At 31.0% G+C, this 143,329-nt stretch overlaps 15 protein-coding genes and 1 pseudogene across 25 annotated transcripts in view; 7 read left to right on the forward strand and 9 right to left on the reverse strand.

Annotated features, from left to right (window-relative positions):
* The first annotated feature begins 20,871 nt into the window (after nt 1–20,871).
* On the forward strand, nt 20,872–27,752 carry LOC100798719 (auxin response factor 6). Of its 2 annotated transcripts, none has more exons than XM_006594454.3 (14): nt 20,872–21,836; nt 22,217–22,329; nt 22,766–22,864; nt 22,998–23,054; nt 23,150–23,305; nt 23,411–23,495; nt 23,625–23,715; nt 24,098–24,262; nt 24,344–24,466; nt 25,050–25,125; nt 25,288–25,435; nt 25,580–26,724; nt 26,816–27,006; nt 27,294–27,752. In XM_006594454.3, exons 1-14 carry the CDS (start codon nt 21,794–21,796, stop codon nt 27,490–27,492), a joined length of 2,691 nt encoding a protein of 896 aa, XP_006594517.1. In that variant the 5' UTR covers nt 20,872–21,793; the 3' UTR covers nt 27,493–27,752. The 2 variants fall into 2 exon arrangements, with proteins under 2 accessions (XP_006594517.1, XP_003542951.1); XM_003542903.5 differs by having other exon boundaries at nt 25,583–26,724.
* A 4,154-nt stretch (nt 27,753–31,906) lies between these two features.
* LOC100305707 (60S ribosomal protein L38) lies at nt 31,907–33,464 on the forward strand. Its single transcript, XM_003542904.5, has 3 exons — nt 31,907–32,064; nt 32,751–32,934; nt 33,217–33,464. Exons 1-3 carry the CDS (start codon nt 32,062–32,064, stop codon nt 33,237–33,239), a joined length of 210 nt encoding a protein of 69 aa, XP_003542952.1. The 5' UTR covers nt 31,907–32,061; the 3' UTR covers nt 33,240–33,464.
* Nucleotides 33,465–35,147: 1,683 nt separating this feature from the next.
* Nucleotides 35,148–37,972, reverse strand: LOC100791479 (pentatricopeptide repeat-containing protein At1g09900). The gene has a single exon (XM_003541627.5). It carries the CDS (start codon nt 37,727–37,729, stop codon nt 35,360–35,362), a length of 2,370 nt encoding a protein of 789 aa, XP_003541675.1. The 5' UTR covers nt 37,730–37,972; the 3' UTR covers nt 35,148–35,359.
* A 339-nt stretch (nt 37,973–38,311) lies between these two features.
* LOC100800652 (uncharacterized) lies at nt 38,312–41,684 on the reverse strand. 2 transcript variants are annotated; one of them, NM_001354184.1, is made up of 4 exons: nt 41,185–41,684; nt 40,865–40,943; nt 40,366–40,431; nt 38,312–39,180 (listed from the first exon to the last, which is right to left on the reverse strand). In NM_001354184.1, exons 2-4 carry the CDS (start codon nt 40,922–40,924, stop codon nt 38,680–38,682), a joined length of 627 nt encoding a protein of 208 aa, NP_001341113.1. In that variant the 5' UTR covers nt 40,925–40,943; nt 41,185–41,684; the 3' UTR covers nt 38,312–38,679. The 2 variants fall into 2 exon arrangements, with proteins under 2 accessions (NP_001341113.1, NP_001341114.1); NM_001354185.1 differs by lacking the exon at nt 40,865–40,943.
* Nucleotides 41,685–42,567: 883 nt separating this feature from the next.
* LOC100801563 (putative hydrolase C777.06c) lies at nt 42,568–48,836 on the reverse strand. 5 transcript variants are annotated; one of them, XM_006594458.4, is made up of 10 exons: nt 47,816–48,836; nt 47,608–47,749; nt 45,888–46,015; nt 44,901–45,048; nt 44,707–44,812; nt 44,295–44,353; nt 43,545–43,580; nt 43,343–43,452; nt 43,097–43,187; nt 42,568–42,977 (listed from the first exon to the last, which is right to left on the reverse strand). In XM_006594458.4, exons 1-9 carry the CDS (start codon nt 47,992–47,994, stop codon nt 43,130–43,132), a joined length of 966 nt encoding a protein of 321 aa, XP_006594521.1. In that variant the 5' UTR covers nt 47,995–48,836; the 3' UTR covers nt 42,568–42,977; nt 43,097–43,129. The 5 variants fall into 5 exon arrangements, 4 of the variants coding, with proteins under 4 accessions (XP_006594521.1, XP_040864232.1, XP_006594520.1 ...); XM_041008298.1 differs by having other exon boundaries at nt 43,131–43,187; nt 47,608–48,836; XM_006594457.4 differs by having other exon boundaries at nt 43,126–43,187; nt 47,608–48,836.
* Nucleotides 48,837–51,341: 2,505 nt separating this feature from the next.
* Nucleotides 51,342–55,787, reverse strand: LOC100792006 (serine carboxypeptidase-like 12). 2 transcript variants are annotated; one of them, XM_006594459.3, is made up of 14 exons: nt 55,361–55,787; nt 55,107–55,252; nt 54,933–55,009; nt 54,552–54,674; nt 54,329–54,431; nt 54,176–54,213; nt 53,403–53,501; nt 53,220–53,306; nt 52,959–53,108; nt 52,678–52,749; nt 52,459–52,577; nt 52,253–52,366; nt 52,124–52,169; nt 51,342–51,861 (listed from the first exon to the last, which is right to left on the reverse strand). In XM_006594459.3, exons 1-14 carry the CDS (start codon nt 55,510–55,512, stop codon nt 51,778–51,780), a joined length of 1,410 nt encoding a protein of 469 aa, XP_006594522.1. In that variant the 5' UTR covers nt 55,513–55,787; the 3' UTR covers nt 51,342–51,777. The 2 variants fall into 2 exon arrangements, with proteins under 2 accessions (XP_006594522.1, XP_014621255.1); XM_014765769.2 differs by having other exon boundaries at nt 55,337–55,478.
* A 964-nt stretch (nt 55,788–56,751) lies between these two features.
* LOC100792531 (ABC transporter B family member 9) lies at nt 56,752–62,550 on the reverse strand. The gene is made up of 12 exons (XM_041008299.1): nt 62,150–62,550; nt 61,888–61,952; nt 61,455–61,653; nt 61,143–61,364; nt 60,816–61,054; nt 60,155–60,680; nt 59,773–60,046; nt 58,987–59,656; nt 58,633–58,861; nt 58,281–58,547; nt 57,944–58,207; nt 56,752–57,641 (listed from the first exon to the last, which is right to left on the reverse strand). The coding sequence occupies exons 1-12, from the start codon at nt 62,372–62,374 to the stop codon at nt 57,003–57,005; spliced, it is 3,819 nt and encodes a 1,272-aa protein (XP_040864233.1). The 5' UTR covers nt 62,375–62,550; the 3' UTR covers nt 56,752–57,002.
* Nucleotides 62,551–62,841: 291 nt separating this feature from the next.
* On the reverse strand, nt 62,842–67,569 carry LOC100802619 (codeine O-demethylase). Its single transcript, XM_003542911.5, has 4 exons — nt 67,198–67,569; nt 66,834–67,078; nt 66,087–66,408; nt 62,842–63,343 (listed from the first exon to the last, which is right to left on the reverse strand). The coding sequence occupies exons 1-4, from the start codon at nt 67,453–67,455 to the stop codon at nt 63,065–63,067; spliced, it is 1,104 nt and encodes a 367-aa protein (XP_003542959.2). The 5' UTR covers nt 67,456–67,569; the 3' UTR covers nt 62,842–63,064.
* Nucleotides 67,570–78,410: 10,841 nt separating this feature from the next.
* LOC100305543 (uncharacterized) lies at nt 78,411–81,961 on the forward strand. Its single transcript, NM_001249916.2, is given in 9 exon segments — nt 78,411–78,563; nt 78,787–78,867; nt 78,953–79,002; nt 79,647–79,724; nt 80,529–80,586; nt 80,667–80,716; nt 80,972–81,080; nt 81,158–81,219; nt 81,834–81,961. Coding segments are annotated over 9 exon segments (615 nt in total). The 5' UTR covers nt 78,411–78,479; the 3' UTR covers nt 81,877–81,961.
* A 3,944-nt stretch (nt 81,962–85,905) lies between these two features.
* On the forward strand, nt 85,906–90,054 carry LOC100305381 (serine hydroxymethyltransferase 4). The gene is made up of 12 exons (NM_001251406.2): nt 85,906–86,046; nt 86,168–86,422; nt 86,972–87,167; nt 87,346–87,520; nt 87,610–87,727; nt 87,819–87,931; nt 88,050–88,172; nt 88,338–88,442; nt 88,589–88,675; nt 89,141–89,248; nt 89,440–89,512; nt 89,616–90,054. Exons 2-12 carry the CDS (start codon nt 86,212–86,214, stop codon nt 89,888–89,890), a joined length of 1,584 nt encoding a protein of 527 aa, NP_001238335.2. The 5' UTR covers nt 85,906–86,046; nt 86,168–86,211; the 3' UTR covers nt 89,891–90,054.
* A 1,654-nt stretch (nt 90,055–91,708) lies between these two features.
* Nucleotides 91,709–93,780, forward strand: LOC100499636 (eukaryotic translation initiation factor 4E). The gene is made up of 5 exons (NM_001250599.1): nt 91,709–92,013; nt 92,144–92,309; nt 92,975–93,100; nt 93,560–93,625; nt 93,730–93,780. Exons 1-5 carry the CDS (start codon nt 91,709–91,711, stop codon nt 93,778–93,780), a joined length of 714 nt encoding a protein of 237 aa, NP_001237528.1.
* Nucleotides 93,781–94,687: 907 nt separating this feature from the next.
* On the reverse strand, nt 94,688–99,326 carry LOC100803138 (transcription factor GTE12). 2 transcript variants are annotated; one of them, XM_003542912.5, is made up of 11 exons: nt 99,143–99,326; nt 97,777–98,632; nt 97,521–97,581; nt 97,304–97,450; nt 97,161–97,225; nt 97,021–97,078; nt 96,846–96,929; nt 96,627–96,748; nt 96,471–96,537; nt 95,127–95,248; nt 94,688–95,049 (listed from the first exon to the last, which is right to left on the reverse strand). In XM_003542912.5, the coding sequence occupies exons 2-11, from the start codon at nt 98,497–98,499 to the stop codon at nt 94,798–94,800; spliced, it is 1,701 nt and encodes a 566-aa protein (XP_003542960.1). In that variant the 5' UTR covers nt 98,500–98,632; nt 99,143–99,326; the 3' UTR covers nt 94,688–94,797. The 2 variants fall into 2 exon arrangements, with proteins under 2 accessions (XP_003542960.1, XP_006594523.1); XM_006594460.4 differs by having other exon boundaries at nt 97,777–98,658; nt 99,143–99,306.
* Nucleotides 99,327–116,834: 17,508 nt separating this feature from the next.
* Nucleotides 116,835–117,477, reverse strand: LOC100804206 (uncharacterized). The gene has a single exon (XM_003542914.5). The coding sequence runs from the start codon at nt 117,383–117,385 to the stop codon at nt 117,029–117,031; it is 357 nt and encodes a 118-aa protein (XP_003542962.1). The 5' UTR covers nt 117,386–117,477; the 3' UTR covers nt 116,835–117,028.
* An 8,014-nt stretch (nt 117,478–125,491) lies between these two features.
* LOC100804734 (pentatricopeptide repeat-containing protein At4g18975, chloroplastic-like) lies at nt 125,492–129,015 on the forward strand (annotated as a pseudogene).
* Nucleotides 129,016–129,566: 551 nt separating this feature from the next.
* LOC100793064 (subtilisin-like protease SBT5.6) lies at nt 129,567–137,316 on the reverse strand. 2 transcript variants are annotated; one of them, XM_006594461.4, is made up of 9 exons: nt 137,154–137,316; nt 136,872–137,058; nt 136,596–136,787; nt 136,238–136,349; nt 133,319–133,880; nt 132,212–132,309; nt 131,771–132,128; nt 131,200–131,416; nt 129,567–130,332 (listed from the first exon to the last, which is right to left on the reverse strand). In XM_006594461.4, exons 1-9 carry the CDS (start codon nt 137,241–137,243, stop codon nt 129,791–129,793), a joined length of 2,358 nt encoding a protein of 785 aa, XP_006594524.1. In that variant the 5' UTR covers nt 137,244–137,316; the 3' UTR covers nt 129,567–129,790. The 2 variants fall into 2 exon arrangements, with proteins under 2 accessions (XP_006594524.1, XP_003541678.1); XM_003541630.5 differs by having other exon boundaries at nt 136,860–137,058; nt 137,154–137,315.
* A 3,574-nt stretch (nt 137,317–140,890) lies between these two features.
* LOC100805267 (uncharacterized) overlaps nt 140,891–143,329 on the forward strand; it is a 2,497-nt gene continuing 58 nt past the window's right edge. The window contains exons 1-2 of one of the 2 annotated variants that reach the window (XM_014765771.3): nt 140,891–141,615; nt 142,937–143,329. The exon at nt 142,937–143,329 is cut by the window's right edge and continues 58 nt beyond it. In XM_014765771.3, coding sequence (XP_014621257.1) covers nt 141,154–141,615; nt 142,937–143,026 — 552 coding nt within the window. In that variant the 5' untranslated portion in view covers nt 140,891–141,153 and the 3' untranslated portion in view covers nt 143,027–143,329. The remainder of the gene's footprint in view (nt 141,616–142,936) is intronic. The other variant, XM_003542916.5, reaches the window with a different exon arrangement.

A 143,329-nucleotide genomic window follows, 5' to 3' on the forward strand; every position in this document is an offset into this window, starting at 1 on the left:
ATTTTAGATTTGACCTGAAAGACAGAATATTTATTGTAGGGGGTTGTAGGTCCATTTTCACTAACCAAGATGATATAGATATGATTAGCAAGTGTGGTGATGAGCAAACATGTAGTTATTATAATTATAATTAAAACAAAAACTGTTAATGGAGTTTATTGTGTTTGATCTATTGGAGACCCTATGTCACCCAAAACATGGCCAAGAAAAAATCTAAAGGGTTGCTGGCTTGCTTCCTTGCTTTGCTCCCTTTGAAAAATGGCAAACAAAGAGGGTGAAAACACAAACATTTGGTCAACATGTTTCATTCTGTGTTCGTCTCTCTCTAGCAATGTTTATGCTCTTCTTTGTGGGGGGGCTTACGTTTGAAAAGAGACACTTATGGCTAAACCTCCCTTTATATTACTAATAATTATGCTTAGTGTGACACTCTCAACCTTTCTTTATCATTAATTAGTCGCATTCATGCTACAGACCAAAATGATTAAGTTATGGGTCCACATTATTATTCTCTTCCGTTTGCCTCCCCTCTTTAGCGCTGTATTGTTTTCAAGTTTGTCTACCTTCTTCTTTCATGCAATAATCACAAGTTTAATTATCATAGTTAGTACTATAAGAATAATTACAATTCTTTTATTTTAGCATCTAGGTTCATTTGCAACTTTATTTTAAAATAAATTATGCACTCGTGTTGACTTAGACTCGATCCTATCTTCAAGTTCAAAATATATTTTACGGTATTACCAATGGCCTAGATTAAAATGAGTTGCATTCTCACATAATGCCTTGCAAACCCACCAATTTGTCTACCTTTATTATTGTTATACCCTTTAGATGGCTTGCGCTCGTTTTTTGCTTTTTCTATGGATAATTATTTATCTGCGTTTTCACATTTCTATTTGTCTGCTTTGAAAACTTTATTATTTTGTTTTTCAAGTTCAATGTGAAAACATAGTAAAAAAAGAATCATATTAACGGTCTTTTTTTTTCATTTTTCTCCATTGATATAAATTTTTGTAGGAATTAAACTCAGATCCTCCAGCACATATATATTGTCAATTAAATTATACCAAATATACATATAATAGATTTACACCAGTATGATATATATATATATATATATATATATATATATATATATATATATATATATATATATATATATTAATGGGTTAATTTTCATATATTGGGCTCTAAAGAAATTGCACGAAAATATAAGTCCACATGAATATAAAAATCATTCTTGTTTGATTGACTGCTGCTGATTTTTTTAAATTATATAATAAGATGAATTAATTTAAATATTATGATTCACTATTGTATAAAATAATTTTAAAAAATTATATGTATGGGGTGAAATGGGACAAGTGTGGATTTTATTGTTTTTCTTGTAGGGTCAGGGATGGGTTGAGCAAAATCCCATCCCTACACGTCTCATTCTCATACTTGTTAAGCAATGTTCTATAATTATGAACGGGGAGGCATTAGAGAAACTCAAGGGAGGTTCAAAATGAAAGTTTCTTTTAGCAACAATATAATATAAAGTGCAAAAATTGTAATTTCTTTCAACTACCTAATTATTATTTTTACTTATTTTTTTTTCTAAACCTCTAATATCATGATTTGTTGTATATATTAAAAATATCATAAACCAACAATGATTGACATAAATCAAGTAATCTAAAGTTCAAATCTTGATTAATTCTGAATATAAAATAAATATTGTTGAGAAAAAAATATTTATCTTGTATATATTAAGATTCACAATGAAGATTAATTTATCATTATTTTTTATAATAATAACTTCGTATTAATACCATTATTAAAAAAATATCAATGGACAGATCTTTCCTTTCTTTTATTTCCTTATTAAACTCAATTTAATTCAATTTGCAAAAGTTTAGTCAATTTCACATATATTGCAAATAAGAAAAATTTACCAAGGATTACTGGTGTTTCTTGTAGACCGTATTGAAACGTAAGTATAGATTCCGCATTGATTAAATCGAATAACAGGATATATATTCATTGTACACCTAAACAATGTATGATATCAGAACCTATTAGGATCAACTTAGTGGTAAAGGTTAGGATAAGGGCATGGGGACTTAAGTTAATTAAGTTTAATCTTCAAATTGTAGCCATCGCATTCCAAAACAATGTGTTTTTTTTCTTACATAAGTGACTTGAATTCAATACCATGTTAAAAGAAAATCAAATCAATACCACTTAATTAATAATTCACTTATCTGTATTACTTATTAGTTGCTTTCTCAACACACTTAGATAAACTCTAACATTTAAATATCGATATTTTAAATAAAATTCATACAAAATAACAGTTTACTTTTACTGACACATAACACTCCAAAACAAATTAGCAGATTGTTTGAATCATGCTTCTTTTTTTTAATTCGTTGTTGTTGAAATCAGAATAATCATGTGTTTTTTAATGGGCAAATTAAAACCAAAAGTACGGATTTCTTGATATAGAATAAAATTCTCACTTCAGCACATGCAGCACTTTTCTGAGGTTTCAATCTTAGAAGGACAATGCTTCATTAACAGTGAATATTTTATTACAAAAAATGACAATGTAGGATCATGTCACCTGCTTATGGAACTACCTGATCACCATTGCAGGTATAGATATCATATGATTGGCATAGAACAAAAATGTGAAACATATATATCCAATATTTCTTCTCAACAATAAAGCATTTTTTTAGAACTATTTTGTACTGTCGTGACTTTTATATTTAAAATGTTCTTAAAATATTGATTTAAAATTTTACTCGATAATTGATTGATTTAAAATATTGATTTGATGCTAGAAAATTTTTTATATATTTAAATTCTCAGTGATTAAAAAATACATTACCCTCCGCTGCTTAAGCCTCAAATTTATATTTTTTTATGTAATAATCGTACTAAAGTTATAACTTATAACCTCATACATATACATATTAGTTAAACCTCCCACTAATATATTTATCTATTGTAAATAAGTCTCAACTTTATCTATTATAATTATAAAAAATACTATAGAAACTTAAAATTTATCTTATTAATTTGACTAACTAATTAATTTAATGCACCGTGTTGACAACCATTTAATAGGTAAACTTTTAAGTGTAGTTTGACGTATGATTACCTGTTTGCTAAGTGACAAGAATTCACGAGTGGAAAAGAAACTATCTTAGTGGACATATTGGAGTCACAAATTCCGCAAGATCCTCGAAATTATTGTATGTTGAAAGCCACCCCTCCCCCACAATTATAACATGTCCTTTTTTCGTCATCTACACAACAATCAATGTCTTCCAAAAAATATAGCAATAGGCGATTATCTTGAGTGTGATGTTTTCTGTGTAGTTTCTTTACATGGGTTGTCTCTTTGCTAGCCATCTTCATTTGCATTATTTGTCCCTAAAATGGTTGTACATAAGATTGTACATTCGTATTTTTAGCTTCATTTATTGAATCCCAATTAGTCGTACCTATTTGTTGAAAACCATAAGCCTATAAGATGTGACTAATTCTGTCCAAGAGCCAAACGCCTATGAGATATGGCTTTGAATCTCTAAGAAGATATTACTAGATTTTGATCAATTGAGTCCAAGCACAGTACTCAAATTATGTGGATGGTTTTATGAATTTACAGAAATGGGCTGCAAAACCCCGATGGAACTTTTATAATGTATTACTTACAATAGATTTAAGTTAGATTGATTTGTAGGGAGAAATTCAAAAACACACGCATTGTTGTATTGTGAAAGAGAATAAATTATAGAATGAGAATTTTTATCTGAGAGGTGACGGTTTGAGATGTCACTGTGAGTTTAGGGCCAAAGTATATTTACATGTTGAAAACAAACAAATTCTCTGATAGCGTATTCTATGGCCGCTCATTGTTTAAGGTTATGCTTTTATTGGTGTTTTGTATGTGTGCGCACACACATGTTGAATTGTATTTTCAAGACTGAGTACAGTATTGATTAGTTTAATATTTTTTGGGAGAAAATGGCATCATATGTAATTAATTTTATGGTTAAATGATGATGAATACTTGAAAATTGAACGAGTTAGGATAATGGACTTGAAGAAATCGAATGGTATGAAATAATGAATATTTTTTATAGATGAAATACAATTTACCTTCTTTATTATTTTCAAATTAGGAAATATCAATGTCTTTCATGTGACATTTCCAGCATTGAAGGCAAGGAGAGTCATCATGATGTAAAAGAAATTCATAACAAACTTTTAACCAACAAGATATATTCATATTCATAATGAGAGAAATCTAGAAATATTTTGATCGTGTAAATTATTTTTTTTTACTTTCATCTGATCATAAATTATTTAGTACGGTATGTTTATTAATTTTTCTAATAATTATTGAACAATCATATTAACAATCATTTTTAATTGATTCACAATTTTTTTTATTAACATTATATAGGTGTTAAACTCATGAAACAATTCTTAGATGTCCATTAATGATTTGGCCTAACGCTTAGGATATGTTTGGATTCTGTCAACAAAAAAAAGAGGATATGTTTGGACTCATAAATTAGACTCATTACATATTTAAATCATGAATTTATGTATTTTAAATTTATTTAATTTGTTTTTTTTTTAAAAAAAGATGTTTTGAAGAACATATTTTATGTTCAATTTTTACATAACAAGGGTGTATGTAAGTTTTGTTTTATCTCTCTCATGCATGATAGATATCAAGCATGTGAAATCTTGTAAAATAATAACGATGATGAAACAGACATAGATGTAAAACTTATACAAGATCAATCATCTCATATGAGAGAAAAAGATAATTTTTTACATGTACAGAACTTCTAAACAACAAATTTGTATGAATTCAAAGAAGGTGATTTTTTATCGGTTAATTAATTAATTAAACAACTTCAAAATATTAAAAACTTAAATGCAAATCAGCCGGAAATTTCATGTGACAATTCTCATCTCCAATTTCTTACAACATAACATTTTTGGTTGTTATATATTTTAAAAATATAATTATATATGAGACTAATTTTCAGTATAAGATAGTTAAAATTATTAAAATCATAATTTTAAGAATCTACTGATACTTTTAAACTATTGCAGTTAAAATCTTTGACTTTAAGTTCTATAAGTTATAGTCTTTTAAGTTATGTTGATTATATAGAACTAATTTTTAGTTTAAGATTTAGTTGTATTTAAAGTTTTCAGTCTTTATTTAAAGATTTGTTATGCAAGAGTCACCCACGGATTCAAGGGGAGACAAATAGGGACATTTACCCCCTTCCTTAAAAGATCTTTTATGTATGTACGAGAGAAAAAAGAAAATTAAAATAAAAAATACTAATAAATGAAAATATATAAGAAAAATAAATTTTTAAATTGATATATATTTTATTTTCTTTTAGTAGTAAATTGTATATCTAGTTTTACACATAAAATTAATAAAAAAATTGTTAAACTTATTATTTATTAAATAATTATTATCTTTATTTTTATTTATAAGATTCAATTTTTTGAATTTATTTGTTCTTTTATATAAGACTCAATCTATATTATATCATGCATTAATTATTTTTAAACTAAATATATCACTAATTAAATAAGAGAGATGTCATATTAACCTGTATTTAAAAAAGAAAAAAATATTAATGATAATGGTATTTTTAAAAATATATATAAATTTAGGATAAATTTATCACTATTAATTAAGTTAATTATTTTTTTAATTTTAATAAATAAGATAATTGAATCTTATAAATACAAATAAAGATAATATTTATTAGAAGATAGATATTTATGTAAAAAAAAAATACCCCTTAATACACTCTGTATCTTTCCGGCAAAAATTGAATTCAAATTCTTTTATATATTAATGTGCTTTCAACTTAGTCACGTTAGTTAAATATTAAATATTTAAATAAGATCAGGTCCCTATTATACAAGTAAAATGGAAAAAAGGGTATATTAAATTCTTCCAAAAGCGAGGCATAAATGGCCTGTGCCACTGTGCCAGGAGGAGGTGACGATAGAGTCCAAGCAATTCCAAGGTCAAAAAGGGAAACTAAGAGATCAAGAGAGGAGAATTTGGCGGGACCCTCAAATCTAAGCCATGAGACATAAGCTGTTGCTTTTTTGACATTTCTCCCTTTTCCTTTCCCTTCTCTCTCTTTCTATGCACTCACCAAGAAAGTATATGAATCAATCAAAGAAAGAGAATGTACGAAAATGAAATGGTAGCTAGCTGTTCATGATTCATGCAAATAAATTTATTTAAATGTGCATCCATCTCCACACCCTATAACCTTATCCTCCTCCACCCATCTTCCTTTTTTCTTAGACTGTCTTCATTTGTAAAATAAAGTATGAGAAAAAAATATGAATGAAAAGGAAAAACAGAGAGTGACAAATATGATTGTTTGACAGAAATAAAAAAGATATGAAAAGAGAAAAAAAGAAAGTAATGTAATAAATAATCAAATAAAAAATTTAAATAAATCATTGTTACAATTTCAATTTTATCCATGTGGGCTTGTACGTTTTTTTTGCTTTAATGTTTTTTTTAAACTTAAATGATTATAATTAATTCTAAAATAGGTTATTTTTTGTATGATATTAGTGATTATATATATATATATATATATATATATATATATATATATATGCATAATCTATTTTCCTAAGCACTAATTCGTCATTGCTTTGTTATAAATAAAAAAGGAAGATGCATAATCAATTTCTGTAAAACCATAATCGAATATGCTCACGGTTATTTCCTTATTATTGAATTTGTACTCCTCATAATTGAAGCTGAGATGATCACGAGGTACTGAGGGCAATTTCGTAAACAAGGAAAGATTATACACTTTTACCCCTCTTTCACCTGAGTTTTGAGGGGAAAGTAAAATAAATGGGTCTCATCACTTTTTACAATTTTCAATGATACTTTCCATGCAAACGAACGAGGAAAGAAAACTACTTTCATCGCATCTTCAACTTTCAGCTAAGACTTTCATGGCAAACGAATAGCCACTTAAGGTTCCGTTGGCTTGAAGAGAAGAGGATGAAAAGGAGAATAAATGAATAATAAAATAATGTTAGACAAACATTTTTACATTTTACTTTGATTTAAAACTTTTATCTCAAACCCTTTTTTCATTTTTCTGCCTCTACCAAATTGACTCTACTTTTTTTCTTCTAATTATCGTACTGGTGTTATTTATTAGTTAAGGATAACTTTGAATAAAAATAACGTACTATATAATCAATTAATCACAGATGTGAGGGGGAAATATCATGACAAAAAAGAGAGAGAGAAAAAATGATGAGATGCATGATATATAGTGTAGTTGGTCGTCTTCGTCATCGTTAATAATTATGGACCCACTAGTTGTTGAGTTTCAATCTACTTGCAAGATTTCTTACATTAATATTGGCCCATACATTACAGGAATTAAGATTGTCTACTGCACTCGACGGACCTACTGCACTCGATGGCCTATACATACATACATATACATATATATATATATATATATATATATATATATTCTTTCATTTAGATTAAATTTAAAGAGCATTGAAATTCATGTATCAGAATTCAGTCAGAATCTACGTGTGAATGGTTCGTATTTCCTTGAGATTAGTGCAGCAGATAAGCTTCTTCCTTCTGATGTTGAAGTAAGAAAGCCACTTCTGGTTTAATGAGAGGCACCTGATGATGATATTATAATTATTGAGTTAGACATACATGATAGATACTTAATTGTATTATAAAATTGTTAGTAATCTGTTTTATTGTGGAACTTAAGTTTTCATTCAATTAATATATATCTTGTCACATACTACAGAGCAATAATAATTGAAAACCAAAATCTAAAGGAACTGACCACCTGCATGTTTTAATGAGAAAGCCTATTTCTATATGTGGAAGCTAAGTAATTGCTTATGATAACTACTTTGACGTGGAAACAAATATACTATAGGGAACGAGATTAAATTAAATTAATAATGGTTGGTTAGTCGCTAGAGTTCTTAATTTGCACTATTTTTTATGCTTTTCCAAATATCACCAAGATTGGCACATTTAATTATAGTAATCTGCAACAAGCCAACAACGAAGACTCTATATATGTTTGCAACACATGCAACACAACATTTACTACAATATATATATATATATATATATATATATATATATAAACATAAGACCTACTACTGCGCATGCAAATGTATGGGTTTTCAAAGGTTATTATTCTTTGCAGATCCTAAGATCAACAGGACCACAACGGCTTAAAGGGTGTCTGGTACTGGCTTGGCACTCTTATGTAGCAACTGTCACAATCAAAAGAGATGCTCGATCAAATTTTCGGATCAAAGCGAATGCCCGTGCTAGGCATCTTTGTCTCAGTCACCTTAATTAGGACTAAGGAGAGTTTTGTTTTGTAGATAGCACTTTAGGACTAATGGCTGTTTTCTTGTGTGATTCAATAGTTCCACACAACATGAAGGTGTATGTATCATTTGTCTACAATCATATATGATTATGTGCAGTTAGAATGAGATTTTTTTTTTTTTAAAAAAAAGAGTCAAAACACCTTATAGTAGTGTTTAACATAGGCAACATATATTTATAATATAATAAATTTTTTAATTATGTTTTAAATACAATAAATATTTTCATTTGGTCATAAAAATATGTTTGTAGTACTACATGCTTCTAGCTAAATTCTATATCAAACAGAAATGAAATCTTCGCAGTGTTTCTAATTATAAATAACCATGGCTTATATTCCAACAACAACAAAAAAAAAAAAAAACTTGGTTTTATAGCACTAATTTACTCAGATTTAATGCCTAGATTCTGTATCATATATATATATATATATATCTTAATTTGTCTGTTCTTAGCCTCTATATATGTGAGATATAGGTAGGTATGCAGCTGGCTATACACCTCGTTGAATATGAGGCTTTTTGACTCTTAACCAAAAGCAAAGAAAATAGTGATACTTTTAAATCAAGCCGAATCTTTCAAGGTAAAGGAGATACTTTTTAATTATTATTATTATTATTTTTGGTATTCAAAGGCGCTTAAAGCCCAAAAGAGGAGATTAAACTGTTATAAAACGTGAGCTAGAGATCTCCTTTACATAAAAACTAGTACGTCACCCGTGTGCGGACGTACTGACTAGTTGCAAATTTTAACTTCTTGATATAATTGATTCATTATTTATAATTTTATAGAATTAGAAAGTAAATTTTATCATTTTGGTATAGGCACTTATACATATAATAAAATTCTCAAATTTAATATTTAAATCAACCAAAAGGAGCTGGTGGTTCCTCATAAATCATATAATATCAGTTTCCATATAACACGCAAGACTAGCTACTAACCTCCCTATATATATGAATAACATAAATTGACCTCAATTGTTTCATCAAATCTGTTATTGTTCGAACCAAGGGTGCTCCAGACATGCATCCAACTTTGCCTCCTTCAGTGCTTTTAACAACAGATTCTAAATCTACTTGCAGCAAGATATTTTGCATACGCAAGCCCTGTAAAACTCTCCATAACTCAGCAACAAAGGCTGAAGTGCACCCCACTTTTTTCGCAAATCCTATTTTCCGTCAATCATATATGATGATCTTGTAGGAGGCCTCCATAAGTAGCCATACTTTGTGATGATTTCAAAGATCCATCTCTATTCAAGCAAAACCAACCTTCAGGAATTAAATTGAAAGTGGACAGCTTTGTATTTCTTTCAATGATGAGATACTTTTTAATTTATTTGTTAAAAGGGAGAACTAAATATTCCTGGCTACTTGTTTCATAGAATATTAAAATTGTTCATCAAAATGGAGCTTTAAAGCACAGTTTTGCATTATATTTCACACGAACTGGTCTATTATTAGCCTTTTGAATACTTATCGTACCTTTTCATACAATTTTTATAAGTGTAGCTTTGTATACCGTATATTTCAATATCAACATCGATCCAACCCGAATCAACGTGCATATCAGTAGTATTATGCAAAGTCTCTCTAATTAATAAACAAACGGCATTTATTTCCAAATTCTCTGTCAAAAGCTATGTACGTAATCCAAGTCATTATATTGATTAATATTATAATTAACCGTCAAAGCTTTGACTCGATAAATTCTATTTTCACTTATATTTTTACGATTTTTTTTCTACAAGAAGAGAGGGGGGGAAATAGAGGTAAAAGTAAATTATAAAAATGTGCATGTTAATTATGAGAAACAGAATAACACTTGAGTACTTGACTAAATAGGTTACTGGTGAATATTTTGAGATTTATTTTCTTGTGCAAAAAATTTCAAGATAATTCTCTGCTTGCAATTTAGTATGGAATTTGGGAGTCTCTCCACACTATCACTTTTGAACACGCACAAAAAATATTATAGACTTAAAATAAAGATATAAGGAGAGAAGTTTGAAATGATTAAGAGATATTTTTTTTAGCTAGTTGTAAAGATAAAAGAAATTATATATTCAGAATGAATAATTGAAAAAATAAATTTTAAATCCCTAAATTGTATTTTTTTAATTTATAATATATAAAAGTGGATATAATATGATTGATTAAACATATAAATTAACAAAGTTGGTGGGATCCACGGATAGAATATTATAGCCTTAAATATTTATGTTATCCCGAAGAAGCCGACCCTAGGGTGGGGAACCATTTATAAATATGAAGCTGGATCCTTTGCCCCATCCCCAATCCTTCCAATTTCAAAATTTCATTATCTAATCCGTCCCACTAAGTTTATGACTGTCAAATTAGAACACTAGTAGTTTTTAAAGGCACATGCCTAAGTCCCCATACCTCATTTATTCGTCTAGCCTTCTTCAGATGATCAGATCCCCACCGGTGTTTTCCTTTATCCTCTGTTTGGAACAAGGTCAATATAATGGAAAAGTAAAAAAAAAAAAAAAATGAAAGAAAAGTGAAAACAAATAAAATATAAAATTTATTTTTAGAAATTATTTTTTGATTTCCCTTTAAACAAACAAAGGAAACATATCTTTATCCTGTTTTTTTTCTTTTTTTTCTATCAAACATCATTACATTGGATAAATAAAAAATGATCATTATATTAAATGTCAAAAGATAATAATATAATAAATCATTATATTATCATAAATAAATAGTCTATATGCGTATGCATTAATAATATATTTTCATTTTTTTAATCCGAATATTTTTCAATCCAAAAGTCAAAGACTCGTCTTTAAAAGATATTGAATTTTATTTAAAGAGTTAATGTTTCTCAATAAATATATATATATATATATATATATATATATAAATTTGAGGATTGAATATTAATCACATATTTAAGGGGAGATGTTAGGGTTCAATCATATGTTAGTTTATATTTTTATTCATTAAAGAAAAATAGTTATACATTTTATTTTTACATATGTTATCCGCTTAAAAAAATATTTTTTTTTACTAATTGTTTTTTTTTTGTTCCTGCCTCCTTGATTCAAAGTTCTTCCATGCAGTATTGCCCGTTAAAGAATGATAGAAATTAACATTCATACGTTTAGCAAGTTGATTCAGTCATCTTGAAGGCGTATTAATCCAAACATGAAACCTCAATATTGGGTTTCTACTGCATTCCCTATTTGTACTTGTAAAGTTGCCATCAGCAATGGTCCACGTTATACACAATTGAGGAAAACACAATAGATCATGGGCATTGTCCGAAACCCACACGCTTGACACCCTCCACTTTTCGAGTTCACTAACTGTGTTGAACAAATTGCGTGTACTCAAGTGATATCTTCCATGCATGAAAACAGACCATATGTTGGTTGCAAAAACTGAATTATCAGTACCTTGTGTTTTGCTAAATTCCCAATGGGTTTTTTTGCCACTTATGCCTTAGACAAAACCTATGGCTTTTGCAATTAGTTCGGTGTTTTGTTTTTGCTTTGCACAGTTGATAAAAAAATGACATAAAAAGCATATCTTATCCTTCTCTGAATGTGAAGAAGAATTCCTTCACATGTAGCCTACGCCCACAATCTCCCACGGCAGACGCGGCTGTGCAATGGACATTGATGTTTCAACTAATAATTCAATTCACTTCTATTCTATGAGATTGTACTTGCATATATATGTGATAATTCAAACCTCGCTCGTGAAGGTGACTCCACAATGTATGACTTTGTTGGCATCTATTCAATAGTCTTGGAATACTTGCAAACACCGAATCTTAAGAAAATCGCGCATGTACGTACGTTCTACATCGGTTCTCATATGATATCTACTGTATAAATTAAAGAGGATGGAAAAATATAGTTTGGTAGGGCAGACTACATTGAAAAGCAACGAAATAGATTTTTTTTTTATAAAAATTAGTTATTAATAAAGTCTATACATATTTCACACCAATTTAAAAAAAAATTAATAATGATATATAAACATATGTACTATATATCCTTAATTAATTAGTATTTTTCATGTTTTTTTATCTCTCTCTTTTTTTATATTTACATTTTATCTCTCTTTTTTTTTTATCTATATTTCTACTATAGTGTCGCATCTTGTAGCACATAAGCATTCGTACACCATTTTCAAAGAAAATAGTCATAGTTGAAACATGTTATGAAAAGTATGTACCCTAGAAAAAAGTCTAGTTACTGAATTTGTTGTCGTAGTTCTAGTGGATACTGCGAGACGATAATTTCTTACGAATTTTCTAAGCTGAAATAAAGAAATGTACTTGAATAGATCCGAGGAGCATTATGTGATTGTGCAGTGCATTTGAATTAATTTAATTAAAAGTTTACTGTACATTTCTCAGCTGTTTGACATGATGGCGAGTGATTGATCAAAAGCTTTTTATCCTTAATTACCTGCATGTTCGTGGTTATCCATGTATAAAGAGGAATGCTAACTACATTTTTTCTAATATTTTTTTTATGATTAATTAAAATTTATTAAAAATTATTAATTTTGATGAGTTTTATGATTAAATCAAGAGAAAGTAGTCACTGAATAATTAAGAAGTATGATCGCATCAAAATTCATAATTTCTAATAAATTTTAATCAATATTAAAAAATGCATTGTTAACTTCTTCTATATGTACATACAATTACTTTTAATAATTTAACCTTTATTGCATGTTGTGTGTTGCTCTGACACAATCTTTTATAGTTAATGATAAAGTTTAAAAATTAAATTATAAATAAATCATACATAAAGATTTACTGTGTAAAAATGGTTAAGTCATCATTGACAATCATTATATATCATAAATTTATTAATTATTATAATAATCACATTAAAATTTATGTTGGTGATATTTTTTATTTATTGAAATGGTAATTTTTTTACATTAACAATGCTTGATATCAAACTCTTCGATTAAAATAAATGTAACGTTATGTATATGATACAAAATTATTATAGTAATTTTATTTTATATGTTGTAATTTATTCAAATTTTATGTTATTATATTATAACAATTACAAGCTGCAATGTTTATTTAAAGCAGTTGTATATATAGATTTTTATAATAAAAAAAACAAAATTCAAATATATTTTATGTATATACACCTAATATGTCACATAAGTTTTATTATATTTAGATATAAATAATTAAAATATTATATCATAAAAATGCAAAAGAAAAAGAGAATAATCATTTCGAACTCTAAGACTTCAAACATCCATAAATGTACAATAATCACTTATAAAAAAATCTGCTATGCAAAGTAACAATTCATCCTCCCCATCTACCATCTATAATAATATTTGTGATAGTTCAATAATTAAGAGAGATTATTAACGGCAAAAATTATTTTTAATAACGAAAAATTTTTTAGGAACCAATTTTTTTAAAAAAATAATTTAAGAGATCAAAAATTCAAAACTCCCATAATTTGATGATTAAAAACTTAATTAATTATTTAATATTTATCAAGATTTTTTTTATAATAAATAAAAAAATCATTTTAAAAAAATATATATTCTTAAAAATATTAATTTATAAATAAGTTATAAAAAAACTAACTTTTATAGGTAAAAATAAAAACCTCTTGTCATAATTTAATTTATAAAAAAAATCTATATCAAATATCGCAATCTAGGTCAACTGCAAAGGATGTAGGTATGCATCTAGTGGTCGGTGAATATTATATTATCATGATTTATTTTAACGTTGAAAAAAATGAAGTTTTTAAGACGTGTACAGTTGAAAAATTAACGGTAAAAGATCCTTATACGGATGCACATATTTTCACATGAATGGTTTGGACAAAGCGGATGCATGGATGCCACATGTGGCAATTAGTGATGATAAAATTATGCATATGAAAAATAGAATTATTATAATAAAAAAATTATTGTTAACAATAAAAATTGAAATAAATATTAGAGATAAGATTTTTAAAATTATGACTGAACTTATATTTACTATTTCAAAATTTTATCTTTATTACAGTAAATAATAAAACTTCTTAACGTGAATGAATGTTTTTTAATAACAAATTATATATTTATAATTGTATAAGTTGTTTCAAATATTACTGTAAAAAAAGTTATTTCAAACATACGCGAAAAAGGGAAATATGGTGTTATGTTTTTTAAAAGTACACAGATTATGTTAAAACTTATAAATTTTCTTATTTGATACTGGTTTCTATCTTTTTTTAAAAAAACAAACAGAAAAAATAAAAAATAATTAAAGAAAGTAATAATAACAATTTGTTTTAGGAAAAACAGTAGTTACATTTTGAAAATTTATAAAGAAAATGAAAATGATTATATATATTAAAAAATAGTTTAAAAATAAAAAAGGTAATTACTTTAATTAATTAATAATAGTTATAGATAATATTTCATAAATTTAAATTGAGAATAAATGTAGTTTTATTTTGACAAATATATATTTATTCATTTTTGAGAAATTAGATTGATTTTGTTTTGTGAAGGGCGTAACTAGGTTGAAATGGTGGGAGCAATAAAATGCGTGTGTGGTTTGCTAGTTGCTACACGTACAACTTGGACAGTGACCAATAAAAAAAGTGCTACAGCTCTCTACATTGTACTGTACACTGTCTTCTTGCCCCATCACCAAATCTTTTCTCCATTGGGTCCCATCTTTTTTTACTCAACTAATGGATGGAATTTTCATCTTTTTACTCTTCTACACTCAACACTCAATTTTTTTATTACTTTTTTTTTTCTATGTAGTTACACTAATTTTTCTTTTTAACATTTACAGAAAAAAAATGTAGTTTAATGAAATCTTTAAAATAATTAGTACAATTTATTATAATATTAAATTAAATATTGGATACACAAAAATCACATTAACTCTTTTCTGACAAATTCATCATTTATCTCGTTCCACAATTATTATATATTTTTAGAAAATAATTAGCATGATAGTTATTTCTCTGCATGAATGATTTGGCTGTTTTCACAAATTTTATAAGCAAGTAAATAGTATAATATATATTTAATTTATTAAGCTCATTATTGTTAAAGAAATTAATGTTTAAATGAATCAATGTTTAAGTGGTGGATATATTGTTTGCGAAAGTCTAAAATATTTTTTTTTAGTAAGAACAAAATAATAAGATAAAAACTTTTGAGTAGGAGCAAATACATATCAATTTGTATATTAGAAGACAACATGGTACTATGAAAATAGGAGTAGGTGAGTATTCATAGATAGAGTTTAAATTTAGTATATTCAAATGATGATATAGGTATCATATTTCTTACTTTAGACGTAAAAATCATGTTAATTAAACATTTGTTCAATGTAGGTGACAAAGATGAGGTAAGTCCAACATTTTCATAATTTCCTTATTATTTGGATTTCAAGTATATATTATAAGGCAGCTTGAGCATAGTTTTGAAGAATATGTTTTATTACGAGTTATTTTTGTATAAGTAGTGAAGACAAAATGAATATTAATGAAAAAATATATTGTTCCTTTGGGTTTCTCTTTCTTCATCAAAAGTGGATACATCAAAATTAAGCAACACGTGTTGTGCTCTAAACAGAAAATTATCAACAAATTTTTACTCTCAATAATATAGTCACCTTTCTAGTAAAGCCTATATATTCCACATTGAAGCTTTGAAGATATATAGAAGTAACGAAGTATTCAATAGAACAACACTTTGATTCAAAGCTCTAGACTTATGGACGAAACATTCTGCAACAAAAACAACAAAAAGCTCAATCATCTGCTCAGTAAAATTATTTGTTATTGTGTTGTGATTTTTATTCTCATTTTGTGAATTTTTCAAATATATTTACTTAAGAAATTAAGAGTGATTTTGTAACTAAAGAATACTTGCATTATCAATCTGAAAGATTGATTTTGTGTCAAAAATAACCTGGAGAATACTTTTTTTTTTATAAATGTCTAATCTTTTAAATTTTTATTATATCGAGAGATATGTCCCAATAGGGAAATTCACCATCAAACTAAAACAAAATTCACATTATTTTTGTTATTAATAACATCCTTAATTTCACTTTTCTGATTTTATTTTTAGGGCTTAAACAAATGTTTAAAGGATATATTAATTATTAAGAGGTGTAATGAAACTCTGTTTCCTTTATTCTGAATGCGTGTGTATTTTATGAAATGAAAGTTCTCAATTATAAACTCATTTTTAAAGACAAGTTAATTTTATGAAGAAGAAAAAAACACCACTTTAAATAAATTGGTGATGACTTTTTTATTTTTTTAATTTAGACGTTTTTCATCGTGACTCATTCTCTTAGAAATGCTGCGAGAAGCATCATCCTCCATTTATTATTGAAGAGAAAAGATGAAGGAATAATGACGGTGTTAATGAAAATGACACTAATAATTTAAAATTGACGGAAAGAAACAAACGATAAATTAAAATATGAGATGCATGAGTGACTAAATTGACCAAATTAATAGTACTTTAAATAAAATAAAGAACAAACTACAAGTGTGTCTGACTCTCTCACTCTCTAGAAAATAACTGGTCTCCCAAATCAATTATTAGTTAAAAGCACTTATTGTCAAAACAGCTTCTTCTTCATCACCATATATGGTCAATGCGACCAATGATGTATGTGGATGCTACCAGCTGGTTTCGTTGTTAAAGACAAGCCACTAATTAATTATCATGTGGTAATTATCGACGTCGGCATTTGCTGCCCATGAAGGAATTATCATGGCAAAAATACATGTTGATGAAAAGTCTGCATATCGACTTGGGTTTTTGGCTTAACTATTTCAAATATTTTTTAAAAGTAAATCATGGAAAATTTATTTTTTTAGGAATTATTTAAACCATGAAAAAAATATTTAAAACTAAATAATTCATGTTGATGAAAAGGTGCATGTGCATATCGACGTGCATACCTGTTGAGGAATTATTTGCTTTTAAATGTTTTTTTATATGTAAGAATTGATTCAACGTGATTTTAGAAAATTTGTAATATCACACATCCTGTTTAACTAATTAAACTAAAATTTCTTGATAAATATTATTTAATATAATTTCAGATAAATATTCATATATTTAATTTTATATTGAGAAATTAATTGTGTTTGATTTTAAATTGAAACAATTTTAAGTATTTGGATAGGAATAAAAAGTGTGCATCTAAAATTCTCACTGCACGTCTGATTTTTGAAATACTCCAAAGCTATGGGGCTTCTGATTCCAGTGAATCATTTTTTTTTTTTTTATAAATGAGAGAGCAAACATGTTATACGTAACTTTTGTATTAGATGGAAAAATTATATTATGTTTTACTGTTAATTTACTTTTAAAATAAAAACATTTAAATACAAATTACTTCAATTTAAAATGAATTTTAAAACTCTTACCTAAACACATACTTACACCATACAAATGTGATTTTTGTTTCAAAACATGCATAGTTTTCAACCATATGCAATTATTTTTTTTTAAGTCATGTTTAGTTTTTTTTTTTGGATCAGTAAGTCATCTTTAATTAGTTAAAAGTGAAAAAAGTATGACTTTAATCTTAAGTTGAGAATTTCAATTTAAGCTTGAATACATTTTATATTCGAGATGTATATATGTTTTTAAAAGTAAAGCACTTTAAAGTTTAAACTCAAATTTAATCTAAATTAATTTTGTCATCAAGCCAAGTTCGTAAACACTTATATATAGACCCAACATGCTCTTGCACAATGAGCTATAGCATCTCCCAAAAAAGGGAACTATGAATTTGTCAAAAAAACAGGTCCAGGCTTATTAATGAGATGGACGTGAATCGGGCATGATATTTTTATTCAATATTTAAAGCTTACAATAATCATCATTGACACTCACACTTCTAATAACTACAATATTAGAAGGCAAATGGTGACTTAATACTCGGAAGGGAATAAACTGATTGAATCTGATCAGGCTGACAGGGAGGAATCAGAGTGGTCTCTACTCTCTACTCTTACTCTTCAGTTGCATATCTAGCTAGTTTGGCAGCCAGCTCCATTACAATAGTTTTTGTTTTAAAATAAGTCAGATATAAAATTTACTTAATGTAAAAGATATAAAATTTACTTAATGTTAAAATATGAAAGAAAAAAATGTCATAAGTTCAAACTAATATATTAATAATAATATTTGTAAATAAAAAAATCATGGGTATTATCACTATTAAAAAATAACTTTTTACGACATATTTTTCACGTCAGTTTCCCAAAACCATCTCATTATATTAGAGGTTAACAATTTTGTAAATGGAATATTTCTAAACAAAAATGATTTTACAAAAAACATCTTCGAATTATATTTCATAAATATCTCTTGTTTCTTTTCCAAACAAACAAAAGTTTTAGAAAGGTAACCACACTCTAAAAACAATATATTTCATAAATATCGTATTCTTTCCCGTGCATTTTAAGTGTTATTTTACTGTAAAATATGTGAAACAAGAAACACAAAACATTGCTTTAATTATATTTTTTAAAACTAAACTAACACTATTTTGTTTTCACTATAATACTATGAACAGATGTAAAACTAATAAAAATTTTGGGTGAAAGAATTGCATATGTTGTAACATACTATTTTTTAAAACTAAATTAAGCCTATTTTGTTTATGTATCATGCTATTTTCCTTACCTATTTTGTCAGAATATAAGGGTAGCTAGAGTCAGAAAAACAACATATGTTGTATAGTAAATGCATTAATAATGAACTACTTTTTCACCAAAATAAGATGAATCAGCAGAAACATTTGTAGTTTTAAAATAAGTTATTTTACTTTAGTCCGGAGCTTTTAATATTTAAAAGTTATTTTCAATTCTTATTAATTTAAATTGAAAGTTGAAACAGATAAATTCTCCAAACTTTTTTTAGTTCACAAAAAATATTATATCCTTGTAATAAAATTTTATTTGCCTGTAAACAAAATCATCAACTATTTTAAACAATTCATCCAAAATAAGTAAAATATGTAGTTACTTTTAAAATTTTATAGCATACTACGAATAAGTGTGCAGAGATTTAATGTTTTTAAATGATAATTAGTTACTAAATAATAAAGAAACAAATAAAATAAAATATTTAACAATTGATTGCCTATTCGATAAAAACTGGGACACTTGTCATCGTTGGTGAACTGGTTGGTAGGACTACTCTCGCTCTCTACCTAGCTAAAAATTTACTCCTTAAACCTTGATATAAAACTTGATATACTATCAAAACTAGTTTAATAAAATATTTACTCTTTAAAACATGAATAAAAACTTGATATACTGTCAAAATTAGTTTGATAAAATATAAATTCCAAAATATTAAGTTATTCGGGGACCAAAGGGAAATTTCAAGATGGGGTGGGTTACTAAAGTCATCCACATTGGGATTTCATTTCACATCTAAGGAGATAACTGACTAACAACATATGACACTGTATCTTCATTACCTTAGGATTCTCCCAGTTGGGTCATTGCATTGTCAAAATCAATGCACCTGCAGTTAGATTTTGCTATTGATACAACTTTATCTTAAATGAGGACTTCCTGCCAAAGTTGGCCTTACAATTTCCACTATACTACTTCTACCCTCACACCCAGACAATATTCTTCAAAATTAAATTTATTCTTAAAGTGAGTAACTTCCAATTTAATTTAAAACACTTATAATTTTAACTGATTAAAACTTTAAATAAAATACTTTTTAATTGCCTTAGAACTAAATTAATCTGGAAGATTTTTTCCCAAACAGTCCCACCTTATAACAAAAAAGGAAACACTAACAAATAATATAATACTTAATATCCAGAGAAGAAATATATTTTTATGCTTTTCTCTTGTATAATTTTTAAATGTAACACATACACAAATATGCACCGAGATTAGAATTGTTCACTACTTATATGTATATATTTTTTTAATATATCGTTAGTTAATATGAGATTTTTAACATACTTTTCTCGTTGGTTGTAAAAAAAAATCATTTAGAACTTAATCATCTCAAATGTTTATAAAATTAAATATTTACATGTGCACAGAAATTGGTCTCTTAGAATTGTACATGCTTTTAGGGAGGGTAATGGCCCGGCTGACTGTTTAGCTAGTTTGGGCACTGTAAAAAAATATTTACAATCCAATAATAAATAGATTGATAAGTCCAATAACAATCCCTTAAATAAACTCTGATAAAATATGAAAATTTAAGTTCATAAAATAAAAACAAATGTGTGGCATATCTGATAATAACATACACTAATGAGAGTTTATTCCATAATTAGGAGGGTGGGAGAGGAAAAATGTAAATCTAAAATCTCCCTCCCTGGTTGTCTGAAAATGAAATGGTGGGCACGAAAGGTAATAATTGTTAAAAATGCAAAACACACTCTCTCTCTTTATCTCTCCCAAGAAAAAATGGAAAAACACTCGTACCACTCTCTTTCCCCCTCTTAAAAGGACACCCCAAAAATAATGGCGGTTGCGTTGTGATTGATTGGAGGAGAGAGAGAGAGAGAGAGGGAGGGTAAAGCTATAGTAGCATGGTCACCAAGTTAGAAGTAGTATAGTAGTACTAGTAAGTAGCATGAACATGACCAATGACCATGACCACAAAGCATAACCATAAAAACTAAGCACAAACACAACCATTGCTACTTCTACTTCCCATTTTTCCATTACCGGAATTCTAATGAGCCAAACGCTGACTCTCGTTTTTGTACTACTCTTTACCCAACGCTCTTTCCTCTGTATCAAACACTGATCCTTTAACACTTTCTCTCTCTTGTTGGATTCGCTGTTCTTTCTCTGAGATCTGTGTGCTTTTCGACTCTGTTCCTCTTCTGGGTCTCGTTACTCTTTCAGATTGTTGCTAAATTTGGCAGAAAAAAGCCACGTGTATTTCTGAGAGATTGTGTTGTGTATAATGAGGACTTTCGTTGAGGATTGGAACCTGGAGTGTTGGGGGTTAAGGAAAACTAGAACCGAATGATGCGTAAAGCAATTGTCTTTTCTTGTGACACTGGTTTTGGTTGAAGGTTCATACGTGGGAATCTTGTTGGTATTAATGGATTTTAAAGGGTGTGAAGTACTGGGACAAATATAACAAAGAATGTTATTCTGTTGTGGGAAGGAAGGAAGAGAGGGCACGGCTTGTTTTGTGGTGGAGGGTGTCATTTTCTGAGAATTTCGTTGCCTAATTGGTAGTGTTGTGATTGTGAATTCAATTTCGGGGATACTAATTTGCTTTAGCCTCTGTTTTTGCTCAAATGAGACTTTCTTCAGCTGGTTTTAGTCCTCCACCCCAGGAAGGTAAACACTTTATATCTTCTTCTTCTTCTTCCATATTTCATCTCTTCTTTGAAATTTTCACTTCTCAACCTTTCTGTAAACTGGTTCTTGCAACCTCAACAATCCTCGGGGGATTAGAGTGTGTATTCTTTGTGTTAATATGTTTAGCCATGCCAATGAAGTCTTTTGTACGTCTAACATGGCTAGTGAGGGATGTGGAAATTGAACCATTTGGGCTATGGTTTTATCTTGTTTATGCTATAGCTCAGGGATCAGAAAAAAAAGTTTTTGATGGTTATAAGATCTTGGATTTGGCAGGATTATGTCAAAATGAGTGTGTTGTGTTGGTGTGGGCTCTTTTTATTCCATGTTTTGATGACATTGGGGGTGGGATTTTACAGGGGAAAATCGAGTTCTAGATTCAGAACTTTGGCATGCATGTGCTGGTCCCCTTGTCTCTTTACCAGCAGTTGGAAGCCGCGTGGTATACTTTCCACAAGGTCACAGTGAACAGGTGAGTAAAATATATAATGATGTTTGATTATTGTATTTGATTTGCTACTACCCCTTGTGGACATTGTGGTAACATTCTCTTAACTAATGTTGAGAGAATAAAGTAATAATGCGAATCTTGTGTGTTTCTGGGCATGAGGATGATGCTCTCTTGTCTCTTGGCTCTGTCTCCGTATTGCTTCTAATTTGGAGGATGGGGTGGGGTTTACTCTTACACTTTTGTTTAGCAAAACCTGTTTTTTTCCTTCACTCTGGGGAACCATGTGTGGTTTTATGCTTAACTGGTTCCCAAGCTCAATTCTTTAGTCTTGAAATGTTGAAAGGCTAATCAAGTAACTTCACTTACCTCCTCCCAGAAACCACCAACATGAACCTTTTCTGCATAAACTACATGCACATATATATCCTTACTCTGGCACTTTTTTTTTTCTTCTCAGGTGGCTGTGTCGACCAACAAGGAAGTAGATGCTCATATCCCAAACTATCCAAGCTTGCCTCCTCAACTCATTTGTCAACTTCATAATATGACTATGCATGTATGATTTATTTACATTTTTTTATATATAGTAACAAGTCTGGTTTGTTTTGGCCTCCGATTATTTCAATTTTTCCATTGTTGGTTCCTGCACCCTGTGTCTTTAATTATCTGTTTGTTTATTTGGGGTTCAGGCTGATGCGGAGACTGATGAAGTGTACGCGCAAATGACCTTGCAACCTCTGAATCCTGTATGATAAGTGATAACACTGTCTTAACTTTTAAGTGATAACTAGTGTTACTGCTTTTGTAGTTATTCAGGTTTTAACTAAGGCCGTGTTTGCAGCAAGAGCAAAAGGAGGCATACCTGCCAGCGGAGCTGGGCACCCCAAGTAAACAGCCAACAAACTATTTCTGCAAAACTTTGACAGCCAGTGACACAAGCACACATGGGGGATTCTCTGTGCCTCGCAGGGCAGCTGAAAAAGTGTTTCCTCCATTGGTAAAACCTTTGTGAAAAAGAACATGTCACAAAAAGTCAACTTATTCATCAAATCTGTTAATTTATCAGGTCTCGAATTTATAATTTATAATTGTGACCATGCAGGATTTCTCTCAACAACCTCCTGCTCAAGAATTAATTGCAAGGGATTTGCATGGTAATGAGTGGAAATTCAGGCATATCTTCCGGGGTGAGTTACAAAGCTGAGTTTCCTGCAGTTTGATTGCATATGTGGGAATTTTTCTGGCAGTATGAGACTTCTATGTTTCTTTCTTGCTTACAATGTTTGAAATTGGCTTTTATTTCTTTTCCCTTGCAGGCCAGCCCAAAAGGCATCTACTTACAACCGGATGGAGTGTCTTTGTGAGTGCTAAAAGACTAGTTGCTGGTGATTCTGTGCTGTTTATCTGGCAAGTAATTTTATTGTTTCCATCCCCCCAAAGTGGCATGCTGCTATATTCTGGACTACATTAATATTTTTCTGCTCCTCCACCTTGAGTTTCTCATCATTTCAGTTTTGAATTTTTCCTTTGGCTTTTATTTTGCTGATTGACTTTTCTCCTTGAACCAGGCCATGTGACTTGTATGTCATTTGGCCTGGCCATTCAAAAAAGAATACATCATTACACTGAACATTCTCATTGACATGTGGCTCAGCCTTTGAGATGTGTGGTTGCTTCTTATTTCTTATATCTGATAGCCTTATTAAGATAATATACAATACGATGTTAATTTTGTTTGTAATTATGTGATATGTTATCTTGTGTGACTCAAGTGAATTTTCTTCTATAGGAATGAAAAGAACCAACTACTACTTGGCATCCGCCGTGCTAATCGACCACAAACTGTGATGCCTTCTTCGGTGTTGTCAAGTGATAGTATGCACTTGGGGCTTCTTGCTGCAGCAGCTCATGCAGCTGCAACAAATAGTCGTTTCACCATCTTCTATAATCCACGGTATAAGTAGTACACTTTCGTTAAATTTTCAAGTCATGGAAATATTTTCTTTGAATGACATTGTTTTCTTCATACATTCAGTGCTAGCCCTTCAGAATTTGTCATACCATTAGCGAAGTATGTTAAAGCTGTGTATCATACTCGAGTTTCAGTTGGTATGCGGTTCAGGATGCTGTTTGAAACAGAGGAGTCAAGTGTGCGGAGGTAGGTTTTTAAAACTTCTATTAAGTTGGTATTGTATATACACTTTCCGTTCTGATGTTTGATATGTTAGTTAAGAATACAGCATTACTTCTTAAAACAAACATGGTTGTCTTTTCCTTGTTGCTACAAGTATTGGCATAAATTTATAGAAAGTGCTGGCTTCTTTAGAAAAGTGATTGTAATTTTTCATGTGAAGTGCTTTAAATCTGAAGCAAGATGCTAAGGGGACCTGAGTATTCTAAAAATTATAATAACGTGAAGAACACTAATCTTGTCATTATGAACTTAAATCACAAATATTAGATTAGTGAATTTCAACTGTACTTGTTCTGTGCTTCAATTTATCAAATAAATAGGAGGGTTTTGTTCTAACTTCTAAGGTGTGGAATAACATGTCTAAGACGTGATGGTGTCTAAAAACAAGGCAATATTTGTATCTTATTTGTCATGGCTTACCAAACATTGACACATGCCACCCTAAAGTATGATCGTTACAATTAAATGAAAGAGAAATGGATCTCAGTCTCAGTGTGTGCTTGTTAGTATTGTAATTATGTAATACTTATATAACTTTCTTGTGCAGATACATGGGTACAATAACTGGCATTAGTGACCTGGATCCTGTCCGGTGGCAAAACTCACATTGGCGCTCCGTCAAGGTTTGTAAGGAAACATTATTGATATTTTATTTAAGTTTTATAATTATATTGGCCTGCATCTTACATCTCAGGTGTAAAATTTCTAATATGTTGTCATATACAGTTTCTCTCTATTCAGAAAGGATTTTAAAAATTAAAACATGGCTTTGGCTTGGATTGCAGGTTGGCTGGGATGAATCCACTGCTGGAGACAGGCAACCTAGAGTGTCTCTTTGGGAAATTGAGCCATTAACTACATTTCCTATGTATCCATCTCCATTCCCCCTTAGGCTTAAACGGCCATGGCCTCCAGGACTGCCTTCATTCCATGGTGAGCTTCTTGCCACCTGTAGGGGGACTTTTTATTATTTATTTAATTGTTCTAGCTAATAAGATTTCAAAGAGTGTTTCATTTATGCATTAATGGAAACTCATTCTCCTTGCTCTCCACTTTTTTTCTTGATTGAAATGCTAGCAGGCATGAAGGATGACGATTTTGGCCCGAATTCACCTCTGTTGTGGCTCCGAGATCCTGATAGAGGGCTTCCGTCTCTTAATTTTCAGGGGATTGGGATTAATCCTTGGATGCAGCCAAGATTTGATCCCACCATGTTGAATATGCAAACAGACATGTACCAAGCTGCGGCTGTTCAGGACATGAGGAGTTTAGATCCTTCCAAACAGCATTCTGCTTCCTTACTTCCATTTCAGCAACCACAGAACTTCCCAAACAGGACTGCTGCTTTAATGCAGGCCCAGATGTTGCAGCAGTCACAACCTCAGCAGATTTTTGGAAATACTCAAGAGAATCAACATTCCCCACAATCTCAGGCTCATCTTCAGCAACATCTACAACATCAACACTCGTTCAATAGTCAGCATCATCATCACCACCAGCAACAACAACAGCGACAGCAACATCAAGTGGTAGATAATCAACAGATTTCTAGTGCAGTCTCTACAATGTCTCAGTTTGTTTCAGCTCCTCAACCTCAATCACCACCTATGCAAGTTATCTCTTCCATGTGCCAACAGCAAAACTTTTCTGATTCAAACGGGAACACTGTGACTACTATTGTTTCTCCCCTGCACAGTATCTTGGGTTCTTTTCCCCAGGATGAAACATCTCACCTCCTGAACCTTCCTAGAACAAGCTCTTGGATTCCTGTTCAAAATTCAAGTGGGTGGCCCTCGAAGCGTGTTGCAGTGGATCCTCTCCTTTCTTCCGGAGCCTCTCAATGTGTTCTACCTCAGGTGGAGCAGCTAGGGCAGCCACAGAGTACCATGTCTCAAAATGCTATTTCTTTACCACCTTTTCCTGGTAGGGAGTGCTCAATAGACCAAGAAGGGAGCAATGATCCACAAAACCATCTCTTATTTGGTGTTAATATAGAGCCCTCGTCCCTTCTCATGCCTAATGGAATGTCAAGCCTTAAGGGGGTCTGTGGAAACAATGGCTCCTCAACCTTGCCATATCAATCTTCTAATTATCTGAATACTACCACACGGACTGATTCTTCATTGAATCATGGAATGACCCCCAACATAGGCGACTCGGGTTTCCTGCAGTGTCTGGAAGAGGCAGGACAAGGAAACCCACTGAACAAAACCTTTGTGAAGGTGAGTTTTTCCAGTGACGTAATATTTTTTCAATTAAAAAAAAATCATTCTCATGTATTGCACTTTTACTTAATATGTTTTTTTGTTACAGGTTTATAAGTCAGGGTCCTTTGGAAGGTCATTGGATATCACTAAATTCAGCAGCTACCATGAGCTGCGTGGTGAACTCGCTCGAATGTTTGGCCTTGAAGGCGAGTTGGAGGACCCTGTGAGATCAGGCTGGCAGCTTGTATTTGTAGACCGAGAGAACGATGTTCTTCTCCTTGGTGATGGCCCCTGGCCGTAAGCCTCTCATACTTCACATGCCTTATTCTTTGTTTCCTCTTCCTTTTTCCTTCAAATACAAAATTGCAAGTATAGAATAGAAAATGACAGACTTGTTTAAATTGATATTGATGTTTTCTATTAACTAACACCTTTGGAAATAATGGAATAGCATAAACTTGTATTACATTGCTTTTTGGCCTTCCATATGGCGGTGATGATTTATATGTTGTGGATTTAAGTATCTTTATTTTTTTATAAAAATCAAATGATCAATGCCCTTTTTTTGTACATATTTGTCACAGGGAATTCGTAAATAGCGTATGGTGCATAAAGATACTTTCTCCTCAGGAAGTGCAGCAGATGGGCAACAATGGCCTTGAGCTGTTGAACTCGTTTCCAATTCAAAGGCTCTCTAATGGCATCTGTGATGACTATGTGAGCCGTCAAGACCCAAGAAATTTAGGCACTGGGATAACAACCGTGGGGTCTTTAGACTACTAAATAGTCTTCACTTCTTCTATCACATGTAATATTATTACCCTTACTTCTCAACCCTTTCTTTGTGTACGGTGGGAAGCACCTTTGCCTAAGTGTAGTTTACATAGCCTACTCTTTAGCCTTTGGATGTTTTCCTGTTTTTTCCTGCTAGGACATTTCATAAACTAATACTGTAACTATATGGCATCTAGTCATTGTGCTAGCCACAATATATACGATACTTAATCCGTTAGGAAATCAATGCGTGAGATATGTTCTCTTAACTTGTACAGAACTTTTTCTTTCTAGTTTGGTTTTATTTTGGCTTAAATGTTTGGGGGTGCATGATTTGACTATGAAGCATACTAGGCAATGGAGTGGAGGTGATGTTGAACTTGGTTGACCTTTAATTGTCATCAAAATATTTATTAATTTTGTTGGGAATTAGTTTCTGTAAGAATTTAAATGATTATTTTTAGTGAATTTTTTTAATTATGTTTTTATTTATTTATAAGATTTAAATTTAAAGTCTTAAAGATATCAAATTTAATATCGTTTGAACTAATGATTTCTTAGAGAGTTTTGGTTGAATTATTTGGTAAAATCTATAATCATGTCAATTAAGACGGTAGATGACACCGGTGGTGATGATGTTGGAGTACTTGACTTGTTGAGTGATGGATATAAATGCATTTGGGAAAAAAGGAAGACGTGACCCTTTGAACATGAAGAGGACACCGAAGCCATGTGATGTGTCTCTCTGATCATACAGGGATGGAAAACAAATCACCATGTCCTTCTATTAATGATAAAGTGGCCCGCTTTTGTCGTGTTCTTGGTTTTGGACATGCACCCTTTTCACCTTGGCTGGTAATGCTTTTGCTTCATCAATGGCAAAGCGAAAGCTGTGTGCATTTTGTCCATTTCGATCTTGCTTAATCATATATGCTCGCTTCATGCTCTAGCCTCTCAAGTATTTGGAATATGTTGAGAATCCAAATTCCTTGCTGCTTTTTCTAAGTTCAGGTTTCATGGAATGGAAAACATGCAGAAATATCATTGGTTCCTTAATGGGTGTAAAGCATTGGTTACAAATTGAACTTAATAGGACAATCATTGTTGTTAGATTAAAAAAATGAACTAATAACTTGTGCTAATTTATTCAGGAATTGAGTAACCAATTAATGGGAACTGTAGGGAGGTGGCTGGGATACCAACTGTAAATGAGCTATATAATTCAAAGATTTTTTTTTATTCTTTTTATTCATCTTTCTCTTTATTAATGTTAGCTATAAAAGTGAATAAAATTCAATGAAAAACGCGGGCCTACTTCAAGATATTGCATTATTTTATGCTTATGTTTAACGTGAGGATTTTAACTTAACAACTTGTTTTTTTAAAATGTTTTCATATTGTGAAACGTAATGCAAACCAATCCCTTTTTCATATGTAAAATATCCAGTGTAGATAGTCAATATGAACGGTTTGATAAATTGAATGAGTGGGAGTAATTCAGCGTTGAATTATTAGGATATTTTCTAAAATCTATAATTGATGGGGTTAGATATAGCAAAAAAAATCTGTACCTTTCAGTAATCCGTCCCGACTTTAACAGGTAATACCTGAGTTGATCGGGCATGAGTACGGGTATAGAATTATTACATCCGTTCCAAACCCGAACTTGAAACTGTCCCGCCACTTAAAATTTTTAAATTTTTTGCATAATTTAATCAAAAGGCCTAGAATTTTTATTACTTATATAATTTAATATTCTTTTCTTAATGGTTTTTGTAGACACATGCGCTATAATAAATTTATTGACATATAAGTAGTTGAAAATAAATGTTTAACAATCAATTTATTTTTTCTAAAATCAAATTTATAATATGTTCTTTACAAAAAAAAATATTCTTTTAATTTGAATCAGGTATGAGACGGGGGGTCGAGGATACCCTATACTCAATAGATACAAGAATGAGGTAATAAATTTTAACCCGTCAGATATATCAAAAATTGGAAAGACAATACTCATTCTCTCGTTGCCATGCCTTGATGGGATTTCTTGTATAAGATATTGATCCTTACCCAACTACATACAAAACATTAGTATAAATCAAATTTTCATTTTTTATGATATCGGAACAAAATCGAGACGTACGTACGACCCCAAAATTTTACATATCTAAATTATTCTTTACCATAAATTGATGAAATATTTGTTGGAAAAAGAACATCTTATAACGTGTTGATGTCGGCAGAGATTTGACAGTGAGAACTTCATTCTCACACCGTACACACATGCAGTGCTATAATTCATTTAATCATTTTAGGTTCTACTAGTCTTTTGAAAATGGTTTCACATTTTGAATGAATGGAAGGAAGAAGAGGAGGGTGGTAGAAGGAGCCTACTTTGGGATCTCCTTTTTTGAGTTGTGGCAGTGGGAATGGGGTGAGTGATTAAAGAAGTTGGAGTTGAGTACAATATTTGTTTTCATGCATGTTGTGGGGCTCCCTTATTTGTTGGACCCTTTTTTTTTCTGGGTATGGAATGGTGACCAGGTAGGGCACTATCTACAATAATACTCCTAGTAAAAAGGTAGGGTCTGCCTTGCCACCCCCAACAACCCTAACCCCACCCTTTTTATTATATTTTTAGGTAGGGAGTTATTTATATTCTTGAACTAGAATAGCATATATATCACCATTCTATCATAACTTACCTTTTTCCCTTTTTTTTTTCTTTGGATTAATTTTTCTTTTCTTTTTATCAGCAAATATTAATTATTAATTTTTTAATTTTTGTTAACAGGAAATTTGAATTTGTGATCTATCCTTCTTTTTCATTATTTTTTACCACAGTCAATTTTATATCTTTTTGACTTTTTAGTCTCTCTAGCCTTCCTCTGCCACCCACAATGACAAAAAACGTTTCTACTAACCTCTCTTAACACGTGCACGCACACATGACACACCTTATCTTAAGTTTCTTGTTTCCCACTGTACAAAATCCATGCTGCACCTCCACTCGTGTGTCATAAAAATATTTCCTTAAGCATCCTATAAAGTTATGCAACTATTATATTAAGTATATCTAAAAACCGTTTCAAGTTGTTTTGGGACGAATGACAAAACTACACAGGAAATTGATAATACAATGTTGAAAAGGTAGTGAAACAAATTGGGCTAACGAGTCTTGTGTACGAGAGGTACGGATTCTTGCTACGGAGGGTCCTTCTGTGGCTTAATTAAGTAGCAATAATATATGTTATGGACGGGATTGGCGTTTGAGATTGGGAGGCCAAAACGTGTTACTTGGGGAATGCCATGTAATGTACGTACCTTGTTCAAGTTATGCGATTGAGGCATTTCAATCATGAGTTAACTAAATTATGATTTACGATAACTAGATAGCGATAGAATGTTATAAATCATTGAAAGAAATAAGAAATAGTGCCAAGACTGATTTATAAAACATGTACCTAATGTGAGAAAAGTTCAAACACACTTCCGTGCGAGTTATACCAACTTTTCCATAATTTGATAACTTTTAATTTTTATTAAAAAATTCTCTTTGAATTAAAAGTTCATATCATATAACTTTTGCATGCAGAATTTTAAATTATTTTAAACTTATTTTATTTCTTATTCATGTACATCAAAATTAATACAAGAGTTTAATTTTAATATATTTTCAATGTAAATTTTTTCCACTGTCATGTAGTTAAAATTGGCATAGAGATGACTAATTATTATAGAAGTTAATTATATGATAGTATGGAATTTATTTATATTATTATATTAGTATATTTTAACTAAGTTGTTATGGATTGTAATTGTTTCTACAAAATTGGTTTGATTATTTAAATTGATTTTTACCGAAATTTTTATTTATATTTTTTTTAAAATAATTCAAAAATCAGTTCAAGTTTAGTGTTAGAATCAATTTAAAATTAGTTAAAACCATTTTAAAATCTGTTTGATTCTAAATCAATTTTCAAACTAACTCCATTATTTGGATATAAGATCAAATCAGTTAAAATAATTTGATTCAAGTTCGATTTAATCTTTTTATCAAACTAATTTTTGCACAGACCCAACGATTAAACACCTGTGTCCACATCTTGCAACCGTTAGGGTAAAAAAATATTTGAAATAATTTAGTCAATTAAATTTATAAACATATCGAGTAAAAAAATAGAGTTTAAAAGTTTTAAGTAAAAAAAATGATATAAAATTAAATTTACTTAAACTTAAAATTGGAAATATTTAATTATCTAAAAAAATTAAAAAACCAAAACTACGCATAATTCAAACTCTAAAAACCAGAAACGTTATTTAATCTTAAAAACTCTAATTTCATGCTTAATTCCAAATTAGAAGAAAGCACTGGCTAAATTTTTTTTCTCTCCCCTTTACTTGGGCCTACTGGAGAGTGGAGGAGGCCCACGAGCCACAAAGTGGTTTGGGCTTCCCGAGGACTGCGATTGAGTCTCTAGGGTTAGGGTTTATGAGGTGCACTTGCCATGCGTTTTACAATTTACATCACATTTCGTTGCGCCTTTGATCTCTGTCCCCGCTGCGTCTCTCGTAATCATGGTGATTTCTCGATTCCCTCTTCTCAATTACATCGCTCTCGTCTTTGTTTTTCAGTTTCAGTTATTCTTCTAATTAAAACTGATTAACTAGTGCCATTTTTTATTCGAGTTTCGTTGAAAGATTGTTGGAACACTTGTTTGAGTGTCGATTTTCTGTTGAATTATTTGGTTCGAATTGGCTAGGTGAAGTTAGGGTTTACATGTAAGTTAGTGATAGTGTAACACAATGTTGCTGATAGAAACAGAATTGTGAGTGAGGGCGTAACTAGATTTGGTAATTGTTGGGTTTTACTGTGATTCAGGAATTAGGACTTTGGATTTCAGAGAGATCAGTGTTTTATTTTCCCTGCAATTGCAACATTGGTACTTGTTTGTGCTGTGTGATCTTTATTCATGGATCTGGATGACTGTTAATTTTGTGTAGTTAGGTTGCAGAACTAATAGTTTTGTAACTGTGTTTTAGTTTACTCTTGGTTAGGGGTTTTAAATTCTGTTTGCGGTGAGCTAGAAAACCTTTACATTGCAGGAAAATGTGGCCACATGGTTGTGGAGTGTCAAAATACCTTGACGTTGTGGACTGTAATTTAAAACCATAGTTTGGGGTCAATATATATGGGATTATTTGCTTTTATATTTTGTGCATGTTTTAAAATGGCTGTTATTGCTTGTGTGGTACTTTCTATGCAGCCTAAGCAAATCCACGAGATTAAGGATTTCCTTCTCACTGCCAGAAGGAAGGATGCGAGGTCAGTGAAGATCAAGAGGAGCAGAGATGTGGTTAAGTTCAAGGTCAGATGCTCCAAGTACCTCTACACACTTTGTGTGTTTGACCCAGAGAAAGCTGATAAATTGAAGCAATCTCTTCCTCCAGGTTGGTGATGGAAATTGTATTTTGGGATTTTTTGTTTGATTGAGTAGGGTATACTTTTGATTATATGTATGCCAAATGCCAATGGTGATATTTCCATGGCAATTGCATAGAATTTGGATTAGGGGATTTGCTTTCTTTAACCAACTAAATTTTGGACTCCTAAATCTTTTGCAATGATTATGTAACTGTGTATATCTTATGCTCTTTAATTATTTTAATCCGTGCTATATGGTGTTGGTCATTTTATGCACTACGACTTATAATACTTTTGATGTTTTTCAGGTTTGAGTGTTCAAGACCTGTAAAGGTACTGGGCGAGAGATCAAGAAGAAGCAATTCATTGATTCTTCTGAAGTTTGATTCTCTGTAGTTGAAGCTTGAGATTTTTGTCAGTTGGTCTTTTATTATAGATTATTGCTAAGACATGGTTGTTTTTATCTGTTTTGGAAAATGAAACTTGAATTTATGTCTAATGGAGTATTCTAGTGCTGTGGAACTATATATATGAATTTATTGTCTGTTTTATTTTACTTGGTGTTTTCAGTAAGGCTTCAAGCCTATTTATATGTTTATTTCCTTTTCACAGTTCCATATTTCATTAGGGTAATCAATCCCAAGCCCTACCTATAGGATTCTTTCCAGTAAAGTACCCTTGTTTGCTTTTGCTGGGCAGTGGCACATTTTAAATAGCGAAAAGTAATAAATATGATATGTATTTACCTACGTCTGAGTAAATCTTGTTAAATATGTAAGCAAACTTGTTTATTTCAAAGTCTCAAAGTAAGCTTTCGATTAAGTGTTAGATATATTTTATCAACAATTTAGATCTGTGATATGCATTATACACTGCGTGAGTTGAAATACTAACTTCAGAGGCCTCGAGGATTAACATAAATACAAGTGAGGATTTCTTGGAAGGACTTGGATTCAACGTTATCCAAGGTATTGGAAATTTACTTTGCGTGAGCTTTCACATTGTACAATTGCTACACTACATAGGTCTCTTTTTTGTCCAGATGTAGTTATATGGGTCCAAAATAATATCTTTGGGCCCTTTTATTTATTTTGGGGAGAAATTAATCACAAAGAATCAAGTAAAGGTTAAGGTGATCAACTTGTTTGAAGGTCCTTAATACTCTAGCACCCTAACAAATGGTAGTACCATCCAGGAAACACCATTAAGGCAAAATTTAGATACGGTTCCTTAGTAAATTTTGGCCGAAATTAAAGTTTTTTATTTTAGTAATTTGTGCAGACTTCTAACATCAATCTAAGGCAAATTACTTACTGAGATAAAAATCGATTTCTAATTAGAGAACGACTCCCCCATCTAAGTTTTATCTATCCTAATGTTGTTGCCTCATTCATTAAGGATGCTCAGTAAGGCATCAACTAAATGTCGGATAATAAAAGTTTACATTCATCTTATCATCTTGGCTCACATTCATCTTAACACGTCTCTCTATTCTTAGTATTTACCATCAAGTGCTGAGAGGCTACTAAGTACCAAGACATCAACTAAATGCTAGATAATAATAAAGTTTACCGCAATAGAAAGCTCAAGTTCAAAAAAGAAAATGTTCTTTGTACAATAGAGGTTAGGGATAATTAGTAGTATATATGAGTTGAGCCGAGCTTAACACTACTTGAAGTTTAGGTTTGATTTGTGAAAATAAAAAACTTCCTTTGATAGTGAAGCCCTACAAGCTTCATCCTATGTTTACTAGGAGAAATTATTAAAGTCTGCTGGTGTGCAATTAATCCTTCATATGAGAGAATCTCCAAACTTTAGACTATAGCTTTTTTGCCTAAACCATTTTTCGAAGACGAAAACTACGCAGGACATAAACTATGAAACATTGGTTTCCTCCCACCAAAAGGCACACCTCCACCATTACAACCCACAAAAGAGAAATAATGGTAAGTGAACTCAGCCCTTTTTTAGTGTCAATTTCCCAATATCTTATTCCCTTCCCCACACCCAGCACATAACTTAAGTCACTATAAAAATAAATAAAGAAAAGGCAGAAATTTGAAACCATGCCAAGATAAAATTATTTTTTCGGGTGCCTAAACAATTTAGGCTGAGGAGTGGTTGATCAGTTTGAAGTTTAGGATAAAACTGGAAGTGTGCTCTCGTGCATGGTATTCTATGCATATCATTATCCAGATAAGCGAAAGCAATATGTGAGTAATGTGACTGAACCCAAAAATGATAAAATTATCTAAATCGCATATATGATGGTTATAATATGAGCGAAATTTACATTCTCAACAAAATCATTTTTTCCCAAAAAAATGCCTTGCCACATTTTAGGCAACAAGATGTAATACCCACAAAAGAAAATGATAAAGGAAATTGAAAACAAAAATCATTGCTCTGAGGCTTGAGCTTAGAAATGCAGATAACTTACACAAATGCATCTCATTTTTGTTGTATTCCACGCTCAACAAAACGTAACATAAGTTTATCAGCCTCCACCAAGTTACCATCTAAAACTAGCTTCTTGGTCACTTTCTCGCACAATTTTAAATCAGGAGTTAAATTACGTCTAAACATTTGACAAGCCACTTTATACGCTGATAGTGCAACCCCTTTTTTCAGACAGCTTTCCATCAGAACATGGCATGTATTAGCATCAAGTTTTGATGCTGTTCTCAATACCTTCCCCAGTAGTTTCTCAGCCTCCTCAAGGTTCCCAAAATCACAAAGCTTTTCAATAACATGATTGTATATGGTTCTAAATGGCTTCCTTTTGACCATTCTATCCAATAAGTTCAACATATCATCAACTCTACCCCATTGACAATAACGGTGGATAACTGACCTGAATGTTACAGGAGTTGGATCCAAACCTTTGCTGAGCATCTTTACAATCAACTCAGCTGCTTCATCCAATCTACCTTTCTTTCCCAATGCATCAAACAATGCCGTATATGTGACAGCATCAGGATGTTTGTTGCTTAAGTACATGTCCTCCAGCACAGATAGAGCAGCTTCCATGTCACCGATCTGACAAAAACCATGAATTACAGTAGTGAAGTTTACAACATTAATGGCACACCCCTTATTCAGACATTCCTCTAAATATTTTTTAGCTTCTACTACTTTCTGATTTTGACAGAGAGACTGTATTAGCAGGTTAATTTCAACTGGAGTTGGGAAAAAGCCCTTTTCAACCATTTCCCTGGTCAAATCACACGCCTCAGACAATTTTCCCTCCCTACGGAACCCATGCATTACGACACCATAAGTGATGGCATTTGGGGTCCACCAATGCTCCTCACTTACATTTATCATCTCTCTTGCCTCTAATGATTTTCCACTGTGGCAGAGGCCATTCAACAAAGCTGTATATGATACCGTATTTGGCTTGCACCCATGTTTGTACATCTGCTGCAGCATCTTTTTTGCTTCATCTATCCTCCCCAAGCGACAAAATCCATCAACAATAGCAGTATATGTAACTACATCAGGATTACATGATCTTGAGTACATATCAATCACTAAACTCTTTGCCTCATCCATCCTCCCCTTTTGACAGAATGAGTGAACTATTGCACTATACCCAACCTTGTCAATGTGGAAACCCTTGTCTTCTGCTTCCTTTAGGAAAGCAAGAGCATCATCTGCATGTCCATGCTTTGAAAGCATGTGGATAAGCGTATTATATGTAACCTGATCTGGTATTAAGTTACTATCCTGAACCATTTTCTCCATTAAACACTTCACTTGTTCAATTTTTTTCTCCTTACAGAGGAAACCCATCACAGTATAATAACTAACTTTATCTGGAGGGCATCCCTTGGATGGCAATCCTGCAATAAGCTCCAACGCATCTTCAATCCTATTCAAATCACAGTAACCCTTGATCAAGCTGTTGTAAGTGACAATATCCGGTTTGATTCCAGTCACCTGCATTCGTTCCAAGAATCTCAGCGCCTTTTCCAGTTTACAACCCTTCACCAAAACATAGATAGTGGTGTTACATATAGACAAATTAGGCTCAACCCCAGCTTTCTGCATCAAGGTCAAAACCCGCAACGCATTCCTCAGCTTGCCTGCACGGCTATAAGACACCATCACGCAGCCAAAAGCTTCGGGTGACAATTCAATTCCGCGGCGTGTCATAAGCCGAAGAACCCGCCTTGCACCTTGGCACAATTTGGTCTTGCTAAGGACATCCAACAATGTATAGTAGACAAGGGGGTGATGACTGTAGCGCCATTGACGATCAGCCCAATAGAAAAAGTTCAAAGCAACACGTTCGTCGGCCTGAGAGCGCAAAACGGCACAAACAAGTGAGGGTTTGAGGCTTCTCAATAAGTGCCTCAAGCGTCCTTCAAAATTAGGGTTCCAAGCAGAGCTGAGTGTGATTAACCTACAAACCTCTCTCACCACAGGGTGTCTAAATTCACTGTCATCAATTTCAATGCTTGCAATATTTTGTGTCTGTTTATCGTTGCTACCATGAAAGGAATTGATAAACTCAAGACTCTCATCATCATCACTAGACCCCTCTTCTTCTTCTGCCCCATCACTAACACTTGCAGCAAAACTTAAGCTTTCTTGAAAACCAGGACCTACTTTCCCTAAATCATCATTGAAATTCCCAAAGTTGCTGTATTTACCCTCAGTTTGATGTCTGAGATTAGTGGTTGAATAAGAAGCAGAAAAAACAGAACTTGTTGCATAATGAAGGGACAAAGCAATAGAGGAGAAATTGTTGTTAGCATGGAAATGGGAGGCTAAAAGTTTTGGCAGTAGATAGTGATTAAACCTGAGAAGTGGCATGAGTGAAATGATGGATGAGAACCGCGAACACACACCTCTGTTTGAAATAGGTGAAGACGGAAGAAGAGGAAAGGAGTGTGTGTGAGAAATGGATGAAAATCAAATCAGCAAATTGAGCAAACTAACATCTTTCGAAATAGGGGAAGACTGCGAGCGAATCAACAAACTCAGCAAAAGGAAAGAATACTAACGTCAAAAGGAAAGAATACACTCTCTATTCGATTTTTTTAATATACAATTTACTATTGATTGTCATTTATTAAAACATAATAGTAATTTTTATAGTTCGCAGTTCTTCAATAATATAATCTTATAATTTATATATATATATATATATATATTTTTAAAAAAATTAGTGGGTGTGTTACAATGAATGTGTTGTTACTTGTTAGTACTCCCAGTTTAAAAATAATAAGTATTTCTTTCGTTTTTGTCTCAACCAGCTTTTTAGACGGTGGATTGAACAAGTGACTCGGGAGATTTCACACTAGTTCTAAAATCCAACCCACCTAATGGCCTAAAATTGTTTGGTTAAGTGAGTCCACTTTCGGTAACACACTTCTTTTCAGTTGCATTTAAATGAATCACTAGAACATTGCTATTCAAACCTTGTATATTTTGAAAATGACTTACAAAATTATTGTTTCCGTGACAAAGCTAAGTTGTTTAAGCAACCCTGCCTAGCTCAATCTCTACATATCAAAGTGAAAACAACTATCTTGCCGTACGATCCGTACTTTCACTGAAGATTAAGACCATGCTGTCCAAAGCCATTCCTATACACAGTATTGCTTTGTTAAATAGTTGAGAAGGCCTCACAGGATGGTACTTATGTAACATGCAACTTTGAGTTCTAATCCGTAAATTGAACTTAAAAAAGTAATATGCAATATTTACAAGATAACTTGGCAAATTTGATGGTTCTAAATTTGAAACCCTTTGCAGCAGTCTCAGTTCTGCATAACCTGCCCTTGCCTACTACTTTCTTTCCCATTTTCTAACATCTGATGAGTAGAAATGCAGTTAAGATCAACCACATTGTCACCCCTAACATAGACTACTCGGAAAATATCATACTTCATGTTGATAGAGAAGCGTTCAAGATATGGCATCATCCAATTTCTGTGGTCAGAGTTGAGAATCCAAGAGTAACAAAAATGGAGAGACTTCCAGACATGAATGCACACCACTCTGGGTTTGCTTTGTCCCTTGAAGCAAAGGCCAGCGGTTATGCCTTCCATTTTTGCAAAGCGTGACCTTAAAATGGCTAGGACCGCGTAGCAAAGGTCATTGAGGTCATTAGTAGTGGTGACTGCTGAGTTCAAGGATATTATGTCCCCAGTGGAGAATTTTGCAGTTGAAGAGCCATCTCTTGATTCTCCACCGTATGCTTCAAGGAAACTGTGTTCAATTAACACAGCCATGCTTGATATGTTGCTTAACATTGATTTCTGTAAAGTATCAACAACATAAATAAATACATACATAAAAAACAATGAATAAAATGAAGAACTGATCGGTGTATATTGATCATTAATGTGAAAGATGACAGAATAATAAGACCTTTTTTTTTCTCCCTTTCTCCACACCAGTAGATTAAGTACATAAAAAACATCTCTAAAGAATAGGAATTTGTCTCAATTCTTCCTATTCAAACATGTAGTTAGGAACCAATCTAATCAGTGATTACAAGTTTACAACTCTTACATAGTTCTTTCACACTTTTTTGAAATCATTGTGGGATTTAAACTGTGGTAATCCCATGTCATATGGTATTGGTAGTTTTAAAATTTGGATTTGAACCTAACTCAATCCAAAAAATTAGTTCAAGAGGTGAGAGTTGCTCCCACTTATATACATTATTTTGGTCTATCACTAGTCTATACATTATTTTGGTCTATCACTAGTCAATGGCAATTGCCAAACAATGTTAGATCTCAAGCTAAACATTGCAATCAACTACAATCACATTATGTACTTCAGCTATAAAAATTGGCACAATATCTGTGGTATCCGTTTTAGATGTTCTGTCTAGTATGGATAGTGGATAGCCTAACAGGGTTCTCTGATCATGACAAATAAAATAAAATGACATTTCCTTACAGAGATCATTTTTCTTTTGCATGTCATAATACTTATAGATGTGTATTACGGCCCAATTCTTACTAAAGTCCAATATTTCCATATGTTTCTTTTAGATATGAGGCCTAAGCCCAAGTAAATAAGTCAGTAGGTTCTAGAAAGCATTTGGCAATTGTTAGCATTCTGTTACTGCATTTTGTTATTGTATTTTGTTCTTAGGTGTGGCATGGCTATATATACTATTGTAATGACTGATAGAAGAGGAGGAAAAAAAAGAATTCAAAATTTAGTTTCTATTTCTCTCTCTCCTTCTAATTTCTATGGAGTTCTCCCTTACTCGAAAAGCGTCATGTATCAGTGTGAGCCAAATTCTAGACGACCAGTCCTTAAAATGATACTGCATGTATTTTTCTACTTTGTAGTGGATTTGGTTGGAGCAAATGCCACTGTTTTCAAATGAACTTTATTAGGAAAAGGATACTTTAATTTTCCTATTTTAATGATCCAAGAAAGCAAAGAGATCACACCAATAGTCAAGTCATTGTCCAACTTACAAGGGTTGAGGTCAGCTCCTCTTTTTCCTTACTCGACCGCCTCTGCCATGCTCCATACCATATGATCTGATTACACAGCAAAAATATTCATACAAAGTTAATAAATCAAGAAAGATAAATAACAATGGTTTATGATATGCCCAGTGAAAAGAAGATCAACCCAAGAGATTAGCACTAACACAGCTAGAGCAGTACTAGTGGGACAGATGAAATGAAACCTCTATATTTACTGAAAACAAGGACTACATTGTTTTACCTGAAGTCAACAATCAAAAAATAAGTTGGGTACAAGGAAAACTTTAATCAATAAAACCAGTACTGTAATTATTGTAGAAGTTTAGAATTTTGTGGTTCTAATTCAGGAAACTGATTACTACTGAGAAGCCACATGGTAAAAACTAAAAAAAACAACTGAGTTAAGTGAACACAATCATAGATGTTTAAGCTATATATATCTATAAATTGATGACAGATTCAACCATTACAGATGGTATACTACCATGAAGCAATGGCATCTGAAGTTGTCATTCACTGAAAGATAGAAGTTCTTCATGAACATGAACTCGTGGAAAACAAATCTGAAAATAAGAATGACACTGTATAATCAATTTAAGGTGCAATCTTTCACTTATGGTCTTCCCATCAATGGTTGGTACTATTGAAGGATAAAAAATGGGTTTCATAAACTATAATCAGCAAAGTTTCAGAACAAATTGACTACACTAGGCAAACAAAGATCATATACTTCAGAATTGGAAAGCTGAGAAATTATTTAAAATGAACTCAAAATTGGAAAGCTGAGAAAGCAAAAAAACTTACCATATTTCCATGGATGCTCCTAAATATAGAGCTTTGAACACAACCAAGGCTCTCAGTGGTTAAGGAGAAGTGTTTGAGTCCATGAACAAGGTCATCTATGATTACAATAGTTGGCTTGAAAACAAAGAAACTTATATCCAAATTCTTGTTGTTAAAAGGCACAGAACATGCCATCTGTTGTGTTTGTATATTCTTAGCCTTCACTACGAACTACTAAATTATTAATGTTTGTTTTTGTGTGTGAGAGTCATCAAATATGAAAAACAAACCATAAGACACGCATACCCGAAGCTTCCATCAATTCTTTTAACTAAGGTTGCTTTCTAGAATGGTTCCAAATTGTTGTAGAGGAATTCAAAGTTGTTTTCTTCTGCCTGGTCGTGTGTTGTTTCTTGTGAACGACCAAGTCTGGTGAATAGAACATAAACACCGTCACGTGCATTGACTAGTTCAACACGTTCACATATTATGCAACATAAACAAAAAGATGTTTTACGTCTAAGAAATTTCTAGTCGATCATCGTTGCTATATATATGTATATTTTATTACAATTTTTGGAAGCCAAGATGTTAGAATTTGATTGACTTGACTTAACTTTCAATGTTTTCCGGTTTTTTAATAGAATAAATACATTTTTTTTATGTGAGTAATATTAGACATGCAGAGCATAATAACTGTTTAATTATTTATGATATTGTTTTTAATAAAAATCTAGCACGTACAATGTTTTCTTAATCATATCGTGACATCATCAGATATAAAAAATGAATAAGGCTCTTCTAAGAACTTTGTCTTTAAAGTACGAGCTAGTAAGAGTGTCTTTATCTATAACTTGATTCAACATAGATTGTAATTTCGATATGCTAAAATACAACAATTAATAAGCTTATTTTTTACTTACAAATAATTGAACTTTAAAACAAGGATTTAATTTACATACATAAACGGGTATTGTTTTTCATAAGTAACAGTTTCAACACAAACGTGAGATTTACTGTACTTTTTAATATATTTTGTAAAGAAAAATTAGAGTCGAATAAGGTTAAAATTGGCCTAAAAAACCAATTAAAGTTTAAAACATTGAAATGCTTACGGGTCAAACCAAAATTACCGACTAAACAGAGGATGACTGAATTCCAGCCGTGCAACTTACGGTAGCATTCAATTTCTGCTTTATTTCGCATTTCAGTCGGTACTACAGGGTAAGATGTCATATTCGGTACGGAGGAATCAATATTATTCTTTTTTTGATAAATAAGAACCAAGATTATTCTAATTGCGTGCTATGAAAGATTTCTATTTTTGTTCGAAAAATGCTTTTCATTCTAATTGCGATTCTTCTTGCAACAGAACAATAGAACGAAGCTGAAAGAATACCAGTGTGAGCAAATGTTAAGTTGACCAATTATTTATAACAATTACCATACAATTGAATAATACAACTTTGTAGCCAGCAGATTAGTTTCATCGTAGAGTAACTCGGTGACTGCAAAAGAAATTTAAGTTGTGAATTTTTTGAGCTCTTAAAACTCATTGCTACTCAATTTGTTTTCCGGCATCAAGGAGTCGACTATAAAATTATTCTAATACAAGCTTTCACAAGTTCAATCAGAAGAATCGGGATTTCCATCAAAATAATGTGGCTTTTTACTACTGCAGAAATGCAACCTCTAGCAAAAATGTGGCTTTTTACTACTGCAGAAGTCGAGGATATTTTGTAAAGAATATTAATGCTCCAACCCAATCTAATTAAGATCAACAGTATGCGGTATACATTGTCACATGCTTTAACCTGCAATAACATGATAGCACAGTTAGATTTAAGTATATATTTATTGTTATTTTCGGAGACAAAATACATAATCGGTTATATCAACTGCATCCAATCAAACGATTATAGATTGCTTTAACCTGCAATAACATGAAGTATATTTCCTTTCCTTACTATAAGTTTATGGGGACTCTCAAACCATCATGAGCAAGCTCCACCGGAATTCCTTCCCTAAGTACAATAATAGCAAGAGTCATTTCTATCATTTTCTAAAATCTACAACATATTATAGAGTAAAAAGACATATAGTTCCCTGTTACTACTAGATTATCACTGAATGTATTTGCAACAGTTTTGACTTCTTTAAAAAAGAATAAGACATATACCTTTTGGACCACTCCATCAAAAACTCATTGTCTTTATGGTGATCAAACTCATGAGTCATGCCAATTAGTAGTGTTTGCTTAGGACACAACCTCTTCACAGTTTCTAGAGTCTGTAAAATTACCAATTAATAACATTTCACCACGGGGTAAGGGAGATATGAAATGTAAACATCATGTTTCTTTTATAAAATGGAAAACAAACCTGTGGAAAACAAAGGTGAACATTGTGTGACCCAGACTGCAATAACACAGAACAAAGAAGGAAACATGAATCACAAAGTAAAGAAATATGAAAACTAAAACAGGGAATTGACACCATGTATATGAAATTTCTCACTTCCAAATGATCAATGCAACTTGAAATTTATGTTTCTTTAAGCAATGAAAGGACACTGGGTATTATTACTTTAAAGTTGAAGATATGCTAACGTGCATGAAAATTTTAAAGGATTTACGTCTAGCAAATCAAATCATAGGCCTTCTTTGAGAAAATTGTGAAATGTACAACAAAATAGTGATGTCTATCTTGTATAAGAAAAATAAAATAAAATTGAAAAAATTTACTCCTGTAAAGAGACACTATTATTCCACAGAACAAATTAACAAAAGATTGAATCAGATCAAGCCATAAGAAGCAACAGTTAAGGTAAAAGCACTTTATAACAATAATCAGACAAAAATGATACAACAGAAAAGAAATCAAGCATGTCAAGCGACAAGAAATCAAGAACTTTTCTTAAAAATTCATACATTAGATACTTATGCATGTTGATTGTTGAGTGAGCATGCATTCATGCCTTTTGTGCATTAAGAGATCCTTTACTGCTAAATCATGCACATTATTGAACAAATTCTGTGGCAGAACATAACTGACATTATATATCTGGAAAATATAGCATGAGTATCACATTTATGTTTTAAACCCAAAAAATCTGAAAATGGAACTACTAACCCTATACAAAGAATCCAATATAAGAAGATCCAACTGTCCAGCTCCACTTTTCGAGATGACTGTAAAACGAAATTTATTGCTAAATATAAGATGTTGAAAATCATAATTCATCTGAGAATTTTCTTATGATGTATAAATTCTTCAAACATGAAACTTGTCTTCTGGGATTGATGATCTTATTGCAATCTAAAGAGCTACACATGCATGCTGTCCAAGCTACAGAATGACAGTGTGCACTAAACTGCCAAAATGAACAATCCACGACCAATATGTCCTTCTTTTTCCAGTGGGGAGATAAAGAGAGTCAGAATATATGATAGATAAAACAGATAGATCATAGATGATTCATATCTTAGAACCCTTGTAGATAAGTGCATATGTCCAGGCAGGAAGAAACTAATTCAAAACATACCATACTCTGTACTAGCAGGAAACCGGGAAACATCAGATATATAAGCCACCCTGTTTTTCTCACCAAAAAGAAAGCCCAAACAGATGTAATCCTCTCCATGCATAACCTACACCCATAAAGAAAACAGTCAAGTCATTATAATATAAAGGAGTATTGCATTCTCACCATTGAAGACAAAGATTGTGGCAATTAACTGGTAAAGGAGTGAATTTTAATCCCGATGCAAGAAAAGGTTTATTGCAGTCATCAGCAATAATGTTCCAGTCAATTTGAGCCACCCTTCGTATTTCTGCCCCTTCCTTACGCTTTTTCTGAACCAAATAAGGAAACTTCTCTGCTATGCTGTTGCAAAGATCAAAACATGGATTCAACTACTGGAGAGCATAAAACGGCCATGAAATCAAATGAAAGGAGCATAATTCTGAGATAGGAGATATATTGCAATCAAAACAATTTTCCAGATATACAAGCATCTAAAGACAATGGTTATGAAGAGCGCATGCACAAAAGTGACAAAACACTGCTTTCATCTCAAAAACTCACATAAATAAAATATTTTCAGAAAGGCTAATTTTTCAAGCATTTAATTCAGTTATTGCATATAATTATCCTGTGATAGCAACTTGAATCGCATAATCTATATTGAAAATCAAAGAGCCATACTGATGAATAGAGAGCCTTGTAAGTTTTAACTGACTGACTATCACAGCTAGTGGTACAACTTGTAGCCTTTTCTGTTAATTAACTATAAAATACACATGATGAGAATAATTTCAAAATACATGTAACAAAATATCGTGTGTTTATCTATATCTTCTTAAAGAACTAAAAGTTTATATAGTGTGTAAGTCATATGTCAGAACTTCTAGTTTAAGCATGTAATACAAAATATAACTAATATCAATGGTAGCAATGGTCCCATATGGGATGTTTTCTAAATTCTAAGCCCATTTGTTGAAGTCTTGATATTAAGGGTATTTGATTAAATGATTTTGCAATTGAGCCAGGAATGATGGTTCTGTTACTATTTGATGATTAGAGTTACATCATAGTAGTGCCTTATTAAATCTTAAGAGATGTGTAAGAAGGTTTTTGAAAATAGAGGAAAGTTGCCAGTATGTATTGCTAATATTATCAATATATTATTTAATTAAATAACAAGAAGCTGCTACTAGAGTTACCTATCCATTGAATGCTGACTCAAGTATATAGGTGTGGGATCAATATCATTTGTTGGACTAAAAGCCTGCACAGCACGTACATCATCCAATCCAAGGACTGCATCGGCATGTTCATGAGTTAAAATAATCTGCAATTCAAGCAAAAATTAAATTTGTTTTTTCAGAGAATGTGAGTTTCAGGTGAATACAAAATGCATGGAGGAAATAATATAGATAAAAGAAGTAAAACTATGCTAAACACAGAATAGTAATCAATCCATGTTTTTGAGTTTCACATGTCAAAAATAATCACCAAACTTTATGGCTTATGAATAATTTATATGTTGTTTTGCCCAAATCAACTTTCTTCCCTGGAAGAATGCAAAATTTTCTCTGAACCTCGGATTGCTGTTGTGAGCAATTTTATGTGTCTTTACAAAATGGCACCATACATTCAGATTATGATGAGTCAATGGCAACTACAAATCTAAAGAGGCTATGCTCAAGTTGCTGACTTCTCACTAAGTAAACTAGAAAACTTCAAACTCTGATTTATGTTAATTAGTAGTGGCATGATTCATTGCTTTGTCTGCTCACACTACCAATTATATTAGCTACACAGAAATGGAAACATTACTGAGCTTTTCCTTTCCTAAGATATATTTCGATATTTTCACCAAGGTCCTGCCCTCTCTCTTCATGGCATACAAAGGATATCTTTACCAACATATATCTGAAATGGAATATCCCTTAAAAAATCAGGTGCACTGAGATAGCCAAACTCTTTTTAAGTATCTCTCTCTGATAATAAGAAATATTAAATTTCTAATATAATAAACTATACTTGTATAGATATACTCAGCACAATATGACCCTGATTTCTTTTCTTTTTTTTTATCTCGGATAGTGATAATCCTTGATCTTTTAACTTTCTGCATTCATCTGACAGACTGTGAGTCTCCTAATAAGACAGTGAAGCAGAAGCAGAAGTAAAAGTAATATTAGTTTTATTTCAGGGGCATAATTTATAATCTCCATTTTCACCATTCAAATTGATTATGGAAGACACATGCCAGAAAGAGGAAGCTAAAGGAAACAGAGATCCCAGTACTCAGACTAGTATGTCATGATATTCCTAGGTTGGTCATCTTTTTTAAATCAGTTCTTTTAGAAAAACAGAAACAGAGAACACTGTTCAAAGCATCCATGACACCATTCAAGAAAGGACATTGTCTATAGCCCAAAAGCCAAACATGTATTCAAATACATACTTGGAAGTTGAGCACCACTAAACAAATGTTCTCATTCACATGATAAAATTTCATTAAAAATAGGATCATGGATAGTTCGGAAAATCAGATACAAGAAAGAAATCTCATCCACTCTGCTTTGCTTCAGTTACGATGCGACGAAAGCTTGTTTAAATTACAACAGGTAGACAATAACTAGCACAACAAGACCCACACTTGTTTGTTAGAGAGGCCAGGCCAAGGAACCATGATACAATAAAGATTTTCAGATTCACTACACACATTGTTAGTTTAGTGTGTTAGTCGTTAATATTGTTAGTTTTTGTTAGTAGGGGGATTTGAATTCGGGACCTCTCCCCCTTCCCTTCTCCCTTCACCACACTGAAAGGAAACACGTTGATGCCATACATTGTGCCAAAACATCAATCACTAGCTTTTGCACAGTAGGGAAGGGAAGGGAAGTATCTCTAAATTAAGAAAAGTGAACTCACAGAATCAACTCTGGGAATCCGATGGGCAACGAACCACCTAAGCACGGTCTCCCTGAAGGTCTTGCCGACGTCGATCAATATATACTTACGATCACCAGCGTTGGCGTCGCCGCAGTAATCAATTAAGAGAGACGTATTGCACCTGCAAATCGAGATCTTGAGGAAATTTCTTGAAAGAGAAAAGAAATGAAAGAAGAGAAAAGAGGACCTGTAATTAGGGTTTCGTTCGGGAGGGATAGACAATGACTGGACGCAGACGGGGCAGGGAGGGTCAGAAGGCTGAAGGAGGCACATGACGTTGGGAACCATGCTCGAACAACCGCTGCCGAGAAAGATCAATGCGGATTCCGGAGAAGTGCCGTCGACGAAGCCATTGGAAGTGGCCATGCCGTCCAGTGATTCAAAACGAAGAAAGGGAATATTCCGATGGGTTGCTGTGTGGTGCGTTCTATGGGAGGAAGATTCCGATGGAGTGTCGTATTTATAGACGCGCCAAATTCAACACTTTTCACTTTTTTTTTTTCTCTACTGTTTGGTGTCCGACTCCGACACTCAAACCCACGTTATTTTACATAATTTTTTTAAGAAATAATATAAAAGATATAAACTTATTTTAGAATAATAATTCAATAAGTGAATGAGTTAAGCTTTATAATATTTAAGGAATTTAACTAGTAGTATTAAATTTATCAATAATTCTCTACCAATTTTTTATTATCAACAATTTATATAATTTTGTCCGAATTACCATAAAACCATTGGAATTCCAATCTTTTAGTAATGTTTTTCTACCTAATTAATGAATACATTTTATTTAATATTTTGTTTGATTGGAGGAAATTGGAGGGGAGGAAAGAGGAAGGAAAATATTTTTTTAAATTATTCTCGTTGGTTTAATATTTAAACGATTTAAATATAACTTTTGTATTAAGAGAGTATACTTCAATTGGTTAAATAGAATATGTGAGTTCCTACAAATTTGATACTTATTTTTTATTTTTACAAATTAAAAAAACTTTAGTCTTCCTATTTTGTTAAAACCACAATTTTGATCTCCTTAATTCAAAATAAAAATATTTAGTTCTTTTATTATTTTTTTTAAATACAAATTGATTCAATCCTCAATTTTATTAATATTTTTTCTTTTATTTCTTAATTTTAATTAATAAATCATTTATCATTGACACCTTAAATAAATATAATAAGTCTAAAGTTCAATTGGACCAAAATAAAAAAAAAACAAAATATATGCAAACTAAGAATTAAACAAAAATTATGAATATCTTAAAATAGTAGACTATATATCTCTATTTTAAAATAAAAAAATTACAAATTAAATAAAATAAGATGACCAAAATTATAATTAAGCCCATTTAAAAAATATGGGAATGGAAATATAGAAGAGCAAAATCTCTCTTTATCCAATTTTTGCTCTCCTCCCATGTTGAAGAGCTAGACAGATTTAAAACATTTATAGTGTATTAACATAAATAATCTTACTTATGTTTTTAAAATTTAAAATTAAAAGATATAAAAATAAATTATTTTTTAAATTTCCTCTTCTTTCCTTATAAACCAAACAAAGAAAAGGGTTAATTTCTTTTTTCTCCATTATTTTTTTTTCCAAACAAGATATCTAATCAAAATCTCTTCTTCCTTTCCTTCTCCTCTCTTCTATTAAAATCTCTCCTCCTTTTACCTCTTTTAAATCAAACAGTTCATAAAGTTTCTTTAATAAAAAGACTTAGTGTAGTATATAATTCAAATGAAATCCTATAAAAATAAAAAATTAAACTTCTCAGGAGATTCTTATAAAAAAAATAATGTAATGATAAACAAAAAATTAATAAAAAAAAAACTATTATTAGAGAATCTAGAATAATTCATTTAATTCATGAAAATATATTTCAACTAGTTGAGACGAGCGTAAACCTTTAAAAACAAACTACTTTTAAAAATATATAATTTATTTGAAAAAAAATATGTTTAGAGAAAAATGATAGTAATATACTCTTCTAATATTATTATTTTTTGTAATTTTTTTGACACACTTTATATTATTAAGTGAAATTCAATGCATGTTATATTTGGTAATTCTTTTTTCAAATCTCACACATTCTTTACTATTAATTAAAATCTATTATATATATACCATAAGTAAAATTTCTTAAAAAAAGGTGAGACATATATTTTGTAATTTGTAATAAATTGTAGCAAATGATAAAAAAGGCTCAATTATATATTTACTCCTTCAAATTAGAGTTCTATGTTTTTTAGTCCTCCAAATAAAAAATTATATTTTTTAATCTCTCAAATTAAAAAAAAATGTTAGTTTTAGTCACTTTGCCAAAATTTGAAACTAAAAATGCAAAAATTTATTTGGGAAGAGAGATTAGAAAGAATATTTTCAAATTTAAGGACTAAAATATACAAATTTTTATTTGGAGACTAAAAAAATAAAATCCTAATTTAAGAGACAAAAACATAATTAAACTTTAAAAAAATTATATTTAAAGTAATGTGTAAGAAAATGATATTAACCTTTATTTTGTATAATTGTATCTTCCCTCGGTCAATATTTCCAATTTCATATTTTCTTGAATTGCTTTTGATACCCTTTTCTTTATTTTAAAAAGTCAAAATTACTTTATGCTCGCTAGAATACTCAAAAACCATGCACCATACAGCAAATTCTACAACTCAATAAGATATTCTATCAAAGTCTAAATCAACCAAAACCAGAAGATAATAAGCAAGGAACTTCAACAGTAAATCCGGTTACTTAACATCGATAACAGATGTTGTAAAAACAAAAACACCCTTGATCTTGATGGAAGGGGTGCCAAAGTAATGCAAAAAAAAAAAAAAAAAAAAGGATATTCCATATAATATGAGTAAAACACAAGGGTCCAGCATAATTTGTTCAAGATATTAATTTTTATTTTTTTCTGTTGATAAAGACACAAATTTATTAGTGAATAATATCTATCCGGTAACTTTGCAATACAATGGATATCACTGGCTCATCCTGTCAAGAGCCTCTTGAACACCTCTGATTCTGGCATCAAGTGTACTAGTTGCATCATCAAACAAAAGGATTCTAGGATCTTTCAGAATGGCTCTTGCAATGGTTATGCACAGCTTTTGTCCGCATGACAATTGTGTTCCTCTTTCTCCAATAGCCATTGCAAGAGCCATGTTGAAAGACCTAAAATCCTTTTGCTTGATGAGGAAATTAGTGCACTTGATGCTGAGTCAGAGCGCATATACAATTCAAGAGGCTCTAGATAAAGTTAGTGTGGACATAACAACTATTTTTTTATCAACAAATGTTAGTTTGTTAGAATGTAAGTTTTGGACAGAACAACTGTAATGGTAGCTCACCGTCTTACAACAGTTACAGTCAGAGATGCTGATATCGTAGCAAGGGTAAATACTAAATACACTTATGTGTAGATACTCAGATAGGACATTGGGATGGGTGTTGTGACTGGATGGAGTGGTTTTATTATCATTTATAATTTATAATAATAGGTCCAGGGTGTTTGGAAAGCTACGAAGGATAGGATCCCATCTAAAATGAATATGGTCCGCAGGAAGATGTGATCTCATATGCAGAATTGTTATGCTCGGCTTGCGGTTTTAAAAGAGATTGTGCATGTTCTTATCAATTACGGATAATTTTTGTATTTTTGTGCTTTAAAAGACAAAACATCTTGATACACAACACAAAATTCATACTATTCTTTCTAGTATTTTCTTCACCTCCGACCACTGCTAAAATATTTACATAGAGATGCTTTGTTTTTAGTCTGGTTCTATACTTATAAAAGGATCGATAACCAAAGTTGGTCTCCGCAAAGATATGCGTATCACATTCATGCAATTGAAAGAAAATTTTAATGCTTATCTAGGTGCACGATCTAAACTTTTACATTGTATTATATTTTAAACAACTTTTTTTTATTCAGCTGTACCTGATAAGACTGGTTTTTCTTTCAATATATGGATCTATCTCTTGCTACCTTTAGAATATATTAATTTTTTTTTCAGTTGATAATGACACAAATTTGTTACTGAATAAAATATACCGTGAGGCTGTGACTTTGTTATGCAATGGATGCAAAGTTTAGTCCTTGTCAACAGAAAAGATGACTTCATTGGAAATTCCTACAAAGCACTGTTAGATATCCACCTACTGAACATGGCAAAGCATTCATCAGGCTTGTACTCCGGAGCTGTGTGGCCTCCTCCCTGACAGTATATCAGTAAAAAAAATGGAATAAAGAACTAGCAAGGATTCCGTCATTCAATCTAGACTCTAGAGTTCATGAATTCTAATAATCAAAAAGTGCTTATTTCTGCCAATGATAGGTGGACTTAACCATTCAAATTTACTTTGTGTAAATAAGATCCATTAAACTTAAGGCCTAATTCACCTATCTTGAATATACTCATCAAATGGAATCTATGTGAGTGTGACCCACAAGTGCAGCAAGGATAACAAAAGACTTGCCTTCACAGTTGCAAATGTCATCCGATTGGAGTAAGTCCTTGTGTATCTAATTGCAGAAAGACAAATATTAAGTGCAGAAATTAATTAGCTTTTTAGATAAATTAAGCCAAACTACAGTTAGGGGAATACCCTGCAACTTGACCATTTGTATGCCATTGCCTCCACTCATCCACAATGGAGTAGTTTAAAGATCTTATCCATGCTTGAGTTGCCAAGAAAGGAATTGTCATGTCATGATCGCCACTGTTAGCATTTAGGAATATACAAAAGTTATTTTCCATGAAAAATTAAAACTAAATGCAATATATGCATGAGCATAGAGAAAAACTATTTACCTGTATATCAGCGAACGGTAGCCTTTTCTACTGAGATTTACATGATACTCATAGCTGCTTGAGATATCCTTCTTGTTAGGTATATCGAAGGTACAACGATGCCATTTTCCTATACTTCCCTGCAGCACATGCATCCAAGCTTTATGTTTATTGTTATATGCAGTTGTATTGCCAACTAACTATATGTGGGAAAATTACTGCCACTTGTATCAACTACACCTTACGGATGTGCAGTGCAGTGCGAACATTATCATCATTGGCCCAATAACCGCAGAGGAAGTATACATAACTCTAATGGTGGGAAGGAAATAAACATCAAGTTAACACATGTGGAGAATTCGGCTGCAAATGGAACTATGTGATGACTGGATAGTTAGTTTATAAAATAGTATATGAAACAACAAATGCATGCATGACACATGGTAAGAATCTCTTTGCATAAATATACAGAAAAGAAGCATTGAGTAAATATTTCTGATTCAATAAGGCATGAAGATTACCCGACAGTTTAAGGGTGCCAATTTGAGGTGAGTATTAAGGAAATTCTTTCTGGGATATTTCTTAAGTAGAGATCTCCTCCAAGATGTTTCAGTATCAAGCCACTCACATGACGGGTCCAAAATATGGGCTGAATTAAGTCCTGATGTAACCTGTGGAAATTGAACAATGGTTGATTTTGTGATTGTCTGTTTGACTAGAAATTCTACTAATGAAAATTTGCAAGGGGAGAAGGAACAAAGAAAAAAGAAGAAGATGAATACCTCATTGAATGACTCGATATCTCTAGAACATAATACATTTCTGGTGTCTACATTTATGTACTCTTCTTTACAATTTTTTTGCAGTGACTGTTCATTGAAATAAGAGAGATCCGTTAGCATTTGACTTTTGTTTCTTCAACACAATTTTTAAGAATAGCTATTGATGAATTATAATGCAATTACCCCATATAGTTCATCAGAAATAAGTCCCATTCCATGAGCGAAGGGAATTTGATAGTTTTTTTCCCTTCGAGTTGTTGCTGCATTTCCCAGCAGGTATCCCTGAAGAAAAGAACACTTAGTAATCAATCTGGAAGCTGCATTTCGCCATTCAATCTAGGGAGGGGTTACTTTGATTTTGTTAAGGGATATTTCTCATCAGCTGTCCAAAAGATTATCATATAATCAAATTAAATTCACATAATATTCTACTTTTCTGAAGTCATTTGTACTAACTAATGTTTTTTACCTCGTAGAAAGCCTCTTGTTAGTTTACCATTTTGAAAAAATAAAATAAAAAATAAAAATGAATAACATCTTATTTTTGTATCAATGCACATCTTTGGCAATGGATATATGCTCCAAGGGACAAGGGTATTAGATTATACTCAACTATTCAACTCTCAGTTTAAATTGAACAATTTATGTTTGTTTTTTTTTTTGGTATAGCAGTCTGATTGATCAAACTATTTGAACAATTTGTGTTTAATATTAACTTACTACTTGAAATATGGTCAAGTAGTTACTAGTTTTAGTAGTTTGCTATAGATCTTAAATCCAAATTATCATGGCTTCTCCATGCTATCATTGTACAAAATAAACAAATGTAAATTGGAAATTTCCAATCCTGACTTCCATTTTTTTAACATTACTCTGACTCTCCCCACACAAACATCGTATTACTAAATGGAAAAAAAATATATTCTAACATGAAATAGATACTTTAAGATGCTAACCTGGAGATTTATCCATGGTTGGAGCCCTTTTTCATTTCCTGAAAACAAGGGAATTTGCCAATAACTAAATTTTCAACATAGTTATTGCAACTTGTACATATGTTTGTCATTCTAATTTTGCTGTACACGTTGAATCACATACGAGTCTTTTACCTCGTGAAATTTCTTGAACAATCACTGGAATAGGAATGCCAGAGTATGAATCGCCACCAATGTAAACTTCATTTGACGAAAAATTTGGATGATCAATCAACCACTACAAACATGCACACATGATTGTAACTATTTGGTTAACTAACAGATTTATCTACAAACAAAACCAAAAACAAAGAAAAGGTGATGATTGTGAAATAACAAGAAAAAGTTGGATGAACACCTTCCTAAGAAACTGATGGACTTGGTGAACTAGAATCCAGTCGCTTCGTTGAGCAGCAAACTCTGTTGTGGCATAAGTGAAGCCCGTGGAAACAGGCAAGTCTACAAATATAATGCTACTAACCTTCGAATAATAGTTATTATAAATATTAAATATCAGTAAGCATAACATAGTAACAAAAGGATCTTAATAGTTATAAGGTTGATTTGGTAATAAAAGGAGAAGGGAAGGAAAGAAAAGTCATGGACTGGATTCTCCTACTAATAAAATACTAACATTTGTTGATAAAAAAAAAAGTAACAAAAGGATCTTATGAATAAATACAATACAAAGCTAAAATATCAATTTCAGGCAACAAAATTGTGGAGGCATAAAGGGCACCTTTGTCCATGAGTGTGGCCTCAAGACCAAATTGGGCAGGCTCCCATTGTATTCCTCATATTTGAATGTAAGTGGTCCTGCAATATGCAAGTAGAGTAAAACATCTAAGTGTCAGATTTGTCACATACTACGTACGTACATAAGCATGCTCAAAAAGTAAAAAAAATGTATTACCTATTTCAAACACAAGTCCAGATAAGGCTGAGCAACCAGGGCCACCAGTGAGCCAAAGCATGAGAGGATCTTTCTTGGGATTGTTCTCTGACTCAATGAAGTAGTAGAATGCCTGCACATCCTCTGATTCACCCACTCCCACATACCTATCCAACAAATGTTATGTAACATAACATGTCTATGATATTCAAGCAAATTAATGATTTTAATCCCATAAACTATAGCCTTACAGTTACTAGCTAAGTGTAACTGACCCGGTTTCAAGTACAAAAGGAAGGGGTCCCTTGAATCCAGGAAGGAACTTTACTATGGAGCCACACCATGCAAGTTGAAAGGAGAATTGTGATAACAAAAAAAAGGGTAGTAGAACCCAGTAATAAATGTAACTTGAACTAAAATTTTCCATTTTTAATGCCCTCTTCCATTTCTAAGCATATCCATGGTTTTTAATTGGAGTTTCTTAGTCCTTGATATAATCAGAATTGACATAGACACAGTTTATTTTATTATTAATAAATTAATTAATAATTAAACTAATATTACATCTTAGGTAACAGTATTTCTGTGTTACACGGAAATGGCAGGCCAAGAATTTATTTAATGTATTTGGTTGGGGACGGTCGATATCATTCATGTCATGATTGACTTCAATGGCTATAGCAAATTGGAAACGAAACCGTGCTTGGTTACCTGCAGGATGAAATTTCAAATTAGTGTCGATGGAACCTTGAACCTTGTTGTGTTTAGTCAGCAAAATACGAGATGATTCAAAAAAGTATAAGTATCACAAGAAATGCTACTGTGTTGGATGGAAACAAATAATAGATTAATATAGATATTGATTTAGTATTTGGATTGGTGTTCAAAAAATATTCCTCACAATTAAAGCTCCATCTCAACAACAATAACAACAATTCGCTGACACATTTTATTTGTTTTTTAATGTTTGGGAATATGGTGATGCATTTTATTTGTTTGAAATTTGAAAGATACAATGGTGGTGCTATCAATATGTCATCACAGTCGAAGTGAAAAGCAGGTAACTCGTTTCTGAGTGACACGTGTGTTAAATGAATTCTGAACTTTGAAATATAGGGTAGAGAGAGTGAGAGACGAAGTAATTCAAGGCAGATGACGACTCTTCTCAACATTTTCCGCATATTCTAGATTATTTTGAAAATGACAATCTTGGAGGCTTTTGTTTCCAAGTTATCTTTGTTATTAAAATTCTAAATAAAATAACAAGAGGAGTGCTATATGGTACGAAGGACGTGTACGAAACGCACGAAACAATTTCTGATAATAAATAATAAATTAAAATGCTAAACAGAAAAATAAAATAGTAAACTTTTGATAACATAGCAAACTTTTGATAGCATGGCAAACTTTTGATTCTATGCCACTAATCCTGTTAATCATGGAAGCTCTCTGCGTCTCCCATGGAGCAAATTTTTGTATTCCAAAAAAAAAATTAAACATAAATTTTAGAATCTACTTTCTTGAATGATGATATAGGAGTACTTTATATATAATGGGTATTTATATTAGTGAGGGAAGTGTATTTAAAAAAAGAGAAGTGGATATAACAAATGTCAATCTAATAATCCAAGTTGAATTTGATCACCAAAATAAAAATAACAAAAATTTATGCATTATATAGTATCATGAAATTTATTAAAAATAATTCAAAAATCCAAAATGAATTCTTTAACTGCAGATGCTCTAATCATCATACAGCTCCACCACTATAATGTGGTCTTGTTATATTGGATTCATCGGATTGAGGGTGTATTGTTTCTAAAAAAGACTAAATTTTTTCACCTAATGTTATACTGGATTCATCGGAATCTTAATTAATTTAGTCAACCAATTCTATGGAAGCACCAACATTCTATTTCACTTCGTATGGAGAGCTACCAAAGAAGCATAAACTCCACCATCAATCTTCATCAACGCATCATGTCCTCCCTTCTCAGCAATCGCCCCATTTTTCACCACTGCTATAATGTCAGCACCTTTAATTGTTGTGAGGCGGTGAGCAATAACGACAGTAGTTCTATTCACAGACACTCTATCAAGAGCCTCTTGAACCACACCTTCTGATTCTGCATCAAGTGCACTAGTTGCCTCATCAAGCAAAAGGATTCTTGGGTCTTTCAGAATGGCTCTTGCAATGGCTATGCGCTGCTTTTGTCCTCCTGACAATTGTGTGCCTCTTTCTCCAACAGAGGTGTCATAACCATGTGGAAGAGAACTGATGAACTTGTGTGCATTGGCTGCTTGTGCTGCTGCAATTATCTCTTCCTCTGTGGCACCTCCCTCTTTGCTATAAGCTATGTTGGCACGAATGCTATCATTGAAAAGAATAGGCTCTTGACCAACCAAACCCATTTGCTGCCTCAGCCAGTTTAGTTTGAATTCTTTTATATCCACTCCATCAATTAGTATGCGTCCAGAGTCAGGGTTGTAAAATCTCTCTAAGAGGCTGATCACTGTTGATTTTCCACTGCCACTTTCTCCAACCAAGGCAACGGTCTACACACACATATATCAACATTGTTATCATATCAATCTCAAATTAGTATATTTGTACAACCCAAAAGCTTAATTGTTAGAAGGAAAAAAAAATTAGAAATAGTTTCTTCTGTGTTTTTTTCGTACTGTTCTCCTATTAGAATTAGAGTTTTACTTCAGTCATGTATATTAACATTTAAGCCTAACCTTTATTACACGGATTGTTGAGATGAAACTCTGTTTTTTTTATTAAAAAGCAACACTAGAAACATATAGGAAACTGTATCTAAGTTTTGTTGTTACTGAAAATGATTAGTGATTACCTTTCCAGTTGGCATGGTTAGACACATGTCTTTGAAAATTTGAATATTAGGCCTTGTTGGGTAACAAAAGCTGACTTGTTGAAGTTCAATTTCACCTTTTACTGTGTCTAATGTTGTGCCCTCATCACTGCTGGAGTCAATAGCTGGTTTGCTGTCAAGAATTTCAAATATTGAGGCTGCAGAATCTTTGGCCTTGTTAGTATCTGGAGCCAAGGCACTACTCTGGGAAACACCAACTGCTGTAATTGTTAAGGCAAAGAAAACCTGCACAAAACCTATAGTAAAAACCAGATCAGAAGAAAACATCAAATTAAGGTGGGCCATTATAATCACATACCTTGAAAACCTCTCCAAAAGTTGCTTTCCCATGTTGCACAAGAATAGATCCTATGTAGAAACAGAAAGCATTTGTGCAGTATAGAACAACAAAAGAGAAACCTAATCCTGCACCACTAACAAGCCCCAACCGAACACCTTGTTTTTCTGGCCCTGAACATTTCTTCCTGTACATTTCCATCACCTTTGGCTCAGCACAGAATGATGCAACAGTTCTAATGCTACCAACAGCATCAGTTGCCACCTGACTTGCCTCCTCATACATCACCTATAAAAGACAAAGGACTCTTGTCAACATATGCTTACTTTCTAATTTCTATTGATGGAATCAGCATAACTAAATTTAGACCAACCTTTGCATCTGCACTGAATCCTTTTACAAACTTGGTCTGAAGGTATCCTTGTATAAGCAACAAGGGTGACACGGCCAGAATTACAAAAGCCAGAATCCAATTAGCAGTGAATGCTATAACTAGACCTGCTGAGACTGTTGCTATGTTTTGCACAATGAGGGCCAAGGTGTCACCCACGAGGCTTCTCACTGTTGAAGCTCCAGTAGCTAACCTTGCACTAACTGCCCCACTGCATGCCAATTCATTTGAGTTAGATGACTTGAAAGAATTAACATGAGACATTGAATGTGTCTTTATTTTCTCTTTCATTATTGGATGTGAATAACTGAATATCACCTGAAGTCCTCAACATACCTTGAATTTGAAGGACGATCGAACCAACTGATTTCTTGGTGCACAACCTTGTTAAATGTCAACGAACAAATTCGTTCTATAAGTTTTCCACCAGCTATCCCAAATAAGTAGTTTTGCACTGGTATAGCCACCAAAGTGACAACCCCCAAACCAACAAATAAAAGTGACCAAAACTCAGAATCTTTCCTGAGCTCATTTGGAGGTTTATAGAACGTGTTAATTGCTGATGAAAGCAAGAGTCCAAATATAGGGAGAATAACACCATGTATTGCTGCAGCAATGGATCCTAGTAATAAGACAGGAACCTCTGGCTTGTTCAGCTTGGCCAAACGGTTAATGGGAACCTTTTGGTTCTTCTTATTATCAACTTCACTACTTTCAACATCCTCATTATCTCCTTCTCCAGACTTATGCAAAGGAATTTGATAAGGAAGAGCTAAGCCAAGTGAGAGAGAGTGTCTACTGCTTGTTGAGCCTTGACTTATTGATCTTGCAAAGGATGTTCTCTTAGTTAAAGATCTAGCCATGTGACTATCTAAGTTGAAGCTGTTGTTATTTGACTTATCTGCTTCTGATTTTCGGCTCACATCTGCTCCTTTATTTCCTTCTTGTAAACGAATAAGCTGAGAATAAGAACCATCAGCATCCTTGATCAATTCATCATGAGTTCCTGCATATAAAGAGAAAATGCTAGAGTGAATACTTTTGATTCATGTTATGAAACAGACAGCAGTTTTTCTTAGTATACTAAACATGATAACAAAACAGTTCGTTCAATTTTATTACCTTTTTCTACAATTTTTCCCTGATGAATCACTGCTATTATGTCAGCATTTCTAATAGTTGTTAAACGATGTGCAACAACTACAGTAGTCCTTTGTGACATAACTTTTTCTAATGCTTCTTGGACAATACGTTCAGACTCAGCATCCAATGCACTAGTAGCTTCATCAAGAAGAAGGATTCTTGGGTTCTTCAAAATTGCCCTTGCAATTGCTATTCTTTGTTTTTGCCCACCAGAAAGTTGAGTTCCATGCCCTCCAACCATTGTGTCAATTCCCTACAAACAGAATAATACAATTTTATTAACTTCAAATAATCTTAAAGAAAAAAAAGAGAGAGAAACATAAAACTTGGTTTGGTTCAGTTGTGTAAAAGAATGTCATACCTGAGGCAGCTTATCAATGAACTTTTTGGCATTAGCAAGTGTTATTGCTGTTGTTATCTCCTCATCTGTTGCACCTTCTTTCCCGTATGCTATGTTCTCTTTAATACTAGCTGTAAACAGGATAGGTTCTTGACCAACAAGCCCAATCTGTTCTCTAATCCATCTAACTTGAAAATTCTTCAAATTCACACCATCTATAAGTACTTCTCCAGCTTCAGGATCATAAAATCTTTCTAATAAACTAATTATAGTGGACTTCCCGCTTCCACTTTGACCCACAAAAGCAGCAGTTTTTCCACTTGGAATATAGAATGAGAATCCGGAAAAGATCTGAACATCTGGCCTTGCAGGGTATCTGAAGTGAACATCCTTGAGTTCTATATCTCCCCTTATTTCTTCCAAGACAACACCATTGGTGTCATAAGCATCAATTTTTGGCTTTCGTTTAATTGTCTCAAACATCTTATATGCTGCTGCTTGGCCTGCTGCAAATGCATTTACGCACGGAGCTGCCTGACCAAGTGACCTAGTTTAACAGAATAACAAGGGATGTAAATTGAGTAAATAAAATAAGATTGTGACATACAATTAAAGCATGATGAGCATCAAACAAAACCAAATTAAAGCTCTATATACTAAAAGAAAATCATGTCTAACTTACATTCCACCAGTATTGATTGACATGATAATGTTGAAGACACTTCCACCATCATAGCCTTTCTCAATGATCAGTTTGGAACCATACCACATGGCAAGTGCATAGGTGCAAAAAATAATCAACAAGAGTACTCCCATTCCAAACCCTGAGGCCAACCCTTGTTGAACAGTTGTAGCATAAGCAATTCTTAACTTATTATTATATTTCTCTATTGCTTTTTTCTCACCAGTAAAAGAGGCAACCTGGTTAAACATCAGCAAGAAGTCAAGGAATATGCTTAAATACAAAAAACAATGCGTATATTATCTATCATTAATTTCTGTGTCTTACTGTTCTAATGGCTCCAACTGTTTGTTCTACAACAATTCCAGCTTCTGCATAAGCAGCTTGCCCGCGAGTTGACATTTTTGCCATCATCATGGACATGATTCCACCAACAACAACAATGCAAGGAATGCATGCAAGCAAAACTAGACAGAGTTCCCATCCTTTTGTAAAGGCTATGACAAAGCCACCAAAAAATGCTGAAACAAGTTGTATAAACTTCCCAACCTGCCAATAACTTCAATTCATGTCAGTTCTTTTGCTTTTCATTATATGATATACAATACTTGGTTCTTTCCATACACAAAAGGAGCATACCTTTTCTCCCATGGCATCTTGAATGAGAATGGTGTCACCAGACATTCTCCCAATTACCTCACCAGTTGTTGTTTCAGTGTCAAAGAAGGTAATGTCCTGCTTCAATATAGTTTTCAAGTACAAGCCACGGATCCTTGCTGCTTGTCTTTCTCCTGTCATCATCCAACATGATACCTCTGCAACATCCAATAAAACAACCCTCATATCAGAATGCTGAAATTATTGTTGGAAAACTACAAAGTTCCAGGCAAATAAAGATAACAAAAGTGTGCGTGTCTGTGTGTATAAGCATAAAGGGTAGAGTCCAATTAGTTTGAATCGTCTGGACTCAACCCCTTTATGTTTATGTACACTGGCTTACTTTGACGTTCTCCAACAATTATCTTCAAAGACTGAATCACAATATAGTAGTCTATAACAAATAGATAAGCACAAAATCTTACGTAGAAAAGAGGTAATTCCAGCTCCAAAAGCCACGTAAACAAATAACAATGCAACCTGAAATTTGAAGTGCCAGTGCCAACACAAATAAGTTAGTTTGCGAACATACATGCATGATCTATTTTAATGGAATAGTAAATACCGAATGGGCATGGCATGCAATAAGGCAAAGGCTACAAAAGGAAACAAAAAGAACCCTTCATTCAAGAAACCTGCAAGGCACATGCCAAATTAATTCATGTTAATTATTATACCTTAGAAACTTCCTGGACAATGTGGGAGGGATCAGTGGAGCCAAATGCGTTGATCATCTTCCCAAAAATGAGGGACATGAGAGGTTGCGACATCCCATTAGCCATGGCACTGATGACACCAATGATCATCATAGTCATGTCAAGGTGGTCTGCAAAGGTGAAAAGCTTGTAAAATGGAACCTTTTCTTCGACTTTGACCTTGGCAGCTTCTTCATCTTGTGCCATGGCTAATGGGGTTAGGAGCACACCTAACCCTCACGTAGAAAACAAATTATGGAGAGGAAGACAAGAGTCTGGGTGATAGGATATGTCCTATTTAAATATGAATGCATACGCGTATTAGTCTAATTTTGGCAAAGTATATGAACCGTGACATGCAATGTTGCTATATTTTTAGAAATAATTTTTGCCACCCTTCTAGAAGTACTAACAATACGTCAAATTATGTCAGAATAATTCAAACAGAAAATTTAAAAGAAGAGAAGTTAAGAATAATATGCAAAGATTAGTAAACTAATTAAGAGAGAACTATTCAGTTCATAAATTCATTATTACTTTAATTTGCTCAAAGCCTATGCAAATGTTGTCGGTTCTCATAAGTGATGATCCTTAATGTTAAGAAATTAATAAAGATCAAAGATATATGGACGATTAGAATTAAAGGGAGAGTGGACATTGAGCACAACCAAGAAGTTAGGCTCGTCGGATAGCACACATAATAAGCCAAACTTAATTTTATTATTATACTCATGCGCACATGCATGTATGACAACATATTACATATATATTAATTCATCAATAATAATTCCCCAACACATTTTACTTTCACTGACATTGTGCAACACACACATATATACCTATATAACAAGTTAGCAACCCTTCACTATATATATATATGTGTGTGTGTTGCAGGTGCTAGATAGAGGCGTTGGTAAATTTTTCATCGTCTGTGATCCTCATATGCTCCAAGTAGGACTTTCCATTCAACTTATTATGAGTGAAGTAATCTTTGATATACTCCTCTACTACAATCCTTTTGAACAACGGGGGATGTTCTGGGTTTGTGAGGCTAACTGCAGGTCCAATCTCAGATTGAAACTTGGGGAGAAAGAACATAGCAACGGATATCCTTTCCTTTTCTGAATTCACTGTTGCCCTGTGCTCAACACTTTTGTATGCCCCATTGCTCATAATCTGTAAATCAAATCAAAATCACTTTATTATTTTCCACAAAAACAATCGTTTTATTTTTGGAATATTTTTTGTTCAATCTTTCTCTTCTGTTTTTAATCAATTGCACTAATCTTAATTCTTACTTGTATCAAAAGTTACGATTATCGAAAAATTAATATGGTACATAAAATATTTTTGAGTGTAAACTTATTAAGAGCTGGAAGTTTCATTTTGGTCCCCTTATTAATCAACAAAAATATAAAAAACGAGTTTCATTTTCATTTTCTATTAATATAAAGATTTTTACACATTTTAATTAATTATGGATATTATATAACTTTTAAATTAGTTATCAATTATAAAAGTCAATAATATTATGATATGCATGACGATTTATTATTAGATTACAGTGTAAAAGATATTTCTACTAGCACCTAAATTAAATTCTTTAAACAATACATAATGTTTTCAATATTAACATTAGTTGTTTTTTAATTTATTTAATAATGGTGGGGTGGGGGGATCGTACGTTATTCATATATGATTTTATCTAAAAAATTCACATAAGAGCAAATTCCTTCTCTAAATTGAAGTGTTGACTTTGGATGTTTAGAAAATTTTTGGTTTAAATGTTTATTTTTTGTTTTTATTTTTTGAAAATAATTTCTATTTTAAAATTTTTAAGATTTAAAAATATATATTTAGAAGAAAGTATTTTAAGGTGTCACTATTTTTTACTTTTTGAGAAAAAGTTGAAAGTTTGGGACATTTTTCTAAAATATTTTTAGGGAAAATATTTTTTAAATTTAAAACAAATCTATTTTTACTCTTATTTTTTATTTTATTTAAAAATAAAAATAAAAAACACTCAAATTAAGTGTCACCTTAGTTTTCTAGTTTTCTATTTGAAAAAGTCTCTAATGATTATTTAGACAATTTTCTTGCAATTTTTGTTCAAACTATGATTTTGATATTACAAATAAAAGCCAAACATACTATCAGTAATTAAAGAGATTAACATTTTTTATACTTACATAAAAATAGTAAATTTTAGGCATATAAAATATATCTTTAAGGTAATTATTTTAGAAATATTAAATAGAAATGGATAAATAGATATAAAATAAGGGACCCATTTACACTAGTATAAGATATAACACTCTTAATAATTTTATACAAAACATGTTTTCTTATATATCTAATTTTTAAATTATTATTATTATTATTATTATATATATATATATATATATATATATATATATATATATATACACACACACGCATACATATACTATCTTGATTATATAAGTAAATTAAATTTTATAAAAAATAACAATTATAAAAATATAATTAAATCATTCTTATTTCTATATATTTCAAAAGGGTTTATTACACTAATTATGATATCTACCAATGAAAGTATTAAATAATTTTTAAATTAATTAAAAAATTATTTAATGATTTAGGAAATAGAAACTTTTAATTTTGTCATAAAATTGTCCAATTAAAAGATTATTAAAGGGTTTGTGGTGTGTGAGTTTCACTTAGTATATCTATATAAATCAGTCTCATAATTATTATTATTATTATTATTATTATTATTATTAAAATGTACATTTTGTTTTCGATAAAAAATATCCAAACTTTTTTCATTGAATAATTTAATTTTAAGGGAATTATAATAACTCAAACTTAATAATTTAATAGTGAAATATGATTTAAACTAAATTTCTTGAAAGGAGAGAATTTAAATTCAGATTTTATAAATTGAAAAATAATATTATTAATTATATATATTAGTTCATTTCTAATTATTAATTTAGTTTATAAAAATATTTAACACATAACTTTATAAGTAAAAGGGATAAAAGGTTAAGATATAGAAAGGTAAAAATATACTTATATAAAAAAGATTGAACGCGTCATGCTCAATAAAAATAACTATTATTTCTATAAAATTTAATTTTATTTCTAAGAAAAATACATATAAAATAATTTATTTTAATTATAAATAAATATAATCAAATTCATCGGCGTTTATGATACAGCATTAGCTTTTTATATAGAAATTATTTAGTGTTTCTAGTTATATCATTTTCGTTCGATAAAAATAGTCTTTGATTGTTTTGTACAAATAAAATATGGAAGGTTCTAACTACCACAACCTCCAAATGAAAGTGTGTGGTCAGCAGTTCTCCTTCTATTTGAATAAATGTTTAGGGTCAATTTCTTTTCTATTTAACCATCTTTCCCATTCAAATACATGTGGAGTTTCAATGCAAGTTATTTGACTAATACTATCTCTTAAGATAGTAACTTCAAAATGAAAAAGTCTCTAGTGGAGCTAGGTCTCTAGTAGTATAAATTAATTAAATAAGGATTAGGTCAAAAGACATGTAATTAAAGCTAATCCACTTTGTAACTTGTAAGCAAGGTTAAAAATAATAATAAATTTGCTAGGATCACGCACAGAATAAATGAAAATGAAAATGAAATATATTTGGAGATATGATATCCACAAATTTTGGAAAGGACTTGCGTATTATATTTGACTTCTCAAAGATTTTTGAGACCTAGCTCCAGTCCCCGAAATCCACCATTTAACATATAAACATAAAAAGTGATAAAAGAAATTATTGGTATGATAAAAAAAAATAGGAAAAAAAATTGATATAAATATTATAATTAAAAATTATTAGTATAAAGAATATATTAAAGAAAACAAAATTGATTTTAGAGAGGACAATAATCCATATATACAAACCTCTATAATGTCCCCAATGTTGACAACAAGGGCTTCTGAGATGACGTTCACTGGAATCCAAACCCCATCTTTCTTAATTTGCAGCCCATTCACTCCATTCATTTGGTTAAGAATGGTTATTCCTGTTGCATCAGAATGAGCAGAGAGGCCCATAACTAACTCTGGTTGAGGGCATGGAGGGTAGTATGTCATCCTCATGTTTTGTATCCCATCCTCAAACACTTCCAACTCTCTCTTCTCTATCTTCAGGGTTTTCCCTAGCAACCCCATAAGTATCATTGCAAGGTTTTGCAATTCCTCAATGTATAACTCTAAGATATTCCTGCATGTAATATGCATATATATAAAATAGATCAAATAATTAATATATCCATGTGCACAAAGATAGATAGAGAATTTATATATATACAAGAAATTCTCTCAAAAAAATTATAAGATTAATTTAATAATAAATTAAGGAGACAAAAAAAATTGTCCTAAATTTGATTTCCCCTGCTAACAACTAACATTTAAAAATAAAATAAATATCAGAAATTTATGGGTTTTGATAAAAGTCTCTCCCATACAGCATGTTGAAAACTCATTTAACTAGCCACTAGCTTAGTACCAAAACGCTTAGATTCTTAAGGATACCGTACCATAGCAACTCTCATATAATTAAAGTATAACTTGCTAAATTAAAATACTGCTTTTAAATAAATAAATATAAATATATATATATATATATATATATATATGCAAACATACCTGAGTGATGAAGGGAGCTCGGGAAAAAGATGTGGATTTCTAATACTACGAGGGTTGATTTTCATGAATAACCTATCACCCCAATCAAGCTTTTGATCCTCTGATCCAATCACAGTTCCGTAGCCTTCAACATCACCTGGCCTTACCTTGTATTTCATCTTTTCTTCCATGGGGAGCATGAAGAATCCCTCAACTTCATCTTCAAGTGTTTTCATCACTACTGAGCTTATTCCATGCTCCACCAACTGCATACATTAAAGTAGATATAGATTCAGAAAAATAAATAAACAAGAAATCAAAGATATCTATTATCTATATATAGCTAACTAGTGGCAAATAATTAACGTGGAGTGTTAAATATAACCTGAAAGAAACCCCAATCCCTACAAGCTGAGGTCAATTTTTCTAACTCAAGTTCTATATCTTCTCCATGGATCAATTTTTTCAGGTTGATGGTTGGGAGTGCGTGACTAAAGGTTTCACCTGCGAGAAGTGAAGGTTCATTATTGTGTAGTTGAATGTAACGTTGAGGAACTGAAGTGAGTGGTTTCTTAATGAGCTCCTGAATACTCATCGCTTCTTCAACTTCCTCACGTAATATTGCTGATTGAGAGAACACCATGTTGTTCCTCACGTATTCGTGTGTATTTATACAACCTTTGAAGAAATTAACTTTAAGATATTTATGAGGGGGCAAATTAAATGTTTTGGAGGCGCGCGCCAAAGGAGTATGTATACTCGTGAGGCAGATAAAAGATCTGTAAAATTAAATAATAAATATGCTACCAGTAGTGCGCGTGATAAAATTAAATTTTAAAAATAATAAGACAAATGTAATGTTCACAAGTGCTTACGCCCATGGATAGAGTAGTTACAACTCCATAAAACTGTTTTGTTCGGAGCTATTTGAATAGTTTGTAATTTGATAAAGTTATTTTTCATTCCGACTTGTACACTAATCTTTTAGTAGTGGATCTTTACTTACGGTTTCATCAAACTAGAGTCTATCCGTTTTATCACTTTTACTCAGAAAAAAATAAATTGAAATCGTTTATAAAAGTATTCGTACGTGCAACTCGTGAAAATCATATTATTCAAATGCATAAAGTGTGGTCGGTGCATGAAATCGAAATAAACTAAAATTGATGTCGACGACAAGAAAACTAATTTATATGATTGTGTGCTGTGTGAATCTGCAGCCTTGACCAGGCCTTTTAAATTCTAAATAGATTTATCGCTGTCCATATATATTAAACTTATATCCAATTTTAAGAAATGATACAAACCCAGATTAAAAGGAATAATGCCAATATATACCAAGTTTAATTTGCAGTTGCATGTTCGGAATCAAGTAATGAAAATGGCATTTCACTGAAGAAGAGGAGAGAAATATATATATGACTTTCATTTAATACGTAACATCTGATTAAAAAAAAAAAAACTAAAGTACCATATCAAAGTTATTCTTTTTTATCTTTTATCTAATTAGTCAAGACACTTTATTTGACTAAGTGGTAAGTTTTCAGTTTTCCACACATGTATGTAGATATTAGAATTATTTAGTATTAACTGTGTATCAATGGCCTGATTTCCTCTCGTACTGTGAGTCTTCAAGAGTGTAGTCCAAGGCTGGCGATGATGGAGAATCATTTACAAGGATTTTAATGCTCAAACGTAAGAGAATTAATGCGTAGCTTTTTGGTGTACGACCCCTCACTAATTACTCTTGGATGAAGGTGACATGTGTTTGCTTAACAATATCTGATCATTCAATTCATTCGATTCTTAATTTGTCTAAAGTTTGCTATCGTGTAGAGCTGTTAGGTTCTTAAATTGGTGGCGTACGTGTTTGGTGGTTAATTTTTGGACCACTCTAAAACTAGCCCAAAATATTAAATTTTGAGATAGCATGCCTTTATTAAAAGAGAAATTAATTTTTTTTAACACCATCGGAAAATAGATAGAGATAATTAGAAGAATAGAAAAAGAAAATAATAAATGTGATACGAGAATTAATAAGAAAAATAAGGCAGAGAAAAAAAAATAAGGTAAGTACACGTGAATAAAGAATAAAAGCGTAAAAAAATAAAAAATACAGTACAAATTAGCACGGGTTCGTGCACCTTACTGGCATATACGTCTTAGATGCACAGTGTTTGATTTTATAGTATTTCATGAATGTGTTTTTTATATTTTATTAATATTATTTAAAAACTTAAAGGTTCTCATATACTATGGCAGCCATATGTAATAGCGTGTTAAGTTAAAATTAATCTGGTTAAATTATTAATTTGATGGCAAATTAAGGTAATTTTATTATCCTCGAAATATAATCTAAAGTTCCAATTTCATTTCAACGTTTTTCCGTTGTCACTTTCATTTCGGAACTTAATAAAAGTATATATAGATAACACCTACATGACTCTAACGATGTTTAATTTATTGGTTAGTCTTACATGGTGTCCATCATGTTGATCTAGTTAGTCATATTCACTAAATTATCACACAGCACTTCCCAAATTTATTATATTAAGTTGATATAAATAGAGTAGAATGTAATATTTAAATAAGTTTGGAATTTAATGTCCATATAATTTTTTTTTCTGATGTAAAGTCAATATAAATAAACCTGCATGAAAGTAATGAGTTATATTATTTAAATAAATTTTGATTTTAGTATCATATAAATAAACAAAAAAAATTGAACGAGTATATAAATATTTTTTTTACAAGAACGAATATATAAATAATTAAACCTTATAATAGTGGAAATTAGTGTAGAATTTACTCTAAATAATATATTCAGTTTGTTTTTCCCTTTAGGTTTGGTGGCCTATAATATTAGAGGTTTAATCCTTCTTTCATATTATCACAATTAATGCATGTAGCAATATGGTCCGGATAACACGTTGCAAGAGTAAAGTCCCATATGAAATGATCATTGATTTTTTTCAGTATACATGAAATATCTATCATGCATCGAAACTATTTATCAGATACTAATTTTTTAATTGTGAAAATTATATTATTTTTTTAAGATAGTTTATTATTATAAATGAGTAATTTTTGTTAAATGATTCTATGAATAAATATTTAAATATAAGATATTAAATTTATTTTTTATTGTAAGTTTTTTTTTATTAAAAAAACAATTTCATAATTTTTTAACTTATCAGAATTTTTTTTAATATTTAATACATATGTTAATAACAATTATAATTGTATCATAGTGGTTTGTAAGATAACTTTTAAGTTGATTTTATAATAATATTTTTGATTTAAAAGTTAATCTTGATAATCATTATATTTTGATAGTAATTCTAATAATAATAAGTAGTAAACATTGAAACAGTGAAGGTTTCAAAAAGAAATATAAATTAAAAAATAAAAGATTTATAAAAATATAGTAAAATAAAGAAATAAAGAAATATAAATTTATTAAAAGTAAGAATGAATATATATATATGATTTCTTTCTGAACCAATAACCAATTTCAATGTGTGATGTTGTCAATTTTTTAGAAATTATGTGACAATAATTTAAATCATAAAAAATTGAACATTAGAGATTTTATTTATAAACTTTAAATTTTATGATTTTGACACATATATAACAATATTTTTAAATACTCAAATTTAATATTATTTGATGATTTTTTTCGAACTTCAAAATAATCTTACTTCTAAGCGCTTTAAATGTCACACGTATTTTAATAAATTTGTTAAAAATATTAACAGACAAATTCATTAAAATTATATAAATTCTATAACTTAGACAAGTTTTACATTGTAATAATGGTAAGAAATAGTCAAATATTAATTAGACTAATACTAGGGCCGGGGCATACCAATTAGCTAATCTTTTATGTTTTGTTTGAATTAGAAATGAAAATAAGAAAAAAAAGTAGGAAAAAATAGAAAAAATATATTATTTGGATGAATAGAAATAAAAAGGAAATGAATTGAAAATTTTTCCTTCACTTATTCGCATGATTAGACAAGAGAGTAGAAATAAATAAAAATGATATGAAAAGCATTTTATATTAGTTAAAAAATTATATTATTATTTCTTAACATAAATTTATCATTTAATTATTATTTATTTTTATGTTATAAAAAATTAATTAGTTTAAAATAATTAAAACAAAAATAATTTAATAGTATTTTTTATAAAATTATTGTTATTTTAGTCTACTAAATATAATTGAAAGTATAAAAAAGTAAAGATGTGTTTGATGCACAAAGATACGTACAGTAGAAGAAGAAAAGAACAGATCTGTTCTAGAACAGAACAATTCACATGACTACCTTTTTATTTTGTTCATTGTTTGATAAACAAAGTACAATATAATCATAATAATATAAAATTTATTAAAATATTTCTTTAATTTATCTAATATTCCTTGTGAACTGTGTGCGAGATCAAGCCAAGAGCTACTTGAAAAATAAAAATGGCGAGACAGTTATGGTTTTTATCTTCCCAAATCCTTTTCAATTTTTTCCAGGAGTTTTTCAAATGGGAGACATGATTTTATTTTCTACGTAGAGTACGTTGGACTTGGATGGATAAAGATAATATTTAAAATTGATATCAAATCAATGGAAGACAAAATAAAATTCCACACACCAGAGGTCAAGATCTAGAGAGAATTTTTCTTGTATTACGCCCACTGAAAATAGAGGAAGATAATTTTCAACTGCACTTTGCAGATTTCATTCACGAAATTGGATGATATATGTAATACCAGTACAAGAGTAGCCTTTAGGCAATTAATTCCAATATTAATAAAACAATCTAAATTATAAAAGTCTTAACTTGGAAGAAAGCAAATGCAAGTTATTCTTTGATATGAATAGCATTTTGACGTGTTACGAATTTTGTTTAATCTGTGCTGCAACTGTTTTCGGCCATCTAGTATGAAAGAACAGTTTTACACGTTGGTTAGAAAAATAGAGTGGGAGAGCCAGAGCGAGAAAGAATGTAGTGGATATTTTTATCTTTTCAATCTTTAACTTTGCCCCTAGATATATTAATGTTGTGTTGTATCATTTATTTGGTGTTATTCCATGATTATTTTAAAATCAAACAAAATAAATGATTTTATATTGTGTTGTCCCATATATTTTAACAAATCAAAATTTTATCTTAAAAAATAAAATAGTGATTTTACCCTATTGGGCCTAATAATTAGTTGGAAACAAGAGCCGTCAACAAGACATTTCATACCTAATTAAGTTGAAAGAATGTTATTTTCATGAGGGCTATCCACCAAAAGTTTTACATTTCTCTTCCATTTTTTCCAAAAAAAATAATTTATTTTTACTTTCATCATTCTATCTAAACAAAGAAACTGTTGAAGATTGCTTCCATTTATGGGCAGGCTTTTGTCAAAAGATTATATCCATAATAACTTATGCAGTCGATCGACGTACTGGAATTATTTTAAACAAATTTTCCCGAAAGATTTGTCTTGAGATTTGAATAATGAATGACACTAGTTTGCTACAACTAGCACAACGTCTACAAAAGGTAAATGAATGAATATGAACATTGAGTATGTATAATAAAAAAGAGTTATAAAATTGACATTGTAAAAATGGAAAGATGGTAAAACTACTATCAACGTGTAACATATATAAAGCCTATTAGTTTTAAAATTGGTTTTCATTAAATAAATTTCAAATTATTGAACATAATCAAAATATGTGTCTAAATCATCTAATCACATCCTATATTGATATTTATCTCAAGACAAGAAAAAATGATTTTGGTACGTAACCAAAATGGGATACATGGTCTCGTTTCCCATATAAAGCATAAATGGAATCAGTAGTATGAATGTATAATTTCTAGTTGTAATAATTAACTTACTTGAAGTCTTACTTATATAAATTCTTCCACACAAAAAAAGTCTTACTTGTATAAAAAAAAATTATTTGAAGCTTTTTTTTTTCATGGAGTGGAAAATTTTGTTCCAAATTAAAGTGTTGTGTATATTTTTACCTTCCATCCATTATAATTAGACTTTGAGGAATCTCGAATTCTATGTTTATATTCAAGGCCTGTTGCCTGAAGCTAGGGGCGAACTCAGAATTTAATGACAAGCCTCAATATGAAAATTAAAATTAATCTAGTAAAATCAAACTTTATACAAACTATTCATTATTATATCTTTTTTTTAAATAATTTAAGAACTATATAATAGAGAACTTATTTACATAGTAAATAAATTAAACATAAGAGACCTAAAATTATAAATGACAATCACCAATTTCAAATGTCATCGAAAATCCTAATGAATTTATAATAAAAAAAATAGTATTTACACTAAACATTTTTTACGAAAAATCATATTATGTTAAAAAAAAGTCACTAACTTAGAATAAATTATGTTGCTAATTAACTAAATTATCTTTCACGACAATAATAACAACTAATTTTCTTTCAGATAGTTGGAAAATAGAAAGAAAAAAAAAACTATTGTATCATAACAAAGGCTACAACTTTATAAGTAAAATACGACTGATCTTTGATGCAACTTCATATATAATATACTTTTCATAGATTTATATTACATGTATTTGAACTTTTGCACTCGTGACCCAAAATACATTGAAATCTTTCAAACAATAACAAGAAAAACAAAGATGAGACAATAAAAGCAAAGAGAATATAAGAATAATGATAATTGGAAGATAGAATATTTGTAGATATGTTTTAAAATTTAACTTTTCAATATCTGATACAGTATTTGTAATTTTGACCAATTAACAAAAGATTAATAAATAACATTTAAAATTCTTAGATCTATATTAAGGGAATGATAATAAAGATATTTGATTACAAACTAACTATTTATAACTTTTCAATAATAATAACATTTAACTATTATTTGAAATGAAAATATATGATACTCAAATATTTTATTTGGGAAAACAAAAATATAATTAACTCTACAATAAATACTACAAAAGAATATAAAATTTTGTTAAAAAGTAGGAAAAAATAACACTTCAATAACTTATTTATGTTGCACTTAAATGATGTTATTTATATAATTAAACCCCATATTATTTAGATGATTAAATTTCTAAATCAAAATAATTATCTAATATATATATATATATATATATATATATATATATATATATATAATCAGGAGGGCCAAGGATTCGCTAGAGTTTAACCTCTATCCTAGGGACAGATGCAAGAGAGGACAAGTAGAGACCTTGGTCCCCCTCTATCACATTTGGTGTGCTTTGTAGAGATTATATGAGTGTCACACATCATTTTTTTCTTCTAAAGAAATTGTGAGGCTTAAAAGAGAAAAAAAATTCTCTTTACAAGTTTTGTATCATCGAAAAATGAATATTCAATTGGGTTTTTATTTTTGAATATCTTGACCGAGAAAGAGTACATGTACGTATACGTAACCATTATAGGGTTGCTTGCTTTTTGTATGGTTTATATTTAATTTATTGAGATGGTCGTTGTGGCCGACATACTTTTTTTCTTAATTATTATCTTCATCATTAATTATATACTTATACTTATACCAGATTCACCCCGTCTTCCAAGTTTAGGGCTTTTTTAAAAAAAAATGGTATAATTTTTAATTAATTACTAAAATGGGTAGATTTAAAAAAAATACAAAAATGGATAAGTCATCTTTGAAAGACGGTTTTATATAAATAACTAATACATTGTTGGGAAAAATAAGGGTATCGTTGGGAAAAATTAACATTGCTCTCTTCATTTTATAAAATAACAAAAACTTTGAAATAAAATATTAACTCTCAAAGTAGCATATAATTTGAAATAGAGGGAATATTATTGAATATGTGCATGGAGAAGTAAGTATATCAAAATTAAGTTATTTATTGCTTAACTTTCATGAGGGTATTAGTAGCAAGTTTGAAGGTTTTTTTATTATTTAAAAAAATGTATTAGATGAGTTTAATTTATATTAATATTAAGTTTATATTTTTAATATAAAAAATTATTAAAAAATATATTCTTATATTTCAGATCCTTTAAATATAGTCGCTTGTATGTGTTTTGGTAAAATTATTATTTTGATCCAACCCACGATCGACCTCCGTTTTCACGTGTAGTTGGTATCAATATATTGACAAAATAAAGACCACACATGTATATTTAATTTTCCCACTTGCTTCATAAGGTCTAAGGATGAAGTGCTTTTCTCTCTGCCGACTTGTATGCTAAAGGATGAAAAATGAAATGTATTTTTCTCATGCAAAACGTGCTTACTATTGACTACTCTATGTATTAAATATTAGTCAATACAGTTGATATGAGACCTAAAAATACATTTATTGGATGACAAAGATGTTCCTTTTAACAAGTAATCTTAAAATTTCTGGACAACAGCACGTTTGGATTGTGAGACGGGAAACTGATGTTGTGAACCCGGAGAATTGGAGATAGCCTGAACTGCTGAACCTAATAATATTTTGTTCAAATAGTTTTAAATTATTATAAAAATTGAACGTGTGGTTTGTTACTTTATATATATATTTGATATATCCTCACATAAGTGAATCAGTATATAAGCTAATGTGAAAAAAAATATCAAACAAATTATAAACTATAAAAATTAAAATTAATTGTACTTAAAGCACAGAGCTCGACCGAGTAGAAATAGATAACTATATATGTTTTATGACAAGTCAAATTTGTCTATGTAGCCAAGTATAAATTTATTCCTACAGACAAGTCTAATTCTTTTAGAGAAATGGTAATTGTACAACAAAATATATAACAAAAAAAGGAAAATTTAAGATGTAATGGTAATTGTACAACAAAGTATATAACAAAAAGAGGAAAATTTAAGATGTAATAGATAAAAAAATGACTTATAGATTGTTGTATGCATATTACTTCTCATTTTTTTAATAATGTTTAATATGAGTCAAGTCTAATTTGTTCACTTAAAAACTTATTTTATAATATGATAGGTAAATAAGATATAAATTTATTTTTTAATAAATTTAGAATTAAATATGTTTTTAATCTTTTTTTTTGTTTATAATTTCACACTTTGTGATAGATTTTAACAATTAAATTTTTTTAATTTATTTTTAAAAAAATGTTGACAATTTTAAACTGTCAAAATATTTTACTTGTATAATTTTGTGACTGTTTTTTACAATGAATGTGAAATTGTTATAATTTTTTACATATTTGGGTAGTTTTAAAGTATTTCAAATCATTTTAAAGACATTAAATTAAAAAAAAAAACATTTCTAATGGTGTAAAACTATAAATTAAAACATTGATAACACAAAGAATAAGAGATATTAAAAGTAATTTTTCAAAAATTTAAGAAATGATAAAAACAATTTTTTTTAAAGACTAACAAAATAATTACCAAAATTTGAAATTTTTTAGTCATAAAGGTAATGATAATTCATTCACTTCAATTTTAACATTCATTGTTTCTGAATTATGTTATTTAACCTCTAGTAGTAATGGCTTCAACAGGTTCACTTGGAAAGCAATGAGGGTGATCCTGAGTTACTTGTCTTTATTCCGTAAGTTGCCATGTGTGACTCACAGTCTCACACACCTTTTCTGCTTAACTGATTTTTCTCTAATCTTAATCTGATCTGATATAATATTAAATGTTGATTTATTATTTTAAATTTTAGTCTTATTTTTTAAAATATTTTTAGAAAAAATATTTTTTAAACTTTAAACAAATATATTTTCGGTCTTTTTTTCTTTAAAAATAAAAACAAAAAGCACTCAATTTAAATATCACTTAATTATTCTCAATCTCATTCTCAGTTTTTTTTTTCTAAAAAAGAGAAGAAAAAATCGTGCCAGATTTTTTTCTCACGCCAAATTTGACACTTGCACAAGTAACCGTTTATCCTCGATCATCTTTAATATGAGTTCTTGAGCTCAACAATTTCTATCCACCACTATTCTTATTTAAGAATTTTTCATGCTGAAAGTTGCATTCTAGGAGAAGAACTCTTAAGAATTTCATATTTTTTAAAAAAATATTAATTTTTAATATCAAGTAAAATCCAAAAATTTAAATTAGATTCTAGAATATGACAAAAATTATTATATTCTATGTGGAATCATAAGATCCAAAAAATTGTTTAAGAACCTAAAATAAGTTCTTCTACTAATGATGCTTAAACTGTTTTTAAGAAACCTGTTTTAAGTACAACCTCTGAATCTTTTTTTGTATCATTCATGTCTTTGCAAAGAAATTATCGACACGACAATAAATTCTATTATTATTCTAGCTAGAATGATGCCACTTTTAAAAAAATTAAGTAATAACATTTTGTTTTAATGTTAATAAAATTGTCTTTTAATTTCCATAACCCTAAACACTTACAAAATTGAATTTTTGAATTCGTCTATGTACATAATATGTGTTAGGAAAATAGAAAAGAATGGTGTTGTCCTGTATTGTCCTAAAAGTAAATTTTAGTAGATCTCCGCGGTGCAACATGATATCCAACTCTGTTCCATATATAGTTAACACATGCAACAAATTAACAACTGAATTTGTGCACTCAAGGTTAGAATATGTTACGGAGCCTCACAATCAATTGTCCAAGAATAATAATAGAAAGGAATAATAATAGAAAAATAAAACAAGAAAATAAAATTAGATTGCTCTGCGTATTCAAATGTTATGCTGCCATTTTTTAATTGTAATTTTTTTTTTTCATTTTTAAAAGTTTGTGATTTTAATCTAGACATTTTATCCTCTATTTAAAAAAAAAAATGTAGTTTTAGTTCTTATGTCTCATTTTATCCTCTGTGGGCTCTTTCGGTAATAGAACTGGGCCTGAATACAAAACTTTCGGGCACACTGTTAAGCGCACCCACTGAAATGAGGTTTCATACGGATTAGCTGAAATGTGTATTAGTAAGTTGTGATTTTCATGTTATTAGTACAGTGTTCTAACCAACTGAGCTAATAGACCAATTATACTATAAAATAAATAATGTTGTTATGCATAACACTAAACTTTTTAATGTATATTTAATGCACATGTAAATTTAAATAATAAATTTTGTGACTATTAATTTTAATATAACTCATACAAATTATTCAATCCGTATATTTTTTTATAAATAAAAAATATTTACTATTAAAAATTTTAATATATTAATAAATTAAAAAAAAAATATTTTTGAAAAAAAATAAAAAAAACATTTACGAATTACGTGATCCATATGAGTCATATGAATTATTTAATTCATACAAGTCATACAGATTATGTAATCCGTATGAATTAATTCGTATGACTCATGTAATGTATCAGTACACATGTCCTCTTCGAAATTGCAAAATTGCTGGACTTCGTTGGGTGCGCATGGCAGTGCCCAACTTTCGGTTGGGCCTAGCCTAATGGCAAAGCCCGATAACTGGATGCATGTAGCGTAGCGTAGTACACATGTCCTTTTCTCCTTGAGCACCGTCGTTTTTGTACGTATCAATACGGTTGTCGTTTCTAAAGAAACGAACGGAACAGGGCAAGTGTCGTTTTTAAACTTTAAAGACGCGTGTTGGTATGTTAAACCAAATCGAAGAGAAAAGAAAAGAATCGAGTGATTTTCGTTTGCGTTGCTGTTGCGACTGAGTGAGTGAAGATGGCGTGCTTGCACGACCACAGTTGCGAAGACCATGACTGTTCCTCTAACTGGTCTCTCTACAAACACATCGACCTCTCCAAGGTTTCTCTCTCTCTCTCACACACATCATTTTCACATCAATTGATACCAAAATGAGGTTTAGAAGCAATTCGCACTTTGGATAGGTTTAATTGCATCGTGGTTGAATTTGAACATGTTTCTCTGAGTTTGATTACTTATCAAATGCAGTTTCTGTATTCTATAGAGTTTCTAATTAAATAAAAAAGGAGAAAAAATGAGATCACAGTTTGATAATGTTGGTCAGGTAACTGCTTTGAATGAGGCAAATCCAGGAAGTGTTAAGTCAGTTTTCAAAGCTTGGGAAGAGCGTCTGGATTCTTCTGGGGTAATAATAATTCATTCACTTCAATTTTAACATTCATTGTTTCTGAATTATGTTATTTAACCTCTAGTAGTAATGGCTTCAACAGGTTCACTTGGAAAGCAATGAGGGTGATCCTGAGTTACTTGTCTTCATTCCGTAAGTTGCCATGTCTGACTCACAGTCTCACACACCTTTTCTGCTTAACTGATTTTTCTCTAGTCTTAATCTGATATAATATTAAATGTGTTCTTAATCTTTTCTCTAGTCTCACACACCATTAGTTTTGTTAGAAATGTCAGCGGGGGATTCGAACCCATGACCTCTCCCCCCTCCCTTCACCCTTCACTAGCCACTGGGGGAACCTTATATCTCATCTACTTAATATATTTTAATCAGCTGTTTTCCTTTGTTACCGTGTTAGTGTATATTTGCTGCTGATTCCTGAAATTTAGATTATATTGGATGGATTGTCTGTTTATATTTGTTTGCCTTTCATTTTCAGTTTTAAGATACTTCCATCTTAATGCCCTATAAAACCAAGAAATTTTTCAACCCCGTAATTAACAACCAGTATGTTTTTGGTAGTATTACTGGTTCTGGTTGGTTCTCCTTTACAAAAGCTTAACTACATTGTTGCCCAGATTCAAGTTTATAACATTCAAATTTAGTATGATCAACTTTCTGCTAAAAACAGTAATTCCAACAAGCCAACGACTTTATCTGTAACATCTTCCATTTTCTATTTAGAAAACTGGTCCTATAAGTTCTTACCGAACTTGTTATGCTTCTGTGCAAAATAGATTTACTTCAGATGTCAAGATTAAGAGCATATCCATAGTTGGTGGAGCTGATGGAACAAGTCCTTCCAAGATGAGAGTGTAAGTTTACGCTTTTGAAGCAGCTATACTGTATTTGGAGTGATTTTTTTTATTGAGTAACTTATTAGCAATAATTCTATTTTATGATAAGAGAAATTACCAGCCTCTGCAACGCTCGTTTTTGGTTTGTTATTGGCTTTGATAACAACTGAGTTTAAAAGTAATGTTGCTTTTAGTTTACCATTTTATTATCTGGAGCATGATTTTTTCACAATTGTGATACTACCTTTCTTGTCGAGTCCAGCCTGTTAATGTGGTAAGGACTTATTTTAGATACCATCTTCTCTGTTATTCTTTCCCCATCTTCTATGCTGTTTGATTCTTGTGTTTTTTACCTGCTTAATCCTATCCTTCGTTGATACTTGATACTTGTACAACTGAATTGTTTATATTCTCAGTTAGGTATCAGGGCAACCAGTATAAATATCTTAGTTAATGCTCATAGTCTCCTACTGAATGAAGTTTCTTATACATTTTTTAATGAGCAAACCTTTGTTTTTCTTTTGTTGAATTTAATCTCAGTAGGAAACTTTGTAAGATGAAAGATGAAACTAACAGTAGCTCTTTGTCGACCTCTTTCCGAATACTTACCTTCACATAAAGATAATGCAGTTTAGTATTTGGATCCACAATTTAATCTATTTTCCAAGTATCCCATTTACAGTCAATAGACACTTGATACCACCTCTATATAATATTTTGTATTTTCGAAAATAACATTTATATAACTTGGACTAAATTGAATATTCAATTGCAGTAATTATTATCTTGCACAAAATGGCTGAACACTTCATATTGAATTAGGTTCATCAATCGAGAAGGAATTGACTTTTCAGATGCGCAAAGCATGCAGGCTATTCAGGTATAGTTTCAAGGTTTTCAAGGAATTAATTGACAAATCCACACCACAACTTGTATGAAACATTTTTTTTTCTCTTGAAGGAATGGGATTTGGTTGAGAATATGCAAGGAGTATTGGAATACCAGACAAGGTAATCATTACCTACTTCTCAATTCTCATTATAGTTATTCCATCACTTTGGCCTTTTCTACAAATACTTGTGCCAGAAAATATTGCAAAATATTCAATAAGTTAATAATACATGTATGCAATGCATTTTCTCTGTGGTATTAATGTAGTATATTCCCATACTATAACTAATTAGGGGCGGTACTGCTCTATGTCTTTGGAGTTTTCCAGTTTCTCTAACATCATGTTCTTTCAATGTATCTATCCTTTTGATTAGATATTCTAAATTTCAAAGCGTGGCAAATATTACCTTGCACTTTCCTGAGAATTTTGGTGGTGACACTACTAAAATACACTATATTGGCTTTAAAGGCGAAGCCACTCAGGTACTTTAACTGCTAAATTCATGGTTGCTGGTTGTTACAGTCTAGTGAGATTATTAAATATCTTGTTCATTGTGTAGTTGAAAAGGGATGTTGTTGCCACTATTGTTTATGAGCTTATGCCAAATCCTTCTGACCACAAGTAAGTATTGAACTCTTGGCATTATTATATTGTTAGTTGATTTTTTTATATCCTTCAATGCCATTCATTTATGTTGTGTGCATCAAGGAGGCTAGCAAGTTTGAAGTCTAATATCATTTCAAGAAAATTGGGTGGGGACACAACAATGATGTTGGATTCTCTAAATTAGGCATTTTTTTCCAGTATTTGCTTGATAGCAACATAGCTTGTCCTATTAGCAAATCATTGCCCTCTATAAATTTTCTTCTGCAAGTTCATTGATCTTAGTTTGTATATAGCTTCTGCAGTTAGTTGGTTTTAACCCTCTGAAATAATCCTACAACTAGAACCTTAATAGATGGTTCACAGTTCATTTGGTCAATTTAGAAAGGCGTCAATTCAAGATTTAAATGCGTTTCTGGGTTGTAATGCCCATTGTTAAATGTTTCTTAGATGATTGTTCTGGTGTCCATGTGAAGCATAGTTGCCTCATGTATGTGTGTGCGTGCAAGTGCATGCCTGTGCATCAATAAGATTGCATGTTTTTTAACATTGCAATGGTTGAAAGACTAGTATTCATGAGCTTTACTTTGGTATATATCTTTCATAATTTCTAACACTTAATTATTTTGTAGGACACGTGCTGAAAGTGGAGGGGGTCTTTCTCACATAGAATGAAATAGTTACATTTACTGATGTTACTTAGTTACTTAATAACCATCGCTACCCAATCTCGTTCTCCTTGTTTCCACCCTCCCTAGACAAAAAAGTACAGCTGGACGTGGATAACTACAATATCGTGCAATGAAATATTTAGTCCTGAAGTCTACGTAAAAATTATTGCATGTGAAATTTTGTGGCTATATACTGTTTATCTGGATGATGATGAATATGACAATCTTAATATATTTTATAGAACAAATGAAAAACTAATCATTATGACATTATCAATTGTTTCTCTCTAGTCTCTGCCATTTGAAGAATATATCTTTTGGAAAAAGTAATGAGAAGGTCGGCTACGTTTTTTTATTGATATGAAATTGATGCAGAGTGCCAAAGGTTGATATGCAATGACTTTTGTAAAAGAAGCGAATCTAATTCGGTTCTACGTCTTCTAGCTGAGGAAAGTTGTGAGGTTAACTCATTTAAATGGAAGAAGAATTATGCAATATCTTAGATGCAAGAAAAGAGAGGAATCGTTTGAGGATAGGATTTAACTCTCTCTTTCCTAGTTGGAAGAAAATGAAAAACTTGGTAGAAAAATCTGTGACCTTTTGCGTTGTCAAGTAGTTAGACAATAAAAGCTAAACGAGTGATAAATTTGAAATAATAACTCATTTACTCTATCAAATACAACAATATGTTTTAGAATACTATCTTTTATGTTAATTGTATGTATGTATGTATATTTTCTGTTCGAGACCGCCAGTATTAAAAAAAAAATCTTATTTGAACGACATAATTTTTCTTTGGAATATTCAATACAGCTATAATTAGTTAAAACTCAAAACTATTAGATAAACTCCACACTATTATTCTACGTACTAAGTGGTTATGTTAAATGTACATAAGATACAACAACTAAGTTTATGTTAATTTACTCAGTTTACATTATATTTATAAGCTTATCCACAACTGCGCTACAAACAAAACAAACTTAACATCACGCCAGCCTTTTCTTTAGAAGAACAGAGACCGTGACGTGGAAGGATTATCTCGATAATAGTTGTTATCAAAATTTCTATTATTGTATTAATAAATAATAAATGAAACCCATTGGATCAAGACAAAATCCATTGATCGGTTCCATTGGCTTGGCAAAAATGCGCACGGTAATGGAAGTTACTTTCGGGGCTAAGTAGGATGAAGTTATTAAATATTAAAAAATCTTTAAAATTAATTTATTTTGTAAACAAAATATAAAATAATTTTATTATTAATTGTTCTTAATAAATGAAACCAATTGGTCCAAGACAAATCCCTTCATCGGTTCCATTGGCTAGACTAGCAAGAACAAGGTATGAGGTTATTTTAGATTAAACTATAGTTGAGATTATTTTATTTTGTAAACAAAAATATAAAATATTTTCCCTATTAATATATTGGATGAGAGTGTAAGAAAGTTAATCATCACTATTTTATTTTATGTAAATCGTTATGTTTAATAAAGGTCAGATTAATTTTAATTATTTGCGCACTATGGTATGACTAAAATTAATAGACATGCACATACACACATTTGGTAAGAAAACCGAAATAGTGTCTCGAGGAATGATTTAAAATTTATTAATTAAAATACTATACTTGACTAAAGCACGAATACTTATTTATCAATATATTGATTTAAACAAACTATTATTCATATAATGATTGTTTTGATAAAGAAAATTTTTTGAAAAACAAAGGTTCACCTATTTAACAGTTAAGATGATGAATCACCGCGTCAATTAATATTTATTATGAGATTACATATCGTATTCAAATTAATGAAAAATATATTCCGACAAATTCAAATTGTACCTTTGCCATGAATGAAAGGTTAACCGAATAAATCAATTCTATCCAATTTTTATAGTAATTTATTATCTAATAAAATAACTAGGATGACAGAGGCTTACTCGATAAGTCTTTAATTTAATTTGCCTACTCTAAGTCTAATACTTATAGACAATAACATAACATATATAACCGTTTCTTTTTATGAGTGAGAATGAAACACAAATACAAAAAATTTATAATAACTCATATAACATAATATTGTTTTCTTTAAAAGAATATAGCATAACATTGATGTAATCCTTTTTACTCGTCTTTGATTTTGATGGATAAAAAAATTAATCTTATTTTAAGTTTCACTAATGTTATGTTAATCTTGTAGTTAAGCCAATAATTAACAATTGATCTCAACAATATTATTATTATTATTATAAAGAATTAACCATTACCTTTTCTATTTGATATTTTTTTTAATTTGATGTATTAAAATATTTTTAAGAAAAAAATTGAGAGACAAAAATCGAATTTACTCCAATTTGAGGGAGGAACTTAAATATATACTTCATTCGCTCCATATTATATGATGTTTAAGATTTTGACATCAAAATTAAAAAATACAATTACTTTGTTGAATTTTTTAAAAAACATTAGGTAACTTTTTAATACACATTTTATCTTTATGATTGATTATTCATTTATTCTTGATATACACTACTTTTACTTTCACTAAGTATTGATTCACACACCAATTTTTAGTTTCAGTGATGATTTGGGAGTCCAAAAAGAATTGATAGCTCTTGTTATTGAAACCATTATTCAACTACCACAATTGAATTACTTGAACTAAAATCTTATACTTAATCCTCTCAAGCTTAATAATAGAAACAATGTAATCCTTGGTATCATTTTTTCAAGAATTATTGGGAAAATTCATAACAAACTCACAATAAAAGACATAATAAGCAAAAAAATAAATAAATTAAAAGATATAATAAAATTTGTAACAAAAATAAATAGAAAGATATACAAAATATAACAAAATATAGTGCATCATAATTGGAAAAAAAATAAGATTTTGTTACACAAGAAAAAAAAATACAAATTTAAAAATCATTCAAAATATAAAAGTTGTATATGTAAAAATTAAATATAAATACCTAAGAGTCTCTTGACATGAAAAAACTAATGATTATATAAAAAAAAATCACCCAAATGAATTTTCACTAGAATGAATCATACCAGTAGGATCGATGAATATAAAAATATGAATTAGTGCAACATAAATAATATATAATATTTTTAAAAATTTAATTTCTTAGTATCGTATAAGATTCATAGTATCATTAAACATGGTGATCAATTTAGGTTTGAGTCATGAATATGCAATAGTGTTAAATATTTGAAGGGAGATTTTGTCGCCCACAATTATCCTATTCGGCGCGAACATGATTGTCTTTCGTGAAGGATATTTGTGGTTTAGACAATTTTTTTTATTGACTACGATATTGATGCAAAATAGTCCAAAACAATAGATCGAAAACCACGAGCGCGCACAAGTTGGATATTTCCTTTTCAACAAGATTTATTTCATATCCAATAATCAACCAAGATTCAAATGATGGAAAAAGATAAATCAATCATTGCGTATTTTAGTTAAAATTATAGAATTGTCTTAGTTAAAAATAGTTTCAATCTCCTTAATTAAAACATATTTAGAATTTCAAATTAGATCGATAATATTTAATATAGTTATTCAGAATTTCAAATATTTATCATAATAATTACTTAATAATAATTAATTTATAATTAAGAAAATTTTAAAAATATATTTTAATTTTTCAGCTGAAATGTATAAGGATTTCCCCCAAGATTTCTTTACTTTTATTAATATAAAGATAAATATATTTTTCATTACCTAAATTATTTAATTCTATAGATATTTTTAAAATAATTTATTTTTGGACATTATTAATTATTTTTCATTGCCTACTTTTTTTATGGATTAACTTACTTATTTGAACATTTTACATGTAAAAAAAAAAATACCTATTTGAACGGTGCAGATTAGAGTTGGTAGATACGCTGGCAAATTAACCAATTATAGGCAAAAAGAGAAGGATTAGAGGAAGGATTAATTAATCTTGTGTCGTTTTCGTTGGGCTTTTTTGTTTATTATTTTGTTTCTGCCTTTTAAGCTCACTAAACTCAACCCTGAAAACTAAGGGGAAAAAAAACTCAACTTTGAAATTCTTAAAACCCTAACTGGTCCGAACCATTGGAGCCACCGTGCAATAGTTCCTCCTCTCACTCTCTCCCTCAACACACCATTGATTTTGGTTTCAGCTTTATTTGGTACTGTGCCAATTTCTGTTCAAAACCATGTTTTTAAGTATTCTCTCTATTCTTATTTGGTACTAATCTCAATCTGTCACCTTTGTTTTTTGTTTTTTCTTCATTTTACTGTGCTATGCAGGAAGAGGGTTGTAACGCTGACGTGAAATTTTTCTGAAGACAAAGATGCAGGCTTGTACAACGATGAGTTCTTTGCAGCAACAACCTATTTGGACCAAAGGGTTAAATTTCCCTGCAAAAGGGTATGGCAGCAATAACGGGTTTCTACCTCAGGTGAGGTTCTGCAATATTAAGCCATCCAAAGCTTCTCATGTTGAAGCAAGTTTAGTCACTGGGAAGCCGTCATCTGTGCCTTTCTCTGTGCCTGAAATTGGAGGTAACTGTAATCATCTACCATCTGTTTGAAAAATTGTCTTGTGTGGATGACTAGTATTTTTTTTTGTTCCCCTTTTGAAAGATTAAGGGTGATACCGTGCCAGATATAGTGCCTGTTTGGATACAAGCCATAAGCTCTTTTGAGAGCTTCTCTACTGGAATTATAGATATTTCCAGTAGAGAAGCTCTCAAAAGAGCTTATGGCTTGTATCCAAACATGCCCATATTCCTTTTCTTTTTATCTGCGACTTTCTCTGCTCTTTGTTTCTCCTTCTGTGTTTATTGTAGATATTTGGCAGTGTTTTAAAAATGGCACTCAGTTTGGTGTGAATGTCAAGTAATATATGTATGAAAATGTTAACATCTGTTTATGACGTATTTGACTTTTGGTTGAGTAAATCTCTTTGGCAATAACAAAGTGGCTTTGGAGTTATTGATTTCTCTGTTTTGATGTTTAGTATTTGACTTGGTTTCAGTATACTGTTATTTGAATTTATGACTAAGAATGGTTTCTTTTGTCTATGGAATCACATGCTATTGCAAATACTAGGCGACGGAAGTAGCTTCCTGGACTATGGCTTGAGTGAAGCTGATCCTGATGTTCGTGCAATTATTGACAAGGAAAAGGACCGACAATTTAAAAGTCTTGAGCTTATTGCTTCTGAGAATTTTACATCTAGAGCAGTGATGGAAGCAGTTGGGTCGTGCCTCACAAACAAGTACTCAGAAGGATTGCCGGGTAAAAGGTAAAAATGTCTCTTTGATTTAAGAAAATGTTTTTCATTTCCATATCTTCAAGATTTAGAAAACATGTTTGTTTTGGTATCCAGTTTTTGTTCTTGGAAAATGAGAATTTAGAAATGTGTTGATTTATTCATTTTCAAATATAATTAAAATTTCACAAAACCTCATTGTACATGTAAGGTACTATGGTGGCAATGAGTACATTGATGAGCTTGAAATCCTATGTCAACAAAGGGCACTGGCTGCATTTCATGTAGATGAAAACAAATGGGGTGTTAATGTTCAAACTTTATCTGGTTCCCCTGCTAATTTTGCAGTATACACTGCAGTTCTTAAACCACATGATCGGATAATGGTAAACTATTTTCCCTGCACTTGATTTTGACTATTCCAATTGGCAGCCGATTATTGTAATTGTTCTAATGTATAATGGTATGTTGCCAGGGTTTGGACTTGCCTCACGGAGGACATTTGTCTCATGGATTCATGACACCCAAAAAACGTGTATCAGCCACATCAATTTATTTTGAATCTATGCCTTATCGACTTGATGAATCAACAGGTATTTTTTGTTTTCTCATTAAAATTATTACAGATATATTTGCTCCTTTGTGAGATAACTTATTTTTTAACCCACGTTGGAATCACAATAGGTCTTATTGATTATGATATGCTGGAGAAAACTGCTACTCTGTTTCGTCCAAAACTCATTGTTGCTGGTGCTAGTGCTTATCCTCGGGACATTGACTACCCTCGTATGAGAAAAGTATGTTTTGTACTTGTGCATTTTCTGGAATTATAAATTACTCATGATCTAATATGTCTCTACATTATATGGTTTTCTTCTTGGCAAAAAGCTAATTACTTCTTATATGCATGGGAAGATTGCAGATGAAGTAGGTGCTTTTCTTATGATGGATATGGCTCATATAAGTGGGCTTGTTGCTGCATCTGTACTTTCTAATCCCTTTGAGTATTGTGATATTGTGACCACCACAACCCACAAGGTTTGCCTTGAGATATTTTTATGTCAAACTTTGTACTTTTGCATTCACAATGAAAGAGAGAAGAATTCACATTTATTTTTGTACAAACTTAAGGCTATGTTAACTTGAAACTCTGAAGTAAATACTTTTCTTTGCTATACTTGACACTTAGATATTTTCTTCCAGTCTTTACGAGGTCCAAGAGGTGGTATGATATTCTTCAAGAAAGATACTGTGCATGGGGTTGATTTGGAGCCTGCCATTAACAATGCTGTTTTTCCTGGTCTACAGGTAAATTAGGAATGTCCCTCTATTAGTTCTCTTGTAACTATTATTCTAGTTGAGGTGCATGGATCCTATGCACCTATGTATTTAAGATGCATATGTCTTCTATACCTTCCTACTTTTGTGATTTTGATAGTGTTATAATTATCCAGGGGGGTCCTCATAACCACACAATTGGAGGACTAGCAGTTTGCTTGAAGTATGCTCAGTCTCCAGAATTTAAAAATTATCAAAATCAGGTATTCTAGTAGCCCTTTTGTTGGAGGTAGGGATAGTAAATAGTATATGAATGCAATCAATGCACAGTTTTTGTGTTGAGATTCTCTTAGAAATTAATTACGGTTTAACAGGCATTGTGCATGCTTCTTAATTTGTGCACAGCTTGCATGCATGGTGTACATTTTCAGGAGACTCTCTTTAATCAGAAGTTTTGAACCTAGTTTACTTTATCACTGAACTTGAACTGGGCAAAGATCCATTTTGAAAAACCAAATTTGGAAAAAACAGGTTTAAAAACCAGTTCGAAACTGGTTCAGTTTTCAGTACTGGTTTATTAAAGTGGTTTGATTCAGAACCAGTTCGCTGAAGTTGTTCAGTTTGGTTCAATTTTAAAAAAAAAACTTTAAAAAATTGAATCATGCATGGAGCTAGTTGGAGTTTGGCATAAGGCACTTACTGACACTCATTATACTACCATCCTGCAGGTGGTTGCTAACTGTAGAGCTCTTGCTAAGCGATTAATTGAGCATGGATATAAACTGGTTTCTGGTGGTAGTGACAATCACCTGGTTCTTGTCGATCTAAGGCCATCTGTAAGCTTATTGTTCCTTCTTTTTGTGTTTAACAAAAAAAAAAAAAATTAGTTTCCCTCTTTTCTTCCCCTAATTCATCCATTATAGATGACATGCTTTTCAATGTAAAAAGACATGATTTTCCATGTTGATATATGATCCTTGTTAGTACCTTGGCTATGCTTCATATTAATTAACAACACATCCTTTAGGGTCTTGATGGTGCTCGGGTGGAGAAAATTCTTGACTTGGCTTCTATAACCCTCAACAAAAATTCAGTGCCTGGTGAGATCTTATTGCTTTGTTTCTTGTGTGCATCAGTTTATATGCTTTATTCACGTGATATTTCTGTCCCGTTATTACTGACATGTGCTAATTATTATAAAAGGTGATAAGAGTGCCCTAGTTCCAGGAGGCATTCGCATTGGGGCACCAGCAATGACAACAAGAGGACTTGGTGAGAAAGAATTTTCACTCATTGCTGATTTCATTCATGAGGGTGTGCAAATAAGTCTTGAAGCCAAAAGTTTGGTCTCAGGAACGAAGCTCCAAGATTTTTTGAAGTTTGTAACATCTTCTGAATTTCCTTTGGGAGAGAAGGTATCAGAGTTGCGTAGGAAAGTTGAAGCTCTTACTACTCAGTATCCAATACCCGGAGTCTAAGTGTACCCGCATAATGAATACTTAAAACTAAGACGCTGTTAAAAAATTTTGTACAATAATCATGCTTCGATGTGTGTTGCTAATAATATGTTGTAACATTTTATGGCAAATGCAGCAGCAGCTTTATGATTATCCCATTTATAATTGGAAGCAAACCAATCCAATCCTTGATCCTTCAAATATTCCTTAGTAATTAATATTGTAGATGAATGGAAAGCAAATTGGTAACGAGTGGCCCGACTTCTTGGGGTTCGAAAAGCTTTGTACTTGAATTGAAAGACCACTTCAAGACTTAGATCCTTTAAACTTTAAAGACTTGTTATCAAATTAATTCTTTTAAATGTAAAAGTTTATAGCATTTTTCTTTATGAAGAATGAAAGTATTTACATAAAAAGACGAATTCGGCAAGTTTTGAAAAATTAGTTTAGTCATAAAAATTATCAAAGGACTAACATTGTGATATGTTTATTGAATGAATTTGAATTTTAGTACTTGAAACTTTCATTATAATCTCCCTTCAGAAAGGGGAAAAAGGATTTCCAACGAAATCTAAGATGAACTAGAAATATAATCTGTTCTTTTGGGAAGAGTTTTACTATAACATGAAAAAGAAAAAAAGGATTTTGACTCATTAGGAGTGAAGAGTTTTATAGTGACAAAATATGGTGTATCTTTGGTTGATTTAAAGAACATTATAAATTTAACTAAATTATTAAAAACATGAATTTCACTTCTTATTTACTAATTTTGTAATTTTTTATTAAAAAAAATGGTAGGAATCAAATATTTTTTGGTCAAAAGTTATTGATTAATTTTTTTTAACTATTGAGATTTATTTAAAAGATTGATCTTTTCAAACAAATGTTTCTCCAAATATACGAACTAGAGATTCAATTTATGATCACATGTTTAAGTGACTAAATTATTTACTAATTATATTATATCTTATTAGTAGTTTTTGATAAATTTTAAAGTAGGTTAGCTAGTGTGTTGTTGATTCCTTTAGGATGGGACATGACGCCAAGCCTTGTGAGGGCATTGTTAGGTACACCTAACAATTTTGCGATTTTTCATTTTTTTCTTGGATTAGCTGATCTATAAGCTTCATGCGAGTTGAACCTATGACTTTCAAGTTATTAACTCGGCGCTCTAACCAATTAAATTAATAAGTCAATTATATTATAAAATAAATAATGTTGCTATATGTAACACTAAAATTTCTAATATATATTTAATGCACATGTAAATTTAAATAATAAATTTTGTGACTATTAATTTTGATATAACTCATACAAATTATTTGATCCGTATATTTTTTATAAATAAAAAATATTTACTATTAAAAACATTAATTTATTAATAAATTAAAAAACATATTTTTGGATTTTTTTTAAAAAAAATACTTACGGATCATGTAATCCGTATGACGTGATCCGTATGAGTCATATGGATTAACTCATATGAATTACATAATCTGTATGATACATACAAATTACGTAATCTGTATGACTCATATGGATCACATAATCTGTATGAAATATACAGATTATGTAATCTGTAAAAATAAAAAACACTTAAGGGTATTTTTGGAATTTTGTTTTAATGTTGGGTGCACAAGCAATATACCTGGTGCACCTAGCAAAGACCGCCTTGTGAGTGACTCAGCCCAGCCCACGAGTGTGTCTTCTTCTCTCTTGTTTGTTTCTGTTTAAAAACCGCCGAATCAGTGAATACTAACCAACGCGTCTATTCTATTTGCATCTCATAACAGAGAGCTGAGAAAGGAAGAAAAAAGCGTGTGTCAGAGATACTTAACAATGGTTGTAGAAGATACCCAAAAGTCAGTCATCACGGAGGACCAATACCCTAGCAGGGTCGTCAGCGACAACAACAACGACGACGACGACGATGATCTCGAAGAGGGTGAGATCCCCGTCGACGGCGAAGATAGCGGCGCCACCGCCACAACGAAGCCTCCGGCCGCCCTCGCCCGAAACCCCCACCCTCTGGAGAATTCCTGGACCTTCTGGTTCGACAACCCTTCCTCCAAGTCCAAACAAGCCGCATGGGGCAGCTCCATCCGACCCATCTACACTTTCGCCACCGTTGAAGAGTTTTGGAGGTCAAGCTTTGATCTTTTCCCTTTCCCTTCCTTTCCTCCCAACTTTTCCTCTCCTGGGTCGTAACCTAATTGCTTCTTTCTTGATTCTTGGAAACGCTAACCCTTGTTTTTCTTTTTTTTTAATGTTCAGCATTTACAATAACATTCACCACCCGAGCAAGTTGGGTTTGGGGGCGGACTTTCACTGCTTCAAGCACAAGATTGAGCCAAAGTGGGAGGACCCTATCTGCGCCAATGGGGGAAAGTGGACTATGACCTTCCCAAGGGGAAAATCTGATACCAGTTGGTTGTATACGGTATTGTTTTACATTAACACCTGCTTTTGATGCAAAAGAATTCATTTCTTTGTGGAGTTTTATTTATAAATTTAATTAGAATGCACTAATAGTGTTACATATTGTTAATTTTTAATAATTACTTTAAAAGTCATATCTGATAAAATCCTATAGTGTAAAAAAAATTTTAGTGATAGGGCATGGAAGTTGGACTCTATTAAATTGGAATATGTAGTAAAATGATAAAATCCTATAGGATGTTTTTGAGTGCATATAAATACTCATTGTGTAGTTTAACTTATGAATTTAATTAGAATGCAAGGTTTTAAAAATTGGTCCGCAACTGTGACTGGCTGCAACATCAAAGGTTTTTGAGTGTCTGCAACTGCAATTGTGGCCACATCAGCTGCTATTGTTTGTATACCTAGAATTTGCTGTGCTAGTTTGTTAGTTTAAGTATACCGGGAATGGTTTCTGGTTGGATGATAGTATAATTTTTTTTTGTTATAGCGATAGGGCATGAAAGTTAAACTCCATTAGTGAATTGGATGGTGTAGGTAAATTATCATATCCTATTGGATGTTTGTGTGGAAAAAAAAATTACACAAGTGTATATACTTAAATTGATTCTTTGTGATCAAGCTAATAATACTGGTTTTTTTTCTCTCTTTTTTTGTTGCTTGAAGTTGTTGGCGATGATTGGAGAACAGTTTGATCACGGAGATGAAATATGTGGAGCTGTTGTGAATGTCAGAAGTAGGCAGGATAAAATTGCTATTTGGACTAAGAACGCTTCAAATGAAGCTGCTCAGGTGACATTCTTTCTTATTTATTTATTCAGTTAGTTTTTGCTTTGTTTCTGTCTTTTCCCTTTATTTACTATTGTGCTGCGGGTGGGAGGTAGGGAGATTTAAACTCTCTAACCTAGGCATACGCCCCGTCTAGTTTGCTCTTAAACCTGCCAAATTGTCTTTCAGTGGTTACACCGAATAATGGCATGAAGACAACTCCATGATATTTTGTACTCAACTCCATGATAAATCTTGCTGTACTTGTACTCTAAACTCTAAAGATGTGTTTGGGTGATCAACTTAGTACTGATTCAACAAGATCTTATCAGATGAGACCTTGTTAATAAGTTTGACTGAAATTACTGAAAATAACTTATTTTGATAAGTTTCTACATGAAGCTTATTTGTATAAATGTCCAATAAATCTTCTCTAAAATTCTATTGGCAACTTGAGGAATATCTAAACTATTCTTCTTGCAGGTGAGCATTGGAAAGCAGTGGAAGGAGTTTCTTGATTACAATGACACAATTGGCTTTATATTTCATGTGAGCAGAACTACTATCTGTATGCTTATGCATTTCTATGATGCTTGATGTTGAGTCAGGCTAACTTTGTATGGTTTGTTTTTGTTTGTTTGCTATATCTCCAGGAGGATGCAAAGAAGCTGGACAGAGGTGCTAAAAATAAATACGTTGTATGAAGTGTATAGCGTTTTTAACTGGGTAGCAAATGAAGGAAGGCAGTACATTCCTTGCATGAAGTCGCATTTTGATGCCTGGTCTTTCCTCTCTTACATGTAGCTTAGCTGAATTCGTAGCCCTTTTGGCCCCATCTTTGTAGTACTTGCATATTTGTTGTGGATGGAGGATATTTGACTGGATTGGATATAAAGGGAGAATCCTTGATCACAAGTTTGTTTGTTATAAGGCAAATGAAATCGAAAAGATGTTTTCTTAATGAAAAATTGTTTGCCGTTTGAAGGCGTTTGTGTCAATCATAATAATATCTTGTAAAGATTGGCCTGTAAACAAACGTTTCTCCTTCTCCTACGACTTTATTAGCTATTAATATTTGTCAAATGTTCTAAATGTTCTGTAACCAATGGAATTTAGTTTAATTAGATGAATAATGTGTTATAAACCTCTTTAGTATTATGTTCAATTCTACCAAATAAAAAAATAGTGCATATTAGTCATGATTTGTCATTCAGTGCAATCTATATCATAAATTATAAATAACCTGTATGTATTTATATATTTATTTATTGCATATTATAGACATCTCAAGTTATAGTACACGGGCACCACTACGGTTGATTCTCTTCTGAACTCTACCTACAATAGTTCACTGCTCGAACCACTCGCTTGCACCTACTCAACCACTTAAGTAACCCTAATACGTGGCATATTTGGCAACTAATTAAAAAAAATCCCGTTTTTCGGGAAATCTTTATATTAACCTATTTACATCAAACGGACAAACAAACATCACGCCTGTAAGAGCTTTCTTTATATGTTTGCTGGAAGGAATACTTTAATATTGTAAAACAAAATTGCAAGCGTGTGTAGTTATCTAATTCCCAGACAAGAGGGTAATTAAGGCAGATATAGTCGAAAGACTTGATTCCAAACAATATGTGCATTTACAATAATTGTCTGTTTCCATGTCTAAAAGGGATATAAACACTTAGAGCTGGCAGAACTGCATGAAGGTGCATTCAGTTAAAAATTTCCCCTTCTTCAAAGCCTCCGTTCAAAACCTCCTCATCAAGATCTGTGGTGAAGTCTTCCTTGATAAATAAACCAAGCCGCTCCAATGGGTTCTCAAACTGATGTTTATCCAATGTCTCCAATGCAACTTTGTAGCCATTTCTACCGCCAACGGCCTTATAAGATAGCGTGCATCCACTCAAACTTTCAAGTTCTTTAATAATCTCCATATTATGTTCTATATCAACGGTTCTTTTCATCTACAAAAGACATCAAATTAAAAACTCATTTTAATAAACAAAAAAGTTACAGAGAACACATGACTCAGGAATCAAACCTTTTCTATTGCAGCTCGTGAAGCTTCTCTTTCCTTTTCTCTCCGCTGCCTTGACTCTTCCTCAGCCCTCATTCTTGCAGCAGCTTCAGCAGTTTTAATTTGGGCTTCGATCCTAGCTCTTTCTGTAAAGCAGGCAGCATATGATGAACAAGGGTTGCCAATCAATAAATTCAATTACAGTCCTCATTGACCCAACAAGAAAAGTCACTTCAAACGAAGAATAGACAAGTTAATGATGATATAAAGAACATTGGAAAAACAGAACAGAGACAGATGAAGTTACTGATGAGCATTCAAAATTCAAAACAAGTATATAAATAGGTCATTGCTAGCATGGACCACCTTTTTAAATGGTCTATGATGGACCATGTTTAATTACCATTAGATTTATCTCATCCTTAGGACTATATCATACACCCTCTGGCACAAGATTTTTCTTTCCAACCCCTACAAGGCTCCACAATCCACGGGACTGCAGACCCTCCCCTTCTTCATCAGTGACCACCGCGACCACCTCTGCAGCACCATGATGGTCACTGCAGAATGAGGCTGCAAAAGCCTTGGCATCTTTGCTCAGTGACAGTGTGCCTAGCGAAAGGATTCCATCTTCACCAAAGGCATTCAGGCCAAGCAAAATCTCTACTCCAAACTCTCCAGGAAAAAAAATTAACACATTTGAATCCGAGAAATTAAAAAAAACAAGCAAACCATTTAACCCATTTTTGAAGAATAAAATATGTCAGTTGAACCCGTTTCTCAACGAAATATTTCACTTCTTCTACATCAGGATCTTCAAGCCTTAAACCAAAAAAAAAAGCATATGAAAAGATATTTACACGAGATTTGTTAGAAAAATTTCCTAACCAGAGGTTACTCATAAAATTTTATTTTGCAGCAAGTTCCAATGATGAAGTAAAACACATCCAAATTGAACAATGAAAAGAATTGAATTTTATGATACTACGGTAAGGATTGGCAATTGCTAGTCTTCAACGATTGGACAGTAAGTGGTGCTGAGAAGATGGAAACTGATGAGGGAATCTCGCCAGAAAAGCTCAAATCCGCCAGAGAGGGCTTGGAGATCGGAGGTGGTCTCAGTGGCCGCCAACTATGAAAGAGGGAAGGAGCTGTGCGGAGACCAGAAGTGGTTGGGGTAACAAAAAATCCAGTGCAGAGAGTGTATGATATAATCCTAAGGATCAGACGAATCTAATGATAATTAAACACGGTCCATTTTAGACCATTTAAGAAGGTGGTCCATGCTAGCAATGGCCATATAAATATGTTTCTATCAAAAAGTTTCTACATAGTCCCAAGTAATAGATACTAATATACTATATTCACCTTCACGCTGAATCCTTTCCAATCTCTCCTTTTCCTGCTGCATTTTTTGAGGATTACCTTTATCACCCTAATAAACAGAGCAGTGAAAATTAGGAAACTACCCTGCATTCAAAAGTAGCCTCAATGCAATCAAGACACCCTTCAAATAAGGCTTACATGATCAAGAAGGGTCTTTTGCTGTGCTTTCAAAATGGTATCTGCAAAGCGGCTTTTAAGTATAGCAGCACGAAGAGCCTTTTTAGGAGAAAGCTGGACGGGCAAAACAGGCATGCTCCATACTAAAACAACAAACAGCATATAAATTAGCACCATACAGATCCACATACAAGAGGTAGCAGCAGTTAACTGAAGCATAATAGGCAAAGAGAAGCTGACCTTCCCCAGAAGAGGCATCAGTAGTAGGAGTTACATGCTGAGAACTAGGACAAACATGTTCACTGTCCAAAGAACTTACAGCTCCTTTGCATAATATCAACATCAACTATACAAAATCAGCATGAGAGCCAAAGGTAGAAGAAAACTTATCATCACATGTCTAAACTATTCTCACCATCAGAATCAAGATCAGATTTCTTCTCCATAGGTGATGTACATTTAGTCCGGCAATCCTGGAAGTAGACATAAAGTTTCTTAGAATTGCAGGCTACAGCTAATTTGGCTCGTGACATTTGATAATACTATTGTTAATACCTGTCTCAATGAATCGGCACCACGTGCAATTAGGTCCCTTCCTTCAGATCCTTCGGATGATATGTCTAAATCAGTGCACAGATACAAGTCAATAAAGAAACAAATGGCACATCAGAGAAGCAACCAGAAGATTGTCTAACTACCTGATGACACCTGTGTTGAATTGCTAGGATTTTCACAATGGCATATGATATTGCCACAAATTCTACACTTGGATGTGACAAAACGTACTGAAAAATATGACTTTAGAGAGCCAGCAGGCTGTTCCACATCATGATTACCTTTGCTGCCTATATAATACACAGTTATCAGCTCCTTTAAGAGCCAGAAACCTGCACAGTACTCTTAATGCATTCATACCTTTGTGCAAGTCTTTCTCAATCAACTTGCAAGGAATCTGTGATAATTTAGGTGTCTCCACCTACAAGCGAAATATTGCCAATATAATGACATTTTTTAAAAAAATACACCAGAAAACAAAAGAAACATGTGGCCATACTAAAGTACAACAGAGAAGAAAGGCAGCAGATACCAATTTTATTTCATCAATTGCAGTAAGCATATTGTATCCTTTAATATTACAATAAGACTTTTCTCCCTCACATACAACACTTACTCTGGCATCTTTTGTTGCCAATGATCTAATCTTGTGCATTCCTTTGTGTTCGAATAATTGTGTTTTTTTGGGCAAGGAATCTTTATGCCGGGGAAGCATTGCATCAAGACTTTTTCTCCCAGTTTCCTTAATTGTTTCAGTTTCGCTTTTATCATGCTCATCTTCAAACTTCCATTTCCTACCAAAGTCTTTCCATTTTCTGTCAAATATTTTGCTGAGTTCCTTCGCCATCATATGAACATCATTACCGGGAGGATTATATTTCATTGCATTTGAGAAGGTCAGTCTGACATCATCTGCAAACTCCTCAGTGCCAGAATAAATGTTTCTCTCCAGCTTAGATTTAATTGTGCCCAAATCCATTGGATGAGATATGATTGTAAAATAATCTGGAATACTCAATGCTACAGGGTCCACTGGCTTAAGAAACACCCAACTATATGAGTGAGACATTAAACTCTTAAGTATTGTAGCACACTGCATCGACCCTTTCCGATCAATCTTTTGTCTTTTCTCCTTTTGGCCCTCAACACTTACTGGTGGTCCCCTCTTGTTAGAATTCAGTGCTGAGGAATTTTCATTAGAATTACAGCGCCTGTTTTTATCATTGTGATACACTTTCTGTCCAAACTCACATTTTGGCCCAGAATCAATCTCTATCCTTTTGGTTGAGAACTTGATCTTCAATTTTGTACTTGGTACTATAGTTTCAGTGGCAATCATGGTGATGAAATAAAACAGGGAGTGCAAGGGCACTCTCTAAATCTCCAATCCCACAAAAAACCCGAAAATTCCAACTCCTTTGAGACAAAGGCGTCCCTCAAGCAAGCAATGCTTCCATGTGAAGACAAATCGTCTGTATAAAAAATAGTTGCCAACAATCTGAGCACAAACAACTTACGTATTTCAATTTCAATTATATCAGAAAACAAAACACTTTATACATATACACACATGAGACAAAGAATTCGTTACCGATGGAAATAAAGTCTGTTTCGCAAAAATTGATAAACTACCAATACAAATAGATCATGCACTGAACAATATTGAAAGTTAAAAATCTTTCACAGTAATTAAACATCCACCCAAAACCGGAATTTAAGAGAATTGGATCCAGACTACTGTATTTCACCAAAGAAAATCGAAAAAAAAAATCAACAAACGAATTCCAAAGCATATGATAACCGACGCAACTCACATCGAATAGTTATTATACAAAATAGTTGCTGCAAAGCACGAAACGTAGAAACATACTATCCGGCTCTTCAAATCAAGACAGAACAAAAAACTTCACCGTAAAAACAAGACAAGGCAAAACGTGGAATTTCAGCATTAAAATCGAATTAGGGTTTGGAAACGAACGTACCTGAATTGCAGCAGCAGAGAGAGAGAGGGCTATCAAGCCCCTCTCACAGATCAACCCGAGGGTAAGGAACGAAGACGAGTCGCGCTGCCAAAGCCACAGTGTGTGTAAGACACTAAGAGTATATCAGTGTGGTTTCTAGGGTTTTTTACTTATCGACGCGTCATCTTGACTTTCTATAGATATGGTTTTTCTTGTTTTATTTCTTGGGCTTTACTCCACGTTTTTTTAATCATTTGTTTATTTATTTATTTATTTCAGGGCGGAAATATTGTTAACGATGTGATTGTGATTTGATTGGTTAGAGTCCAAATATCTAGAGCCAATAGTCAACCTACAAAAGGAAAATATCTAGGGCTCATGTGATTTAATTAGATTAGATGAAACAAAATTTGATAATAACTAGTCATTCACCGGTGCATATGCACAGGTGTTTCGTTCTATTTTTTTTTTAGTTTTGAAATTATACTTAGATTAAAAAAATACACCAAAAAGTATAAAAAAATATTTTTTAAAAAAAATATTTTTTGGTTAATAAAAAGACTTAGATCTTCTCTTTCACAAAAAAAAAAGAATATTTGTATTTATGTTTTCCTTTACATAACATGTGGTTATTTCCTCTTTTGTTTCTTCTTATCCTTCAAACGTCTCCATAGTTCTTCTCTAATTTCTTTGGGACATTTGGTATAGGCTGCAACATTCCTTGAGTTTGTTATCAATTGTTCTTTTGTTCTAGTAATTCTACCTTTTGTAACCTTACCATAGAAATTGTATACACAATTGTTTCTTTGTCATGGAGTACAATATTTCCATTAAGATCGGTTACTATGAAATATAAAAGTGTGGTCTCTGTACAATATGCTAATATCCGATAGCAGGCAACATATATTTTCTAATTAAATCATAATAGTATTAAACCTATTTGAAGACTAATTAGCTTATGGAGTTAGATGGGCACTCAATTGTATCAGTGATGACACAAGTAGATGTTATTCAACTGATATAAAGTTCAATTTCAATTAACAAAAACAAATTAAAAGATTGCAAACACATGAAAGGTTCAAAAGAAAATCATTTCCCTTCATCGAGAATAATTTAAGAATTCTACCATTGTAGTTTCCTTCCTGAAATTAATAAATAAGTATCTTAAAAATAAAAAAATAAAAATCATTTAAAAACACTTATTCTCAAGATTCCCAACACCGCTTATGAGACATTATTCCAATGACTTTAATTATTCAAGGAATTGAAGCACGGCTTAAATTCACAAAACATAGAATAGCTTCATAACATAAAACAAAATACGACATAGAACAAACAATATACAAAGGGAACGGGTTGTGGCCATGGTAAAAGAGGGTAATAAAAAAGTAAAAACCAATAAAGAAGGCATTGAAATCTGTTTAAAATAAGAAAAAGAAAATCCAATGCATTGTGTCAAACATAATCAACTTACTTGCCCCAAAGATGAAGCAAAACCAACCAAAGTTAAGAAGCCCAATAGATGAGTCACCTGAAACATTCATAGAAAGAAAGAAAAAAACATTAAAGTCGAAGTGGAAGTTAACCAAATCTCAAAAACTTTATATTTCTGCAAATAATTTTGTTGTAAACTTGTAATTAAAATGATACGACCGTGGCATAAATCATACTCCTTTGGTCTCGATTATAACAAAAATAATATTTGAATGAAGTGAAAATGCCTAACTAAAAAGTGAAATGAATAAAGAAAATCACACAAACTAATAGAACCTAGTAGTAGCTGTAGTGGGAAGTGTGGCAAGTTGAGGAAGGCGGTAGTAGTACCCATTTATTTCGTCTTCTCCCAACTCTGTTGTATATTCAATTCATACTTTGCTTCTCAACAAAAAAAAAAATTAATCTTCAATATATATTGTATCCCTTTTCATGTAAAAATAACTCCTCATAGTTCATATATCTTTTTAACTTCAGCAGTGTTTAAGTTAGAACCAAGAAAGAAAAAGAGACAAAGAGCAAATGTTTTTGGTCGTTTAGCTGCACAAACAACAAACCTCAAGAAAACAACACGTTGTAACAGATCTAGAGAAAAAATTAAGCTTTGTCTCACAGAAAAACATAACCATTGAAAACCACAAAAAAACACACTTTCTCCCCGACAAACAACACCAGAAACTCTTTCAAAGACAAAGATACCAAAAATATAACCATACATTCAATAAAATCCAAAATTCCTAGGAAAGCATCAACAAAAAAATACTTAGCCACAGTTTCTCCCAAACAAAGTCCACCAGAAATTGTTTCAAAGACAAAGATACAAAAAATTCAACCACGCATTCACAAAAACCCAAAAATCCCAGGAAACCATCAACAAAAAATACCAAAAAAAAATACTTAAGTTAAAGAAGCTCTACCAAACGTCAAGGCCTTCTGAAGTTAGGAAAAAAACCAAAAGTTACAAAAAAATTAGAATACTTTTTTTAAAAAAAGGAGTTAAGCTAAAGAAGCCTTACCAAATGTGTTGTCCTTCAAAAGTTGCGGAATGAGAAAAGAAAGAAGGTGAGAAACTTCCTAAAATAAAGAAAAAAAACATCAAGAAACTTTGTCATTGGAATCACAAAAGTGAAAATGAAAAGAAAAAAAACATGGATGAGAATCACCACATACCCACAACTTCTAATTTTGGGACGAAACCCATTTGATTTCTCATATGAAAAACATCAAGAAATCTATTAAACAAAATTAAGGGAAATTAAAAATAAATATGAAATACCTGTAATAATAAGAAAGGTGTAAATGACAAAAAAGATGAGAAAACAAACTTACCAACGACATCGATGCAGTGGTGAAGGAACTCACTGTTCAGTGGCAACGTTGTGCTTAGAGATATATATTAATAACAAATTAACTTGTAGTCCCACCAACGTAAATTCTACAAGAAAAGGACATAGAGATGTATATTAATATATTAAAAAAAATACTTAGCCACAGTTTCTCCCAGGCAAAGTCCACCAGAAATTGTTTCAAAGACAAAGATACCAAAAATCCAACCATACATTCACAAAAACCCTAAAATCCCAGGAAAGCATCAACAAAAAAATGCCAAAAAAAATACTTAAGCTAGAGAAACTCTACCAAACATCAAGTCCTTTAGAAGTTAGGAAAAAAAAACCAAAAGTTACCAAAAAAAATTAGAATAATTTTTTTAAAAAGGAATTAAGCTAAAGAAGCCTTACCAAACATGTAGTCCTTTAGAAGTTGCGGAATGAGAGAAGAAAGAAAGTGAGAGACTTCCTAAAAAAAACATCAAGAAACTTTGTAATTAGAATCACAAAAGTGAAAATAAAAAGAAGAAAAAAAGATGGATGAGAATCACCACATAACCACAACTTTTAGATTTTGGACCAAACCCATTTGATTTCTCATATAAAAAACATCAAGAAATCCATTAAACAAAATTGAGGGAAATTAAAAACAAATATGAAATACTTGTAATAATAAGAAATGTGTAAATGAAAAAAGGATAACAAAACAAACTTACCAATGATATTGATGCAATGGTGAAGGAACTCACTGTTCAGCGGCAACGTTGTGCTTAGAGATATATATTAATAGAAGATTAACTTGTAGTCCCACCATCGTAAATTTTGCAAGAAAATGACATCGAGATGTATATTAATATAAAAATATTACTTAGCCACACTTCTCCCAAAAAAAGTATACCAAAAATTGTTTCAAAGACAAAGATACCAAAAATTCAACCATACATTCACAAAAACCCAAAAATCCCAAGAAAGCATCAACAAAAAAATAACAAACAAAATTACTTAATCTAGAAAAGCTCTACCAAACATCAAGTCCTTCCGAAGTTAGGAAAAGAAAAACCAAAAGTTACCAAAAAAAATTAGAATAATTTTTTTAAAAAAGGAGTTAAGCTAAAGAAGCCTTACCAAAGGTGTAGTCCTTCAGAAGTTGTGGAATGAGAAAAGAAAAAAAAAGTGAGAAACTTCCTAAAATAAAAAAACATCAAGAAACTTTGTCATTGGAATCACAAAAGTAAAAATGAAAAGAAAAAAAACATGGATGAGAATCACCACATACCCACAACTTCTAATTTTTGGACGAAACCCATTTGATTTCTCATATGAAAAACATCAAGAAATCCATTAAACAAAATTAAGGGAAATTAAAAACAAATATGAAATACCTGTAATAATAAGAAAGGTGTAAATGACAAAAAAGATGAGAAAACAAACTTACCAACGACATCAATGCAGTGGTGAAGGAACTCACTGTTCAGCGACAACGTTGTGCTTAGAGATATATATTAATAACATATTAACTTGTAGTCCCACCACCGTAAATTCTGCAAGAAAAGGACATTGAGATGTATATTAATATCACCTTCAAAACCCACTACAAAATTTGACAATGTTCATGAATTGTTAACTAAAAGCCACTATAAAGAAAATGCAAAGAAGTTGCAACCGAAGCTATCCAAAGAGCGAAAAGAGAGAAAAGAAAGAAAAAAAGGAGAGAAACCTAGGTCATTAGAAAAAAATACTTTGAGAAGAAAACACAAACTTACATTCTAGTATTTCATTCGCTTATTAGAAATTAATAAAACTATGAATAAAATAATATATGTTAGTTACTAAAAGCCAAAACGGCTTTATAAATTTTATACAATTAAATATACGGTTTTAAAGATGACAATGGATGAGTAATAATAATAATAGGCATTATTATCCAAATGGTCCAAAACAGTTAAACAAAAATAGATAGATAGATATATACCTATAGAGCATATTTCCCTTTCTCCACTCCCTAACAACACAATTGGTTACACCCTACATTAAAATGTAGAACAAACCACAATTTTCCCAAGCTATACAAGAACTGCTCAGTAGAATATGATAAAATATAATATGACCTTTTTCCTGTAGTTGATGTCATCAACATTGACTCTTGATAGAAGTGTTCTTTCTTCTTTATCTTATACTCTTAGCTTCTTCCTACGCTCTGTAACTAAACATTCTTTTTCCTAAAGTACATTGGAACTGAAAAACTCATTGTAATCCTATGCAACATACTTAATAGAAAGACAACCAAAACAATTGAGGCAAAGGTACCCAAGTGATTGCATCAGATTGAGCTTTAAAAGCCTGTTGGACAGAGGTGTATGCATTTTGCTCAATGTTATGGATTTTTGTTTCCATGTCATTCTGCATCCGAGGATATTGGACATAGCCTACAATTGCAGATCTTCCATTTTCGCTAGACATTGATGGGAAGGAGGAAGATCATCATTTGTTCATGTGGTTGTTTCAGATTATGGAAATTAATTGAAAGCAACCTTTTGAAATGTTCACTCACATAATTTCCACATCTAAAATGTTCAGTCATCATTCTATGAGATTTATCTTTATCAAAGAAAATTTAGGACAGTCGAACAGATCACTATCATGGTTTGTACTCAACATTGTGCACAATAATTATGCCTATGTGATTGATATCTTCTGTTGCATAATAATAATAATAATAATAATAATAATAATAAAATAAGAAAGGAAGGACATAGATATTTGATTATTTATGGTATTCCCCTACTTCTAATGCTTGAAGAAAACAAACTTGAGAATATGCTCATTCCAGTTTTGGGTAATATATGTTGTTTTTTTCATTATGAATGACATGTTTTGGGTTTGTTGCTATTTTCTTGACTCTTTCTCAATTCGAACAGATTTAGAATTAAAGTTATAAGAAAATTACCAAATCAGCCTTGACTGTGTTGAAATCTTTTAAGTGAATAGTCAAGACCACAATGTATGCATAATATAAAAATTAGGATTAGCATAAAGGAGAGGTCAAATGAAGTTATTCAAGTCACTTACTCAACACTTGCATAATGTTGTAACCATATATGATATGTATGTGTGTGTATGTTAAATAGCAAAGAATCAACAGTACATTATGAAACAATTCCTAACCTGAAGTTAACTTAGCAATTTGATAAAGAATAGCAAAATCCTAATTCCCAGATTAGTGTCCAAACTCATTGTAGTCATTATCCATTCAAACACCTTCTCCAACATACAAAGAAGCAACAATTATTGTCAATATTGAGTCAACATCTCATACGTAAAGTTGACAAAGTTGCAGTTTCAGGCAACAAAGTTTAAACTTACAACAATAGCAGTAGTAGCCAAACGATTTCATCTTTTAAACTCTAACACGTAAAAAATGAGTTAAATAAATGGGACTTACCAAAGCTCCAGAATCCTCTGATTGTGCTTCTAGAAAGATGATCTTTGATTTCCCATTTAAACTCTCACGTCATAACCACAACCGAGGAAAAAATTAGAATGATGAAAAAAAACCAACACAAAGATGAAAAAAGATGTTAAACACTGAAACCCAGCCTAAAACCCTAACCAAATAAAAAAAAATAGGATGAGATAAGAAGAGAAATGAGAAAGCGTTGAGTCACTTCACGGAGAGAGCGAGAAGGAAGTGTAAAAGAAAAAGTGGGAGATGATTTTGGTCGGAGATGATGTGGCTCAGCGGTAGTGGTACGATAGTGTTGTTTGTTAGTAGTCGGAGGTTGGTCACAGTGGAGAGTTGGTGGTTATAGTTGTGCAGTAGTTTTTATGGGAGATTGTAGTGGCTGGGTGACGTTGGTACAGAAAGGTGAGTAAAAGAAGGGTGTGAGTAAGAGAAAGATAAAAAGACTAAAAAAACAAAAAAAAAATGACACGTGTCAACAATTAAGGATGTCGATTTTGAACATTTCCACATACTACTCCTTTACATTAGATATATTAGATTAATGAGATATGGAATTACGATTATCAAACTTGGGCTTGCTCGACCAATTTGAAATTCTTGCTACCATCCTGGCAAATTGTCAATTGAATCATATGTTGTTTTTTTTGACAAAATGATTGTAGCCAGTTGAAGGCTTCTACACTAGCCAAAATTCTTTTATACCCAACATTTTTTCATTAATTCCTAGTTTACCCTTTTTCATTCTTCTTATTCGTTCGTTCCTTTTTTGCTTTCTTGTTACTCCATTCACTGGTTTGTTGGAGGCTTAGGTCGTTGTTCTATTGTGACTGGTTTTGTCGACATGCATTGTCATGGTGGTTGGTTACCTGCTGCATTGAGGTCGTGATTATCATCATGGTGGGTGTTGTGGTGGAAACGATGGAGGAAAGATAAGTTTTTTACATCTAATGCGACGAATCCATATACAAATTGGTAATTCATAAGAAACATCCGTATGGTTCATACAAATTAATAATCCATATTATGCATACGAATTGTCAATTCGTATTGTCCATACGGAGTCCAAAAAATAAAAACTTATCGTTGACAACACAACACTATTCATGACGACAGAGAAGAGAAGACTCACGGAGGAGAAACCATGTACACAAAGAAGCCGCAATTCAAAACACACCACGAGAGGATGACTGGACAAAAGTTTCGCATAAGAGAAGGAGGAGAGGAACATATGCACAAAAAATGCAAATAAATAGTACACTTGGATGGTGTATTTGAGCTTTTAGGTAAAGGGCAGAATTGATATTTCACTTATTTTACGGGTGTAGAAGAAAATTGAATAGTGCAAAAAGAATATTCCTTAAATATCCCCTGGCTGAAATACTTAAATGAGATATGCACCATCTTTTAGGCTTTTGCATTTATGGCCACGTTATCTTTAGGATGAAATTGAAAACGTTATTCTCCACTGGGTCTCGTGTTAATTGCGTAAAATCCAATAAAGATTTTTTGAGAATTGGTCACTTACTCATCCTCTATGAATAACAAAAAGCATTTTCTAAGAATTATTCTTTATGTTGTAAAAGATTTTATTCCTAATCCTATGAACAAAAAATATATTTTTAGAAGAGGTAAAATCTATTTTAGTAGAGTAATCTCTATTAGTGTTTGACTATCTGTTAAAAAATTCTGATACACACTAAAGTAAAAATAATATTTTATTTAATATTATATATTGATAATTTTACTTTATATTTAATTTTTTTATTCTTTTCAAATATATTTAATTTTAACGATCGATGAATCTTTATATATATATATATATATATAATTATTAATTTAAACATTATTAAAAAAGTTATGGTAAGCTGTGTTAGGGTTTCTGAGAAGAAAGAGTCTAATCGAGTTTTTCTGAGACCAGGGTTGCAACACAAAAAAAATGAGGGAAGACTGTTGGAAAAAAGTGAAATCACGAAGGGGTTATATAACTTATAAAAATAAGTGCTTGAAATCCATTAAGAAAAAATCCTGAGATCAGATGAGTTAAAGAGACTAGATATTTATATGTCTAAGAATTTATCTAATATTTCGGTAGATGGTATGAGAAAATTTATTTAACATTCAAGCTCTCATTCATTGTTAGTTTTTCTAAAGTGGCATGATAAAATACACAAATCTCGAGAGTTTTAATTGATTTAAAAGGTCTAAGAGTTTGTTTTACATCAAGATCAAATTTTCACTGTAGATGCATTTTAATATAAAAATTATATGTAAAGCTAATTTAGATACACATTTTTATTGCATTTAACAATTTAAAATTAATTTTATCCAATTTTAAAACAAACATCTCTTACTAATAAATAAAAAAACATCTCTTAAACAGACACAATGAAAATAAATGGTAAGTTCTTTAGTAACTAGAAAACGACAATATTGATGCCATGCGTATAAAAATTTGTATGAATGACAAAAGAACTCAACAATAATACCTAATTTGTTTGTAATTAAATGTGAGTTTTGATATATCAAAATTTTGAATGGTAAAGCAAGTAAACCCGTTTGTCGTGGCCACACATCATAAAATTCAAAGAACATAAAAAGAAATTTCATAGAAGCGACTCATTACATTGATTAATATGAAAAGATGATGATACAACAAAGAACTATACAAGAAATTACGCACTAAAATAGTGTGTAAAACAGTGGTTCGTTTAAATCATTTGAAACAAATGGCAATGGGATGCCAATACCAAATACTTGTGACAATCTACGCAATTCCGCATACCTCCCTCTTTCCTTTTACAATTAGAACTATCACTAGCTATCACCATTGGATGGATTCAATACCAAGTCACTTTGTTTCCACTTTCTAAGCTCAACCTTCCCACTAGGCTTCCCATTAGTCATCTTTGTTATGTGGTCTTTTTCAATAGTTAACCTACTTGGGTTTGTATTGTAAAATAAATAAATTTATAAAGAATGAATTTATGAGTTTAAAGCACCAACATAATAACACTTATCAAAAACATGATCAAGAAGATGAGACTCAAAAGTTAAGTCTTCTTTTGTTTGATCACATCCTCTAATTCTAAAGTTTTCAATGAGACAAATCCTAGAGAATAATTAATAACAAGACGACAAAATAAATTTAACCTTGTTATTTGTTAATCTTATGCACCTCTCATTATGGACCTAATATTAATGTTTAGGACCACACTAATTTCCCACCGTGATTAGAATTAGGTATCAAAAACTCGTAAACAATTCATCACACTATTAGTAGGCTTAAAATATTATTAAATGGATCACAATATTAGCTCATTTTTTGTAAAATAAAATATTACAATTAATTGTAACTCACAAGAATATATGAGAAAATTCTAACATGTATTGCAATGCATGAAGTGTAAAAAATTTAAAACCTTAGTTCATGATATAAACATGAATAAATCATTTAGGAAGCATAAGCGTACACAAAAACATACCTCTTATAACTATTGTTCATCAAACTCTATACAATATGTTTTCTCACAAGTAAAAGTATAAAGTATATCAATGTTTATGGATAAAGATATATCTTTTAGTTTTTGCTTTTTCTAAATGTATATGAATCAATAGAACATCACATGTTTTAAATAGGCAAGACAATAAATCTCTTCTTAAAATCCAAAATATAATTGTTGCTTTATTATTTGACTTTTCCATCAAAAGTCAATAATACAAAATAAAAAACTATAACATCTACTTTAATTTTGTTTAGGAGCCACATAAGGATTATATGCTAACATGAAAATGTACTTGAATGACTTGAAATGGAGACAAATTGAACTACAAACGAATGTGTTGTCCAAATATGAATTAGAAAATGGAAAAAGCAAAATGACTGAGTAATGAATAGCATTGTTGCTTAGTACTTTTGTATCTATCTTTGGTTTCTTATACTGTAACTTATTCTTTGCCATTGATAATGGTTCCATACACAAGATTTTCTTCTTACGTTTCTTTCATGGAAGATAGGTCTTCAAAAACAACTTGTTCCCTTTCTTCATCATCTTCAAGAAGCGCCGCCACTTTCTCCATGACATCAAGCACTGATTTCAAATCTTCTTTGATAATCTTGTGCCCATCACTGATCACTCAGAAGCTGGACAACTCTCCACATCTGAGATATATGATACCATATCAGCATTTTGATTGGCAAGGCAAACCCGTTTGATGTTACCACACATCATTTAGCTCAAAGAACGTGAAAAGGAGTGTCATATATAGAAGCAACTCATTTTATTGATTAATATGGTAAGATGATTATACAAGAGAGTTACATGTCTTTACAAGAGTGTATTAAAAGCTATACCAACTAACTAACTTATAATATGATATTCCATGGGTTATTAATACACTTACATTTAATGAGGTTGCTAAACCATTTAATGAATTTCTCATTTTATGTGACATCTTAATTATAATTATCTTTTGAGAATATTTATTTGATGTTAAGGAAAAAATAATACTCACTCAAAAACTAAAGTAGGCAGGCATACCTTAAATCATCATTATCTAAACTTTGAGCTCAGATTCATTCTACTGATTCTAGCTAGATTTATTTTAACCATTCTCTAGCTAAGATTTGATCAACTGTTTAAATTCGTGTTTTGTATAGGAATTAATCTTGATATTTGGCCAGGTATTGTGTCTTTTTTATAAAGATTTTCTGTGCGTCATAATTGTCATGATTTTTAGTTTCTTATGACCACATCTTGATTTTTGTTGATGTATCATATATGTATGCGAAGATAAAGAGACTAACCGCATAAACCGCACTTTTTTATTCTCTTTGATCTCCACAAAGGTTTAATATGTGATTTCTTCTTTTAATTAAGAATTATTCTTGGAGAAACTATGACGAATTTGCATTTCAACCCTTTAACTGAGACTAACTAAGCTAATGGTTGGGCTAAGTCCATTCCCAATATTTATTTAGATTTATGTACTAGTACGTAGGAGTATAAAGACAGAAAATATAGAGGCTGGCAATCTTTTTAGCGAGGTAAAATTAATCTTAAGTTTATAGTTATATTCTAATGATCTAGTAATGAGATAGTAGTATTACAATATCAAAATATACAAGGTATATATTTCCTCTAAATATGCTAGAATTCAACATAAAAAAGGATGACTTGATTCCTAAGAATCCATATGTCTAACATGCAAGGTAACAAATAACTAGAAAGAGTCACCCCTACTCCTACACGAGACAAATACAAGCCTCCAAGTATGACAAAATGAAAGAATGTGGTGGACTATCACGGGCCATTAAAAGTAAACCATATCACAATGTAAAGACCCGAAAGCGAAATCCCTTTACTCCAATGACTTTATATGTGTGTCACAATCATTTTCTTCCCTGACTTTTTAAAATGACTTTTACACTACTTTCCAATCTACCTTCAAAATAATACCAAGTAGCCCAAGCCATCATTAAACTTTTTCCCGCACGAAACTTCCTCTCTTACTATCTATATAGTGTCATAATTTGCTGCTAACGTTTTATATATGCATGTGTTTTCTGTGAAGAGAGAAGGAATTGTCCAAATGGATAATGCCAAAGAATTATTCCAATGATTTTTAGGCGTTGGTTGATGGGTCTTTTTCTGCATTCTCTATATTAGAGATACATAAAATTAGTGTAAGCTGTGGAAAAGTATTGAAGTGGTCTTTTATTGGAAGGATAATGACCGTATATTTTTAATAAAGCCAGAGAGCATCAATGCGCAATTCCTATTTTCCACATAGTTCAGAATCTAATTTCACTGTTATGATACATTTGTGACACTTTGAATGGGTTAAATTAAGAGTAGATTGTTACTGATAGAGAATGAAATTTTTGTAAGACTCGTCCACGTTTATTAAAAGAAAAACAAATGTAAATTTCACTCAGTTTGTAAACTTTTGTAAATTAAGTTCCATTTGTTAAGCTGGTGTTTTAATTAAACTAATTTTCTGATACTTGAAACGTCAGTTTAAATATAAGAATAATGTTAGTAATAATATGTAAATGTAAGCAAATGCATTATCCATGTATATAAGCTAAATATATAGAATCAATGCCAATGCTTAAGTTTGGCAACATTTCTCCCCCAAAATATCCAACAAGTAAAATTATCAATTATATAAAAACATAATAATAATAGACCATTTAAAGAAAATATCTGAAAAATGATGTAACAACATGAAGAACGTTGTCTTCGTTGCAATATTGGCTACCTAATTATTATGTGGTTAAAATATTGTTTGAACCCTGACCAACATCGTCGTCTTCGATTCAAGCTCTGGAGTTGTACATCTATCACATTTTTAACAAAAGAAAAAATTAAACATAAAAAAAGCAAAAAAAAAAAAATTGGAAAAAGGTCTGAATCACATTTATTTCAGTGCTAAAAAGAAATGTGTCTAGGCACGTTGTAATACTAATAGCAACTAACATAATACGGTGCGTCTTCGCACGTTTATGCTGAACTTTATTTATATTTTTAAATTATTTTTGTATATATTAACTAAAATAATCTATTACTATATTATTATACATGTTTTAAAATAACATATATTCTAAGTTTTAAATAATTAATCTAAATATAATTCAAAAAATTAAATAATATTAATGTAACATCTAACACATCTTTAAGTAATTTTTATGTGATTTATTATGCATATAATAATGTTTACGTCAGTCTCTTGTTATTGCTACTTTAGAATAAGAAGAATCTTTTTTACAAATTTAGAATGTCATGGAGATTTGGATAGTATTTTATTTGTGTATTATTTTTTATCAAATATATATCAACCACGTTGATACAAATGATAACAGCTTATATGACTTAACTAAATATTTTAGGATTTAAGATTTAAATTATATTGAGAAGGGAATAGATATCTTGTATGCACCCACTGGTCCCAACAAGTATTAATTACTATTTCTAATGAAATTACCTTGTACTAATATCATAGTAAAAAAAATCACAATAGTAATGAGATCAAGAATAAAATAAACAAAAGGAACAAAAAGACATAATTAAAAAAAACTTTAACTACTAAGTAAAATAAATATCATGTTGATAAAAAAATTGAGATTAAAAATAATAGATCATATTATTCATCGGGTTGGTTCAAATAAGAAAAAAAAAAGATAAACTTGAAAAGCAAAATGGTTATAATTGGTTTGATTTAGATTTAGGATGAAGTCATATCCAAACCGATAATATTTAATTTATTTAGCTTAGTTTGGGTTTTGAAATTTTTTATTTTCTATATACAAATCAATTAAATTCGATTAAAATCAGACTAACTTAGTTTAAATCATTAGGTTATGATAAAAAAATATTATACTTTTTTTGTATTTTTTGTCTCTAATTATTGCCTATTTTATTAAAAAACACATTTTATATTAGAGAAGGTATTTTTTTATTTAATGACTAAATATTTTATTTATTTAATACTCAATTATTTTCATAATTAATATTATATATCTCATTAATTTCTTTACTCAAAATATGATAAAAAAGGTATACAATAAATAGGATAAAATCACTACAAAATCAAAAATAGAATCTATAATGTTGCTCACTCAATAAAATGGCAGGGATTTTTTTGTCTTCTTCTAAAAAAAATAAAGTCACGTAATGTTTCAGAGCGTGTGAGAAAGTATATATATGTATTGGTAAGAAAATATATTTCAAAATAATATATAATAAAAAATGATCAAGTATAAATTTGTGGTTGAATAATAAAATATATTAAGTAAATCAGTTATAATATAATTTTTAAAATATATAGATTTTATATAAAGAAAAAAATAAAAAAAGCAGAAAAAAAAAACGTAAAAAAGAAAGAAAGAAAAAATATAAAAAAAGAAAGAAAGAAAAACAAAAAAAAATGAAAAGAAGAAAGAAAAAAAAAGTAAAACATGAAAAGTAAAAAAAAAAAAAAAGAGTGAAAGAAAGAGTGCTAAAAGTAGACTGAAAAAGAAAACTAACTACATGCTTGTGCCCGGGTTATTTTTCTTATACAGAAATAGATTAAAGGTTATTTTCAATAAGATATTTTAATTAATTTATATTTTTTTATTTGTTGAATAATTTATTTATCTATTTAGTAAATAATTTTTTTTAATAATTTTTTATATTTTTTAGACGTTACTTAAACTAACATTTTTTAAAACACTACTTTATAATTTTTTTATATTTTTTTTCTTTTTTATGATTAATATATTTATCAAATTTTTTACTTATTTTTTTAAAATAAATTGTATTTTTATTATTTTATAATCATTATACATTTTTCAATTACTTCAACAAATAATTTTATCGAACACTTATAATTTAATAAGCTTTCTTTTCAACTTTTAACTAACATTTTCTAGCTAGATTTTTAAGACAAGCTGAGGGTTTGAAGGTTTGAAGCTTTTAAACTAGCTAAAAAATGTCAAATAACATAAATGATATATTTAAATTTCTTTATTTGACATACTCAGATTTTGGATGTATTCATTAGAAATATCTGAGTCTTAGTGTCTTAATGTATCTTTTCATTTTGTTTCCTACTCCTTTTACAAGCCTAAAGTAGTAGCTTAATTTTCACACGACCTCGCACTTAGCACGGGCTTTTGCACTAAGTGCGCATTTGGGCTTCTTCGTAAGTCTTCTTCGCGCTAAGCGAACTGTCCCAATCTTTAACTTTTCTTCAAGGTTTTTTTCTTCCAGTTTTTTGCATCAATTTTCTTGTAAAACACTTGAAATCTTCTTCTTTTAACTTATGCTGATAAAAAATTACAAAGATATTAATTTCTTCATTATTTTATTAAAAACAACAGTAAAGTGAATAAATTGTAATCATTCTTAGACAAGACTGACTATCAAATTAAATCAAATTTTAGAGTTATCACACATGGTGGTCAAATGACTTTTAATGAAAATTTATGTTTAAAATACTCTCATCTTCTTCCTCTTAACTTCATAAAAGATATGACATCATTTTTAACCTGAAAATATTTTAACACTCTTCCTTATTTTTCTTTTTTTCTCTAATTAGACGTGAACTCATCATGTTAATACGCATGTGTTAACACCCTTCCTTTTTTTTCTTCTTTTTTTAGTTCAATTTTTTTGTGCGTGTTGGATCATTTGGTTGCTCTGTTTTTGCTGGATGTATTCCCAACCATGTCTATTGATTGAATATGGTCATTTGTTCAAATTTTAGTGTTTTCTCTTGTGTTTGTTTTTTTAACTTCTTTTTTTAAAATATTTATTTTTTATGGTTAGGTGTTTGATATAATATCTCAATCAAGAGTTATATCTTCTTCAAGTATTGGCAACAATAAAATAAAAGTAAGATAGTAAAGGAAAAACTATTATTGCCTTAAGAAAAGTTCATTCACAAGGTCAATTGCTAATTTGTTATTAAGTATTTAACAAAAAACGTTAGAGGCAAATTCATTTCCTCACATATTTCAATTGACGTTAGTTAACAATGTCAATAGATGGAGGGTAAAAGTAATATAAAAAAAAGGAAGAATATCATGTATAATTTGAGAAAAAAAAAATACAGAAGATGCGAGTGTAACAAAAATGTTAAGATAATTTTATTTACTTATGTGTTTTAATTGACCTTAGTTAATGACATTTATAAAAGATGGATAAAAGTAATATATAAAAAAAGATATTGTTGTAATTTGAAAAAAAAATAGAAGAACTACAAATATAATTTACTTTTTTATTTTATTTTTTTGTTGTTGATTTGAATATCTCATTAGAATAATTTTTTTAAAACGGAATTATAGAACAATTTCTTCACTACCAAATTTTTACTTGCCATTTGATTACCCTCCATTTGATTAATTATAGTTGAATCATTAATATATGGGGAGACAATAAATTCTGTGATTTTATTTCTTCTTTCACAAGTACAATTCAGAGAGGTCAAACCTATATTATAATCAATACCCCACGTTTTAGCAAATTTAATCCAAGACACTCATTCACACCCGTTACCTTTAATTTGTGAAACTATATGATGCTTTAAAATAATGAAGGATTCACTTAACGAGAGACCAGACCAGACTCATCGTATGCAATATGCGCATTAATTATATTTTTTAATACTAGTTAAAGAAATTTAAAAAGAATTTTTTTTTCATTAGAAATCATATAAAGTGCATATAAAAATGATGAGAAAGTACATGTTTGTGCATCTAAATAAAATACTCGTCTTCTAAAAAAAATAAAGCACTCCTCTTTTTTTGTTTTTTTCTTCTGAAGTCACGGAGCTAAATGCCCAGAAGAAAAATAAATACTCCTCTCTTGCTTCCTTAATCAGTGACTTTAATTTATCCGTTAAAATATAATTAAAAGTGAACAATAAACGGATAAGCGACAATAAAGTTGACATTGTATCTAGACATAATTTACACATTTATACGTCTTCCACTTAATTTCGTTTTTGGTATACCTCTTCCACTCAATTTTAATGTTAATTTTTATGTGCACATAAAAATAAATTATATACTATAAGATAAAAAAAAGAAGTTATAAGCCTTCTATTTTGTCCTCATATTATTATTCTATTAAGACTCTAATATTGTCATGATAGGGAATAGGCGACAACTAATTATGATTTGTGCCTATCCTTTTCCTGTACTCATAATTAAAAAGCCATGTTACCACGTTGATTTCCCTTGCAAGAGCCTAGCCAAGTATTTATTATAAATCCAAATTTTATATTTAAACGAGATAAATACCAACATGTATCATCAACACACTAGTTAAAGAGTAATAGTAAAATATTTTTATTAAAATGCAAATAATTACGTTTCTTTTTTATAAATTTTAAAGACATTCTTATATAATTTTCAATAAAATAATTTTTCTTTTAATATTTTAACCAATATCATAACTAGTGTCTCAAGTCACTGATTAGTAGGACTCATAATTTAGATTAAATACTTCTCCCATTTCTATACAAAAATTCCATTCACTTTTTATCCTCATCAACAAGTGATAAAATTTATTACGATAAAATGTACTACTGTAACTAACATGTTTCCTTTTTTTTTTTCTATTCTCCCCCCTCCCCACCTGCCCCTTTTTTTCACTGGCCTTCTCCTAAGATTGTTCAAAGATTTCATTTTAATGACGAAACATGTCGACCACATGACAGTTGAAGTTTGAACTTCTTCAAAAAAATCAAAATTCTCTCTTGAATTTATAAATCTATCCAGATTATATATATAAATATAAAACACAGAAGACGGTGCACTGCGCACACCTTTGAATATCGCCCGCAGAAGCAAGCGAGTCTTCAGGAAATCAAAGAGAACTACATACATACATAACCAACATTTAAATTTATAAAGCGTATAGTATATATGAAAATCAATAAATTAATTTTATTTCATTCTATTCCATTTCTAATCTTCAAATGTTCCCTTTTACAATCAACGAGACTCCAAAAACGATCTCAAGCTACCCCGATTAATCAATCAATTAAATAACAAAGCAAGAAAATGAAGAAATGGAGACAATTTTTTTTTTTTAATTTTCCATTTTTTGTATCTTCCATTGTACGAAACTGTTGTCATGCTTCCAGAAACCCAGTTAACCTGAGGATCGAATTCCTGACCTGACTCAAATCGCGTCCCTTCAACGTTCTCCCATTCCCCGTGCACACCGAAAACGCCATTTTTGCGGCCACCCTTCTCTTCACGATCTCGTGCGGCGGCGTCATCTCCTCCTCCTCCGCCTCCTCCTCGGGGGAGCCCCACCGCCGCCGCCCCTCCCTCTCCGGTATGCTCACCGGCATCGAATTCGCCGCCGTCCGTCGACAATTCTCCCTCTCCTTCCGCTGCGGCTGCGGCGCCATCTCTACTACCCAGTCGTGGACGGCGCGGTGGTCGGGAAAGACAACCTCAGATTCCGTGAACTCCTCAGCCATTCGGTTAGGTTAAGGTTAAGGTTAAGGGTTTCTATTATTATTGTGTTGTTGGTGTTGGGGTTAACTAAGGTTTGGGAATGAAACAGTAAGGGGTTGGGGTTTTACTTATAAAGAACAGGAAAGGGATCGTGAGAAGCGTAGATGACGTCATCGTTCATTGAGTTTCTTCTTCATGAGTCGGCTTGTGAACAAAATCAGCTCCTGAGTGGGTCCCACTTTTTTTGCATTTCCTTTTCTTGTAATTAACTTGTAGCTTCTCTCTCTGGTTAATCGCAATTTTAAATTTCATGCCACTGGCCTTATCTTAATAATTACACATGGCTTGTTGCTGCTGAATTCAATTTGAGTTTTGTGTCTCTACGTCTTCTCCCTTCACCCTTCCGAATCTAATCTAATGAATTCTTTACATTATTGAGGCCCATTAAAAAACATCAAGCTGGAACACATCTTATTGGTCAACCGATTAAGTAAGGCTTCTTGCTTTTTAAATGTTATGCACATGATTTTAATGATTGAATTAAGGTAAATAATTCTTTGTTTACGCCTAGCTACTCCGTCTTCGTTTTTCTAAAGACAATGAATTCTTCTCTTTTACTATGGTTATTATTAGTATATTAATTATGGATACATACTAACAGATTCGTGAATCGTGAACGGTATGCTACCTACACATCATCTCGTTTACGTAGTGTCATCATTATTAATTATTAGTTAACTAATGAAATGAAGATCAAGGCATGGAAGGGTGATTCACTTACGTATTTGTTAAAGTTGTTATCTAACCGGCGGAGAGTTCAGAATTTTAACGTACCGTGTCAAACGATATTAGATAGTATTCTTAAAAGGTGCTGCTACGAGACAAAGAAGATGAAGCTTTGGCTATATACTAATAATTTTCCAAATATGACAACAGATTTGGTCCATTTGGACAAATACAGAAACAAAATTCCTTAATCCAATCTCTTAATATTAAAATAAGAAAATGCAAAATATATTTACTTTTTAACAAATAAATATATTTATTTATAATTTAAAATGAGTTTAATAAATCATGGCCATCTCTTATGTATTATACATGTATGCAATTACCTAAAATAATAAATACGATTTTTTTATAATTATAAGATAATAAATATTTTTGCAATTTATTTTATATATGTATTGAATTTTTTTTATAATAATATTTTACGTACTTTTCATTTTTTTAATCACGTTACAACTCGCATAAAAAATGTTGTACATAATTTATGAAGTTTAATTTTAGTGTAAAAAAAAATCATACGGGGTTAACCAATTTAAAAGATCTTATATAATTTTAAAATAATTATTAAAAAAATCAATAATACTATATAAAAAAAATTGGTAGTATATTCAATTCTATTAAATTCATTTTTATATGCTGCTATGATATTTCCCCAATTATTTCAAAAACATCAAAGTTAGATTCCTTTACTAATATTTATACATCTTATTACATTATCTTACAAGTACTATAACTAAAGAATATTAAATGAAAAAATATTAAAAGGTCATTCGAATAGTTGCACCTGTAAAAGGTAAACTAAGAAAATAGTACAAGCTTTTTTGGATTTCTCTTTTAATTGTTAAAAAGAGTACGTGCTTTAATTTTATTTTATCTTTACTGTAAATGGTCGATAACAATCTTAAGAAAACAGTGCAGATGTGGTCCCTAGCATTCATCAATTTAATTATTTCAGTCCTCATTTATTTTAAAAAAAATTGTCAGTCACTCATTTCCCTCCATCAGAAAGAAGAAAAATAGACATCGCATTTACTCACCATGTTTTGAATGTGCATTCATTTACGTTTTATAAGTAAAAATGAATTAATGGTCCTAAGATCTCTGTTTTTATTATTTTCTTTTTAAATGTTGACAAATCTTTTAGTCCTTTCCCCCCGTTTCCTGAAAGTGCATTTACAAGCAACAGTCAATACTATGTTCTGCTTCGGATATATATGGTTTATGTAAATATAATGATGTCATTTTTGTTTTAGTATAATGACTTTCTATTCTTGACTTAATGAAATCATGTCACTACTTGGTATCAGAAAATAGTAACAGTGTCTTAAGGTATAGAATTATAGATTATAGAATAGTCTATAGAACTATATATATAAAAAAGAGTATATGCACGCATCCACGAGCACACCTTATGTTATGCTTATGCCCGAGTCTCCGTTGAGATCGATATGCAGCCTTTGGCAGGGACACTTGAGTTGATAATTGAAAAGATTTTTACAATCAAGTTGTAATAAAAGAGAAATAGTTAACGATGACAATTTTAAAATCATGATACGATCGAGGGATAAGATAAAAAGGAATACAATTTATGATTTAATTTTATACACGTGTAATGCACAGTAAACTTGTATATTCATTCAATTAGGTATAACTAAATAATCACTGAAAATCAATTTGACTTTCACAAGACATGATTGCTTAATTATTTTTTAGCGATTTTATTAAATAATGATCTTTTTACCATAATTTATTAAAGAATTTAATAGCCATAGATTGATAATGTAAAATAATATAATTATAAATCAAAATTAGTATAATTTTTAAATTAATTATTATAAAGTTAAAAAACTTATCATATACAATAACTTATAATTAAATAATAATATAAACTATTTAATATTATTATTGCATAATTTTTTCTTCTTCTCTTTATTAGAATAAAACTCTAACATTTATAACCAATTGCTCAATCAAGAGTATGGCCAATTAAGGTTTTTAGTGGATAAAGTCAATCACATATTACAAGTTTATATTTGACCGATGGGGTATCAATAATCTTCCCGATAATTTTTTATATTGGATTTGAAATGTTCAAAAACATTTTAAATAAACGCATAAGTGAACTTGGGGGAAGGAACAGCTTCCACATTGAAGTCAACCTAAAACTTCGTTAGGAAGTGGCAATAAAAAATAAAAATAAAAAGTCCTTCATTAGTTGATATTTACGTGTAGAATATGGTTTTCTTATGAATAACTAAGTAATAAAAACATTCTATCAAAGACAAAACTATAAAAGTAAAATATAAAGTGTCAAAAATAATACCTACCAATTGTGTTTTTATTATTTTACCCCTTAATCTCTGTCAGACAAAAGACAACCAGACTCCATGTTAAAGCCTCTTCACACTCAAGGTTGTAAGGTTATGTATTATTAAAAAATACAAAATATATTTCGGAAATCTTAAAATGATCGTTACACCATAATCAGATAAGTTCTCCTAAAAATATTAAATCAGTCAATTAAAATCTACCCTTATGTATAACCTATTCTTGGAATAAAAAAATATATTACACTTTACTACTCTTAAATGTACTTAAACTATGTTTCCTTTCTTCAAGACATACCCTATTTTCTTTTGCACATTTTATAACTAATAGTATCAATATGAATGTTATATTATTATTACAGTAAAATATTATCTTTTTAGTTTATATCTATTTTTTTAATCATCATAGTTAGAACTTTTAATTTTTTGATGAGACTCGACATATTATTATACATTTTTATTCTTTTGGATTGTTTATGAAATTAATCATTAATATAAGACTTATTCATATTAAAACTCTTCCTCCTTCTCCATTTTTCGGATATATATTATGTGAGATTCTACCTCAGTTCTTCTTCCACATAAGTCTGTCCTAAATGAGTTATATCCATTGAATTTTTTTAAACTATAGGTCTACTTTGGAAAATAAAAAAAAAACAAATAAAAGTGAGAAAACTACCATAGCTAGCCGAGCCGAGATCTGAGCCGCGCCGCTAATCAAGCTTTGGGAAGCTCAACAATGATTGATAGGGTAAAAAGCGTGGTTATAAAGCTATCTCTCTGTGTTTTACTACAGCTCGGCGCATCTCTAAGCTCCATTTCCCGAGGCAAAATTCCCCTCAGGGTCCCACACAATCATCCATATAGTAACTGTCACCCCTGCGTAACAGGATTTCCAACCTCACCGCCCACTAGTCACCTCCCACGTGTTAAATGATGACGTCACATGCCCACTTTTCCACGTGCTACCGCGGGTGGGGTCTCACCATAATTAATCTTATCCTGCTTTGGTCCTACGTTCCCCACGTTGTTTGCTTGTTTGTTTTCGTGCAAGTCTCCCTGAGTAGTATTTTTCTGATCAATAATTTTATCTTACTTTGTTTTCAGTTTTCTTCATGTTTTTATGGAATATATAGTCACTTGTCGAAGCAATGTTTGTGTTAGTTAATTTCCTCCGCAAGGGTCTTGCTTTTACAATTTATTATTTTAGATGATTCTATAACTTAATCGTCCAATCCTCATCTTCTACAACTACAAGTTTCTCAACTTAATTCTTGAGAAAGAAAATAAAATTATTAGCCAAGATCTAATTTGCGCTTAAAACGCCTGAATATCAAGCAATTATTTCTTGTTTATAATCTTATATTTGCAATGTGAGCTGGAGAGGCTGTTTAAGTCTCACATTAATAGGTTAAAAACAAGTTAGAAGATATTTAAGTAAAAGATTATATATGAGTTCAATTTGATAAATTATTTAGATAAGAAGTCACTCAAGCTAACTTCATTAACACACATATTCCCACGCATTTGAAATTGTCAGCATTTGATTTTTATGTAGTCGGTGACAAATATTGTAGGTTCTCAGTCACTTTATGGAAATTAAAACTTGTTATTATTTACTTTGACATTTTGTTCTTTTTTATTTTACAGGTGGAATGAATAAATAGTCAAGTACAAAATGCAAAGAAATTTTTTGAAAGAGAAATAGAGAACATATACAGAAAATTAAATTAAAAAAGAACGTTTGAGCCAACATTAGTTGTGGGGAGAGAGGACGAGATAATCAAATTAAAGAAGAGGTGTATCCTAATCCAAGTGCGTATTAATTGAAGTTTTTATCACTGAGAAAGCAGCCTTAATAAAGAGGGTGCTTGACGTACATGTACAATATATTAATGAGAACGACAGCACCAATATAATTTAGGCTAATGATCCTGTTACAACTTCTACATGTTATCCTTCATTCTTTCTGAATATCTTTTCCGCAATCATTAACACTGTGACAATGAAGAGATCCAAATTAATTTTGTTTGTTTATCCAATTGTTTTACAAGTAACGGACCTATCTATCGTTGTTAAATTAGGCAAACATAGTCTTAAAATAAAACTGTAAGAACTATGTGACGCTAAATTCAGTGCCAACGAATAACACTAGATTGTAAAGTTGAAGTTCATTCATTTTAAGCAAAAAAAAAATAAAAAATTCTTAGCGTCGTGGGATCTGGGAATTGAGACAGGAATAGATAATTGGAACAGAAAGATATATTTGCACCCTTAGCTTTCGTTGTCAACGATTGATGAGTGCCAAAAAATAATTATATCTTTGGGGGTATCTGATATATATGCATGATTGTTGCGAAAGGCTTATCTGATTGTACTTGTGACATTGTGATGGATATATTGAAACTATAATGTCTAACTGTTCAACGAGAATTGGAAATGGTGAACATATGTCAGTGGTGATCAATCAAATGAATTCGCATTCTCTCTATCTCTTGGCATTAGCAAATTAAACTAAATATCAATTCCTGAATTTCTGTTTTTATATAGTTTATTTTGTTTTGGTATAGGATTAGTTTATTAGAGTAAATTACACTCTTCTTCTCCTTCTTACTTTAAAATATACCCTCTCTTCCTTGATAAATGAATTTAACTTTGAAATGGATGTAAGTTACAGTTTAATTACTTTCAATATAAACAAAATTCATATCGATGATATGAATAATTACCAAAGTATTTTCTAATGATTTTTTAATTTCTCTATACAACTTTTAACATCACAAATACCTAATTTTAAATTACTTATATTGATTTTAGTAATTAAAAAGGCAAAACATTTTTTTTTGGGATTTGAAATTTCATATAAAGCCTCATTTCATTTTCTAATGTGACGAAATTAATAATAGTTATTCATAAAAAGATACTAATCATATTAAAATACTAGAATTAAATATAACGCATTTTTTTTTTTGCTGAATACTTAAATGTTAACACATATTCATGTTTAAAGGAAGAAAAATGTATATTTTAAAAAGGAAATGAAATATAATTTAAGCGTCTCTAATGTACTCATTATATATATATATTCTTTTTCTAATGAGGATGAAAATAATTTTATCTTTAAAAATTGTCTGCAAATCATTTTTAATGAAATTATAATATTATTGTAACATTTTATTTTATCTTTTTAATGTTGACTTTTAGATTTAAAGTAAACGAAGACTATGAAAATTATTGAAAAAATTAATGCAGCTTTCAATGCAATTCTTGGCTTTCATTTCATGGAAGATCTATATCCAATCAAATCTAGGAGGGGTTGAAGACCTACTTGATCCAATAATCCAACTCAATTTGAAGTTAATTATAGGCTGAATTTGGTGTAAGAGTTTTTTTTTGGTGGACGATTTTGGCCTAAGAGTTGATATATTAGGTTGAGTGCTATTTATGTGGTTTTAGTTTGGCCAATCTAACTAACAAGGCATAACATATTGAAGTTCATTCTCTTGAAATTATAAAGTATTGAAACAAGTTTCTTTTATATTAAAAAATTCATTTTAATTCCTATTATTTTAAAAACAGTTGGACTGTTATATAATCTCTAATGGTTTGATAGCTCTACCATTAATCATGTTATCACTTGGAGATATAAGATAGATATGGTAATCAGAAATGAATAACTTAAGGATAAAAAAAGAATTGTCAATTCAAATTACTTCCATTTGATATTTTTAACAAAATTTATGAATTAGTATTTGTTGATAAAAAAAAAACTCATGTTATCACTTAAAGAAAATTCTGACTTGAAGAACTGAAATAAAATATTATTTAACAAGAAAATGATAAGAAAAAGTAATTTTAAGATAACCAAAATAAAAAATATAATTTCAAAGGAATAAAAGCTCATTTAATGATCATGCGGCTAAATTTCTAATCTTGGAAGTGGCTGAGTGAACTTTAAAAATCAAAATACTTATAATTAATCTTGAATTAATGAGTGATAGGAGGTCACTTTCTCTTTTTTTTTTTATTCAATACGAGGTCACTAGATAGAGAGAGTAGATTGGAAAAATAGGTTGACTATTAAGAAAAATGTCCCATCATATCTTTTATTCAAGGTTGAATTATATTAAATGCTCAGAAAGTTATATTATATCCACAATTTTTTAGTGAGTATCAGTATTCGTCCATGGATCTGACCTGGACCTTGCATGTTTATTTAATTATTTCAACAAATAAATTCTTATGTAATTATGACAAGTGATGTAATAAAAATAATTGATATTTTAAAATAGTTCTATATGCCAAACATACGAGGAAATGGAATAGCCTGCATATATTTCCTTTTTTTATACTCCCAAAAAAGCCCAAAATCTCAAAAGGGCAAAAACAAACTGAGCCCAAAAGCCCAATCCAAGATGCAGGATTGCAGAATGTTGCTACACGCACCTAGCACAATTACTGATACACCCAATAATTGTGTGCAATTCCCATTTTGCCCTTCCGTAAAACTGATACAGATTAATCAATTTGTAGGAGGTCTAATCCGTGTGATTTCGCGTTATTAACAAGATGTTATAACCAACTGGGTCAATTATGTTATAAAATAATTATTGTATATTTAATGTGCATGTAAATTTAGATACTTTTTGTGACAATTAATTTTGATCTAATAATTAATTTATTCATATATATAAACTGTAAATAAAAATCATATTTTTTGACCTTATTACAATTGATTTTGATCTAATAATACATTTTTATATATATATAAATTTTAAATAAAAAGCATAAGTTTCATAAAAATTCATATATGTAAACATATTAATTATTATATCAAAATTAATTATTATAAAATTAATTATTTAAATTTATATACACATTAAATATATATTAAAAATTTTAATATTATATATATAATGATATTAATTATTTTATAACATAATTCACCTTTCAATTCAATTGGTCATAAATTTAATTCTTGCTTAAACCAATCTATCAATTTTATGAAAAGAAAAATGGGGATCACACACAATTGTGAACAATTGTGCTGAGTGCGCCTAACACCAGGATTGCAGGAGAGAGAAGAACAACAATAGCGCGCAAATAGTTGTGCATCGCTTCAGAGCATATGAAATACTGCAAATTTTCCCTCGTTTGTGACGCTAAGGAAAAATCGACCGAGAGGAGATGATTTTTTTGTTTTTATTTTATTGGGTAAGTGTTAGCCTCAGTATTATTATTATTATGCTATCAATTGCGTCCAAGGGAAGTTGTTTCCCTTCTACTATGATTTGTTTCATGCATATTGAAGAGCGATTTCTCTTTTAGTACATTAGTTGTTGAATGCAGGTGATTTAAATTCTTGGGCAAAACCATAACAAGAGACGACTCTGAATACGGTCATTTTACTGGTTTAAATTTAGTGTGCTACGTGTTTCGTGGGTCATTATGTAATGAAGACAGTTACTTCTTCGTTTTGAACACGCTATGTATATATATACTTGTTATATCCTTATATATATGATCAGGTTCAGTACCCAGTTCAATGTAGTTCAAAACACACACACACACACACACACACACTTGTCTAAAGGAGTGTAAGCAAGCTTCTTTGATGATTTTATTAAGTTTAGCACCAAAGAATAAGTTTTGGGAGTGCAGTTGTTAAACTGAAGTGATACTGATAAACGGCATGGCAAAGTTTTTATGGTAGGTCTTCTTCAATGAAAAGGAATGATTGAGGTTTGTTGAAGTGCAGGGAGTAGAGGGTACATATCCCTTCCACTTTGTCAAAAAACACATCTCCCCAAATTTGAAAAGCATGATGGCCATGACATGTGAAAGCTCAATTGTTTCCCCTCTTTTCCTGTCACGAATATGTCAGGTAATGGTGTTTCTTTTTCCACCAAGAAAGAAGTTGTTGTATTGTTGTAATCACGTATTTTTCTCTTCTGACTCAGGCTAAGACAGACCCAACAAGAGCCTTTCTGTTGGAGAATAAATTCTCAACAATTACAGTAACCGCCTCGCCAAGGTAACAACAGCTCTAGAAAAATAGCATTAATAATTGCATTTCTTGTATTTGGCTTTGAAAATTTGAAATATTCTGCTTTGACTGCAGACAAGTTGTATCCGCTGCACGGTTGTGCAATCCAAATTTGGCCACAAAGGTGGTAGTCCCATGGAGAAGAAGTAGGTTATTCATTCTATTTTCGTCATCTTCTAATGCATTCTTGGTTATATGAATGATTTGTTTTACCTGGAATGCAGAAAAGGGAAGAAGACAACAGGAAAGAAAGAGCACCACTTGTGGAAAAGTAGAGATTCTGCTCAGTCTGGCCAAAAGGCACTTGCTCTTGTTAGGACTGTATGTTTGCCTACCCATTGATATCCTTTTCATTCAGAATCTTAGGTTTGGGGTATTACTGGATTCTCCACATTCATCAGCACTGCCATGATCTGATATTTTATCATCCTGTGTATTCAAAATTAGACTTTGTCCGCCAGTTACGGGTTAGTTTGGATTAGTTAGATTCAGTTATTTTTTTAGTATCTTTAACTGTAACTTACTTTTTAGATATAGCATACTGTTATTATCGGTTTATAGATTGAGCACATTCATTTCACTCCAATACAAAGAGTGATTTATCTCCTTTTTCTTATTTTTCTTCTGGTTTCTGGAGTTTTCTCAACTTTCCCTCAATTCCTCTACCGATTCTTGATTTCTTATAAGTTATCAGATTATGGAGGTGCAGATGAATGTGGAGAAGCTGGTAATACAGGATATGAAAAGGACCATTTATTAAATACTATGAATTGATTATAGAAAAAGTACCAAGAAAATAATTTAATGAACAAGGGGAGGGTTCTTTTAATTTTGATCTTGTGCATTGTGAAACTTGAAATGACAGGTTTATAAACTCCCTAATGAGAAAGAGGCTGTTTATGGGGCATTAGACAAATGGACAGCTTGGGAAACAGAGTTCCCAGTGATTGCAGTGTCTAAGGCTTTAAAAATCTTAAGGAAAAGGGGTCACTGGGTTCGTGCAATTCAAGTAAGATCATAACTATTCTAAAGAATTCTTGTTTTGTATCATACCAAGTGCTTTGTTTGCCTTTATGAATTTTTAAAGAATATTTGACAACAAATATTGTGTTTGTTTGATGACTGAAAAATTGTGTTTTCATAACAACCCCCTAGAACTGATATCCCTTTGTTTAAAGTTCTCAGGGATTTGAAATTTTCATATCCTCATGAAATGAATGAAGGATGATGGTATATCGTTAAAACTTTTGATAAATGAATTTGAGTGTTAACTAATGCTGAAATTGCTGAGTTGTGCTTTAAGTTTAACATATGGTTTGAGTTAATAAGTAATAACTAATACATAAATGAAAATGGTCATTATATCATCAAAATGTTCCCTCGGCTGTTGAAGTAACAGTATGTATTCTAGTTACATATATCCATATGTTTTAATTTTTTCTCTTTTCTTCTTAATAATGTTTAATCCATCAATTTTTGAGAATGCTATCCAGGTCGTTTAGTTCGTATAAATATCCATAAGTTTTAACTTTTAACTACATGTATCTGACATCTCAGGATTGGCAATTATACACATATATGTATGAGTTAAATGTACTTATGGTGCTCTGTGAATGATCTCATGTTTGGATACTTAAGAGGAATGGAAAATAATTAGTCTTCGGTAATTCTCAGGTAGCTAAGTGGATGATAAGCAAAGGCCAAGGAGCAACGATGGGAACATATGACACCCTTCTTCTGGCATTTGATATGGACAAGAGGGTAGATGTGGCAGAATCGTCGTGGAATATGATCATACATGCCCACATACGCTCTGTCTCAAAAAGATTGTTTTCTAGGATGATCTCGTTATAGGATCATCATAATATGCTGGATAAGATTATAGAGGTAACTTTCTTTGTACCATTAATCTCACTGCACCTTTACATGAATTTATTCTGCAATTCTGAATTTAACTATTCTATGCCTTAACATATTGCTATCTTATCTGTAAGTTCAGGTATTTGCAGACATGGAGGAGTTGCGGGTAAAACCTGATGAAGATACGGTCAGGAGAGTGGCAAGAGCCTTTAGAGAACTAGGTGAAGAAGAGAAGTGGAAACTGGTTATAAAACGATATGGGCTTAAATGGAAGTACATTCACTTTAATGGTGAACGGGTGAGTTAGAACAGAAGCATGGGAAGATAATGAATCAACAAATTGAAATGGGTAAATAAGTACATGTCAATGATAACACCACTAGATCTTAGTATCTGGGATCTGCTGTTTCGAAGCAATTTATCTTGCGTTCTACTCCTGCTGCATTAGTCGCTCACCAATTTGATTCATTGTCCTGCATCCAGGTCCAACATAGCTACTGATCAATCAGAGGTACTACATTGAAGGATTGGGCTGCACCCTAAATTGAAAAACTACAATGTTGTAATGTTAGATACTCACATAGGCATGTATTTCAGAGCAAAATTTGTTAATATATAAGATTTGATGTCTACAGTCGAAACTTGTTTTCTAAGTTCTGCCTGTACTAATTATGCGTTTAGGGATATTCCTTACACTGGGTCAACCTAATGAGCCTGACAAATTGAATCAAATTAATTAAGTTGTTTAGTGTTTAGTGTTGTTGTTTTTCCACACAAACGGGTCCAACTTGTTCTGAACTAATTAAATTTGATCTCTATTGATTTGGTTTTTGCCTCTTCGGGTTCTTACTTTTTAAAAACCAAACCAATGAGAACTAACACCCATGCCAAACCAATGATTAGATTCTTTATGCTTGATTTTCTTTTGGCGTTTAGCTACCAACTCGAAACTAACACCCATATTAGTCCTTCCCAAATTTTAATGTTTCTTTTTACAAATAATATATATTAAAGCGATTGAAAGATCCTCACAAAATATCGGTGCCTGTTGGAGAGTGCCTAAAGTAAGGCTCAACAAATGAGTGCTGTCAACTAGCTAGGAAGATTTGCCAAAAAAATATGCAGAATAATTTCTCGTGAGAGAGAGAGAGAGAGAGAGAGAGGGTACAAAAGAAACGAAGCGGCAGAAAAACAATGATGTCATTAGTGTTGATCTTGTATTTAATCCTCAAATAACATTATTTTCACATTTTTAAGCATATGGTCCTAGCTCAACCACTCATAATCTGTATCCTGTCTCTTCAAGATTCTCCAATTATTTGGCCTTTGGCCTTTGGAAAGCATAAGAAAATGTCAGAAGGAAAAAGCACTTCAATAAATTAATGAAAATAAGAAGACTTAATGTTATTTTATGGAAAAGACACTGCCACCGGGCTTCTTACAATGTGATGTTGGTGAGTCCATGCATACCATCCAAAATAGTACTTATCTGGGCCATGCTTGGTTGGTATCTGACTCCAATTTGCTGTCACTGTGATGGCGAAGTTAATTTTCTGCCCAACATGATTAAATTTCAGAATGTTTGGAGTGGCTGTGATGGAGTATTCCTTTGGTGACACGGCACTAAACTTGTAAACACTCCTGCCCCTACCAACATTGGTGACTGTCCTCTTTATAGTCTTAGTGTAATAGAGTCTATGGATTTGTATGGATGGATAGTTGAGCTCAAAGGGTTCAAGAAATGACTTTGGACAGTTATATGTAATGTTAAAGTTTTGAGTTACTCCAAGGTTACAAGTGTAAAGAAGGTAGCCCATGTAGGAGGCATCATAAACCAGTCCAGGATCTGCTGCTCTTTTGGGGTTGAAGTGGCCAGACCCCATTGCGAAAGGCGTCGCCGGATTTCCAGTTTCATCAGTCAATGGATGACCTGTGTTGTCTGTTGTCATGGCTACAAGAAGAGAAAATGATTCAGATCAGGAAAATTCAAAATGATGTTGTAATAGACTTGTTACCATGATCAAGTTAGCCTGTGTTTGTTTGCACATTAAATACGCGCATCTAGCAGCATTTTCACGATGAAAAAACACAAAAGCTACAATTTGCAGCTTCTGCCTCGATGCGGATCAAATAATGTCAAACATAGAACTATATATATATGCACTTCAGTTTTGAATTCTTTTTGTTATATAATATGATATCCAAGTATTAATGCCCCATAAAACAGATCAATAAATCATTCCCCTTATATATAGAGTTAGCCCATGTTTATTTGCACGTTGAATGCTTGTGTCTGCCTCGACACGGATCCAATATTGTCAAACGTAGAACTAAACATGCGCTCAAATTTTGAATTCTTTTTGTTATATAATATAAGAGAATTGTTATGGTAGGCAGAGAAATCTAAAAATTTTGCTAACTTGTTTGTTGGATCATTAGTTAAATGAGTTTTGACACATGAAGAGAAAGGAGAGAAAGGAGAGAGAGAAGAGTTCTTCAACAATAGCAGAAAAACTCTTAAATTTCTGAGGATACCATAGAATTTCTCATAATATAATTGCAAAGTATTATTGCCACATAAACAGATCAAATAAATCGTTCCCCTTATATAGATGACAAATTGCAGCCCATTATGCTTTGATTGATATCACTTTTTTTGTTGGTTTTTCAAATTAGACTGGTTTATATATGATCAGGTCTAGCAGCAAACCATATTTATTAACTGCCACTATGTAAGCCACTGTTAGAATTGAAGTAGGTGAATCATCTAAGGTAGTGGTACCCAATTAAGAGGTGTGAATCTTGATCTTGAAGTTACCTGTAGTCATCAGGGCAGATCTTATAGCAGCAGTGCTCCATGTAGGGTGTATGGCTTTGAGAAGAACAGCTGCAGCAGCAACATGAGGGCATGACATTGAAGTTCCAGAGAAGATGTTGTATTTAACCACTCGTTTGTCGTTAAATGTCATTCTTGTGGGGCCATCTTCAGCGGTCCATGCTGCCAATATGTCTACTCCTGGGGCTGTAATGTCAGGCTGATAGTCCAAAATGATCAAAGAAATTTGATGTTACTTTTGATATATATATATATATATATATATATATATATATATATATATATATATATATATATATATATATATATATATATGTACAAGAGAGAAGTCAATTGCATGATGACACAACACAAGGTTTCAACTTTCAACTGTTATGTCTAGTAAAGTATAGAGACAACTGTGGCAGACATATCTAGGACCAAATCTGTCTTCTCAAAAAAGCAAAGGACATTGATTTGAGACAGATTAATTATCAAAATATTCTTATAAACAGAATAAAAAAAGGACATTGATATAGTGATCAAGTAAAGTAAGTCATATGAGAATTAGTACCTTCAGAATATTGGGGTCAACTATATTTGGACCCCTGCTAGAGAAGGAGGCCATGGAGGGTGCTGGTTTGGTTTCTAACACTGTTGTTCCTGGTAGAATTTGTGCCATTGGATTTGGAGTAGAATGAACATATTGAATAAGTTTTAAGGAATTCTCATAGGACACCCCAGTGGCTGGAATAAAATGAGGATCAGAGGGTACATCTTTCCCATTTAGTTTATTGTTGCCAAGGATAAAACCAACCCCACCTGCCCTTTGAACTTCTAAGCCTTTTTTCAGTCTTTCTCCTTGCCCTCTCATGCAGAGAACTATCTTCCCCCTTGCCTTGTTGGGTTGAAGGGTATTGTCTAGGCAAAACCTGCACGATTAGTTAAATAAACCTTTTCAATTTATTATTAGTCACACAATCAGAATATATGAAGAGTAGTGCTGAAAAAGTACCCAGAATTGTTACTAGGCAAGCCTGGATGTTCAACATCTCTAGCTAGAACCAATGGGTAGAAGCTGTTTCCCATGTGGAGTGGAGTAATAGATCGACCCTGATATTAACATAGACAAAAATTATAATTCAAACGTGTTAAAGTTCATCATGAAGCCATAAAAATTAACTCTACTTTTTTATTTTTATTTTATAGTGGATCTTGTAATTTACAAGAATTGATCAGGATGGATCATGTGATTTTGAGAAATTACTGTACATAGAACTGGCATTGGCTCAATTGGTTTTCAATTTTCAATATTGGAAATAAATCTTCTTAACCAATCTTGTGAAAATTTTAATTACCAATTCTTCTATTGTTTATTGAAAGTATAAACACAAAAATTTTAATTTTTAAAAAATGTAACTTTTGGAGGGAAAAATAGCATTCAGATGTATTTGAAGTGAAAAGAAAATTTTGATGATTGTAAAAAAATTCAGATTCAATTTTTTTTTATAAAAAATTAAAATTTATCAATTCAACTATTAAACTTAAATTTTTTATAAAGTATATCAGCTCTAAATTTTACATGACTAAAAATTAATTGTGACTTTATCATCTTATTTTTTAACGTATAATATATTATTTAAAATATTAATTAGTAGTAACTATTTTGATTACATATCTATAAGTGTGTATGTATGTATTTCAAATAAATATTCTCTAATATAATAATTTTTTAAAATAGAACAATAAATTAACATAAACTTAATAATTTAATGTCTTATTTATTTTAATAAATATTATATATATCTCTTAGTTTAATAATAAAAAATTTTATTCTCTCCCTTTTACTTAAGTCTAATTCTTCCTAGTGTCTATTTGACTTCACATCAATTTTGAACGTTTCCAATTAAAATTAAGCCACGTCAAAATCACCATAGAAGGTAAAAACTACTCTGAATATTTTCACTAAGAAGGTATGTTTGTGTTACTGTTTGAAAGCAGCAGAACATACAAATGGATGCTTCTATCAACACACTTTTTTTTCTACGTGCATTCAGGGATTCCAAACAGTAATTCAAAACAAGCACACAGTATAGAACCAGACACACATGGCTAATTTTACCTCAATAATTGTTCCATTGCTGAGCTTAATTGGAGCATGAAAAGAACGGTCCACAGTGCTAGCAGCAACAGTGATGATCCATGGAGCAGGGTTTGACAAAGTCTGAGGCAAAGGGCCAGAGTTGCCAGCACTACACACAACCACAATGTTCTTCCTCACAGCATGCAACGCACCCCTAGCAATCACATCCTCTTCATATGAAATTGGTGCACTGAACCCTATGGAAATGCTTAGAACATCAACTCCATCACCAATGGCATCATCTATTGCTTTAAGCATGTCAATGTTTGTGCATATGTTCCCTTCGTGTTTTGACTTTCCCTTTATTGGCCAACATGCTTTGTATATGGCGAGACGGGCCAAAGGGGCTCCTCCTAAGGCTGTGCCCTTGGCGAAGCCTCCAATGGCTGAGGCATTTGGAACTACACGCCCTGCAACTATTGAAGCTGTGTGGCTTCCGTGACCATCTTTGTCACGTGCTGATTTGTAGTCTTCTTTTTCGTTAAGAGGGCCAAATGCACTTTGGTAACCATGCAAGTAGTAACGTGCTCCAATGATCTTTCTGCACCAATTGTATATACATGCAACTTCAAGTTATGGTTCATGAGGATGGAAAAGGCCAAGAATCTTTACTATTTATATTAGTACTATTTAACATATTATTCGGGGATGCTGTCCTCTCCATATCTTCCTAAGGTAATTATAGCTGGTTTGGACTTGAGGCCTAAAATAAATTTTTAATTTTTTTCCTTTTAACACTGGGTCTTTTAATTTGTTAACATGTGACTTTTTTTTATTAATGTATAAGACTTTCGTTTACCGTAAATATTAATAGCAATTTTGTTAGTGGACTTAAAACATAAACTTTAGTTACTTTATTAATTTATTTTATCTTGGTGAAATCATTTTTATTTTTTATATATACAATTGATTTTGAACCAATAAATATGATTAATATGTATTTAAATTAATTTCAATAATAAATTTCATATTGAAATGTGTTTCACGACATGTAAAACTGATTATATGTGCTAACATAGAATATCAATAAGCTAGCTATAATACAAGTGCACACACACATTATATATATCACTTTTATTATAATAATTAAAAAAATGCAAGTGCTTTTTTATTAAAAATATTTAATGTTATAAGTATACCATAGGTTGTTAATGATTTGTTTTTTTTTTTGTTAATTTTTAATAATTTTCGTCGGCAATCATTAGTAAAAGGCTCTAGTAATATTTAGAAATTCCAATTTGTTATTTTTGTAAGTAAAATATTTATATAATAAATTTATACATTTTTTTTTACAAATCAGAGAAAGATAGGAAAACAAAACAAAAGTTAAAAAGAAACAAAGAAAAAATAATACTATATAAATATGACATTTCTTATTGTAAAGACTAAAGACACCCACCCCTTCTAAAGACAGAAAATTTCCATCATTTTAGCTCAGCCACTCCCTTTCAAATGGCCAAGAGTCATAGACTCAGATTCTGAAACATCACGAGTAACCAAAGCAAGATTTGTCAGAGTTACATAATTTTCATCAGTCTATCGTCCCAATACATACAGATGAAAACGTTGTCCCCTAGTTTACATGGCAGTTTCTCTCTCTCTCGTGCACATGTTTGTGTGTTTTGGCATGCACTGACCATTTCAGTGTGGAGCTCTTCAATAATTGAACATTTTTCTTTTCCTTCAATCATCTATTTCTAGACTATGGGAATGGTATATATATTATAGTCACACACCACACGCCAAGAAAAACGACATTGACACAGCCAAAAATGAAAAAGGAAGAGATACACACACACACACTACTCTTTCTTGACTAACAAAAGAAGACAGGGAAATACATATTGAGAGGCTCACGAGATGAAAAATAAAAGAAGCCAAAAAACAATTAAGTCAAAAGGACAAAAGCTAGAAATCATATACATCTAGACGAGCAAGCTCTGTATAGATATTCTATTGAGAATTTAACCCCACGTATCGCCAAAGTTGGATTTGAAAATGCCTTCTTTGACCTTATCATTGTGTCTTAGAAAATTTGTTAGTGAAATATATAGGACTAAAAAAGGACCATATCTAAAGAAACCAACATGTTACGTTGGTTCTTTTGAATCTAGTTACAGTAGGATCGTCTTTTATAATGTTTTGCATGTTCTTTCCTAGTGAATTTTTCTATGTTACCTGTTCAATTTTTTTTATTAAATAGAAAAATAATTGTGAATAACTTTCATTTGTATATAATATAAAAATGATAACTCATAATATTATTTCTTAAAAATGTATTCTTCCTTGGCACGTAAGGCAATGGAGGTATATAGCTCTATGCACATTTCCTTATTTAATTGGTTATCTTTAAAATGAATATATGTACACCTTGACAATGACATGATCATAATTTATGCAACAGATAGTGAATTGAACTTTTACTTTCGTACAATTTAAGCCACTCGTTATATATTCAAGATTAAATAAATGAAAAAAGAAACTACTAATGTTGGGTAACTCATAAAGGAAACCTATTCAAAGGTTCCAAAGTTCATTTGAAAAACTTTCATAACAAAAGGCAATTGTCTTGTCATCATTATAATACATATGTAACAATAAAAATTAAAAAGTTAGATGGAAGCTTGATTAAAAAATCACAAATTCACTGTTCTATTTTAAAAACTGCTATCACTACCCTTCTGTGAAATCAAACTATTTAAGTCTTTATTTTCTGTGAAATATAACTTCAACCTTAAATTATATGTCTTACCCAAGTTCACTAGCAAAAAGCAAATTCCTTATTCAGTGCCAGTAAAAACAATTCGAATATATCCATATATATGAACTAAAATTGGCTGTTGAATAGAGAGAAAAAAAGTAGAAGTTGGAGCGTGATATAAGGAAAAGCACAGTCACCTATTACATTGAGACGAATCGAAAGCAGTTCCATTTTGGCACACTCCTTTCCATTTTGTTGGAACTGGCTCCATCCCTTCATCACTGAAGCTCTTTGAGTCTGGCCACACACCTGCAATTGCAATTAAAAGCACAGTCATCACATACCATCATGCAGACACGCACATAGCACTGACACACACGTTGCTCTCTTGTGTGAGACTACTGAATTAGAGTAATGCTATATACAGAAAAGAAATGAAAGAAAAATGTGAAATAAGATATATAGCTAATATGATGGTAGGAGATCGATACAAAGAAAACAAATACTATGTAATATGCTGGATAAAACCATAGACATAGTAAGAAGATAAAATACCACTATCAATCATTCCTACTATGATGTCTTTCCCATATTGTGCTCTGGCTAGCAAGTTTCCATCTGTGTGATCGGATTCTTCTTCCCAAGGATTTAAAGGCCCATCTAACCCCACGAAATTCCATGATCTTGTGGTGTGCAAAGAGTAGATCTTTGGCTGGTTCTTATGCACAAAGACCACTCCCTCCATTTCTGTTCCATGTTTTCTTTTCTACGTTAGATAGATAGATAGACCAAAACTGTGAAAGAATTATCTATTTTTACCTGAGAGCTTACTAGCTTCTTTTGGGGTAAGCAATGCTGCAAAGCCATTGATACTGTGCTTGTAACTATAAAGAAGGGAAGCTCGGGCTTCCTCCTCAGTTTCTTTCACCGAAAGCAAATAAGAGTGATGGCTATTCTCAACTTCATGCAGTGTTTTGTCATCACTAGTGTGATCTCCAAACAACTCAACTACATAAACCTGTGAGAACCGAAGAAATCAAAGATTGTTTCACATGAGAAATAAAAGAGGATTAAAAAGACTAAGAAGAATTAGTAGATATAAAAATGAAGTACCTGCTTTGTTTTGATGCATGAAGCTAAGGGAAGGAGTAGGTGGAGAAAGAGTAGGAAATAAGTTGCGGGAATGATGCTCTTAATTGCCATTTGTAGACAAACGCAATATGATAATGAGATATTTATATACTATAGTCAATAGGGGTTACACGAATCTCTAACCAATGCTTTGGCCCTTATCTCTAGTCTCTAGAGTCGGGACCTAAATTTATGCTAAATGATTAAACGACAAGATTTTAAAGGTATGATATTTTCTTAGGTCTTTCTGCATAAGACATAACTCTCGTGAGTGGTATGGTATCATTGATGGATAATGTAACTTATATACTGTTGAACTAAATAATTTTCTGTTGAAGATTCTCACAATATTAACAAGATCTTTTTTTTTTATTTTAAATTTTACCATCTGAAATTTAATCATTTTTCATGATCTTATCTAGACTGAAGGTGAAAAACTAGGTCTCAAAAGTTTACGGTCAAACCATTGAATTTTTTAGTTTTTACTGACACAAAAAGCTAGTATTCCTCTATATAAAAGGAGAATGTTTGAGAATAGTTACGGCCGGTTACGTATAATTTGCAAATGGAAAAAAAATCTTATATGCATGTATTTTTTTCATTCGTACATATAAAAAAGATAAAATTAAGTAAAAAAATAAAAATAAAAGGTTAAAAGTTAAAACAAAGTTCATATATTCCCAGAATCAAAGAGGTGAGTGAAAGTACTAATGTCAGGACTGGACTGACAGAGCATGCGGTCAAAGAAGACATGCACGCAAGGTTCTGGCTTCTGGGTTGTAAGTTGTAACTATATATGTCTTTCCTTTCATTTTGAGAAATGGAAAAGAAAATGACTTTAAGTCTAAAATAATTGGTACGAGTATCCGATTAATCTGGACAAATAAGATAAAATAATGATAGGGAACAATTTTTTTTTTTCTTTCTAAACTTTTAATTCAAGAACATTTTAAAATGCTTGAGGGGGAAAAACTTTAACACGGTACAATATTATATACTTTCATACCAGCTTTAAGAGGATCTTTAACCGGACTATATAGTGAAACTTAAATTTGGTTTGAGTGTTTATTTATTTATTTTTATTTTTAAAAATAGTTTTTATTTTTCTTTAGAAAATATGTATCAAGTAAAAAAAATTCTAAGATGTCATTGCATTTTCATTTATTCAAAAAATACTGAAAATGTTGATTTATCATTTTAAATTTTTAGTCTTATTTTTTAAAATGTTTCTAGAAAAAATATTTTTTAAATTTTAAACAAATATATTTTCGGTCTTATTTTTTTTCTCTCTTTAAAAATAAAAACAAAAAACACTCAAATTAAGTACCACTTTTTCTCAAAGTTTTTTTTTTCTAAAAAAAAAGGAAAAATCGTGCATAGATAAAAATTTTCTCTCTCGCCAAATTGAACACTTGTACAAGCAACCGTTTATCCTAGACCATCTTTAATACGGTTCTTAAGCTCAAGAATTTTTGTCAACCATTATTCTTATTCAGGAATTTTTCATGCTAAAGGTTGAATTTTAGGAGAAGAACTCTTAAGAATTTCATATTTTTTTAAACAAATATTGATTTTTAATATCATTTGAGAGAAAGGAGATTATTATGTTATGTGCATGTAAAATCCAAATTAGATTCTACCATTAGAGTAAAATTTAACAAAAGTTATTATATTCCATGTGAAATCATAAGATTCATAAAAAATTATCTAAAAATTCAAAACAAATTCTTCTACTAAAGATGCTTAAAATGTTTTTAAAAAACCTGGTTTAAGTACAACCTATGAACCTTTTTTTTGTATCATTCACGATTTTACAAAGAAATTATCAATATGACCATAGATTCTATTATTATTCTAGCTAGAATGATGCCACTTTTAAAAAGATTAAGTAATAACATTTTGTTTTAATGTTAATAAAATTGTCTTTTAATTTCCATAACCCTAAACACTTACAAAATTGAATTTTTGAATTCGTCTATGTACATAATATGTGTTAGAAAAATAGAAAAGAATGGTGTTGTCCTGTATTGTCCTAACAGTAAATTTTAGTAGATCTCCGCGGTGCAATATGATATCCAACTCTGTTCCATATATAGTTAACACATGCAACAAATTAACAACTGAATTTGTGCACTCAAGGCTAGAATATGTTATGGAGCCTCACAATCAATTGTCCAAGAATAATAATAGAATGAAATAATAATAGAAAAATAAAATAAGAAAATAAAATTAGATTGCTCTGCTTATTCAAATGTTATGCTGCCATTCTTTTATAAAGTAATTGGGGGATCAAATAGTTGACAATTAATTTGTTTTAATGCAATACCACATAATCAACACTCATTGCCTTCAAATTAATCAGTAAGAATGTAAACATAATCGAATAAACCAATTAATGCAATTGTAGTTGCTACTTGTTAGCTATTACTAATTATTACTAATACCAATTGTAGTTGACTTCAACAAAAATAAATTTAAAATGATAATGAAAATGTTTCCATGGGAAGTATGAAAATAAATTTATAATTGATTTGAATATCACTAATAACCAATGTTATTAAGACAAAAAACATTTAAAATAAAATTTAAATATTGACGGTGTATATCTAAAATAGTTGTACACCGTCATTTAATTATACATCATCGCTTATATGATTTTTAAAATAATTATTATAAAAATCAGCAATCTTATCATACACGGTGGTTTATAATTAGATGATGATATAAATTTTTTTACACTATTAGTTTATAATATTTTTTTCTTTAAAATAATTATGAAAATTTGTCTCATTGGGAAATAAGAAAATAAATTTGTAATTGATCTAAAAGTCATTAATAACCAATATAATTAAGAGAACAAGAATAACATTTACAATGATAAAGAAAATTTGTCTCAGATAAAAAAATCACAAAAAAATATAATAAAATCTGAGATAAGAAAATAAATGACACTCGAATGTTATTAACTCTACAATCTCTCACTAATGACATCGTTAAAGTAAAAGAAACTATCATAGGTAAAATAAAGGATTTGTGCTTAAGTGTTAATGTACTAAAAGATTGAATGATCATGTAGTGATCGAAGTGAGGTAACACTCTGCATCAAAGAAGTTATCGAATTACTTTTGAACTTAATGGACTTAAAATGAGACTTCCACAATATATATCTTACTTTTAATATTGTGAAGGCTCCACGATAAAATATTTGCATAATTATTTCAGGTCTTTATATACGCACTTTGGGTTGCTCACAAGTGTTTTAGAAAGATTGCCAAAATCTTTCATGGGATGAGATGACTTGTATCTTCACACACTCATGTGGATAGATACATAAAGTGAGTCTCTATATAACAGCAGACTACCAGCCAAATAATAAGTTATATGTTTATTAAGAGAATATATCTCAACCTCAAATAAGCACCACCCTACAACATAATTAAGGATGAGAATTTTAGTGTACATAAAAAAAGATAATAACGTAGCAGAAGTTAAACACGATTTGAACAAGTGGTTAAAAGTAAAAAAACAAAAAAATATCGGTTATAATAAGACAAACCTCAAAGGTATCGTTATAATTTACTTCTTTTTGGGTGTCTGCTCTTTTTTTTATAATTATTAGTCGAATTCAAATACTAAAATGTTTATCATAACTCATGCATATCCCTTATTATGACTATATTTTTAAATTCAAGTAAAATTTATGGAAAAAATAATTAAATATTATTTAATATTTAAAAAAGTATAATTAATATAAGTAAATGAATAAATAAAATGAAGCAGTTAAAATTTAGAGAAAAACAATATTGAAAAAGTCAAAATTATTTTAAACAATCGATATTTGATATATATATTTTTACTATAAGAGTGACCCGACCCGAGTAAGTAGACCATTTCCGAAGCAATGTCCCACCGCCCAAATCTGATATGAACAGTGGATTATACTTTAACAATTCCATGGTTTTTCTTTGAAGCTCCAAATCCAATGGCAACCGTTCGATCAAACTCGATTACCGTCTTCTTCGTGGCATTCATTATCCTCACAACAGCACCATCTCCTTCCCAATCCCTCTCTTTCTCCTCTTTCTTCCGTTACCGAAACCTCTTCTCCCTCTCGCACTCCCTCCTCATCGGCGTCGCCAACCTCCGCGCCGCACGCGGCGACGTCGCCGGCGCCGATCGAGCCAGGTCCATCGCCGACGGCCTCGATCAGGGAACCGTCTTCGGCTTCTTGAAGCTCCTCTGGACATTGTCGTGGACGGATATGTCCTTCACGGACCTCTACGGCGCTGTTTCCGACATGAACGAGCTGCTGCGGGGCTTGACTGAGTTGACTCGCTTGGAATCGGTCGCGGAAAGGTCCGCTTGGGTTTCCCGAAATTACCAAAGTGTCCTCACCGTCTTTAAGTCCCTCTCCAGAAAGCTCCTCAAAGCGCTTGGCCAGTCGGTACGTAAAACGCGCGTTTCAACTATTTGCTTATTTTTGTTTTTTTTTTTTTGGTTAAAATGCAATTTATATTTTTTCAAACTTGTGCTTTTAATCTTCCATTTTTTTAATTATAATATTTTATTTCTCATTTTTAAAAGATTGTGACTTTAATCCCTATTTATTAATCGAGTATTTTTATCTTCTCTATTTTTTTAAATATGTAATTTTAGTTCTTGGGGTCGAATTTTAAATATGTTAATTTATGTAGTTTATAAATATTGATTGTGATGTGTTTATTTATTATTTATAAGATTTTTTTTAAAATAATTTAATTGCTGATAAAATTAATTTATTAAAAAAGAATTAAAGAAATATACTGTAAATAAATCTGAAATTGATAAGAAATTTAAAATTACAATTTAAAAAAAAAACAAAATATCTCAATTAAAAGATGATTAAAATTATATTTTTTTAAAATGCGAAATAAAATATTTTAATTAAAAAATAAAGACTAAAATCACGAATTTAATAAAACAAGAGGATATAAAGTTTATTTTAATCTATTTTTTATTATATTGCTATTTATTATGTCTAAGTTAATGACTAAACTCCTTTTTAATAATAAGATAATAAAATAAGAATATAAGATAAATTAATTTTTTATATGATAAATTAATATAGGTTTAAATATTCTTTTCATTCATGCAATTTAGAATTTTTATTTTTATTTTTTATCCATGTAATTTTTTTTTTGCTTTAGTTTCTATAATTTATGTTTTTTTTTTGTCTTAAATCACTTTAAATAATATTTTTTTCATTGTTTAAACTATTTTTTTACTATTCAACGTTATTTCTGAAAGCGCATTTAGGACAAAATAACTCATTTGTACCGGAATTGAAGTGAATTTTTTTTGAAAGAACGAAAAACAATAAAAGCTAAATTACAGTAAAAAAAAACATATTTAAACTATTAATACATGTACAAGTTATAAATTTTTTATTTAATATTTTAAAAAACTGATTTTAACTTAGAAAAAAAGGATCATGTATTGTTACTTGATAGTGTAAACTAATTGTTATGTCTGTTAGTATTTTTTACAATAATTATGTTACGTTAAAAGTTATATCAGTAACTAATTGTAATTAGATATTGTAAACATTCAGTGCATTACTAATAAATTCTTTAACTTATATATAAATTAATTAATTTTAACTCATGAAAGAAATTTAATTTATTTTATCTACTAATTAAGAAGTTTGCCACAAGAAGCGAAACGGCTGTTATATACTATGACAGACATAACATTGTTGTACGTGGTTATTGCTGATGGGATTTTAGCATTATGGAATGACAGGGAGTGATGAGGGAAATAGGGGAGACGTTTCAGAAAGAGGTGGTGGAAGGTGGATTAATCAGGGATTGCCTTGAATTGGGTAACAATGATCTAAAGGCTTTGATTCAGATTGTCAAGGATTTGTTGTTGCAATTCTTTCCTGTTCGTGATAAAGACCATGATCTATAGTTAGGAATGTGAAACAATTTTGGACCACACTGAGGTTTTTTTAAGGATTACAACTGCTTCATTTGCTTATAAGTGACCAAATTCAATTTCTTTGTTTGCTTTTTCAGTTTGTTTTTCTTGGAATACTATATTTCAGCATGAATTAACGGTTAAATTTACTGTTATAACCATTGAACGAGGAAATTCTGAACATGAAGTGTTGGTTATAA

The sequence above is a fragment of the Glycine max genome, chromosome 13 (genome assembly GCF_000004515.6).
Source record: "Glycine max cultivar Williams 82 chromosome 13, Glycine_max_v4.0, whole genome shotgun sequence".
Classification (NCBI taxonomy): Eukaryota; Viridiplantae; Streptophyta; class Magnoliopsida; order Fabales; family Fabaceae; genus Glycine; species Glycine max.

Excerpts from the sequence above, each read along its gene's own strand:
- LOC100792006 (XM_006594459.3), bottom strand. The coding sequence starts at position 55,512 with ATGGAAAATTTTAGTTCAAGTTACATTTATTACTGGGTTCTACTACCC. Across the intron at positions 54,432-54,551 it reads TCCATCAGTTTCTTAGGAAG|TGGTTGATTGATCATCCAAA; the intron begins GTGTTCATCCAA and ends GCATGTTTGTAG. Across the intron at positions 52,578-52,677 it reads CTGCACTGCACATCCGTAAG|GGAAGTATAGGAAAATGGCA; the intron begins GTGTAGTTGATA and ends CATGTGCTGCAG.
- LOC100802619 (XM_003542911.5), bottom strand. The coding sequence starts at position 67,455 with ATGGTGTTCTCTCAATCAGCAATATTACGTGAGGAAGTTGAAGAAGCG. Across the intron at positions 67,079-67,197 it reads GGGATTGGGGTTTCTTTCAG|TTGGTGGAGCATGGAATAAG; the intron begins GTTATATTTAAC and ends TAATGTATGCAG. Across the intron at positions 63,344-66,086 it reads ACATTGGGGACATTATAGAG|ATTATGAGCAATGGGGCATA; the intron begins GTTTGTATATAT and ends TTTGATTTACAG.
- LOC100801563 (XM_041008298.1), bottom strand. The coding sequence starts at position 47,994 with ATGGCCACTTCCAATGGCTTCGTCGACGGCACTTCTCCGGAATCCGCA. Across the intron at positions 43,453-43,544 it reads TTCACCTTTGTTTTCCACAG|ACTCTAGAAACTGTGAAGAG; the intron begins GTTTGTTTTCCA and ends GTAATTTTACAG. Across the intron at positions 43,188-43,342 it reads TTGATGGAGTGGTCCAAAAG|GGAAGGAATTCCGGTGGAGC; the intron begins GTATATGTCTTA and ends TATTGTACTTAG.
- LOC100305381 (NM_001251406.2), top strand. The coding sequence starts at position 86,212 with ATGCAGGCTTGTACAACGATGAGTTCTTTGCAGCAACAACCTATTTGG. Across the intron at positions 88,173-88,337 it reads TGACCACCACAACCCACAAG|TCTTTACGAGGTCCAAGAGG; the intron begins GTTTGCCTTGAG and ends ATTTTCTTCCAG. Across the intron at positions 88,443-88,588 it reads CTGTTTTTCCTGGTCTACAG|GGGGGTCCTCATAACCACAC; the intron begins GTAAATTAGGAA and ends ATAATTATCCAG.
- LOC100800652 (NM_001354185.1), bottom strand. The coding sequence starts at position 41,358 with ATGGCATGTTCTGTGCCTTTTAACAACAAGAATTTGGATATAAGTTTC. Across the intron at positions 40,432-41,184 it reads GGAGCATCCATGGAAATATG|ATCATATGGTATGGAGCATG; the intron begins GTAAGTTTTTTT and ends CTGTGTAATCAG. Across the intron at positions 39,181-40,365 it reads AGGAGCTGACCTCAACCCTT|AAATCAATGTTAAGCAACAT; the intron begins GTAAGTTGGACA and ends GATACTTTACAG.
- LOC100793064 (XM_003541630.5), bottom strand. The coding sequence starts at position 137,243 with ATGGCAATTAAGAGCATCATTCCCGCAACTTATTTCCTACTCTTTCTC. Across the intron at positions 137,059-137,153 it reads CATGCATCAAAACAAAGCAG|GTTTATGTAGTTGAGTTGTT; the intron begins GTACTTCATTTT and ends CGGTTCTCACAG. Across the intron at positions 136,788-136,859 it reads AGAAGCTAGTAAGCTCTCAG|AAATGGAGGGAGTGGTCTTT; the intron begins GTAAAAATAGAT and ends AACATGGAACAG.
- LOC100499636 (NM_001250599.1), top strand. The coding sequence starts at position 91,709 with ATGGTTGTAGAAGATACCCAAAAGTCAGTCATCACGGAGGACCAATAC. Across the intron at positions 92,014-92,143 it reads ACCGTTGAAGAGTTTTGGAG|CATTTACAATAACATTCACC; the intron begins GTCAAGCTTTGA and ends TTTAATGTTCAG. Across the intron at positions 93,626-93,729 it reads CAATTGGCTTTATATTTCAT|GAGGATGCAAAGAAGCTGGA; the intron begins GTGAGCAGAACT and ends CTATATCTCCAG.
- LOC100804206 (XM_003542914.5), bottom strand. The coding sequence starts at position 117,385 with ATGGCTGAGGAGTTCACGGAATCTGAGGTTGTCTTTCCCGACCACCGC.
- LOC100803138 (XM_003542912.5), bottom strand. The coding sequence starts at position 98,499 with ATGATTGCCACTGAAACTATAGTACCAAGTACAAAATTGAAGATCAAG. Across the intron at positions 96,930-97,020 it reads ATCTGATCTTGATTCTGATG|GAGCTGTAAGTTCTTTGGAC; the intron begins GTGAGAATAGTT and ends TATTATGCAAAG. Across the intron at positions 96,538-96,626 it reads AAAAGACCCTTCTTGATCAT|GGTGATAAAGGTAATCCTCA; the intron begins GTAAGCCTTATT and ends TCTGTTTATTAG.
- LOC100791479 (XM_003541627.5), bottom strand. The coding sequence starts at position 37,729 with ATGCCACTTCTCAGGTTTAATCACTATCTACTGCCAAAACTTTTAGCC.
- LOC100798719 (XM_006594454.3), top strand. The coding sequence starts at position 21,794 with ATGAGACTTTCTTCAGCTGGTTTTAGTCCTCCACCCCAGGAAG. Across the intron at positions 23,055-23,149 it reads CCTTGCAACCTCTGAATCCT|CAAGAGCAAAAGGAGGCATA; the intron begins GTATGATAAGTG and ends CCGTGTTTGCAG. Across the intron at positions 25,436-25,579 it reads AGGACTGCCTTCATTCCATG|CAGGCATGAAGGATGACGAT; the intron begins GTGAGCTTCTTG and ends TTGAAATGCTAG.
- LOC100305707 (XM_003542904.5), top strand. Across the intron at positions 32,935-33,216 it reads GAAGCAATCTCTTCCTCCAG|GTTTGAGTGTTCAAGACCTG; the intron begins GTTGGTGATGGA and ends GATGTTTTTCAG.
- LOC100792531 (XM_041008299.1), bottom strand. The coding sequence starts at position 62,374 with ATGGCACAAGATGAAGAAGCTGCCAAGGTCAAAGTCGAAGAAAAGGTT. Across the intron at positions 61,055-61,142 it reads CAGTTGGAGCCATTAGAACA|GTTGCCTCTTTTACTGGTGA; the intron begins GTAAGACACAGA and ends ATGTTTAACCAG. Across the intron at positions 58,208-58,280 it reads CTTTTGGAGAGGTTTTCAAG|GTTTTCTTTGCCTTAACAAT; the intron begins GTATGTGATTAT and ends GGTTTTGTGCAG.